Raw genomic sequence first — 140,763 nt, 5'->3', positions numbered from 1 at the left:
GCAGTTGCTGTCATGATGCAGAAATGAAGTGATTTATCTGACAATACAAAAGGCATGATCATTGGCTTTGGGTCAAGGATGTAAGCATTACTGAAGCAGCTAAGTTCACAAAATATTCATATGTCACTGTGGCCAAAGTATAAGGTGCAAGTCAGAATGGCACAATCCAAAACTGGCAGCGAGGCAACTGATGTGCACCATGGGCCTTAGATGACAGGGGTAAATGACAGTTGTGGAGATGTGTGCAGGCAAATGGACGTTTAACTGTTGAGCAACTGACCACCAGATGAACCACGGAGCTACTAGCACGTCTCCGCAATGATTGTTCAGCAAATGTCACTATGTATGGTCCTCTATACCAGATACCTGGTTCACGCACCCTTGCTGACTGCTGTTCATCAGTGATGAAGACTGGAATTTGCATGCCAATACCACAACTGAATGTTCACTGAGTGGTGAGAGGTGGCTGTTTCAGATAAATCATGTTTTATGCTGAATTGGACAGATGGCCGTTGGCATCATCTGAAAGCAAACACCCTACAACAATCATATGAAGGGCCCTGGCAAGAGGGCATTCCCTGAGTGATCTTGTCATTCTGGAAGGCACAATGGATCAAAGCAACCATGCATCTATCCTTGAGGACCATGTCCACCTCTATGTGCAGTTTGTTTTTTTCTCAGCACATTGGCACTTACCAGCAGGACAAAGCGGCATGTTGCACAGCTCGCAGTGTACTTGTGTGGTTCGAAGAGCACCAGGATTCGTTTACTGTACTCTCTGGCTACCAAACTCCCCAGATTTAAACCTATCAGGAGTCTGTGGGACCACCTTGACTGAGCTATTCACATCATGGATTCTTAAATGAGAAACAAAGCACAGCTGGCCATGGCACAGTACGCAGCACATCTTCACATCTCTGTTTGTACCTTCCAGTATCTCACTGACACTCTTCCTGCATGTCTCATAGCGGTCTGCACAGCAAAAGATGGTTATTCAGTCTTTTGACATTTGGCCACATTAATGTGACTGAACAGTGCATTCTAAGCAGTTTCAATCTTATTTTTTGACTTTATTACAGAGTTGGTAATTGCTTTTACTTTGTTCTCTGTTATTATTTGCTGAACTTCATATGAGAAACATTTAGTTTTCAGCACTGCAAGCAATTTCAGCTCCTGCAGCATACCACTGATTCTAGTATTTCACTTGTAATCCACTTTGTTTGAAACTGTAGATTTTCTTGTATCATTTCCATGTGTAAAGCTACATCACAATAATGTTATGCACTAATAATCAGCATACCTTTCAATTTCGTTCTGTGCCTATACAGCTAGGCACCGAAGTTCTCCACTTAAGATCAGTTTCAAGATGTTAATATTTTAGTTGCTGATGATCCTGTTTATATATATATATATATATCTAAAAACAAAGATGATGTGACTTACCAAATGAAAGTGCTGGCAGGTCGACAGACACACAAACGAACACAAACATAAACACAAAATTCAAGCTTTCGCAACAAACTGTTGCCTCATCAGGAAAGAGGGAAGGAGAGGGAAAGACGAAAGGATGTGGGTTTTAAGGGAGAGGGTAAGGAGTCATTCCAGTCCCGGGAGCGGAAAGACTTACCTTAAGGGGAAAAAAGGACGGGTACACACTCGCACACACACACATATCCATCCACATATACAGACACAAGCAGACAAGCTTGTGTCTGTATATGTGGATGGATATGTGTGTGTGTGCGAGTGTGTACCCGTCCTTTTTTCCCCTTAAGGTAAGTCTTTCCGCTCCCGGGACTGGAATGACTCCTTACCCTCTCCCTTAAAACCCACATCCTTTCGTCTTTCCCTCTCCTTCCCTCTTTCCTGATGAGGCAACAGTTTGTTGCGAAAGCTTGAATTTTGTGTTTATGTTTGTGTTCGTTTGTGTGTCTGTCGACCTGCCAGCACTTTCATTTGGTAAGTCACATCATCTTTGTTTTTAGATATATTTTTCCTTCGTGGAATGTTTCCTTCTATTATAACTATATATATATATATATATATATATATATATATATATATATATATATATATATATATAAAAAGAAAGATGATGAGACTTACCCAACAAAAGCGCTGGCAGGTCGATAGATACACAAATAAACACAAACATACACACAAAACTCTAGCTTTCGCAACCAACGGTTGCCTCGTCAGGAAAGAGGGAAGGAGAAGGAAAGACAAAAGGATTGGGTTTTAAGGGAGAGGGTAAGGAGTCATGACTCCTTACCCTCTCCCTTAAAACCCAATCCTTTTGTCTTTCCTTCTCCTTCCCTCTTTCCTGACGAGGCAACCGTTGGTTGCGAAAGCTAGAGTTTTGTGTGTATGTTTGTGTTTATTTGTGTATCTATCGACCTGCCAGCGCTTTTGTTGGGTAAGTCTCATCATCTTTCTTTTTAAATATATTTTTCCCACGTGGAATGTTTCCCTCTATTATATTTATATATATATATATATATATATATATATATATAAAGGCAATGTTGGAAAAGCAGATCAGGTGTCTCTCATAACGAAATGTATGTCCAGACTACCTGTGTCTCACAGCCACACTTAATATTTGTAATTTTATTGCAAATGACTGCCTGGCTTTTGCAGGCCAGTTTTGTTACTGCAGGTATTATTACTTCCATATTATTATATTTGTATTATTTCCTCAAATTCATGTTTTTTATTCTTTTTTCACATCACTGTTAAACTCTTTATATCTTCAAGTTAGTTCCTACCAAGTTTGTGAATTTTTTGGAAAGATGCTAACCTTCCCACTTGGTGATCTGTATACACCATTACTTTCACATTTTTTAAATTTAGCTTTGGGTGTTCTTATGCCTTTCTCTATTTAAGATTTGATGGGACTTTAATGTGCCTACAGACTCCAGCACCTTTCTCCGCCTCTCTGCTCCTCCCCCAATGCCTATCTGCTCCTTTCCCCCGTGTCCATCTCCTCCTTTCTTTCTCCACCATTTCCCCTCTCTTCCTGTCCATCTTCCCCTCCCCCTTCTGTTTGTCCATCTCCTCCTCCTCTCCGTACATTTCCTCCACTTTCCCTTTTCTCTGTTTCCATCTTTTCACTCCCTCTGTACATCTCCTCATATTTCTTTTCCTCATCTATTTCCTCCTCCTCCCACTGTCCACCACCACCACCACCACCACCACCACCACCTCCTCCTCCTCCTCCTCCTCCGCTCCCTCCTCCACCACTTTCTCTCTGTCCATCCCTCCCTCCCTCCCCCCTCCCCCATTTCTGTCCACCTATTTCTTTTTCCTTTCTCTGGCCATCTCCTCCCCCCCCCCCCCCGGTCCATCCATCTCCTCCATCCCCTCTCCATCTCCTCCTTCCCCCCTCTATCTGTCCATCTCCTCTGTCAATTTCCTCTGCCTCTCTCTCACTGTCCATCTCCTCCTCCCCCTCTCTCTGTTCTCCTCTTTCTGCACCTTCTCTCTGTTCATCTCATGTTCTTTCCTTTCTCTGTCCATCTCCTCCCATCCTGTTTCCTCTCCACATTATCACCCCTACCCCAGTAGGAGGTTGCTGGTTCTTACCCCAACAGCATTTCTTTCCAGATAGTAAGTTGTATGGGTACCAAGTTAGGCTGTTTTGTTTTGTTTTAGGGTGCAAAAACAAGGGTCATACATGCTCATGTCAGAACCATAGAACACGAACACAAAAAAAAGAGTTAAAAGCGATTACATGTTAGGCACAATTGACAGTAGAAAAGACAGTAAAAAAAAAGGTACTTGGAGAAAGGTCCATAAAATATGCCATAGAGAAACGAGGTCTTGAACTAAAGGTTAAATTTCCTTCCCCGTATTGCTATTTTGGATAAAAATAAAAACGCTGACAACAGCATGCTCACTGTTTGCTAATACAATCAATAACTCAGATGGTAAACATAAACTGGAACAAAAAGTGGCTAAAAAAAAGGGCATTCCATCAGGAAATGAAGAACTGTCAAAGGTTGAGGGCAATGAGCACAAAGTTGTGGAGGAGCACCGCTTAACAAATGGTGATAGCTAAAAAGACAGTGCCCAATATGAAATCTAGCTAGAATGATCTCCTCATGGTGAGAGGGTCAAGAGGAGGTTGTCCAAGCTGCTGGGAGAGTTTTAATTTCCTGGAGCTTGTTCCCATGAAAGGAGGACCAGTGGTGATGCCATAGTGACATCACCTCCTGACAGACGGGGACAGAAAAATCATTGGGAAGAATGGAAGAACTAGTGGGCTGAGGTACCAGGATCACAGCCTTGGCAGCAGCATCAGCAGCCTAGTTCTCTGTCAGATCAATGTGATCAGGACCCCACATAAATATCACAGTGGATCCATCAAGACTGAGCAACATAGCTTTCCTGGACCTGTCGCAGTAAGGGATGGATGATGCACAGCACACAGAGACTTTGAAGGGCACAGAAAGAGTCAGAGCAAATTATGCAATTGAAAAGCCTGTGTCGCCAGTTGCACTTTGTGGCCTGATACAGGGCAAAGATCACTGCTGCAAATACTGAGCAGTGTTCTGGAAGCCCGCACCGAAAAACTTCGGTGTCAATGACGAAGCCACACCTGACACCAAGGTCAGTCTGAGAGCCATCAGTGTACACAAAGGTACTATTGCGAAGTTCTGTGTGAAGTTCGTGAAACTGAAGGTGATAGAGCAAGGCTGGAGTAGTGTCTTTAGAAAGCAAATGAAGGACAAGGTGAACACAGTCCACCACAAGAAGCCAAGGTAGTGAAAGATTCACATCCATTGGGAAAGTGGCAGGTAGCTTGAAGTTAAGCTGGAGGAGCAACAGCCAAACTGCAGGAGGTAACTGAGAAGAGGGACATGCCCCAAACTGGTGATCAAAGGAGTCATCAAAGAAGGAGGCACAGGATGGGTGGCCACACATGGCAGGCAAACTGCATTCATATCTGCTGAGGGGGAAGTCGTGGCAGTATGGCAGCAGTAGTTCAGCAGTTTCTGCATAGAGACTTTCAACCAGATTAGTGTAACACGTGCCAGTGGCCAAACAGATGCCATGATGCTGGAGTCTATTGAGACAGTGTAAGATGGATAGATGTGCAGAAGCACCCAGTCGAGTTTCGAATGGACAAGAAACAGGTACCAGCATGGTCCAATCCACTCCCCAGGAAGTACTGCTGAGGACTTGTAGGACATTCAGGAACCATGTACAGCTGGCAGCCAGGTAAGACATGTGGAGGACCAAGAAAGTTTCCTATTGAGCATGAGCCCCAGGAATTTCTTACTTTTAGTGTACAGAACAGCAACAGGCCCAAGATGTAAAGATGGTGGAAGGAACCAATTGTGCCGCCAGAAATTAATACAAACAGTTTTGTCAATGGAAAAGCGAAAGCCATTGTCGACGCTCCACGAGTAAAGACAATCAAGAAATTGCTGTAGATGCCACTCAATGAGACAAGTCTCTTGGAGAACTGCAATAGATGACAAAATCGTCAACAGAAAGGGAGCCCGAGATGCCGGCAGGAGATGGCTGTAATAATCTTAATGGTGATAGCAAAGAGGGTGATGCTCAGAACAGAACCCTGAGGCACACTGTTTTCCTGGATAAAGGTCTCTGACAAGGCAGAATCCAAACGGATCTTGAAAACTTTGTCTTTTAAAAATCCCTGAAGGAAATGGGGAATGTGACCTCAGAAAGCCCACATGTAGAGAGTACAGAGGAAACCAGTCCTCCAGCAAGTGTTGTAGGCTTTCTCCAAATCAAAAAACATGGTCACAGTTTGGAATTACCACATAAATCCATTCATGACATGGAGGGACAAAGTGACGAGATGGTCAACTGCTGAAAGGTGCCCTCGAAATCCACATTATGCAGTGGTTGGTAAATTGTGAGACTTGAACCACCATACCAGCCTGGTATGAATCACACATTCCATCACCTTGCAAATATAGCTGATGAGAGAAATTGACGGTAACTAGAAACAAAATGTTTCAGGGTATGACAGTGGCTTCATGCAAGTGCCTGGGAAACGTGCCCTTTGCCCAGATGCGAATGTATGTGTGAAGGAGAAAGTGCTTGCCTGCAAGAGAAACGTTCTCCAACATCTGAATGCGAACATCGTCCAGCACTGGGGCGGAAGATCAGGATGAAGTGAGAGCATGATCTAGCTCCCTCATAGTAAAGGCAGTATTCTAGCACTCACTACTCTGAGAAGAGTAAGGTATCACCTGAGCCCCTTTCACTCGTTTTCATTGGAGGAACGCAAAGTGATAGTGGGAGGAGCTCAAAAATTCCACAAAACAGCAGCCCACGGTGTTGAAGATAGCAATAGTGGCCACTATGACATCGTCTGCTACTGTCAGGCCAGAAACTAGGGAATGGACCTCGGCCCCAGAGAGCTACCAGAGGTTGGACAACACTATGGAAGAGGGAGTGGAAATGTTAAAAGAACTAGTAAATGAAATCCAGCTAGCTTTTATGCTATCCTGAAGAACACAACAACACTCTGCATGCAACTGTTTATAATGAATGCAGTTTGCCATTGTAGGATGATGATTAAAAACATGGAGAGCACGTTTCTGTGTGCAAATTGCATAACAGCTTGCCTCAGTCCACCATGGGACTGGGACACGGTGTGGTGAAGAGGAAGTGCAAGGAATGGAATGTTCTGCAGCAGTAAAAAGCAGAACACAGGTTGTAGGACTGACATCAACTTACTACAACCAAAAAATAAATTCAGTATCAGAGGCCAAAAATGTAGAAATAGGAGTACCACAAGGCAGCATCCTAGGGCCCATATTGTTTCTTGTCTATATAAATGATTTTCACACCTCAGATGATGCAGCCAAAGCAATAATATTTGCAGATGATACTAGTGTGATAATAAGTGCACCAAAACAATTGCTACCAACAACTGCTGATAAAGTACTAAATTACATCCACTCTTGGTTCAATGCAAACAGGTTGACATTGAAAGTAAATAAAACAAATTATATGCAGTTTGGGAAAAGATGTCAAAATGTAAATCTCGATCTGGTGTGGGGTGACAAAGCCTTAGACAGAGTGACATCCACAAAATTGCTGGGGATTCATGTGGATGAAAACTTAAATTTTAATGACCACGCAATAAAACTTGCACAGAAACTTAATTCAGCCTGTTCTACCCTCAGAATTATTGCCAATGTTTGTACCTCAGAGGGTGCCAGAATGGCATATTTTGACTATTTTCAATCTCTTGCCACATACGGAATAATATTTTGGGGTTCCACAACAGGGCGCCTAAAACAAATTTTTTTGTTGCAGAAGAGGGCCATCCGAATAATAACTCACAGTCATCCACAGACACACTGCAAACCCATATTCAAAAAGCTTAGAATACTTACTATACCATCATTATACATATACAAATGTGTATTGTATGTCAGGACCCACATCGCAGATTTTCAGACAAATGCCAACTTTCATAACTACAATACCCGTAATAGCGCAGCACTCCATACTCAGTGAACAAAAAGAGCGAATACACAAATGCATGTAAGCCATATCGGTGCTAAACTGTACAACGCACTGCCAGTCAACATCAGGCAGTTAGAAGATGATAACAAATTTAAAACAGAATTTAAAAAATTTCTAGTAGAACAATGTTTTTATTCTGTAAATGACTATGTAGGTCAGTAAATTTTTTCTGATGATATTTATAAAGGCAAAATGGAAAATACTCTATCTGTACCTAATCATTCATTACCTAATCATTCATTACATTTACATACTTAAAGGACAGCTGTTGTGTGATGTAAATATATACTTAAGCAGTGTTTTGTATATAAGGACTTGCCGTTTAGGGAGGACAAAACTAACGCCTTATGAAAACAGACTATGCATTTAAAATAACAAGCAGGGATGTACATAGGCTATATTAATTTCATTGTGTTATTATTAACTTCATTGTATTATTTTGTTTGTACTTTTTTTACGTATATATTTTTTGTGTCCCATTTCTTTGAAATGGCTTACATGTACCCTTGACAACATCCATACAATATTTATTGTCAATGGATGGATAAATAAATAAATAAATAAGGATAACATTTGTAAGATATTCTACCCGGACATCACAACTGCAGAAATGGGGTTCATCGAAGATCGCCAGGGAGGGGTAAAGCCTGTGTGCACATAAGTGGTGTAGGAGTCAGCATAGCAGATAGTATAGGGGAAATGATTGCTCGAGTAAGTGCCAGAGAGAATGGACCACTCAAGACAATGGGTAAGCTGGGCAGTGCAGAAGAATAGGTCCAAATGGGAACAGGTGTGCGAGGAGTCTGAAAGAAACGTGGGTGCTCCCACATTAAGGCAGATGAGGTTAAGTTGATTGAGAAGATCAGCCAAGAGCACACCTCTTTGACGTGTTCGGGCAAGCCCCAAAGTGGGTGGTGTGCATTACAGTCACCAAGCACCAGAAAGGGGTGAGCGAGTTTATCCGATAAGCTGGAGGACACCTTGGTGACACCAAATGATGGAGGGATGTAAACAGTACAAAGGGAAAATGTCAAGTGAGGAAGCAAAAGGCGAATTGCAACAGCTTAAAGTGAAAGTTAGTCAGGGAGATGGGTTGACTATGATCATCATCCTGGACGAGCAGTATGACTCCCACATGAGATGGAATGCCATGGTCAAAGTGGACCAGGAAATATTGCAGGAGCTCAAAATAGTTATGAGGGTGCAATTTTGTTTCCTGAAGGCAGGCAACAAGTGGGCGCTGTGGTTCTGAGAGCAGTCCTCGTTATTGGGTCAAAGGCTGCAAATGTTCCATTGGAAAATAGTTGTGACGAGGAAAGGTGAGGAGGAAAAAAATGAAGGGAAGTCACCTCATCAGCTGCCGAGTGCCAGCCTTCAAAGACTCACTGCTACAGGACACAGAGGCTGAAGGATCCTGCTCCACGAGATCCACAGCAGTGTCGGCATTCTCCCTCTGTCAATCTGTGGAGTCCAGGGCAGAAAAAATGGTCGGTGATGTGCACCGGCGACATGGATGTCGGCCGGGCGAGGGTATCACGTGACGATACTATTGAAGAGGATCTCCGAGGCAGTGAAAGAGAAGACCATTTCCCTTTGTTTGACTTCTTGGAGCCTTTCCAGTTGGCACAGGAAGACCCAGATGTTTGTTAGCTGGAGGGAAATAGGAAGTCTTCACGGGAGTATTCCTTCTGTCCTTTCCGGCCTATTGATTGTGTAGCAGGGGACTTTGCCAATGAGGTGAAAGTTTGGTGGCTTGTTGCACAGCTGAAGAATGAGGTGGGGATGCTACCACGACACTGTGCAATTTTCCAACCACGGAACCAAATCTGAGGTTGCTTGTCTGCGTAGCCACATCCTTTGTAGAGCAAGAAGCAGAAAGAACAGTATTGTGAGTGCCAGACAGTACAATGCAGGGTTTCCGAGTAGTCGATAACTTGCAAGCGACTGGGTAAGGCACTTTTTCCTTCACCTGGATCTCCCAGACAGCTCACTCATCGAGATACACAGGACAATCTCAGGAGTTTGTGGCACAGTCGCCATTGCAGTTGATACAGCAGGGAGGAGGAAGTAGACAATCACCATCATGAGCATCCCTACCACAGGTTACACATTTGGCCAGGTGTCAACAGTACATTTGAGTGTGGTTGTCGCGATGACACTGGTAGCAGCACTGGTTTTGGAATGTACGGTCAGACTGTGACAGCTCCATAACCTGCTTTGATCTTTGACAGAAGCACCACTCTATCAAAAGTGAGAAAAAGAGTGCATGTGGGCACTAAGGAGGCATCTACCTTTTTCATCACCCTAGGACTGCAATGACATCCTGATCAGAGAAATACGCTCGGATTTCTGCCTCAGCCAGACCGTCGAGCAACCTAGTGGAAATAACTCCACAGGAAGAATTCGGCGTTTGATGGGCCTCGACACAAACAGGACAACCATGGAGGAGCGAAGCTGCGAGCAGTCATTGTGCTCGAGAACCAGTAGTAGTCTCCAAAAGCAAAGTGCCATTGTGTAAACGAGAGCAGATTTCACAGAGCTGGCAATTGCATCAACACATTTCTGAATAAGAAACATATTTACTGTCAAGAAGGACTGACTGTCTTTAGTACATCAAACCCCAAGGATCTGTGGTGCAACTGGGAGGGTCTCTGAACTGTTAGCCTCATTCAGTTTACGTTTCATAGACATCGACTGTGAAGAAGATGATTGGCTCATTGCAAGAAAATCCCTCACGATAGCCAGCGTCTACGGTGGCATGCTCCTTCCAACTGGGAATCCCCTTCAGAAGGGGATGCACCTGCCTTAGGTGATTGTTCACACCTCCCAAACACCTGACAGAGGGACCAATTGGTAATTTGGAAAGGTAGCAGTTCAGACAAGCACCCTCCCTGGGCCTGGCCTGTTCCAGGGGTATGTGCGAACCTTACCTGGGGCGTGGAATTACGCATTACCCAGTCACCTGTTACATGTCAAGAGGCATGGGCTGGCCTTCAGGAGTGCACAGTGAGGAAGATGAGAAAGAAGACCCTTAAATGCCGAAGTGAGGAAGGATAGGAGAAAGGGATTGATGAAAACAAAAAGGAATAAAAAACATTGGAGAGACTGTTCTGATATTGGTTACGAAAAAAAGCAGAATACATCTCTAAAAACATCCCAGACATGTTCTCCAAGGTAGAGGAAAAAGAATAGCAAGAGGACATACAGACAGCATGGAAGGGAAACTGTCCCCCTTGGCAGCCAAGCACAAATCCATGAAAGAGTGGTGAGCACCCTGGCAGGACCAAGTTAGGTTGTAATCGACTCAGGGGTTTAGGAGAAGCTTTTTGCATGTGGCACATGTCACATATATTCAATATATTTCACAAACATTTATACACACATTTCACCTATATGTCTAGCAAATTTTGCACTGTAGTTTCATTTCATGTAGCTCAATATTTATTAAGTCTTATCTCCCGAACTATATCTCATACAGCAACATAATTTTCAGGTACTTTCGGTGGTATTTGTGAATACTGTCAGCAAAATGTGTTGCGAATACAGTTAGCAGTAAAGAAGTAATAAATTAAAATGTCATGCCTCCTGCAGCTGACTTACTGTATGAACAGTGAAAATGTAGTAAGAAACATGTTCATCAATTTGTGGGTGTTGTCAGCAATGAAAATTTTTGTAAAGGTTTGAAATTAGGTGCAAAGACTTTTACAAGTCACTAAGTGCTCTCATTCCCAAATACTGCGTGAACAAAATCTGAATATCCATGCTTCGTGGGCTACAATTCTTTCTCACTCCCTATCTCACCCCTTTGATAGGTAGGTAGTTCTTGCCCCCACAGCGATTCTTTCCAGATAGTGAGTAATTGTGTAAAGTTTGGTTGAAATAGTCTCGTGGTTATGGAATATATGTGGTACATACATACATACATACATACATACATTTCTACAATATGTATGGATTACCTCACTTTCAGTTAGCACATTGATACTGCAGTTAAGAGCAATGATGTTTTTCAGTGGTTTTTTTCCTGGCTTTATCGTATATCTTCATGGTGTCGGCACATTAATCTGGAAACTGACAATGTTAGTAGTAGAGGGTGGCCCAATTTCCATCATCAAGTGCCACTCTCCCCAGGACAGAATTTGTATACCCCATCCATCTGTGGCTAGAGTTATCCCATGTGAAAGTGTGAGAATGGTTTCAAAGTATTTGTGGATAGTGTAACAGGGGAGGGACATGGGTACCAGCCCAGTATTCACCTATTAGGAGTGGGAAAGTGCCTAAAAATCACATTCAGACTGTCTGGCAAACCAGCCCCCACTGTTGATCCAACAGGCAGATTCGATCTCTGACCAACACACCTCTCCAAATCCCACGAGCAGCATGCTAATCTGTGTGACTATCCAGGACAGTCGCAATAGTAAACTGCCTGTCAGAAATTAACTTTCATTACTTTCCTTAACTGCAGCACTGTATTTCAGTTTCCTATGTGCCACCAACTTTACACTTGTTTATAGATTTTCAGCTTGTTGAGTTTAGCATATCATCATCATCATCAGAAACATCCCATAAGCTATGCTTATTTCCATTTCTCATACTACATGAACATTTGTTCAGTTTTCATTCACATTTGACAGTTTTTCTTGCAATAATACAATTTTTGTGTCAATATTTTAGTCCTTAACAGTGTGATTGAAGCCAAACTGAAGAAAGAAAAGGTTATTCACAAATGACCAGACAGTTTCATAAAAAATATTAAATGCCTTTCTAGGCAGTAATTTTACAAACATGTTCCACACACTCAAAGAGGGACATAAAAATTTGTCTTTATGTCATAAAGTTGAAGCAACGCCTGAAGAGACAGATACTAAGTTGCATTCTATTACAGATAACGGTCCGTTACAAGAACTTATATGACTCAGTTCCTTAAGGCCGGGGAACTACAACCCGCCTTCTGGTACATGTAGCATGCTGATCAAAACTAGTGTAACTATATCTGATTAAAAGAGCAAAGACTAGTGTCATTATAAGCTGCCTTAAGAAGAAATATTTGAGAAGAATGAAAGGCTGTCATATGACAACTGGGAACAATTGTCACCAATGAATCAATTATATTAACAGAATTTTTAACCTGAGAACTCATGGGCCTCATTTTAATTTCAAAATTGTATTGACAAAATAAAGGTGCACTAGACGCAAACAATACAATGTCATCAGCAAAACACAAGTGGTGCAGATATATTCCATTAACACACATCGATTTTTTTGTACGCCCCAATACCAAGTTTATGCACGTGAAAAATTCCTGTAGAATTGCTGTGGATAGTTTTGAATATGTGGAATCTTGTTGGCTGAATACTATTTTAATTCTAAATTTCTCACTGGCTTGATGAAATCTAATGGGCACAACAGCAGCGATATATTTGTTCTTCGCTGTATATGTTGAATTAGTGCCTCGTTTCACAAGGTCTGTTGGTGGAGATTTTATTGAAACTTAACCAAAAGCTTTCTCAAAATCTATGAATCCTAGGCAAAATGGCAGTTCAAACTTTTTGTACTGTGTATAGCCCACTTCTTAAGCCAGTTTGCTCTTATACCTAATTAAAATTCAATGCTTTTTTTCTGTGTGGTTGGTGGCAATTTTAGTGAACATCCAGTACAGCATGACAGTTGATAGGTCTACAGTTTTTGATACTTTCTTTGTCTCCTTTCTTGTTAAGTAGAATAATTACAGATTTTTCAAGTTTCGGGCAACTGTTGTGCTCTGCAGACATTCTGTGAACAGTTTTGTGAGTTTCTTATATATTACTCTACCTTTATCTTTAACTAATTCTACTGAAACACCACCATTGGCCAGCGATCATCTTTCCTTTATCCATACCTTGAATGTCTTTGTACACTCATCTGGCATGTCATTTTTGTTATTCACTATTTTGTTGTTTGACTCTTTTAACATGTTTTTTTTCTATTTCTCAAGAGAGAGAGCATAAGAGTTCAAAAGCTAGTGACATTTTCAGTTCATTTAAAGTCTGCCCAAGTGTCACTTACCCAGCGTTGCCAACGATCCCATATAGTAAGAGGTTTCCCACAGCTGTTAGTTGAAAAAATTATCTGGTGTGGGCCTTTACAGGACACTACAGTTCAGTATTTAATATTTTTCTGCTGATTTATCTTAATTATATAACTTCATTTGCCAAACTTACTTCAGTGCTAGGACAGTATGCCTCTGATCTACACTCCTGGAAATTGAAATAAGAACACCGTGAATTCATTGTCCCAGGAAGAGGAAACTTTATTGACACATTCCTGGGGTCAGATACATCACATGATCACACTGACAGAACCACAGGCACATAGACACAGGCAACAGAGCATGCACAATGTCGGCACTAGTACAGTGTATATCCACCTTTCGCAGCAATGCAGGCTGCTATTCTCCCATGGAGACGATCGTAGAGATGCTGGATGTAGTCCTGTGGAACGGCTTGCCATGCCATTTCCACCTGGCGCCTCAGTTGGACCAGCGTTCGTGCTGGACGTGCAGACTGCGTGAGACGACGCTTCATCCAGTCCCAAACATGCTCAATGGGGGACAGATCCGGAGATCTTGCTGGCCAGGGTAGTTGACTTACACCTTCTAGAGCACGTTGGGTGGCACGGGATACATGCGGACGTGCATTGTCCTGTTGGAACAGCAAGTTCCCTTGCCGGTCTAGGAATGGTAGAACGATGGGTTCGATGACGGTTTGGATGTACCGTGCACTATTCAGTGTCCCCTCGACAATCACCAGTGGTGTACGGCCAGTGTAGGAGATCGCTCCCCACACCATGATGCCGGGTGTTGGCCCTGTGTGCCTCGGTCGTATGCAGTCCTGATTGTGGCGCTCACCTGCACGGCGCCAAACACGCATACGACCATCATTGGCACCAAGGCAGAAGCGGCTCTCATCGCTGAAGACGACACGTCTCCATTCGTCCCTCCATTCACGCCTGTCGCGACACCACTGGAGGCGGGCTGCACGATGTTGGGGCGTGAGCAGAAGACGGCCTAACGGTGTGCGGGACCGTAGCCCAGCTTCATGGAAACGGTTGCGAATGATCCTCGCCGATACCCCAGGAGCAACAGTGTCCCTAATTTGCTGGGAAGTGGCGGTGCGGTCCCCTACGGCACTGCGTAGGATCCTACGGTCTTGGCGTGCATCCGTGCGTCGCTGCGGTCCGGTCCCAGGTCGACGGGCACGTGCACCTTCCGCCGACCACTGGCGACAACATCGATGTACTGTGGAGACCTCACGCCCCACGTGTTGAGCAATTTGGCGGTACGTCCACCAGGCCTCGCGCATGCCCACTATACGCCCTCGCTCAAAGTCCGTCAACTGCACATACGGTTCACGTCCACGCTGTCGCGGCATGCTACCAGTGTTAAAGACTGCGATGGAGCTCCGTATGCCACGGCAAACTGGCTGACACTGACGGCGGTGGTGCACAAATGCTGCGCAGCTAGCCCCATTCGACGGCCAACACTGCGGTTCCTGGTGTGTCCGCTGTGCCGTGCGTGTGATCATTGCTTGTACAGCCCTCTCGCAGTGTCCGGAGTAAGTATGGTGTGTCTGACACACTGGTGTCAATGTGTTCTTTTTTCCATTTCCAGGAGTGTATATGCTGAAACAACATGTAAAAAAAAAATTGACAAGTACCCAACCACTAACCTGCAGAGGAATGATGGGTGGCATATTGGCATACTTACAAGGACACCACAGGGCAATTGGATTTTGTACGTGTGTGTGTGTGTGTGTGTGTGTGTGTGTGTGTGTGAAAATCAACTCTGAATTTTTCCCAAAGTGAAAAACACAATGAAAGCAACCCGACTTCAGAACAGGGAAGCTATTATGCACAATTTGACAGAGTAACTGTGCATCACACCAAAATGGGCTTTCCAGAGATTCTTCCAGCAGTGGCCGCAGTTCTCAGAGAAGTGTGTAGAAGCTGACTGATACTACTTTGAAAGTGACTAGTGTCAAACAATTGTACCTGAATATATATATATATATATATAAAAAGAAAGATGATGTGACTTACCAAATGAAAGTGCTGGCAGGTCGACAGACACACAAACGAACACAAACATACACACAAAATTCAAGCTTTCGCAACAAACTTGCCTCATCAGGAAAGAGGGAAGGAGAGGGAAAGACCAAAGGATCTGGGTTTTAAGGGAGAGGGTAAGGAGTCATTCCAGTCCCGGGAGCGGAAAGACTTACCTTAGGGGGAAAAAAGGACGGGTATACACTCGCACACACACACATATCCATCCACACATATAGGTGTCTATATGTGCGAGTGTGTGCCCGTCCCTTTTTCCCCCTAAGGTAGGTCTTTCCGCTCCCGGGACTGGAATGACTCCTTACCCTCTCCCCTAAAACCCACATCCTTTCGTCTTTCCCTCTCCTTCCCTCTTTCCTGATGAGGCAACAGTTTGTTGCGAAAGCTTGAATTTTGTGTGTATGTTTGTGTGTCTATCGACCTGCCAGCGCTTTTGTTTGGTAAGTCTCATCATCTTTCTTTTTATATATATATATATATATATATATATATATATATATATATATATATATATATATATATATATATGGTTATAATAGAAGGAAACATTCCATGAAGGAAAAATATACCTATATATATATATATATATATATATATATTTAACACTTTTTTAACAGCCCTTGGACAATATTTTCCATCTAATTTTGTAGAGCATTTGTAGTTCAAGACCAACTAGGTCACCTTTTTTAGTTTAAGAAAAGATGTATGTACTCAGTTACACAAATGTAAAAGGGTAGTGTGCAGACAAGTAACAATTGGACAAAGAACCATATTTTATGTCAATGTTTCTCATTAATGTAGTACCTGTAACTATCTAAGTACAAGTTTACCTTGGGAGATAACATTTTGTAGTTTTTCATGTGTTGTTACATTAAATGGTCAGTATGAGTTCACAATCAAAATATTCAAGGACTGAGAAATAAAATTAATGAATTAACTATCTGCATAGATGAATTAGAGTCTTCAAACCCAGCTGACATAATCTGCCTCTCTGAACATCATGTGACCACTGGTATAGAACTTTTAAGTGTTACAGGGTTTAGGTTAACATCTCACTTTTGTAGATCAGAAATAGAGAAAGGAGGAGTTGCCACATTCATCAGGAACTGTCATAAATTTAAGAACATAGACATTCATAAATTTTGCCTAGAACAGCATATGGAAGCATGTGCAACAGAATTAGAATTTCACAAAAAATCCTTCATAATATTAAGTGTATATCGAGCACCTGCAGGTAACTTTAATCTGTTTGTCAACCACCTTGAAGCTGTACTGGCCCATTTAACAACCAAAAACAAAGAAATAGTGGTTGCTGGTGATTTCAATGTAGATTTCCTTAAAGACTCTCCCAATAAGAACTTATTTGAGTTAGTAACACTATCATTCAACTTAATTCCCACTGTAAAGTTCCCCACTAGGATAGCCACTTGCTCACAAACAGCCATTGATAATATCTTTATAGAAAAGTCCAATGAACAAAATTATATTACAAAACCAATAGTCAATGGCCTCTCAGACCATGACATGCAGTTCCTCCTGTTAAATGTTGATACTGAACAGGATATAAAATCTGTTAAATCTGAGCTCAAGAGGGTAATCAGTAAGCCAAAAATTGATTATTTTAGGACACTCCTCAGAGACATTCACTGGACTGATGTTTACAGTGCTCATGGCATGAACGAAAAATATAACTTTTTGCTAATAACGTGCTTACCTTATTCGAACACTGCTTTCCCCCAAAACTTACCAAGGTTAGAGCAAAGTCTACAACGAAGCCATGGATTACTCGAGGAATAGGGGTATCTTGTAAAACAAAAAGAAAACTGTATCTGTCAATCCGAAACATTTCCAATGTTGATGCTATAGCACATTATAAGAAATAATGCAAAATATTAAAGACTGTAATACGGATGTCAAAGCAAATATATTACAAGGAAAAGATAGTCATATCAGATAACAAAATAAAGACAATATGGGATATAGTGAAGGAGGAGACCGGTAGAACCAGACATGAAGAGGAACAAATAGCATTAAGAGTAAATGATACCTTGGTGACAGATGTGTATAGTGTTGCAGAACTTTTTAACAAACATTTTATAACTGTTAGTGAAAAGATGGGGTTGTCAGGTTTGGTAGATGCTGCTATGGATTACCTTAGACCAGATATTTCAAGTAACTTCCATAATTCACTACCCCAACAGAAATAATGTCCATCATAAAATCTTTAAAATCAAAAACATCTAGTGGGTATGATGAAATATCAACAAAGTTAATTAAAGAATGTGATTCTGAGCTAAGTAACATATTAAGCTATCTGTGTAACCAGTCGTTTATCAGTGGAATATTTCCTGAGTGGCTGAAATATGCTGAAGTTAAGCCACTGTTTAAGAAGGGAGATAAAGAAATAGCATCAAATTTCCGTCCAATTTCACTGTTGCCAGCATTCTCAAAAATTTTCGAAAAAGTAATGTACAGTCGTCTTTATAACCATCTCATCTCAAATAACATACTGTCAAAGTCGCAGTTTGGATTTCTAAAAGGTTCTGATATTGAGAAGGCTATCTACACTTACAGTGAAAATGTGCTTAATTCATTAGACAAAAAATTGCAGGCAACTGGTATATTTTGTGATCTGTCAAAGGCATTTGACTGTGTAAATCACAATATCCTTTTAAGTAAACTAGAATATTATAGTGTAACGGGAAATGCTGCAAAATGGTTCAAATCTTATATCTCTGGCAGGAAACAAAGGGTGTTATTAGGAAAGAGACATGTATCAAGCTATCAGACATCATCCAACTGGGAACTAATTACATGTGGGGTCCCACAAGGTCCCATTTTGGGGCCCTTACTTTTTCTTGTGTATATCAATGAACTTTCATCAGTAACATTACCAGATGCCAAGTTTGTTTTGTTTGCCGATGATACAAACATTGCAATAAATAGCAAATCAAGTGTAGTCTTAGAAAGATCAGCCAATAAAATATTTGTGGACATTAATCACTGGTTCCTAGCCAATTCTTTGTCACTAAACTTTGAAAAAACACACTACATGCAGTTCAGAACTTGTAAGGGGTGTCCCAAGAGTATATGTCTAACATATGATGACAAGAAGATAGAAGAAGTGGACAGTGCTAAATTCTTGGGATTACAGCTTGATAATAAATTCAACTGGGAGGAGCACACCACAGAACTGCTGAAGCGTCTTAACAAATCTCTGTTTGCAATGTGAATTTTGTCAGACATAGGGGATATAAAAATGAAAAATTTGGCATAATATGATTACTTTCATTCCATAATGTCATATGGGATTATTTTTTGGGATAATTCATCAAGCCAAGCTAAAGTTTTCCGGGCACAAAAACGTGCAGTAAGAGTTATATGTGGTGTGAACTCAAGAACATCCTGCAGTAGCCTGTTTAGGGAACTATGGATACTAACTACTGCTTCCCAATATATTTATTCCTTAATGAAATTTGTCATTAAAAATATATCACTTTTTCAAACCAACAGCTCAATTCATGGAATCAATACTAGAAATAAGAATAATCTTCACAAGGATTTAAAGTCACTTAGTCTTGTACAAAAAGGTGTGCATTATTCAGGAACACACATTTTCAATAACTTGCCAGCAGCCATAAAAAGCTTAACAACCAATGAAATTCAGTTTAAGAGAAGCCTAAAGGATTTATTGGTGGCCAACTCCCTCTACTCCATTGATGAATTTCTTAGTAAAACCAACTGATTTGTATATAAGCACAACATAACTTCTGCACAATTTCAGTGCAGTAATGTGTTCATTGAAAATTTGTGTGTGTGTGTGTGTGTGTGTGTGTGTGTGTGTGTGTGTGTGTAAGTTTAATCTAACTTCTGCACCATTTCAGTGCAGTAATGTGTTCATTGTAAATAAGTATTACAGTAGTTGTATTACATGTTTATTACCTTATAAATAAATAAATAACTTTTTTATTTTAAATTCAGTGCATTAGTATTTGTAAAATGACTCTTAGTGTTCATTAAAAAATGACGATCATTCTACTTGGGACCTGTGGAATGGTACATTAGCTTACTTGTCTTAGTTGTAAATATTTGTCGTGTATTGTTGTTTTTCTGACATGTTCCACATCCTGGAGGACCTCCTCACTACGGATCAATTGGAATGAAAGTAAATCTAATCTAATCTAAACAATGTAGATTGTACACAGTTTGATGCACAACAGAGTGGGGCAATGCTCATGTAAGTCTAAAGACATGAATGACATTCCTTTTGTAATTTCACATGTTTCCACAACTAAATATTTTCTGTCAGTTCAAAAACAATAATGGGTATTTAGTTACACATAAAAATACAATTTATCATTTTCTGAAGATTTATTGGGTATTTTTACTTGAGATGTGCCACTGTAAACAAGTAACAACTCAGTTATTGCTGCACTCCCTAAATGTTATCAAACATTACAAAGAAAAGTAAATGAGGATATCTTTGCAAACAACTTATGTGGTATCCTTGGACCAAAAAGTGGCCAGTTAGGAAATTTTCTTTAGTTATTTACATGTTCATTATTTACATTCACTGTACATCCACATTTATCAATACTCTCTCTCTCTCTCTCTCTCTCTCTCTCTCTCTCTCTCTCTCTCTCTCTCTCTCACACACACACACACACACACACACACACAAACACAAACACACTAATATACATAGTTATATGTACAAACATTCTAAAATCTCATGTAACAAAAAATACAAATGATAAATGACAATATGTCAAACACACTTGGAATGATACTAGATCACAGTGTCACTAACACTTTTTATGCTGAAACTACTGTGAAACTAATAACTAGAACTTAATTATCAGTCTGATGCAGTGATTAACATACAAAAGTATGTGTATTTAAAATGTCATATTATTGGCCTCTGCCCCTCTCCTTTTCTTCTTCTTTACATTGACTTTTCTCTTAATGTCATACCTTAAACTAAATTTGTCTGTGCATGCCCATATACAAAAAATTGAAACTTTTAACATAATACATTGACTTGTCCAGATTGTTAAAAAGACAAATCATGATATGTGAAAAAATATTGTAAACTTTAAAGGCATTATAATCACAAGCAAGCTGTTATTCATTTTAAACCAGGCCCACAGAAGATGGTTGTAATGAATTAGCCTCCATCTCCAAAGCAGTCTGTAGTGATCAGTTTATGATATCCCAAGTGGCAAGTGAAAACAAATCACATCAAATTAATCAAGAGGAAAATGAATGGAAAACAGCTTTTTTACAAACACTATACTGTTATTTAATCAATATCAAAACCACATTTTGTTATGTTAGTGGTTTAATTGTTCCTTACTATACAAAACTTCGAAACTTTTATGTTCTTATACTTGGATTCACTTATTTAAAACCCGTATAAATCCTATGGCACTGACAAAGAAAATAATATCCAATCAATGGGGAATGGACATTATATAGTGAATATTTTAGTATAGTGGGCTACTTGCACTCGTTCAGATCTGAATACAGTTTCATTAATCAAAAAATAAGAAAAAAATTCACATTACATTAGGCAGAACATGTCTTGATTCAGACTCCACAGACACTTGAAATTGTTTCTACTGTGTTTTTAGTTCCACATTCTCAGTCAAGTCCACACAGCCCACTAGGTCACACTCACAACATCAGTAAAGCTTCATGAATATAGGCCGTCCTCGCATCTTGCAATAACGAAGTTCTCGCAGAGCTCGCTGTGCTTCAGCAGGTGAGGGAAGTGCTACACGAGCATCACCTGTTACCATACCTCCCTCCGTATATCGTCTGATAACATTCTCCCTCGTTACTCCATAATCAGCAAAGAAATCAAGAATTTCATCAATATCTGCACGAAATGGAATGTTTTCGAGAGCAAGAACACAACCTGGCTTTCCAAATGCATCTACATGTTGTGGATGGTGAGGGTGGTGAGGATTGTGATGAGGGGGTCCAAGAGGGTGATGGGGATGGTGGGGATTGTGATGTGGGTGATGAGGGTTGTGGCGGGGCAACAGCTGTGGGCGATGCGGAGTTCCTGGTGCAGCACCTAAGAGGCCAGGTCTGGCAGCACGCACAGGTCCTCTTGAAGGTGGTCTTGAAGGAGGGACTTGCCAACCAAGTGCTTCTTGCAGTTCAAGTCGAGACACAGGTTGAACACGAACTTCGTTTGGGCCGAGCAAAGTTCCATCCTTACTAAGTGCACGTGCAACTTCGGGTGTAGTTGCAAATTCAAGGAATGCATCACCATTAGCTTTGCCATACTTGTCCAGCATTATGTGAATGCGAAGTGGCACAAGGCCCACATCTGAGAAGAAGTCCAAGATTTCCCGGTCTGTTGTAGTTGGTGGCAGGCCCTGGAAAACAGAAGAAGAAAATCAAGTATCTTCCATTCTGTGCCTAGTTATAGGTACAAATTCATTTTGTTTATCTTATTTAGTTCCAAATTAAATGTGTTTAGTGATACCAGATTACTGGACTCCACAATCACTTAATGTTTCCTATACACTGTATTACTGCTGGTGCTAATTTCACACTAAGCTAGATTATGTTGTTATTGTTTCACAACAAAGAATAAATTAATATTTTTACTGTAGCTATGTGCAACTCTTTCAGTCAAACCAATGTTGTGAAAACATTTCAGAACTATAATTTTAAACACTGTTTTCCGCGACAGTATTTGGCACAAAATTTAGTAGCTAAGCTTTGGCTCCTGATTACAGCCACCCATATATCAGGCAACAATATTTCAGAGATGTTTGAATAGGCCCTAAATCACATACAAACTTCAATAGGGTATATTAATATTATTAATGATAATGATAGTTACGTTACTCCAAAGGGGCTGGGATTTTTTTTCTCTTTCAAAAAAGTAACTGGTGAAATTCATTCAGTCAATGGCAGTTAGGTAATACAGTGGCACTTTAGCACTTAGCTAAAGGTAACTCCTTGGACATTATCAAGGTACATCACAGTAAAATATTTTTGTGATGCATATAGCGTGGCATATACCCACACGTGTGTGTGGAAGAAGCAACATATTATGGCATCCCTAATGTGGGTTTCACACAATCATACTAGTTACAGACACAACTATCTCACAAGTGAAATCCACATGTAAAATGGAATAATGCAAACCTTTTGTTACTGAGCCATCATACAAAACATTGAAACTCATAAGATGGCTCAGTGAAAAAATCCACATAAGTGTCACAATATTCCTTTTCACATGTGGATTTCACACCTGAAATGGTTGTACCTGTAACTACTATGGCTATGTGAAACATTACTGGGACACCATCACATAATGCTTCCTTCACACAGATGTGTAAAGTATATTGTGCTATGTGCATTACAGAAATGTTTTACTGTGATGTAACTTGATAATCTACACATCAGATTTCATCTAGGGAACTCCAGATTGCTACAGTCTTCCTAGTTAAATCCTGGAAGTGCAAAGTTTCATAATTTAAAATGAAAATATTTGGAATACTACTAGTATTTGAGATTCACATTAGATTTCTTGTACTTCATGATCAACAGTTTGCCCAAACAAAGTAATACAGGCCTAACAACTGAACATTTTGATATGCCACACATACAGAGAGAGAGAGAGAGAGAGAGAGAGAGAGAGAGAGAGAGAGAGAGAGACTTTTAGCATATTAAACAAACACCACATACCTGCAAGAGAGCACAATCTGTGTTCACTATGGGCAGTGGCTGTTGTGAAGGTGCTGGTGTGGGTGTAGGCCCTTGGTTCGTGGCAGTGGTTACTGATGCAGTAGTCGTTGCAGGAGAGATTGCTGCAGGAGACGAAGTAACAGTCGAACTGTTGGTGGTACTGCTTTGTGCTGTAGTCACTGGTGACGCACTTGGACTTTCAGATGATACAATTTGTGATGTAGGAGGCGCTGAAGATGAACTGTGGGTGGGGGGCGCAACACTGACTGGGGGAGGCTCTGTTGTCACAGTTTCTGCAATAGTTGTAGGAACCTCCTCCTCTACATCCATATCAGTCACCTTATCATCATCAAATCCATTCTGCTGTTTTCGAGCTTCCACTAACTCGTCCACAGGGCAAGGCCACACACTTACTTTCTTATGTCCTATAATGTGTTTATTTGACGAGTATAGAGCCTTTTTCGCATCCTCATGCTTGCTGAACTTAACATAAGCTTTAAAGTCCTTAGCACCAGTCAGTTCTCTTGGTGTAATTGACATAACCACTTCAACAACAGTGTATCCCTCAAAGAGCTTGAAGATGTCTTGCTCCTTAACATATGGTGGCAAGTCTGACACCCGAAGGCATACGAACTGTTCCAAGTCAGGGCGGCCATCTGGATTATCAGCTGATCCACGTGCTTGTTTGGACTCTCGAGGTGGTCGATAAGAGTCTATGGCTTTTTCAAATATATCATCATCAAGATGCAGAACTTCCACAAGTGAGCCACGTAATGGCTTCCCATTGAAGGAAAGTGCTCGTTCCTTGTCTTCTCCCTTGGTGAATCTAACATAAGCCATACCAACACGATTGCCATGGTTGTCGTTGATGATTTTAATGGCATTTCCTGCAACATATAGGCCTGAGAAAAAACGCTTCACATCAACATAGCTCGCCTCTGGCGGCATGTGTCTAATCTCTACACAAAGCCCTGAATGAGACCCTCTATTGTGCTCATAGTTTCCAGGTGAGTTAGGAAACCTGTCCCTTCCAAAACGATCTGTACCAAAACCAGGTGGACGGGAGAGAAGCTGACCACCATAGCTATTACTACCAGCTGTTGCTCCACGGTCGAATCCATCAAAGCGATCGGCACCACCTCGATGATATTCCTGTTCACGGTAATTTCCCCTGAGGAGAAAAAAAGGTCTCAATAAATTATAAGTCATTTTAATCTCTCAATGAATATTAAAGAAATTTATCAAAAATGAAATGAGAGTTGTGATCTTACAGGGTAGGTGAATAAGTGAGTTATTTCACTACATTTCTTTAAGGCAGCTAACCAGATTCTCAAATAAAATAAATAAATAAAATATTGTGAGAAGGTAGCTTCCACTAAAACCTGTAAAGGAAGGTCTGTTTACACTATATATAATGTTAAGTGTGCATAAATAAAGAGTTTTGTCTGAACAATCTAATTATAGACAAATCCACATCTTCTTCATTCAACAGTCCTGAGTATTTACGTGAATGCACCTGACAATAAGAAAGTAGTTTCTGCATACCACAACAGCCAGAACACAAACAAAATCTCTCCTCATGCACATAAGCTTGAATTATCCAGAAATAAAAGCATATTGTTAACATTATGTGGACTAAACTATAGCACAATAACACAAAAATGTGTGGGATCCTTTTAAGAGACCAATTAGTGTTCATGCAACAGTCCATTATGCAGAGAGGAATCTGGATGACACAGCCAATGCAGTCAGATGACTTTATGCATCATCAATGGATCACTGATAGGTTAGAGACTGGCCACAGTCAGCATAAGATAGGCCAGCAGTTGAATTTCACAGCATTGGAAAAGATTCTAGGAGTGAGGGAACATTCTATAACAGTAACAGCTACGTCAAGTGGCAGGACCTAGTGGCAGGACCATTATCACACTGTGATTTAATGTTGTATATTGTCAAGAGTGTTTGGAGGATGAAGAGGAAGCATTTAACTCAAACAGCAATTCATACTGCAATCTCATTGATGGTATGTTCGTATGTCACATTAGAAAATGACCACTTATGTGAAAAAGTGACAAACTTGTCTCTGTATATCCATCTTTTCAGAGATGGTTGTGGGACTCAGCTCTTCAGTCCAGAATGTAAAATCAAACACCTTTCAGCCATGTAATTTCCAAGCTGTCATTTTATTGGGCTACCAGTTTCAACAACATATTATGCCATCATCAGACCAATGTGTAGAAAAATTCCAACCTCAGTTCTAACAGTCAGCAGACGATGTTTGATGTGATCGCTGTATCAAGCAGAAATCTACAGACACCAGTCCTTGATGCTGGCCCCCATTTTGACTGGAACTGTAGTAGGAATCTATACATTGGTCAGGGAGCTGGAAGATGGCATAATATATCATTGAAACTGGTAGTCCTATAAAATAACAGCTTGGAAATTAGATGGCTGAAAGATGTTTGATTTGACATTCTGACAAACTTGAAGTTTAAATGCTGTATTAACCTTAAGATCCTCTTAGTATCAAATTTCCAGAATTTTGAAGGGTGTAAACAAAGACATCAATTCCAACACTGCTGTGAGAAACATATAACAGCCTTCAAATCAGTTAGTGCATTTTATATCAAATTTCCTAACTATCATATACAAAAACTGCTTACCATCTAATCTGGAGTTCAAAACTGAGTCACTAACAAAATGTTGTTATACATATGGAATGTATATTGTTCTCTCAAATGAGTACTTGGTGTTGTGTTTGCAATGTCAATGATACAGATGAGTATAGCATGCTAAGTAAGAAAGTAGAAAAAGAGTTAATAAGATTGGTATGTCAATGTGCCTCACTGTTCCATCTTAGCATTCAGTGTCCCATGAAGTGAAGAAAATTTAGGAAGACTTATTTATTTGCATCCAGTTAACAAATATTTCATATCAGTATTAATATAAAAACACTTGCTCTCACCTTCTGTCACCCTGATAGGGCCCAGCTAATGGTCTCCGCTCTGTAGCATTAATAAGCCCACGATCTGTGCCTCTGCCACTGCCTGTCCCTGTCACAGGGCCCTGGTATGCAGGTCCTGGTCTTCGATAAGAACTGCCACCCCGGAAGGCTGCTCCACCTCGTCCAAGCACAGCTCCGCCACCACCAACATGGTCATAGTCATTCTGCAGGAAATCTTCTCCACTGGCAGCATCTGGCACATTAGTTCCCGGATAGGGACGCTGCTGCATGGTTTGGAAGCGAGAGTTTCCACCGACAGCTGTTGGTGATGGCATTGCCGCCTGGACTGTAGGAGCCCTGGCAGTTGCTTGCTGTTGTGGCTGTTGATGTTGTTGCTGCTGTTGCTGCTGCTGTTGTGCAGCCCATGCTTCACCACGTGCTCTGGCAGCTACCGCCACAGCAGTAAGTTCAGCACGCAGATATGGATTATCAGTGAGGGCACCACTACTGTAGGGGCCCGCTGGTGCAGCCTGGGGACGACGTGCAACTACTGGCATAGTCTGCTGATGTTGTGGTACCTGAGGCTGTTGTGTCTGCAGGCGCCGTGAATCTATCTCTGCAACTATCTGCACACCAGATTGAGTTTCCCATGCTGGCGCCAGCTTGGCAGTTTCTGGAACTGCTGCAGAGTTAGCAACTGGTGTTGTTTCTTTAGTATACGATCCCATGATGACGACATCCGGTCCACCATTTTGCTCTTTATCTGAATCTCCATCACCACGTTTGTGAGACCTGCTGCTATAAAAATTAATTATTACTTGTCGGTTTGAGTTCACTACACACACACACACACACACACACACACACACACACACACACACACACACACACAGTGTACAAGCAACTACATGTCTGCAACATATTTTGCAAGGATAATGACACAAACATAGACAAAACATGAAATATGTGCATGGTAGCTACAATAAAGGCAGTAATATCATCTTGGAACCAAATTATAACCAATTGGAAAAAAGAAGGTGGGAAATAATAAACAACTTTCAAAACAGACTGAATTTATTCACTATCCATGAAAATAAAATCATCTCCTGTATGAACTAGAAAATAATACAGAGTTTAAACAATTAAGCAAATAGTTTAGGAGGAGGGGGTAATTTCAATGTAATGTTTAGATACTGCACATCCGATGGAAATCAATAAAGGCTGTAGTTAAAAGCCAGTTACTGTGAAGAGGATAACCCCCTTGCAAATCTGAGAAGGGACACGAGTAATGAGTAATGAGAGGGTAATATGCAGAGCTTGAGGTGGGCATTACGGGAAATATGGCTGATACTGCAGTATGGGGCAGGGGTGGGGAAGAAAGGTAAGTCAAGGTATCATGGTTGCCAGAAAATGCAAAACCACAACTCAGCTGAGAACATGTAGAACAAATAAACACTATTTTCAGTTGTTGATTTTGTATCACAAATACCAAAATCAAGCAACCCTATATAACAACATATAGGGCAGTAATTGAAGTTACTACTGCAGCTATGCAGCTTTCAACAGTGATCAGTCATTAAAAGTGGTGAAAGAGCATCTAATGTTGTGTTCCACATGGCATTCAGACATTTCCAGCTATAACAAAATGAGTAATTCAGTATGAATATTTTCAAAGTTTTTGCACCTAAAAGTGGAAATCACTGTCACAATGGCTGTTTGTATTTGTCATCTGGAGGTCTCATGGTCATGCTGATATGTTGACTGAATGAATTTATACACAAATAAAGTTCTCTTGAAGTTAAAAATGTTCCGAGTACTTGGTGAAACCCAGTCATGAAGACGCCAGGAACATTTACAAGCATACTCAGTATACTATTGAGATTATAGCGGAGGTTCTTTATAAGATTTTAAAGGGAAATCCTCTAAGACTCGATGTTTAGAATTTTGTTAATGGTTGCCTGACAAGTTCAATTCCAGCAGCTCAAAATTAATATTTGTCATTGCAGTTTCTGACAAAATATGCTCAGTCTAAGGACTAACAAATTGCGTTAAGACAGACCATCCTCCCAAACAGTTATTTATTGACAACACAGTGAGCCTAAGATATTTAAAAGTATTCATCCTGAATATAAATGCAATGTCTAAACCACTGTTTACTTCAATTAGCCCCATCTGCATATTTAGTGACTGGACTTAATTATAAACGAAGCCTTCATTTCTTGCAGCACTATGGAACTTTGAATTAAATTACCCCATAAGCATATATATATGCTTGCATGTTAAGTGGAAAATGAACATTTGACAGTTTCTGCACCTTTCTTTCATATAGGTATAGGAAATAGGACCATGACAGACAAAGGAAAATATGGGCAGTAACATGTAATAAATTGGCTAATATTGAGAGCAAGAAAAAACAAGGAGGAAGAGAACAAGAAGGGGAAGCATTCACAATAACTGAGTAGTAAAGAGCTAAAATAGAAATACAACTTACCTCCTGTCACGAGAGCGAGAGCGGGAACGAGAACGTGATCTATCACGACGATCACGACGACTGCGCCGTTCTCTGGAGCGAGATCGCTCCCTGCGTCCACGCCCTGCACGTTCACGGTCTCGATCACGATGGCGGTCCCTTTCACGATCGCGATCACGATCCTTGCGCCTATCACCTTCACGGGACCTAGAACGGTCTTTACGAGATCGTTCACGATCACGGCCACTGCCAGTGCTGGCAGTATCAGCATCTGGTTGTGGTGTGCGGCCCATGGTCTTGGGGTCAAGCCCCACAGTGTCAAGGAGAGGTCCGGACATTACTTGCTGTGAATGTGACAAAGGGGCTGTAGTTGATGTTGGCACTGATGTATGCTGCTGATGATGCTGATGCTGCTGCTGTTGCTGTTGTTGCTGCTGTGGTGGCTGTTGTTGATTTGGAGGTGGCTGCTGCTGTGGTGGTGGTTGGTGCAGTGGTGGCTGCTGTGGAGGTGGTTGCATCCCAGAAAGTGTATGGTGCGGTGGTGGAGCTATACCTAAGGCAGCTGCCACTGATGTGGGTGGTGGTACAGTCCCAGCAGCTAGCGGCCCCATACCACCTCCTCCAAGCCCCAAAGTTGCAGCTCCTGACAGTGCTCCGCCTGAGATGTTCATTCCCATATTGACTCCAGCACCTGGAGCTGCTCCTGGGAGGGAGCCCATAAGTGTACTGAGAGCCTGAGATAGAGGGGGTGCAGGCATCTGCATAAAGCTGTGTAACGACATCGACTGCTGGCGAGCGTGCTCAATGACCTTCTGCATTTCGGCACGGGAGCTGAGCAGCAGTTTGATTTTCACTTCCTTGATCTTGCCTCCATCAGAAAGCATTGCCTGCCGTGCATCCTCATCTGTGCTGTAAGAAAAATTTTCTTTCTCAGTACCAGTGACGGTAATAACTTCAATAGTTACGTATTGTCACAAAAAAATCAAACTGTACACAGTGAGCCAAAATCTATGATAAATTGATTAATTTGTTGTTTTGATAATAGTTAATACTTTTACAACAAAGGAAAAAAATATTGCATTTGGCTTCAAGAGGTCTTGATAGTAATCAAAACTGCGTTCTCCACTATGAATTTTGGTATTATTAATTACTATGGTGCATTTGGATACAAGAAGACATTTTATGGTTAACAATTTTGTTAGCTTTCTAAAAGTTAGTTAACTTTCAAAACAAATCAATACACTAAAGACCCACTGATCAATAAGAGTATGTGATAGTCACTGACGTAGCCTCATTCCCATCCCGCAGTGCTTAAGGATAAAAAAATACAAATGGAATTTACTTTTTAAGAACAGCACTATTCAGTAACATTAACATTATGAACACTTGCTACTATATTCCAACAAGACAATGCTTAATGGCTTCCTGGTTGTAACATCAGTGCAGTCTTCTCAACACAGCAAACAATGCTTAAGGGGTAAAAAAATGTCTTATGGCTCTTGATAATGTCTTCATGAAACATCAGTTTTGTGTTAGTAATACAACTGTATGCATCAATTTAATAATTTTTCTAGTTTCCTCAAACGTATCACTACTGTAATAAAAATAAAAAGTTTATACGATGGGCTTCACAGCATGACACCATTTTCTATATGTCTTTCTAGACTTTTCACCAATTTTCTTTTCTAGATTAACAAAAATAATACTCAGAAACATGGTCATACACTGTCAGGGTCACCATAGCTCAAGAATATTTTACTCAGAAACATTGCCATACACTGTCAGGGTCTCCATAGCTCCAGAATATACTGACACGGTGTTTAATTTTGACAAAGTCTGCCTCCATTCAGAGTAAGGATTCCAGGTTAGTTTATTTATCAAGCAAACCCAAAATACATTCACACATTTGTTCAATATGCACACACTGTAGTGTCACTTTGGGTACCTTCCTGGATGCAGTTAATGAAATAGAACAATATTTTATTGTAGATGACTGCATCATCTGCAAAAAGTGTGAGGTTACTATTAACATTGTATGTCAGGCCATTAACAGACAATGTGAACAATAAGGGCCCTAAACACTTCCCTGTGGTCTGCCTGATGTTAATTCTACATATATCAATGACCCTCCATTCAAGAAAACATGTTGGGTTCTAACTACCAAGATAGCCTCAATCTATTCACAATTTTTTTTATTTTATTAATTGGCTCTGAGATTTATACCAGAAGAATCCGGATTACCAATGACTGTCTTAACACCACCATTTATACAAAAATTTCAAATTCCCACTTTATGCAATAAAAATTGACTGATGAGCAGAGGGTAATACTGAAAGGAACCAATAGACTTCATTAACCTACGTAACCAGAATCCAGCATTCCTGCAAATCATTACTACAGGGAACAAAATGTGACCTATTAGTTTGATTCATAGCAGGATATGAAACCATCACAATCACAGTCCGATATTGTCTGCACCATATTGCAATGAAGATCCACAGATGTGCAACATAAATTCTTTGCTTGGTTCAAGACCTCTATGATTGTCTCTGTATGGTTGAATAATGATGAGCTTTTAGTTTGCAACAGCTACACGAATGTTTCAAAACTGTATTGTGCCCAATGAATATTAGTCTGAATGGTAATAATTGCATTTTGTTTGTATTTTCTGTTCAGTCTGTTTCATGATGCCATTCACTGGAATTTTTAACACATGCTGAAACTTTCCACTATGATTTTCTGCACTGACTCTCTATAATTCTGTAGCCATATTTGTTAAGTGCACTGATGGCAGGTGATGTCACCAGAAACAACTTTATCCATTTTCTTGTTTCTTAAGTATTCTTTGCGTAAACATGAAACAAGAACACCAAGCTGCACGTACATACGCAACCAACCATTCTTCCCACAACCCTTCCACATAAGGTAGAGAGAAAGTACACTCTGCTTTATATTTTCCCATAATTCACACAGCACACATGTACATATCACCATTTGTGACATAAGATGCTAGCTCTGGCTGGGCAGCATGTAACCCGAGAATGGCCAAAACATTTAAAAAACTTGTGATTGTTAAAACAAAAACCCTTGGCCTGGGGGCACAACTGACCTCCCTCATAATGGGTTGCATATAGCGTGCCCAAACATGTTCACTTTTGTCAATTGTGCAGTCTTCTTTAGTCTTAAGCAGGCCAAGACTTGCCCTTAAACCTTGTTGAGATGTGTCGTTATTAGCATGCTTATCTTTGAAAACAAAAATATTTTTGGAAACTGGGATCATCTCCAGTATTCATATTGTTAAATGTGAAATATTATCAAAGTAGGCCTTTGTGTATTTAATGGGTCTTTGTTGCCATCCTCATAAAGCCATAAAGTGCAATTTGCTGTCAATCTGAGCTTTCCTTCCATCACAATGTGATCCATGTATTCAAGACAGTCACAAAGCCAAAATTTGCCTTGGGAGCCAGTTACCCAAGTTACACCACTGTTAGTACTTCTCAGAAGTATACAAGTGATGTTAAAAAAATAATCTGCAAGAACAAAGCAACACATCAGCACATAGTTAAACGATATTTGCATGATCATATTTATCCAGACACTTATACACTCATAGCCCTATGCAAAGGCACTTAATCTACTACTCAATAGTATAAAACACTGACACATTGTGAATAAAGATATGTCTTATACTCTGTTCCGCATCCTGCCATTAACACCAAATCTAGCAGTGTTGAACAACATTCAATATCGTGGTAGGGAAGTATGTATGTCATGTATAACCAAATAATATTGGTAGACCACATTCATACTAAATTTATTCTACAAATTACATAGCTTAAATCTGCCATTTCTGAATCTGATGACCCGTTAAACTGTTGTTGCTGTTATCTTCAGTCTGGAGATTGGTTTGAGGCAGCTCTCCATACTACTCTATCCTGTGTAAGCCTCATCATCTCCGAATAACTACTGCAGCTTACATCCTCCTGAATCTGCTTAGTGTATTCATCTCTTGGTCTCCCTCTATGATTTTTACCCCCCACACTTCCCTCTAGTAAACTGGTAACCCCTTTACATCTCGCGACGTCTCCTACCAACTGACCCCTTCCTCTAGGCAAGTTGTGCCACAAATTCCTCCTCTCCCCAATTCTATTCAGTACCTCCTCACTAGTTAAGTGATCTACCCATCTAATCTTCGGCATTCTTCTGTAGCACCACATTCCAAAAACTTCTATTCTCTTCTTGTCTGCACTGTTTATCGTCCATGTTTCATTTCCATACATGGCTACATTCCATACAATTACTTTCAGAAAAAACTTCGTAACATTTAAATCTGTACTCGATGTTAACAAATTTCTCTTCATGAGAAATATTTTCCTTGCCATAGCCAGTCTACATTTTATATCCTCTCTACGTTGACCATCATCAGTTATTTTGCTCCCCAAATAGCAAAATTCATTTACTACTTTAAGTGTCTCATTTCCTAATCTAATCCCCCAGCATTACCTGATTTAAATTAATTACATTCCATTATCATCATTTTGCTTTTGTTGATGTTCATCTTATATCCTCCTTTCAAGACACTGTCCATTCCGTTCAGTTGCTCCTCCAAGTCCTTTGCTGTCTCTGACAGAATTACAATATCATCGGCAAACCTCAAAGTTTTTATTTCTTCTCCATGGATTTTAATTCCTACTCCAAATTTTCCTTTTGTTTTCTTTACTGCTTTCTCAATATACAGATTGAATAGCATTGGGGATACACTACAACCCTGTCTCACTCCCTTCCCAACCTCTGCTTCCCTTTCATGCCACTCAACTCTTTATAACTGCCATCTCGTTTCTGAACAAATTCTAAATAGCCTTTTGCTCCCTGTATTTTATACCTGCTACCTTCAGAATTTGGAAGAGAGTGTTCCAGTCAACATTGTCAAAAGCGTTCTCTAAGTCTACAAACGCTAGAAACATAGGTTTGCCTTTCCTTAATCTAGCTTCTAAGATAAGTCATAGGGTCAGTATTGCCTCGCTTGTCCCAACATTTCTATGGAATCGAAACTGATCTTCCCCAAGGTTGGCTTCTACCTGTTTTTCATTTCGTTTGTAAAGAATTCGCGTTAGTATTTTGCAACCACGACTTATTAACTGATAGTTCGATAATTTTCAAACCTGTCAACACTGCTTTCTTTGTGGATTGGAATTATTATATTCTTGTTGAAGTCTGAAGGTATTTTGCCTGTCTCATACATATTGATTACCAGATGGAAGAGTTTTGTAATGGCTGGCTCTCCCAAGGTTATCAGTAGTTCTAACGGAATGTCTACTCCCAGGATCTTGTTTCGACTTAGGTCTTTCAGTGCTCTGTCAAATTCTTCACACAGTATCATATCTCCCATTTCATCTCCATCTACATCCTCTTCCATTTCCATAATATTGCCCTCAAATACATTGTCCTTGTATAGACCCTCTATGTACTCCGTCCACCTTTCTGCTATCCCTTCTTTGCTTAGGATTGGTTTTCCAACTGAGCTCTTGATATTCATACAGGTGGTTCTCCTTTCTTCAAAGGTCTCTTTAAATTTTTCTGTAGCCAGTATCTATCTTACCCCTAGCGATATATGCTTTTACATCCTAACGTCTGTCCTCTAGCCATCCCTACTTAGCCATTTTGCATTTCCTGTCGATCACATTTTTTAGATGTTTGTATTCCTGTTTGCCTGCTACACTTTTATATTTTCTCCTTTCATCAACACTACACAATGCAATAAACCAAGCTGAGACAATAGTCAAGGAATTTTTCCTCAAAATTTAATTGTGCTAGAAAATTGCCCGTTTAATGTGAGTGACCTACTTTCCCGTCTATGTGTGCAGTTAAGATCAAAATTACAACAGCAATGAAACTCCACTGAAGATATATATGTGGTAGATAGATGGATTGATGGTTCCATTCTGTTTAAGTTTTTGACAACTGTGCAGAGATCCATCATCATTTACACGGTTGTGCACTAGAAATGTACATTTAAAATGCAGTTGCCAAAAATGCTGAAGCAATGATCAATGCACTGCAATGCCACTCTCTGGACACACAGCTACTGCTCTCAGTGTTTACTATGGCTTTTAGTTGTGGTTTAGCTTTCATCTGGATAAGTCCGAGTAGGCTATTTTGCCACACAAAGCAACATCGACATACTTACTCTGCTGGCTAACGTTCAGTGCCTTGCAGAGGGAACTTTATGACATTACTGAATATTCCCTTTCCAGTTCCACTCACTAATGACACAAGAGCAGAATGAATGTCTTTATGCCTCTGTAAAATCCCTGACTGCCCTGTTTTTACCTTATGCAAGAAAGATATTTGAGACAGTAGAACTGGTCTTCAGTGTGCTGTGCAAACACTGGTTCTGTAAATGTCTTCGAGAGTGTTTCAAGAAAAAAAATATGCTTTCTACAAAGATTGCTAGTATTTCCACAGCATTCTTGCACTGAACAGACAAGCTGGTAACACATATCTGAGATGCTTTGATGTCTTCCTTTAATTCAATCTTTTGGTGATTCATGAAGCTCAAGCAGTACTCAAGATAAACCCTGGAAAATGTATACAGAACACTAGTGTAGTTCCACAGTAGTGTGGTCTCACACTAGTGTTCTGTTTCCGTTTTCCACAGCTCTTCCAGCAAACCCTAGTCAGACATTTACCTTCCCTACAAATGGTCTTATGTGCTCATAACATTTTATGTTGTTTCACAACGTTCTCTCTTTTCTATCATTTACCCCCTCATACAGGGTCCACTGTTTATCATGGTTTAGCAAATTTATTTTAACTTTGGGTCCAGATGCTCTTCCTCTTACCACAGTTGTCAGTTATGCTGAGAGAAGGAAGTTGAGCACATCATCTCTCTGTGAACTGTGTAAACTGTTTTCCACAAGTTATTGAATTTTAAATGTCTGCAAACCACATTTTCTGAGTCACGTATCAGGGACCAGCCCAATATTTACCTCTGCGAGTGTGGAAATCCCCACTGAAAACACATTCAAACTGCTGGTGTACCAGACCACACATCGTTAAACCACCTTGTGAAATCAATCGGGGTCTGGCTCACCTTCCTGTCACAAAAGCTAGCGACTTGTGTAACAAACTGTACACGTAGGTTAGTGTTGTACCAACATGATGGATGACTGCAACCCATAGTCTCTCCAGATCTCAGTTGATACTTTTGTTCCTAGATGCCATTTTCCCAAGAAGCTCCATAATCTGGCTAACATTAGAGCTACCCATGTGCTGGCCAGGATCCTGTCGAGGGGGGGGGGCTTCATGTCCACTCATAAGGTGAATGGGAGAGATCACATGGCCAGTCACCACTTGTCCTCCACTTTACCGAACCTCCCCATTTCTGTGAAGGGCAGAATCATTTCTGGGACTTCATACTATCTAAATAAATTGTAAGTCACCTATCTGTATGAGAAAGAAGAAAAACGCCATGTACAATCTGACACATTTTTCCTTTAACTTCTGACTGTAATCAAGAAAATGTCAACCACCGAGAGTACACATACATCAATTCCAATCTGCCACAGGTGCAATTGCCTCTTCAGTAATCCTCTTGCCCTGTCCTTTTTCTCATTAATGGCCGGATCAGATTGTTGAAAGGATGACTTCTCCATTGTCTTGCCATCACTCAAGCAGAGAGCTGACACACACACACACACACACACACACACACACACACACACACACACACACACACACACACACACACACACACACACACAGAGAGAGAGAGAGAGAGAGAGAGAGAGAGAGAGAGAGAGAGAGAGAGAGAGAGAGAGACTTTGTGTGTTGGATTGAAAAACATGCAGCATACAAAGCATGTGGTAATATTCACTATGTAGGGCTGTGTGCTAAACACTGAGTGACGAAAGGAGGGTATAACATCACTGGACTTATGTCTATCTGCACTGAGAATAGGTATTGAGTGTGAGACACGTTCAATCCAATTTTCGAGGAAATACATATAACTGCCGTCTCTCTCTCTCTCTCTCTCTCTCTCTCTCTCTCTCTCTCTCTCTCTCGTTAGAATGTGTGTGGTTTTTTTGTTTGTTTTTTTTTTTTTGGGGGGGGGGTTATTTTATCCGTGACATTGTCGGTAACCAAGAACAAAAAGATAATCTACAGAGTGTGTCTTTCACAAAATAGAAACTGAATTCCGCATACTTTTAGGGGGAAAAAACATTATTTTTGTTTAAAGGTGCAGACTCTCGACTCTCTGTTACTGCATGAGATCTCCAAATGGGAGAAACGGAGGACTGTTAAAAGAGAATTTCCTTTTCAGTGCGATATACAATCCAAATGTTGGGTCAGCCATTGAGTCTCTCTATTACGATTATATCTCCTTCAATTTCAGAATCTATGCGACAGTCTCCTCTCGTTTTCTATTCCACATGCAAATTATTTCACAAATCGCAATCACCAACTTTCTTCTCTGAATGCGAAAATATTTTGACTCTCACCTACTTAGGGATGAATGACTATTGTTACAAAATAAAAAAATTTTGTCTTCAAAATCCGAATCACTACTTCAGTGAAGAAACCTTAGCGAGTAAAAGGTACTACAATTTCTTATCGAAGTGTCACCCTCTCTCGAAGAGGAAGAAGCAACACATGAAATACACAGATGTGCGTGGTACCTGCACAAAGCTCGTCCGCCACACTGTTCGCTTGTGGCTAGGAAAGGGGTCACCCAGTTCTTCCCTGATCGCTAGGCGTCCTGCGCGTCTGCCTGAATTGACATCATTGTACTTTTTTCTCTAGGGTAAACTCAAAGGATGGATTTTATACGTAAGTTCCGAGAGGATTTATAACATCGTATTGTTGTACCCTGCACAATATCGAAGAAATCTCTTCAGTCTGGAGTTTTGCAACTGGTGTCAGCATAGCTGTTTCCCAATAATGTTATCTGTCCAGAAGTCCTTTTGCACCAGCAACTACAAACACATATTGCCTTAGACTGCGGGCATTATAATACTTGATGATTTAAATGGAATTTTAAAGAAGTATTTGTGATCACATTCTTCTGTTTTTTCCTTCTTGTTGATGTCGCTGATAAAATTTTACAACGTAAGTGTGCATCCTGACAAACTTGTGACAAAGTTGCAGTCTTTATGCCTCAATTCTGTGTTTTACAAATTCATTCAATTTTTGATGTGCATCTATCTTTCAATGCTCTAGCATAAATAAGAGCAGATATACTATCGTACTTACTTGGGAATCATACTTAGATGCCGTACCCTTTTTATTTACCGATGATTTGTCGGCCCAACCACAGACAAACAATGTAATTAGTATTAGTTTTAAATTAAACTTTTTTCTCTCCATTTACCATTTTTGTGTGCCGACACTCTTGGCTCCGTAAAGCTGAAGTGCCCCATCCGCCTGACGCTACAGTTCAGTATAACAACACGAACGTCTGTATAAAACAGTACTGTTGCATGTTCAAAACAGATATGTCCTAAGTCACAAATACGGTAATTTCTTCAAACAGTCGGCTTGGATTTGGCAATGTTAGTGATAGAGGGTGGTCGAACACGATTCCTGTCGCTACCCCCTCTGTCCCTGTGACGAAATTTGTGTGTCCCAACTAGCTGTGTCTACAGTTATCCCTTGTGAAAGTGTATGAACTTTCCATAAGTGTTTAAGAATCGTGTAAATCAGGTGGGAAGTGGGTATCGGTCCAGTATACACCTAGTTGGATGTGTGAAACCGCCTAAAAGCTACACCCAGGGCGGCCTGCACACCAGGCCTCATCGTTACTCCACTGGGAGAACTCGATCCAGGGCCGGCGTGCCTCTCTAAAAATATTAAGCTGATTTAAGAGTGAAACGCCATTCAATTCCTCTTTTTAAAAACTAAGACACTTGCAGCGGAGTTCACTAGAGGTACATTTGAAGTAATAAATGACAAGAAACTATACATCATTTAGTAAGGACTTTTTGGCAATTCATGTCAGTGAAAACAGAATTACTGCACATTAACGGTTCAAGACATACTTGAGGTGAAACTGTTAGCTGAATCAGTGTTTATGCAGGAGGGAGCAACATAACTGTTGCCTCTTCCACGAAGGTACATTCTCTATAATTAGAAACGATATCACACCGTAGTAGTCTGTCAATGCAGTTGGACGAGAATGTACTTGATACACTGTTCTGCTTACTAAACGAACACGTGGCGAAATGCACTGCTCTTCTTTGGATCTTCTTTACTTCCTCTATCAAACCTACTTGCTAACAGGTCCTTGCCAGAACTAGTACTCAAACACCGGTTAAAGAACGAGTAAGAAATCTTATTTGTGGGTGGAACACATTTCCTTAAGATTCTTCTGATGAATTTGTAACTGCCTGTCCTACGATTAGTTGTTTGCAATCGATCCATTTTACATGGGCGTGTATGCATACTGCTAGATATTTAATAAATGTTACTCTTTCCAATGAATGCTTATCAATCGTATAGTCAAATATAGGTCTTTCCACTGTCACTCTCCACTTCGTTGCCAGAATAATCACTGAGAAAACGGGAAGACGAATTTGATCTATTTAACGACTTAATGCAAGATCAAAACTTCTTAAGACTGTCCGTCAGACAGGCTAACCGAATTCTGATGTCGAATTCTTTGGCGCTTCACGTATGGCTACCTGGTTCTATTGTCCACTCACTTTCGTTTCGCTCAGTTTTTATTTGTCCAAGGTGACGCTCTCTTTGTTTTTTGAGCACCTTTCTAACACGTCTACTGAGTCATGGCGGCTCTTTCCCATTCCTCACAGTTTTGCTTGGTGCATACTTGTCCTACGCCATATTTTACAACACTCTTGACCAATAGCCGACAAACGTTTTTGCTTAAGAGCCAATACTGACATTTTGGGGCGCCGCCTCGGGCCGCAGATGTGTCGATCTTATTAATTGGTAACCAGCATAAAGCAGTACTTCATGAGATACTAGCAGACGAGCTACAGTAAGGGGCAAGTAGTGATGGGGAGCTAGTGAATGAGTCGTTCAAATGTTCAAATGAACGCTTCACTCCAGTGAAGTGTGAACTAGCTACTCAATTTCAGTGAACTGGTACTTCAAACTCTTCACAGATAGCACACTCCACACTTTTTTCTAGTTCACTCACTCTCTTCCCCTCTCCCTCACCCACTACATCGGCGCGTCTACGGGTAGCCCACCGTTGGCAGCGCTTGCAGACAAATCAATATTAAAGATACAAACGAAGAGGCAGGCTGTGTGAGCACGCACAGCCAACATGAAAATAAATGTTTGTTAATAACACTGAAAGAGGGATTTTACCTGAAATCGTACCAATGACTACAGGTGACAGTTTACGTTTTGAATCTGGAGGGTTATTATTCTCAACAAAAATAAAATCTACAGGAAGACTTCTGAATAATTACTTAACGTAGGTATATAGACTTTATGACAGTGGTCAACATACTCATTCTATTTTGGATTAAATTTTAAAAGGAACATAAAATTGGACTGCATTTCGTTGGTAGTCCTAGTTTTCAGTCCATGAATACAACAAATAATGTTTCATTTGGCAGATAAAGACTTTCTTGGGCGCTTCATGAGAAAATGTAGAGCAAAATTAAATTAATACTTTCTTTATATGTGACAGGCTTCTCTGTTTATCTTTCCTTTGTCCCCTTCGACCATGCTCTATGTAACTCAGACGCTATAAGAGCGCAAAACGTTGCGTGCACGTTACTGCATAGTTCGGCCATCTGTTGGTAAAATTATGAAGTATTACGAAGCTTCATTGTACGAGCGAGGCGAAGCGAGCGTTGCCGCAGCTGAGCGTCGAACTGGGCAACTTCGCCAGGCTTCCGTACTTCATGAATGAACTACTTCATTTGAACGCTTCACGGCAAAGAGCGAAATGAATGAAGTAGTTCACGGCAATGAAGGAGTTCGACCCATATCTAGGGGCAAGTCACTGGCCTGAGGCCCCCAGGTACGAGTACTTATACAATCGACACCATTCTGAGCCCTTTGTGTCGACTGCTCTCTTTCAGATTGCTGCCACCCTCAGCGAACCCAAAGTTGTCACACAATTGCAGTTAAAGTGGTGTCGTGTTTTCTGTGTGATAAGATGATTAACTGATTGATAACAGTAATTGTACTTATACTTAAATGCATTATGCAATTAAGACACGATCACAAACATTTAGTAAATGTGTTTAATGTTGTTGTTCTTTTAGGCCTACTCACTGCGTTATATTACAATAGCCTTAATTTAATTTTCTTTTTGTTAGAAATATGTACCGCATTTGAAGATGACCGTCTCTCTACGCATTCACGAATTCATGTTGCTCCGTGTAAAATTTACATCACAGCCGCTGATCAGTATGAGCCGGTCGCGCTAGTGAGTTGTCAGTACTGGAAGACAATAAAACATTCCCCCTCTCAGTGTTTGCGCTAATTACGCCTCTACTCCTGAGGTAAACGGCCATCTGCATCTGGATCGCTGCCAAATTTACCAACGTCGATCAAAATCAAGCGTATCTTAAAATACCTCTAAGTATTTTTATTTGTTAATGAGCAGGAAAACAATACTCTTAAGAAGCTCTTAATGTCAGTTAACGATTTTGCATTCAGCTGTTAGTTACTAGATACATATTATATATATGTTTATGGTATTATATTTGTTCATTCTGCACGAATACTTGCTCTACTGTGTTACCGTCACGGGACGGTTCTCTAATTAAATGTTCAATTCTCCTTTCGCACTTCACTTACATTCATCCTCAGTATTTCTCATTCAGAGCCTGCACGACCATAACTAGGTACTGTATTATTTATTGCTACTTAAAAAAAAAAAATCCTGCTGGACCACCGAAGTTCAGCCATTCCTCGCAACATACATTTAAAATTTCATTTCTATTAACTCCTGGTTTTAGACAACTTTCTGCTCCCAACACTTTGTGGGTATTGTTACCGTTTAAAGCGAGCCTAATTCTGGGACCTTTCCACGGATGCTCCTGTAATAAAGTAATACTTAATATTTTCTTTTCCTTGATGTTTTCTTTCTCTGCTCTGAAATTTCGAATACTATTCTCTGTGATTAATAGGACTGATATTCTTCTCTCTCAGAAATCATAACTTAATTTATCAAACTTGTGGAGGGATCTCTCTATCCAGCTGGTACCTAAAGGAAAAGCAAGAATCTTTTAATCGGTAGTTCTTTACAAATTTTTTTTCATTCATCAGAATCAGTCACGTCACTAACTAAATCACAGGAATCGATTAAAGAGTAATGAAGGCAAAATCAATATGTTAATAACCCATGAGACGATCGCTGTAATTTTCCACATTGCGAGGTGCCTCGAAGAATACAAACATGTTTCATCACTGAAAAGCTTAACAAGACGTTGCAGTCTTCTAAAAAGGTAAACCACTGTACGTAATATGGATGTATGTACGTACGTACGTACGTACGTGTAACGCCGGAAAAGTGTCAGTTACTTGATGGAAATTCTGTAACAGTAAGCGTCCCACCGTGGAAGATGAACTGGCAGCTGTCGCAGATCGTCGTGTGGTTCTGGCTGTGTCCACTTCCTGTGGTATGATGATGATGATGATGATGATGATGATGTACACCATTGTACAGCCATCACATGGTTGTCTTCACGACTGCTAGTGCAAACTCATCGCGAAATATTCAGATATTTGAGTGCTACATAAAATAAGGTCTGGACCTGGTTGTACAGCCATATTTCGTCACCTTGTAGGAACAGTACCGAAGATTGTCATGTCGCTCTACTCCTTCCTAAGCTCCTTTTTTCTCAAGGACATAGAAGATACGGGAGAGGTCGAGACTGTGTTCAACCAATATAACGCCACTGTTCACGGGTTTGTCTGAAAACAATTAGCTTTTTTTTTCAGATTGCTCGAAAGTCATCATATTCACAGCCACGAATCGTTGAGGCTTTCCCAAAATCTTTGAGGTGTGGCACCGGAACAAACAATAAGGCAATTACTATGACACGATGCGAAGATAATCTTCAAAAACATTCGTATTACTTTTTCAAAACTCTTTACCGTTGTTCTCATGTGTAGTGTCAGTTCTAGCTGCCCAATGGTGATATTGGTTTTTGAAACAACATGTGGAGAAGCATTTTGACAAAGCGTACAGATGGTGTCTTGCCTCTGTGTTCTCTGCTCACTCCAGCAGTAACTGATCACTACAGCTACGTAGTTGCAAAACAGGAAGATGGACACAATTTTTAAGGGCTCCCATTTCAGAGTAAGTGAACTTGGTGCCCAAATTTTTGTTTCCAATGTTGTACTGCAATATTGTTGTTGCTAAAGATTATCACTAATTTGAGTCACTATTGTTGGTTTACTATCACCATCAGCCACTTCACATTCACTGATGGATAATGGCCACCTCTGGACTTCCCCGTGCGGCTTCAACTACACGCATCCATTTAACGCTTACATACGCTGACGGAAAAAAATCTCAGCACCAGAAGACAATTAATGTACAGTAATTAAATTTCAGGAATACATTTGTCTAGGTAACATATGTAAGCTATTAACATTGCAAGATCACAGGTTAATGTAACAATGAGATAAACCATAGCAAATGTGAAATGCTGGTACATTAATAACAGGAAAAATCGCCAGAATGTTGAATGCAAACATGCATGCATAGTGTTGCACATGTGCCGGACGTCAGTTAGTGTGGTGAAGTTCCATGCCTGTTGCACTTGATCGGTCAATACAGGCGTGGTTAACGCTGGTTGTGGATTACGCTGGACTGATGATGTCCCACATGCGATCGACTGGAGACAGATCTGGTGATCGAGCATGCCAACGCAAAAAGTCGACACTCTGTAGAGCACGTTGGGCTACAACAGTCGTACGTGGGCGAGCGTTATCCAGATGGAAAACAACCTCTGCAACGGTGTTCATGAATAGCAGCCCAACAGGTCGAATTACCAGATTGACATACAAAGTTGCAATCAAGATGGGTGGGATAATCAAGAGAGTGTTCTCGCTACCATATGAAATTGCATCCCAAATCATAATTCCAGGTCTGTGTCCGGTGAGTTGAACACACAAACAGGTAGATTGCAGGGTCTCAACTGGCCACCTTCTAACCAACACACAGCCATCAGTGGCACCGAGGCAGAACCAGCTTTCGTCAGGAAACACAACAAATCTCCACTCTGCCCTCCAATGAGCTCTCGCTTGACACCACTGAAGTCGCAAGTGGCAGTGGTTTGAGGTTAGTTAAATTGGCTCGGAACTGTCCTTGAAGTAGCCGATTTGTAACAGTTCGTTGTGTCACTTTGATGCCAATCGCTCTCCAAATTGCTGCTGCAAATGCAGTACGTTGCACCACAGCCGCAAGTCGAACACGATGGTCTATCTGTCGTAAGTGCCACGTGGCAGTCCCAATCCCAGTCTCCTTTTGACCGTACATTCTCATGACAACCGCTGCCGATAGTCATATATAGTGATTACATTCTTGACAACATTTTCTGGATTATCGCAGAAGGAACATCCAGCTTCTCTTAGCCCTATAACACCTCGTTCAAACTCAGTCAGGTCTTTGTCGCCTTGAAGATATTCTTCATTGACATCAGCTCACCACGTCCAATCTAAAAGGTAACTAACCCTCACAACCGTTACGGCGTGTATTGTATGGAAACCTGATTTGCATCTAGCGCCACTCTTATGCGAATCACGCCTACCAACTTTCATTTACGTCGCACAAATCCTTCTTGGCGTTGCGATTTTTTTCCCGTCAGTGTATTTTTTAACGTCATCTACCAACATTCCACTGGATGGTCGTCCTCTTGGTCTTTTCGCATTTCGTTGATGCATCTACCACCCATTCACCTAGTTACATGTCTCACCCATCTGAATTTCATTGTCACTACGAGCACAATTCCGTCTTCGTTGATCCATTTGTTTATTTTCGTGTCTCTACTAGTAATTCCTAAAGGGATCTCTTCACTGTTCGCTGAGCAACATTAATTTTTAATTAAAGTTCATAGCTCATTGTAAAAACTATGAACTGGTAATACACGCCAACTGTTAACTTTCTTTTCAGATGCATCGAAAGCTTAGTTTTGACATTCTTAGTAAGCTTTACTAAATGCAACCAAGTGCGTTTTTATTCTTGTGTTTAATTCCTTTGTTATTCGTCGAGTTATGGCTGTTTGTGACCAATTGTAATTAGTACCGAAAATTATAAAATGTAATGATTTCCGAACACACAGTGCAGTTGACCAAAGTTGCCGATTTACGGTACTGTTCGTACACATAAATAACATAATCGTCATAAAGAAATTGTTTTAAATCAAACCATCTCCCATTCATAACACTTTCTGAACAAACCCTAAAAAATGAATCGGCTTGTATAGTGCAAAAAGATTCACACACCGTAGCACTAAATCGGGAAGAAGCTGCAGAATTGCTTTAATATGAGTCCACAATTCACCCATCGGTTATCTGTAGCAGTTTCTATACTCCGGTTTAAAATATTTTGTGACCGACAGATTGCTGTTGCGGTAGGTAGTGTGTAGCCGGCGTACAGCCAGCCACGCTTCACAAGGCGCTGCATGCACAGGCAACATAGTGAGCACGCGACGATCGAGAAAGAACGATTGAATGGCGGCTGGCCCTTAAGGAAACGCTGAAATGTCAATTACAAAATAATGTTAATCCGAGTATAACAGACCAACTTCAGCATAAGGATGGTCCCAACATCTGTAAACAGAATCAACATCATGTGTAAACGTATATACTGTATATAGAATCCGGTGCAACTTTATAATTAATCAACTGCCTAACAAACATCTGCATACATAATGCATTTTACCACTTTCTAATAATCAGCGCATTATCAGTTTGTTGGGAAACTAAAATAACCTGTTATTACACTCACTCTTCCTTTTACTTCACGTAAGAATCCTGTCTATTTGCAGATTTGGGAACATACTTACCCTTAAATTGGTTGTGATGTGTAACTGCGATTGACACTCCGTCGCACATAAAATTAACAACTATGCACAATGATAAACAGATTCTATCGTTCTTTCACTATAAAGTCACCCAACACACGGGCGCCTGTCATCATTCGATAACATGAAACAACACTCGTTCGAAAAAGAGATTCCAGTGATCGAACTTTAACGGCAATATCTTGTGACCAGAAAAAGGTTCACACTGTTCGAAAAAGAATAAGTTTGGTGGTGTAATAACTTGTTTTTGGACATTATGAAGATGTTTATGCACAAGTTTTGAATATATTAGGGAGCAGGAAAGAAAGTGATCCGATTTACAAAGAACGAAAGAACGGAGAGTAGTCTAAAAATCATATTTGCCCTCTCAACAATTCCTTTCTCTTGTTCCCCCCCCCCCTTTCTTTTTTTTTTTACAGACCATTACGCATTTCCATATAATGCTGTGCTCGAAGCGCATATTCTCAGAAATTTATTCTTCAAATTAAGACATACGTTTGATACTAGGAGACTTATTTGCGAGAGGAATGCTCTCTTTTTTCCTGTACTAGGATGCTTAATACTCAAGGTCTATGCCCGTCATGTGTAATTTTGCTTGCAAGGTAGCAGAAATCCTTCACTCGATACAATGGGTCGACCACAATCATCATGCAAGGTTTAATGCAAATCTCATTTCTGCTATTCCGCATTACTCTCGACTTTCTTTGGTTTATTCTCAGTCTATATTATGTCTTTATTAGACTATTCATTCCATTTAGCAAGTCCTGCAATTCACCCTCGCAATTTCAAGGAATCTTATTGTTGTTATCCATTCACTTTGAATTTTAATCCCACTTCTGAAACTTCCTTTTATTTACCTAAATTCTTCTTCGATGTCAGTTCGACAGTAACGAAGGAAGACTGTATCCCTACCTTAGACCCATTTTAATCCGAGCTCTCCTTTCTTGTTGTTCTTTCTTCATGCTCGTTCATTACCGGCCTTTCCCTAGAGCTAACACCTATTCTTCTGAGACTTTCGAACAACGTTCACCATTTTACGTCAATATTTTTTCTATGTCGACAAATCGTATGAAATTGTCTTAATTTTTCTTGTGTCGATCAATCGGACCATGCACGTTAACATGTTCCAAAAAGCCGCGCGTAAAATGCAATTTTTCAGGGGATCGTATCGTATAAAACCACCATCTGTTCATAGGCGGTTCCTGGGAAAACACCGAAAACCATGATTTTTTGGATACCAAAAGGCCAGGCGGAGTGGCCGAGCGGTTCTAGGCACTACAGTCTGGAACCGCGCGACCGCTACGATCGCAGGTTCGAATCCTGCATCGGGCATGGATGTGTGTGATGTCCTTAGGTTAGTCAGGTTTAAGTAGTTCTAAGTTCTAGGGGGCTGATGACCTCAGAAGTTAAGTCCCATAGTGCTCAGAGCCATTTTTGATACCAAAAGTACCAATTGTGGTGACAGTCTTTCCTTTACTTTTTTATTCAAAGTAAATCGTCAAATTTTTTACCTTAAGTTCTTAAGATAATGTTCTCGGGGAATTTGGAAACCTTTTTCGATATTATTAACCATTACTGTGATTCCAAAGTTCAAAGTTATGCACGTAATATCCCATCTGAGATGTAAAGGTAGTTTTAACTGGAGTAGTGAACACATGGCAAGAATTTGGGGTTATCGCAAGGGTTCTGAGGTCACCAAACTATGTTTTTAGTCGTCATTTTTTAACCAATAAAACTCTTTAAGTCGCGCTGCCTCTGTATAATTGGTACTTCATGCCCGTACAGGCTGTCTTGACCTGGAAATTATTCGATGGTGCAAATTGGCAGGTTAAGCACCTTACAAAAATTTATTTTGTTTCACGAAATTCTTTGTACTTTGAAATCCAACGCCTCATTTTTTTGTATATTGAACGTGTAGCCTAAAATGTTGTGTACATTTTGTGTAAAATAAACTTGCATTGAATGTGAGACGATTCCATATTAACCTTATAAGTACTTATTTGTTGTTTACATGTGTTAAAGTATGTAAATAAACCGCGAAAACTTTACTGATTTCAAAATTCGTTTTACATAAGCAGCACACCTTGCTGCAACAGGGAACAGAAGAGAACCAGCAGAAAAATTCTCCTGGCGGAGAACAATAAAGATGAAGTTGCTCGTCTTTAAAAGACTCTTGGCAGGAAAGTGGGGAACCAACTCTCTCAATCATCATTCCGCCTTCCTCACCAAAAATTTTGACAAGTGAACCTATCTGCACTTTTTGACCTGAAATGGAGGTTGTTGGGGATAGTAGCAGTGAGAGCAAAAGGGCGAGAAGACATTACACATGTAAAAGAGAGAGGACTGGAGACCACACATAGGTTTGTGGAGTCTGGAAACCCTGACCGGCGAACTTTAACATGAAAAAAATTCCCCGCTTTTCCCCATCCTCTGTCGCAACATACAGCAGTTTTCCAGCATAGGGGTCAGTGCAAACTATTTCCAAGGACATGTGCGGAGAGGAGACAGTGGTGGCTGAAGAGAATGACAGCAGACTAACCAAGAAAGAAAGACATAGTTGTAACGGGAGAGAAAAAGAATGGGGCAAAGACAATGGCATTGGAACAGAGACACTGAAATTTGCAGAGGAGGAAACACTGGTAAGGAAGAGCGATAGGAAGGGATGACGACAGCAGCAGTGAAAGAGACCGATGCCAATGGGAGCAAAATGATAACGTGTGAAAGTTGGTGGCAGTGAAAGGGAGATGCTGACTATGAACGATTCCCTACAAACACATACAGCGTTTGCTTTAGAAAGTTCTGTTTTAAGAATATGTTCGCATGCCAATATTTTTGGTGAGGAATGAGGATTGAGGCAGCTAGTTCCCCATTTTACTGTCAGAATCTTTTAAAGAGAAGCATATTCGCCTTTTTTTTGTGTTCCGAAAGAAGTACTTGTCAGCTAGTTGAATTATTTTTGTTATCCAAGATTTTTGCACTGTTACCTACATCTGTATTTGTCCATCCAATTTATGTGGTTGCCCTTTATATGTATGTCCTTTTTCAATTGAGCTGCCTAGTGGGGTCTTCATAACAGCAGTATCTACAGTCTTAAGGAACTTTAAACGTACTTCATTATTCTTCAAAACCTCAGTATCTCACTTCTTTATACACCGATTTTTCCTGACGATTCTCTTCAACTTCAAGCTGTCCACCATCGCTAACCTTCGTCATCACAAAATCATCTGAGCCTATATCTGCTCTTTGGTAAGCCTTAAAATCCAAGATCTGATTTCGGACTCTGTCTCACCACACTGCAATCCAGCTCGTATTTTCCCAAGTCTCTTCTTTTGTGGTTCTTGAACAGAATATTTGTTATCACCAGATGAAATTTGCTGCAGAACTCAAGCAGTCTTTCTCCTCTCTCATTTCTACCACCAAATCCGCATTCTCACATAACTAGGTCTTGTATTGATTCTCCTACAATCGCTCATAACTATTACATTTTCGCCTCCCTTTACATAATGAGTTACCCACTTAAAAGCCCTGATATACTCACTTTCTTCATCTTCTGCTTCTTATACCTGGACTAATGAACTATGGTACATAATCCTAGCACGAAAAACATGACTGAACCATCTCCTTACAACGATCCTGGGGTATTGCACGCCTGGGATATGCATTGCTACCTGGCCGCGTCTATGCCCTTCTACGATCATCTGGCGTCCGGCAAATCCTGCACTTGTCGGTGAAGAGAACATGATGCCATTCAACCAGGGTCTCTTCCTACGATACTGGAGACAGTTATGTTGTAGTGTGAAGACGGTTGCATACTAACCTCTCATTTGCCTACAAGAGGACAGCTCACAGTTCTGTCGCGTTCTCGTCGGGATTCCTAAGAGTCTTAATCTGTAATTAGCTGTCATCAGCTGATGCTATTGGCTACATGCGACCATTGTGAGGCTGATTTTCAATATTTTGTACCCCAAGATAGTGACTGCACGTTCGAATGACGTCGCTATGGAGTACGCCAATTCGCCAGGTACCTTCCAATCGAGACGATTCTTGGTGTAAAATGACAATGCGAGCACTGTCTACGATTGAAATGGGCCCTGAAGGGATTATGACAACATACTGAACAGTGTACACAAGCTCCGTGTCCCATTAACGCCCTCTGGTGAACTATATTCATAACGCAGGTTTATTTTTACCAGCATTACAGAGGCGGTAGAAAAAGATACTTGCGGCTTCAAAAAAAAGAAAAAAGACATGGACCATGTAAGTCAAGAGCATTTTAGCTGGCGTTCTTCGTCGACTGCATTCTGAATGATACAACTGCCTTACTGCTTTAGTGCTGGTAGTTTTCGTCTTCCATGATCAAATAAATGTTATATACGTATTAAAATCTGTGCATAGCTGCACCTTAGCGTTCGCCAGCTGGTCAACAAGTACATTTTGTTCATGTCGGAAACTGCCTACCGCTGCCATATTTCCTCAGTTGCTCGAAATTATACTCTCTTTCTCAGTGAACCATGATAGCTGGGGCTATAAAATCGTCTTCCAGCTTGAAATCCCGGCTTACACGACCTAAATTACCTTCTTTATAGGCTGTCGACAACGAAAGTTCAAGGGTGCAAGATAAGTACCAACTGACAAACTATTCGTGAACAATTTTACACTGTGAAACTCACATGCAGTGATGAGCTACCATGTTGTAAAATATCGCAGCGATATTGGCGAGAAACTGTGGGACATCAAAGAGTTGCTTCACATCTACATAGCTCATATCATTATTTCTGCAAAGAAAACAAGTTCTTGTCTGTCTGCTCTAAATTTCGAATCGGCAGTTGGTACTGATTTAAGCACACTATCCACCACATGAGACGCCTATTTCACTTTACTGTATTTAATTTACGAAAGGTTACAGAACTTACCTTGTACAATCCGACAGTAAATTATGAATAAAATCGTTTAATAACAAGTATTGAAAAATTAATTTAGAAAAGGTCAGCGATTGTCACAGAAACTGCCCGAACCTTGCCGAAGGCAGCATTGAACTTCCGTCGACACGACAGATTTGGTGTGATCATTTCTGTAATTTTGAGATGTAGTCAGCGTGAAATATCTGTCGAATAATATCACGGTTAATTTGTTTTGAACTGCGAGGTGCAAAACAGTATGAGCAAAATTTTTTGTTCTCTTCACTTGTGGTCTTTAGCAGGTTTACTTTTCACGGCGGTAACCATTACTTTTAACTTCTCGTACGTTGCGACTGCAGTACCATAGCTTTGTTTCACAAATGCCATGATGACATACTACATAACTTTCATACGCAACGGTACATACACTATGTGATCAGAAGTATCCACACATCTGGCTGAAAATGACTTACAAGTTCGTGGCGCCCTGCATCGGTAATGCTAGAATTCAATATCGTGTTGGCCCACCCTTAGCCGTGATGACAGCTTCCACTCTCTAAGGCACACGTTCAATCAGGTGCTGGAAGGTTTCTTGGAGAATGGCAGCCCATTCTTCTTCACGGAGTGCTGCACTGACGAGAGATATCGATGTCGGTCGGTGAGGCCTGGCACGAAGTCGGCGTTCCAAAACATTCCAACGGTATTCTATAGGATTCAGGTCACGACTGTTTGAAGGCCAGTCCATTACAGGGGCCACTCCGCCACAGACCGTGCATTATGAACAGATGCTCGATCGTGTTGAAAGATGCAATCGCCATCCCCGAATTGGTCTTCAACAGTTGGAAGCAAGAAGGTGCTTAAAACATTAATGTAGGCCTTTGCTGTGATAGTGCCACGCAAAACACAAGGAGTGCAAGCCCCCTCAACGAAAAACACGAGCACACCATAATACCAGCGCCCCCAAATTTTACTGTTGGCACTACACACGCTGGCAGATGACGCTCACCGGGCATTCGCCATACCCACCGTGTTTCGTCAATAACACAACGTTTTTCCACTATTCAATCGTCCAATGTTTGCACTCCTTACACCAAGCGAGGCGTCGTTTGGCATTTACCGGCGTGATGTCCGGCTTACGAGCAGTCGCTAGACCATGAAATCCATGTTTTCTCACCTCCAGCCTGTCACAGTACTTGCAGTGGATCCTGATGCAGTTTGGAATTCCTGTATAATGGCCTGGATAGATGTCTGCCTATTACACATTACGACCCTATTCAACTGTCGGCGGTCTCTGTCAGTCAACAGACGATGCCGGTCTGTGCGCTTTTGTGCTGTATGTGTCCGTCCACGTTTTCACTTCACTATCACATCGGCAGTGGACCTAGGCATTTTTAGGAGTGTGGATATTTGTGGTAAGTTCTATGGGGCCAAATTGCTGAGGTCATCGGTCCCCAGGCTTACACACTACTTCATTTAACGTAACTAACTTACGATAAGGACAACCCACACATCCATGCCCAAGGGAGGACTCGAACCTCCGACGGGGGGAGTCGCGCGAACCGTGGCAAGGCGCCCTAGATCGCTACCCCGCTCGGCTAGGAGGGTGGAAATCTCGCTTACAGACGTTTGACACAAGTGACACCCAATCACCTGACCACGTTTGAAGTCTGTGAGTTCCGCGGAGCGCCCCATTCTGCTCACTCACGATGTCTAATGACTACCGAGCTCGCTGATATGGAGTACCTGGCAGTAGGTGGCAGCACAATGCACCTAATATGAAAAACGTTATGTTTTGGGGGGTGTCCGGATATTTTTATCACATAGTGTAGGTAATTAGTACAGCAGGCATAAATGTCATGATGTTTTGTGTTGATACACACACACACACACACACACACACACACACACACACACACACAAAATATATATATATATATATATATATATATATATATATATATAAACTACAAAACTTATAAATATGGAGATGTTGAACATGCATACTGCAATGAGTATTTGCAGCCACATGTAACATTCTAAATATACTATCAGCGATAACATGTCTTTCATTATACTCTCACGCCTGTTTCAGGATAGTTGCAAACGGATTTTTAACGGACAAGAAACCAAATAATATATCATGCAGTGTAAAGTTATAAAATAAAAAATGGCACACCTGGACATGGAACTGATTTCTTGAACCCTATTACTCTAACGGAAAACTCTGGCTACTGCACTAATTGGGCAGTACTACTACACACTACTGAATCGTGATAGTTATCTGACTTTTGATTACAGTGTCACCAAACATGTTACAAAAAAAGGTATGGCCAAACTTTCAGGAAACATTCCTCACACACAAATAAAGAAAAGATGTTATGTGGACTTGTGTCCGGAAGCGCTTAATTTCCATGTTAGAGCTCCTTTTAGTTTCTTCCACCTTCGCTCAATGGAGTACGTTATCATGATTTCATACGAGATACTCTACCTGTGCTGCTAGAACATGTGCCTTTACAAGTACGACACAACATGTGGTTCATGCACGATGGAGCTCCTGCACATTGCTGTCGAAGTGTTCGTACGCTTCTCAACAACAGATTCGGTGACCGATGGATTGGTAGAGGCGGACCAATTCCATGGCCTCCACGCTGGAGTCATCGTCCGATGATGTCATATATACCCGATCAGAGACAGATCTGTTGATCCAGCAGGCTAAGGCAACATGTCTATACACTGTCCATTGTAATTATCCGGGCTGTTATGCCGTGGTCGGTGGTGATTCCCAACGTTTCGTCTCCGACTGCGGGAGACATCTTCAAGGGGGTCCGTAGCTCGATGGAAGGTCCAAGGACCTCAACCCTCTTGACTTTCATTTATGGGGGCATTTGAAAGCTCTTGTCTACGCAGCCCCGGTACCAAATGTAGAGACTCTTTTTGCTCATATTGTGGACGCTGTCATACAATACGCCATTCTCCAGGGCTGCATCAGCGCATCAGGGATTCCATGCGACGGAGGGTGGATGCATGTATCCTCGCTAACGGAGGACATTTTGAACATTTCCTGTAACAAAGTGTTTGAAGTCACGCTGGTACGTTCTGTTGCTGTGTGTTCCCATTCCATGATTAATGTGATTTGAAGAGAAGTAATAAAATGAGCTCTAACATGGGAAGTAAGCGTTTCTGGACACATGTCCACATAACATATTTTCTTTCTTTGTGCGTGAGGAATTTTTCCTGAAAGTTTGGCCGTACCTTTTTGTAACACCCTGTATACATGGTTCTCATATCATATAAGGCCTTCCCTGATCTAATTCGTGTGATTCAAAGCTCTACATAGTATACGCAAAACGATGGTTGCTACTCAAAGTGAAGACCTCCGAGCATCCTGCCTGTATTATCTCCAGAATGTTTCTGTTTGTGTTGTTCTACGGTTTACTTAGTTGGCATTGTTAAGAAAATACATGAGTACAGCTGCGTGTTCAATCATCGGACGACAACCGCTATAAATTACGGTCACATAGATTTCGCTTCTTCGATATCCATCTTTCTATCAAACAGTAATGACGCTTGTGGTCCATACCTCATAACGATCTTTCATAAAAGACTGAATAACTGTGACTAACAAAACAAATCCTTCTGAATTTTCACCCAAACAGAAGCCGAAAGTTATGAGCACACGCAATAACCTTGAGCCATTTTCGTAGAAACACATCTATTTCACTTTCCTTCTCCTACGCTGTGGTTCCTCTACAACTGCATAAATACGTGAAAAGAAAATATGCTAGAGCTATTTATCGTATCTGTAACACCAAAACGATTTGGAATTATTTTGATGCACTGTGGATCAGATCATTTATCAATAAACAGGGAATAACTCAAACACCGATAATCATAGTCCAATACTTACACAGAAGAAAATCTCTATTTTGCATCACGCATTATCCATCAGGGTTATATGAAAGCTGAGTGTGCTATTAGACTTAAAATTCTAGAGATGACTCACGGACCCCGGAGCTGGTGAGCTTCGCTTCTAAAGATGGCTGCCAGGAAACCGACGATGTATACTTACCCTTCAGTGTGAATAAATACGAAGAAACATGGTTCTTGCCTTTAATATTATCACATCTTGCTGAAAAACATCCTGTGACGAATACCTTGTAATTTAAACTCACATTTTGACCGTGTTTGCTTTCAAATAAATGATTGTGGAAATATTGTTCTGCCTTGCGAAAACACCAATTCTTTAACATCCACACATGCTTCGGCGAACTTTCACGGTCATCAGTAAGTTCATTTTATTTTCTTAATACCACATATTGATATTTGTGCAGCTGTCTGCCATTTGCAGTAGAGCTGATATTTTGCTCCAGTTTATCATTTTCTGTTTTTCCATGTTTTTATGCTGCCATGAAAACTGAACTTCCTAACACGCACTGTATCACTGTTCCTACGAGATATTCACCTGGCGGAATATCTCATAAATATTCACCTGGCGGCGTATGTCTTAAATGCTGACACTGCGTAAGAAAAAATGCCAGGCTGAAGCAAAGTATCAACGGTACTGCAAATGATAGACAGTTACATAAGCATCAACATGTGGCATGAAGAAAGTAATACGAATTCACAGATGATGAAATTCACCGAAATAAGCATCGGTATTAAAGAATTTGTGGGTGCTCAAAGCAGAACCATACTTTCATAATTATACATGCTGTGACTGTTTAACTGAACTTGAACAGTGTATCGTAAATTACTACATAGAGAAATCAAATTCTGAAAACAAAAACTCTGTGGTATTACACGTCTGCAAGTGGTTTTCATTATTAAAACTAGTTTATTGGTTTGATTCCTCATCATATCTATCAGTGACTGATCGGATGTATGGCGATATGTTCTGGTCGCAGACAATAAGTTCTTTGATTAAATGTCACCAGCTGTCAACAGTGTGTAAGGCAATCCAGTACAGAAATCCAAGTAGACATTTTATGATCTGCTTCAGCTTGCTTGTCATTCTGAAATGTTACCTGTGTCAAATGCCTTGAAACACCATGGCCCATCGTGCAGATGCAGCCGGCTTAGTTGTCGGTCTACGTGTTAATACAGTAGATTGGACAGGGGATGCAATACAGTGAAAATACTCGTAATCTTCATTTTTTTTTTACTCACAGCCTTTCTTTCTTCAATAGTTTTATACATAGTACGGCTATCCGGAGATACAGCCCTTGTTGGGTTCAATGGATATCTCTATGGGGCTGTCTGTCATCTAAAGTCCCAACAATTACAAGGATAATTTTGTTCTATTGCTGCAATAAAATTCTTGTTGCCTTTTTAGAGAAGAATATGTTACTTAACAAATCCTTGCTCGTTAACTGTTGTCAGCACAGCTGGGAGTCCTCACCACGTTGCCAGTTAACAACCAATAAAATCACTGGTTGATGTGCAGTATTCACCTGAAAGCGATGAAGGCGTCGCCCTGCTCGCCGCCCACGATGTGCACGCCGCCCTCTGGGATGGACAGGCCGCGGAAGTACTGCCGGATGTCGAGAGCATTTGCCGACCATGGCAGGTTTTGTAGTCTTATGATGACACTCATCTTGGCGCCTCCTGCAAATGCGCATGCAAAAACCATGCAACTATTTTCACATACTAAAATTCTTTAAATTATATAGTTAATGCTGAATATGGCAAATGTATGAGTTGTTATGAGTCGACGCAATCTCCTTGTTTTCTAAAACGAAGAACTAAGGCTTTCTATTTTTTTCTGTTTTTTAGTCTTCATAAAGATGAGAGTCTATCGTGTTCCAAATTTCTCCAACAGACAATCACAGTGGGATTATGTGGTTTTCAAATTATTGAAGTGTAAAGCGTAAGCTTTTCAAATTGTAACTACGGAAAATGTCGCGCGTAACGTTATGAATGTTAATTAAAATATTCGCCACTTGAACGAAGATGCGATGAAATGCAGAAAATCTGAATATCGCAGAATGCAGACGTATTATATTTGGAAAAGTAATCTTTTTTCCACAATTCAAATTAAACTCCGTTAACACCGAATTCCCGTTATCACTCTGAACAGTATTACATTAGCCGTTAAATAATGCAGTCGAAGTATCGATGAAAACTCGTTTCTCTCTTGTGTTTTTAATCTGGTGCCGTAGTGTAAACCTAGTCATAGTGTCAGTAACTCGCAGATGTTGTGAAAATTGGCACATTATCAATGTCTGTGTTGGAGTAACTAAGAAAGAAACTTAAAAGCTTACAAAGGTGCAGTTTCACTAAACAAACGAGGTGTTATCAAAAAGTACGGCGAATAATTTTATTAGAAACAAAATAATAAGCTTATATGGAATTTCATTTAAATTACTCCAAAGCACTGTCCTGACCTAGCAATGTACTTATTACAACGTTGAATGCATGAGTGAAAGAATTCCTGGAAGGCTTCTTTTGAAAGGGCGTTCAGCTGCTCTGTCGTGGCCCCCTAAAAGTCAGGAATGATGTCACAGCGTTTTCCTCTAAGTACGGTTTTAATTTTGGGGATGAGCCAGAAGTCGCATGATGCCTAAGTAAGATGTGACAGACATGAATACTTTTTCTGGTCAAAAACTCGCGAATCAAAAGCGAGGTGTGACACGGCCGGTTGTCGTGTGAAGTAGATATCCACGGGTATATTTTTCTGGTCTCTTTCTTCATACATCGTTTCACAAACGTTGCAGTAAGCCCTTGTAAAATTCGGCGTTTAAAGTTGTTCCACCGGAAACAAACTGATCGCACTACACCCTCAGTATCCAAAACAATTATCATGACTTTGATATTCAATTTTGACTGGCACGCCTTTTTAAGGTGAGGAGACTCACTGATTTTCCATTGCGAACTCTGAATTTTCATCTCATCTTCTAGATCCCAGTTTTATCTCCAATTACAATTCTGGACATTAAATACGGATCTGGATGATGGCGATCCTTCAGTTTCGTGCCAACTGACATGATTTTCCTTCTGTTCAACACTCAAAAGCCTAGGAACAAATTCTGGAATCACGCGTCTCCTTTGCAAATTATCGGTTAAAATGCTTTGCACGAACCCGTACGAGATGCTAAGTTCTTCCGCAAGCTCTAGAATAGTATTCACCTGTTTGAACAATTTTTGACACTTTTTGCACGTTTTCTTCTGTTTTTGAGGTTAATTGACGTCCCGAACGTTGCTTGCCTTCTAAAGACTCATTTCCGCTTGTAAATCGCTCATGCCACTCGTAAACAGTCTTCAGTGTTACACATTATCCCCATACATCAATTTCAACATTTTACGAGTTTCTTTGGTACCTTTTTGCCTCTTGAAACAGAACATAATGCTCTCAACGTTGTTCGAAACACATGATGCACGACAGATTCGCTAAACACAACCTCATCTCTGAACGCTGACTGCCATGTTAGAAAGTGTTCCAACTTGCCGCTGCCTGTCTCCACGGATCAGGCTATCGGACATATCACATCAGATGGTTGTAGCGTCAGCAGTTGCTGCTTTAAAAAAGTTCACCCACCCTATTTTTTGTTCTTATCTCGAGCACTATCTCGCTTACCGTAGTTTTAAGTGTGTGATATTCTTATGTAAAGTAAAATGTTCTGTAAACCTGTGTCGACAGCCTACACGTCGAGCGGCAAGATCAGAAAGGGACAAGTCATATCCAACTTCGTAAGCCTGTCTAAAGATCATTAAGTCGTAATAATGCTCATCTACGCAAAGCTTTTTACTGGCACATTAACACCCAAATCTCCAGATGTCAGACACTCAGATCGGTATCAAACGTGGTATGTTGATTGAGTATGAATCAAAACACCGATTTAGTTCGTCATATGTGCTGTCGTCCGGTAGAACATGTGTAAACGATAATTAAAAGTATCATCAAAGCTACGGAGCACAGGAAATGCGTATCTGTAAGTAATTGTATTGTAGATATCGCGTGGGTGTGATGATAGAGCGTTCCGTCCTCGTAGCAAAGGTCCCGCGTTCAAATTCCATTGATAACTTTTAACTGTTTACTCGTGAAACTGCTATAGGGGAGAACATTTTCCTGACATGTAAAAAAACTTTACAGAGCTTGTAGCAATGTTCTTTTGGCAGTCTGCTTTCGCTTTGCAAGTTGAGCGCTACGTTCTTACTACTGATCTTTTTATTTTGTTTATTATTAATTATTATTACTACTACTATAAATGTACTCTATAGGTTTACTACTTTCTAAGAAACGAAGCGAAAGCATACTGCCAAGAGAACATTGCTGTGAACTCAAACGGCTCTTTTACATGTCATAAATATGTTGTCCCATGTAACACTTTCACAGATGATACAGTTAACAAATTTGTCGTCATTGTTGTTTCAACCCGGGATCCTTGATACGAGGAGCTAAAGCTCTAGCAGCTTCCCCACGGAAGAAACATGCTGCTTACTCTCAGTTATGCTTTTGATGTGCTCCGTTGTACTTGATTTCTTTTTATTAACGTTTACGCTCGTTCGGCTAGACGACAGACATAGTACGAACTAAATGGGAGTTTTGGTTAATACTCTATCGACATACAATGTTTGATACCGATCTGAGGGTCTGAACATCTGGAGGTTTGGGTTTAAGTAACACAGTGGACATCCTCAAGTGTTAGATGTTGATTTGGAGGGGCAGAAGTGGCTGTACTCTGTTAAGGTGTCACGTACTCGTTCAGTTTACCGACATGGTGCAATCTTACGCAAATCGTGGGACAATCAGCCTACTGTGATATCAATTCATTCACATACTTCAGGCACAAACTCCTTTTTTCAGAGCTTACATAATATTCGTTGGTCACGATAGTGGATACATGGTATAACTGGACCGATGGTCAATTTTCTGTTAAATGTGCGTTTAGGTATTTCTTTTCTAGACTCGAGCCACATACCAGAAGGTCCTCATTTTTTGATGGAATCTACGGAACAGTGTACATTACGAACCTTTCACGACAAATAAAAGAATTCATTAATGTCCGTGGGACCCACCTCCCTGAATCAGCTTCTTCTATTTTGTCGCCATTATATTAGTGACGTATTTGTTAATTTCCTGAAGAGTATAGGGAAAGCAGTTTTTATGGTATTCATGTGATCAAGCTGTATTTTCTGAAGAAACTTCATTTATAGTAACGCAGTAACAATGTTGCAGGGCGGAAAACTGCTGGGTGCAAGAAAGGAAATCTGCTTCTGGAAGTAGCTTTTATCCTGTCTTATCTAATCTCTTCTTACAGAATTCATAACACAGTGTAAGTAATGTGCCTCAATACCTACAATTATTTTGCAGCTATAAAGAGTAACAGATTTTCTAAAAGAAATAAAATTTCAAACTTTTTGTTTCATATTTCTAGTAACTAATTTCAAGTACCCGTAAGTCTAGTTACGTTTGATTACTCTCTAGTAATGGAAACACATTGAAATATTTACCCACTCGATGCACAATGTTACTCTTCCGCTATGTGATGGAGTTGCTTTGCTTTTAACAAACTTTTACAATTTTCATCGTGTTCTGGTTTTTATTTAGTTTCTTTTTTACCTCGGCACCGTCTTCTGCTTTCCTAAAAAGGAACTGTTGCTAGTGTTATACAGGTGCTACCCAACCTAAAAACATACCACTCCTAACAACAATAATTGTTAGCCTACAAATGAAATAAATACTGATGTACTGCTGTTCAGTACAGTGTCCTCAGTCACCACTAAAAATATCTGCGAACCTTCAGTGTGCTGGAATAGATGTGGATCAGCAACTTCTGTTAATCAGTAAAATGGTATTTCCGAAAATGTAGAAACGAGTAGTTACAGCGCATATGGATAACTCATTTGTATGCGTTGTAACTGTTCGTTTGCATATTTTTGACATGGTTTTTATACTTTTGGAAATAACATTTTTTACTATGTTCCGATTATTTGAAAATAGGTCTCGGTCCGAAAACAGTCATCGAGTGGATAAAAAAAGTAAAATTTGCAACTTTCGACTGGTTTTCGTTGTGCTGAAAAATATATGTACTTATACTCGTTACGTCGTGCACATCTGCACGGTGCGAAAACTGGTTACTGACCCTGTGACATCCTCCAAATGACTAATACGTATGTTACACAAAAAAACCTCATTTAAAGATAGTCGATTCAGTTGAACACAAAGTGACTAGAATTACAAACAATTTGAATTGGAAAACACATGGAAAATGTTTGGGGAAGGCGAACCAAAGGCTGTGTTAGATTGGCAGAAAACGTAGAAGGTGCAACAAAGGTACCAAAGAGACTGCCTACGTCACGCCAGTCTATCCTCGTTTGGAGTATCGCTGCGCTGTGTGTTTACACGACAGGGTTGATGGGGGACATTACAAAAGTTAAAATACAGGCAGTTCGTGTTTAATTGTCACTAAATAAGGGACGAATAAGATCAGCAAGTTGGATTGTCAGTCATTAAAGCAATGGCCTTTTGAGTTGAGGGAAAACCATTTCACGAAATTACAATAACCAACTTGCTCCTCTGAATAGAACTATTTTGTTTCCTCCCACCAGCTAATGGTGAAAAAACTAATGTGACAAAATAGGAGAAATCAGAGCTCGCCTGGAAACATGTACGTGTTCATTTTTCCCGCGTGCTATTTGAGAGTGGACTGTTAAGAGACGTCCGAAACGGTTCTATGACCCCTCTTCGAAGCACTTAAATGTGAACTGTTGAATAAAGATGCAGACAGCGGGCCTGGCATCTTTTAAAAGTTCCCATTGTTGTCAATGTGTAGGCCTTCTGAAACAAACTGTTTGGGCTGCCATTTCGTGCCACAGATAAACGAGACCTTTTTTTTGCTCGATATTCCGATATTCTCGATATTCCGAAAGGTGCATAGGCTAGGTAAGTTGCGAAATCAGTTTCTACTTACACTTCACGTCACTCGACTTCCAACGCACACACAGTGGTTTATGCAGAATGGAATCCGCCCACACACGGCTAAAACTGTTCTCGGCTTTCTGTGCGAAACGTCTGGTGAAAAGGGTGCTGTCTCACCATTTTCCTCTGCGTCTCCATTGTGGTCAAATTTGGCCACTTCACAGACTCGACATCAACTCCTGTAAATATTTGTCTGTGGGGATATAACAAGACATTTTACGTCAGCATCCTCCAGATCTAATGGAACTCAAAGCGTCCGCACTATGGAAGTGTACAACACAATGGACAAGGATCTGTACCAGTAAGTAGTGCGGAATATGAGTACAAAATGGCGAACAGAGCATGTTCTCCACTGACATCACTTCTCTGTACGTTTGTAACTATATTTATGTAGTTCGTAATGTTGTGTGTCATAGTATTCAAATACGTGTATCAATGATTCAACGTCCTCCACGCCACTCGACAAATTTCACAGCACAAAATTGCCATACGGATCGATCAATTATGCCGACTCTCCAACAAATTAAGTATATCAGATTGTTTCTGCCTATCATGCAGCTATGAATTATCCTGTTTATTGAAATAAAATGATGGCTGGCATTATTGGCCGGGCGCTGTTTGGCTTGGTGCAAGTAATTCTACTTTATACCAGTTCGGCGACTTGCGCGTCTTTGTGATAAAGATGAACACGAAAACGTACATCCATTCCCCGAGCGAAGGAAATCAATGGTGCGTGAAGCTCAGAACTCAAATGTCAAGCAAACAGCGCAGTTCGACGCGACTCTCAAAAATTCTCGAGAAAATCGATTTTGAAGTTTTTTCAACGACTTTAAAATCCTAACGCAAGATCGATTTTGCGGCAGTCAGCACGGCGCTGTGGCAGAGTATTTGCCCGACATGTGGGAGGCGCTGTTTCGTTTCTCGGCCAGAGTAAATTTTTAAACAAAGATGCATGATCTACGTGCACATCCGTGAAAAGAAAAAGACAAACATGAAGAAAATTTAGTTTGTAAGGTTTTTCTTCAAATGAAACAAATTGTATCAACAATCTTTAGTTGAAAATCGGTATTAATAATTTATATTTGCAATGGAAACTGGATTTTTGTATATCATATGTAATTATAAATAAAAAGACGTGCATTTTTCGTAAAAATAAACATTATATGTGTTAATTAGCATATAATCGACGACATTTATATTTATACTGAACTGAAAGAAAAGAGTAACGAAAAAATAATGACAGAAACGAGACTCAAACTAGCGATAACCAGTCTGGAGTACATCCGATTTTTTTCACCTGAACGCATTTTACGATTCAAGGAAATACTCGAACATCTTTGTTTAAAAATTTGCGTTGGCCGGGAATCGAACCAATACCGCGCACTTTGTAGACGTGCATTTCACCACACACCTACACTGCCTGTCGAAAAACCTAGCTTACTTTACGGTACTACTTAGATACTCGGAAACTTCAAAAAGTGGGTTTTCTTGAGAATTTTTGAAAGGTACATTGTGGGACAGATATTCGAGTTCTGAACTTCACCTACCATAAACAAGAAAAACTATAAAAATCAGATTGCTGGGTGGTCTCCTTGAAAGTGAAATCTCGTTGCGTCGATCACGTCTTGATCAGCATTAATTCACCTGCGTATCGTTTCATTGTTGGCGCTCCAAACATCTGTGAACTCTGATAATGTGCTGCAGATACAATCATGATGAGACATAGGAAGATATACTGTAATACAATACAGAGCAAAATAATCGAATTTTCTGACGTACTCGAATAATTTTCATCGTTTATAGCTATCGAGTTATATCGCCGACTTATTTTGGTGGTACTACGTACTTCTTTGTGTGGAGGTGGGAACAGACTCCGAAGAGAACTTCGTCGACATAATATTCGTGAACTTACCAAATAGTAGAGTCGAAAATCCACGCTAACACAGACAAGTGGATTATCAGCACTCTTGGTCTGTCAACATGCGGTGCAGGTTCTTCAAGAATCACATTATACATCCCAGTTTTATTCATGAGGCTCTAAATAGCTATTATAAGCAGATCTTAACATATATATACTTTGCTTTTATTAGAAGACACCCCACTAGACAGAGCGGAATCCAAACAGCACCAACAGGACGGATGTTCCGCGCCCGTTCCGCACAAATAATTATAACTCTTTAATAACTTCTGCAGATTGTTGGATTTCATTTCGTTAGGGAAACATAAAATGGCCTGCAAGTCATCGGGATTAACATCTGAAGGATTTTATCTGTGAGGAAAATTAAAACGCAACGTCTACAAGGAAAAATCGACAGTTCTCGAAGGCGTGAAATGCCGTAAACACGAGCCTCTGCTGTGATTAATCCAGACGAAGTTCAATGGGCAGTATTGTCCTTCCGGAATCGCTTTATAGTACGCATCAGTGCTCACAGTCAACAATCTGACCACTTCATACTATTGCCATAAAATTAAAGACAAGAACCACACCTGAGTTATGTGTTTGCTTAAATTTGATACAGCGAGACACACTTTTGTGGGACCTTTCTCCTGACGGCGGAACAGTGGTTTGTGGTTCTATTATCTGCGACCATTCGACGTGAAAAAATGCATAGTAGTATCGTGCATAAAATACACTGAAGCGCCAAAGAAACTGGTATAGGCATGCGTAATCAAATACAGGCAGATAAGGCGCTTCGGTCGGCAAAGCCTATATAAGGCAACTAGTGTATGACGCTGTTGTTAGATAGCTTACTGCTGCTACAATGGCAGTTCATCAAGATTTAAATGAGTTTGAACTTGGTGTTATAGCCGGCGCACCATCGATGGGACAACATCTCCGAGGTACCGATGAAGTGGGGATTTTCTCGTACGGCCATTTTACGAGTGTACCCCGGATATCTGGAATTCGGTAAAACATCAGATCTCCGACATCGATGCGGCCAGACAAGATCCTGCAAGAACGGAACCAACGACGACTGAAGAGAATCGTTCAACGTGATAGAAGTGCAACCCTTCCGCAAATTGCAGCAGATTTCAATGCTGGGTCATCAAGAAGTGTCAGCGTGAGAACCATTCACCGACACATAATCGATATAGGCTTTCAGAGCCGAAGGGGGGGGGGGGGGCACTCGTGTACCCTTGATGACTGCATGACACAAATTCAACACCGACATTGGACTGTTGATGACTGGAAACATGTTGCCTGTTCGGACGAGTCTCGTTTCAAATTGTTTCGAGCGGATGGACGTGTACGGGTATTGACACGACCTCATGAATCTATGGACTCAGCATGTCAGCAGGGGTTTGTTCAAGCTGGTGGAGGCACTGCCATGACGTGGCGCGTGTGCAGTTGGAGTGATAATGGGACCACTGATACCTCTAGATACGACTCTTGACAGGTAACACGTACGTAAGCATCCTGTCTGATCACCTGCATCCATTCATGTCCATTGTGCATTCCTACGGACTTTCGCCAATTCCAGCAGGACAATGCGACATCCCACATGTCCAGAATTGCTAAAGAGAGGTTAAAGGAAGGCGCTTCTGAGTTTAAACACATCCGCTGGCCACGACACCCTCCACACGTGAACATTAATGACCATATATGGGTTGCCTTGCAACGAGCTTTCTCCGCCCCCTCGTACTCCTACGGATTTATGGACAGCCTGCAGGATTCACGGTGTCAGTTCCCTCCAGCACTAATTCAGGCATTAGTCGAGTCCATACCACGTCATATTGCGGCCCTTCTGCGTGCTCGCGGGGGCCCTACACGACATTAGGCATGTGTACCAAAACCAAAACGGCCTTGCTGTTCTGGTACTGCGAACGGCTGAAAGCAAGGGGAAACTACAGCCGTAATTATTTCCGAGGGCATGCAGCTTTACTGTATGATTAAATGATGATGGCGTCCTCTTGGGTAAAATATTCCGGAGGTAAAATAGTCCCCCATTCGGATCTCCGGGCGGGGACTACTCAAGAGGACGTTGTTATCAGGAGAAAGAAAACTGGCGTTCTACGGATCGGAGCGTGGACTGTCAGATCCCTTAATCGGGCAGGTAGGTTAGAAAATATAGATGGGAAATGGATATGTTAAAGTTAGATATAGCGGGAATTAGTGAAGTTCGGTGGCAGGAGAAACAAGACTTTTGGTCAGGTGAATACAGGGTTATAAACACAATATCAAATAGGGGTAATGCAGTAGTAGATTTAATAATGAATAAAAAAAATAGGAGTGCGGGTTAGCTACTACAAACAGCATAGTGAACGCATCATTGTGGCCAAGATAGACACAAAGCCCATGCCTACTACAGTAGTACAAGTTTATCTGCCAACTACCTCTGCAGATGATGAAGAAAAAGATGAAATGTATGATGAGATAAAAGAAATTATTCAGGTAGTGAAGGGAGACGAAAATTTAATAGTCATGGGTGACTGGAATTCATCAGTAGGAAAAGGGAGAGAAGGAAACATAGTAGGTGAATATGGATTGGGGGGAAGGAATGAAAGAGGAAGCCGCCTTGTAGAATTTTGCACAGAGCATAACTCAATCATAGCCAACACTTGGTTCAAGAATCCTAAAAGAAGGTTGTATACCTGGAAGAATCCTGGAGATACTAAAAGGTATCAGATAGATTATATAATGGTAAGACAGAGATTTAGGAACCAGGTTTTAAATTGTAAGACATTTCCAGGGGCAGATGTGGACTCTGACCACAATCTATTGGCTATGAACTGTAGATTAAAACTGAAGAAATTGCAAAAAGGTGGGAATTTAAGGAGATGGGACCTGGATAAACTGAAAGAACCAGAGGTTGTACAGAGTTTCAGGGAGAGCATAAGGGAACAATTGACAGGAATGGGGGATAGAAATACAGTAGAAGAAGAATGGGTAGCTTTGAGGGATGAAGTAGTGAAGGCAGCAGAGGATCAAGTAGGTAAAAAGACGAGGGCTAGTAGAGAGCCTTGGGTAACAGAATAAATATTGAATTTAATTGATGAAAGGAGAAAATACGAAAATGCAGTAAATGAAGCAGGCAAAAAGAAATACAAACGTCTCAAAAATGATAGCGACAGGCAGTGCAAAATGGCTAAGCAGGGATGGCTAGAGGACAGATGTTAGGATGTAAAAGCATATATCGCTGGGGTAAGATAGATACTGGCTACAGAAAAATTCAGAGACCTTTGAAGAAAGGAGAACCACCTGTATGAATATCAAGAGCTCAGATGGAAAACCAATCCTAAGCAAAGAACGGATAGCAGAAAGGTGAAAGGAGTATATAGAGGATCTATACAAGGGCGATGTACTTGAGGACAATATTATGGAAATGGATGAGGATGTAGATGAAGATGAAATGGGAGATACGAAACTGCGTGAAGAGTTTGACAGAGCACTGAAAGACGTGAGTTGAAACAAGGCCCCGGGAGTAGACAACATTCCATTAGAACTACTGACAGCCTTGGAAGAGCCAGTCCTGACAAAACTCTACCATCTGGTGAGCAAGATGTATGAGACAGGCGAAATACCCTCAGACTTCAAGAAGAATATAATAATTCCAATCCCAAAGAAAGCAGGTGCTGACAGATGTGAAAATTACCGAACTATTAGTTTAATAAGTCACAGCTGCAAAATACTAATGGAAAAACTGATAGATGCTGACCTCGGGGAAGATCAGTTTGGATTCCGTAGAAATGTTGGAACACGTGAGGCAATACTGACCCTACGACTTATGTTAGAAAAAAGATTAAGGAAAGGCAAACCTACGTTTCTAGCATTTATAGACTTAGAGAAAGCTTTTGACAATGTTGACTGGAATACTCTCTTTCAAATTCTGAACGTGGCAGGGGTAAAATACAGGGAGCGAAAGGCTATTTACAATTTGTACAGAAACCAGATGGCAGTTATAGGAGTCGAGGGACATGAAAGGGAAGCAGTGGTTGGGAAGGGAGTAAGACAGGGTTGTAGCCTATCCCCGATGTTATTCAATCTGTATATTGAGCAAGCAATAAAGGAAACAAAAGAAAAGTTCGGAGTAGGTATTAAAATCCATGGAGAAAAAATAAAAACTTTCAGGTTCGCCGATGACATTGTAGTTCTTAAAGAGACAGCAAAGGACTTCGGAGAGCAGTTGAACGGAGTGGACAGTGCCTTGAAAGGAGCGTATAAGATGAACATCAACAAAAGCAAAACGAGGATAATGGAATGAAGTCGAATAAAGTCGGGTGATGCTGAGGGAATTAGATTGGGAAATGAGACAATTACAGTAGTAAAGGAGTTTTGCTATTTGGGGAGCAAAATAACTGATGATGGTCGAAGTAGAGAGGATATAAAATGTAGACTGGCAATGGCAAGGAAAGCGTTTCTGAAGAAGCGAAATTTGTTAACATCGAGTATAGATTTAAATGTCAGGAAGCCGTTTCTGAAAGTATTTGTATGGAGTGTAGCCATGTATGGAAGTGAAACGTGGACGATAAATAGTTTAGACAAGAAGAGAATAGAAGCTTTCGAAATGTGGTGCTACAGAAGAATGCTGAAGATTAGATGGGTAGATCACATAACTAATGAGGAGGTTTTGATTAGAAATGGGGAGAAGAGGAGCATGTGGCACAACTTGACTAGAAGAAGGGATCGGTTGGTAGGACATGTTCTGAGACATCGAGGGATCACCAATTTAGTATTGGAGGGCAGCTAAAATGGTTCAAATGGCTCTGAGCACTATGGGTCTCAACTGCTGAGGTCATTAGTCCCCTAGAACTTAGAACTAGTTAAACCTAACTAACCTAAGGACATCACAAACATCCATGCCCGAGGCAGGATTCGAACCTGCGACCGTAGCGGCCTTGCGGTTCCAGACTGCAGCGCCTTAACCGCGCGGCCACTTCGGCCGGCTGGAGGGCAGCGTCGAGGGTAAAAATCGTAGAGGGAGACCAAGAGATGAATACACTAAGCAGATTCAGAAGGATGTAGGCTGCAGTAGGTACTGGGAGATGAAGTTTGCACAGGATAGAGTAGCATGGAAAGCTGCATCAAACCAGTCTCAGGATTTAAGACCACCCACAACAACAACCAATTTATTTGGCTCTTCAGTGTAGTTTAGCATGAAAAATATGTAAAATTACTTTCTACGTCCAATACAGTAGAGACAAGAACCTCGCATATCATGCACCATTCCAAAATGTTACCCTTTGCAGAAAACGTTGTCTATATGAAGTGAAAAATTCTACTCGCAAACCGTCTATTTATGGCAAAGTAAGGACCCAGTTTCAAGCCAGAAAACTAAAGCTACCTGTAGACAGCTTCAGTATCTCTAACCTACCTGTCATGCGAAAAACTGCCAAGCTGTCCCTTGAGGAAGTCAATTCTGAAGATGATTCTCTACGAATTACGCGAATAAACCACTATAAGATCGATCTAATTCGCGTCAACAAACACAGTTTTGATTTATGGAAAGGGAAGAATAATGGAAAACGCTGTAAATATAAGCAACAGTTTCAGGGCAGAAGGTTGGACCAATAAATGTGCTAACAGTGATTAACGTTTGGATTTTTAGTATTACTGACAGTCTGACATGGATACACGACTATTCTTCATAACTAAACGTTTCCCTGACAGTAGATGAGAAACTTTACCATAATAATCTGCCCGCCATAGACCTGTTCGTATAGCTTTACTAGCTAGCTAGCTAGCTAGCTTTCAAGGCTGGTGGTGAGCCAGATGAGGATTTAGTCTGGTAAATGTGCCAGCCCGAATATGATTTTTAGGCGACTTCTCACACTCTTTGAGGCTAATTCTGGGTTGATCCTAGACCTTCGCCTCAGAAAACACGATACACAAGCAGTTAAAATTCGATGGCATACAGAACAAAGACTACGCGATTTACAGACACATGGCACACACTACTTTCCTCCGGTTTAAATGTCGAGTGTGGCGATAGTACGACATCCAGCAAAAAAGCTAAATAAAAGTAAATTTGCCAAATCATGAATAAACAGTGGAACCTGTGCGACGGGCTTACCGCTAGGAAATAACGAAATCGCCAGCCATGCTATTCTTAATTTCGTTAATACAGGATTAAAAACATCCATAAGGGTTGTAATCTATTAATTTCAGTCGTGTTTTATCGCTGACCAAACTCTATTAACGTTACACACTTTGGGACGGGTTCCTTAGACCAAAACAAGGGAAAAGTTCAGATAAACGGATGTTCTAAAATCATTCGCCGGCCGCAGTGGCCGAGCGGTTCTAGGGGCTTCAGTCTGGAACCGCGCGACCGCTACGGTCGCAGGTTCGAAACCTGCCTCGGGCATGGATGTGTGTGATGTCCTTACGTTAGTTAGGTTTAAGTAGGGGACTCATGACCTCCTACGTTAAGTCCCATAGTGCACAGAGCCATTTTTAAAATCATTCGTTTTCGAGTTACTAATGAAAGTAAACTGATTTCCAGACACAATCCAACAATTACACTTATCTATGGATCCGTCTGACTCATTGTCTCCTACCTGGCGTTGTTTTACCATGGTTACAATCGTCGTTCGTCTGTCTTCAACGTGTCCATTGTGTACATGTAATATAGGCAGTGAGCTAAGTGTTCTGCTCAAACGTGGCAGCACATTCATTTCGTGAGCACGCAGATACGATTTTTATGTACCGCCGCGTGAACGGTAATGGACACCAGACCGCACGGCTGTATCAGACGGCGTTTCCAGACCACAGACAGCCGAGTAACTCAACCTTTGGTGCTGTGTATCGTCGCAAAGGTGTTGTCTACAGTGACTTTATTCAGCACACGCTCCAAGATCTATTAAGATGTCTCCCTGGAAATACAAAGAAACATTTGGTTTATGCATTAAGGAGATCCAGCACATTTCAGTCTCAGTGTTCGAGACGCACTGACGGTATCTACCATGAAGGATGGATAGCTAGAGGAGGACCAATTCCATGACCTACACATTCCCCCGGCCTCAATCTTTCAGATTACTATCTCTGGGGACACCTTAAACAGTAAGTGGTCTATGCAGCAGGCCACCAGGATGCAGAAACTCTACATCGCCGTGTCTTGGAAGTTTGCGAAACCATTCGGATGCAGTATTTAAAAGGGTGTAGCAGTCCATGATTCAACGAGTGCGTGCGTGTTTAGAACCAATGTGTTTATGAGCTCCGTTCACTTAAATTATAAACTGTCATTAATAATTCGAGAACGAAGAATTTTCGGACATATGTTTACAAGTACGGAACCTGTCCCCCAGAGCGTGTATAAGTATTTTTCAAACACCCTGTATATTTCAGCCTCAGGTAATAAAATGGCGTAACCACTACTTTTATTTCTTAGCAAATCATCAGACGATTTGAGTACGTTTCACAGTAACTCTTCAAAGTACAACTGAGCAATACAAAAGAAGTGAGACATATCAATTATCTAAATGTGAACATCTCTCCTGAACTGTTCAGCTATATTTCGGAAGATTTATTATGTAACGTCTCAAATCACCTGAAGATGATCTGATAATTAATCCAAACCGATAAGTTAGTTAGTGTCATGTTCCGTGGATCATGTGTACTATTACCCGTAATAATGTGCAGCGCCTCTTTTTACACTCACATTACACATTCACATGTAAATATGGTTACATGCTGACCGTCTACCCTTCATCCATATTACTCGGGCGCCTTTCCCACTTCACTGAGGCAAGTAGCAACCCCTGCCACTTGAGGGCTTCGAAGTGTAGCGTCAGATATGGCGGTGTGTAACGTGAGAAACAGGGTGCTGTAATCGAGATTAGAATTCGAAGAGTTCGTCCACACATGGAGCACCCTCTCCTTCGGTATATCAATGCCGCACCACATACGAGCGCTGCGACGTCTGCAAATGTTAGCGAAGATCCTCCATACAGTTCCGACTTGGCCCCAACCGAGTTTACCTGTTTCCGAAACTTACAGAACACCTTCTATGACTTCATTTCGATAGTGATGAAGCGGTGCGTGCTGAGGTGAGGTTGTGGCTTTGACAACAAGCATTTTACAGTGACGGTATCAACAAATTAGTCTCTCGTTGGCAGAATTGTGTTCGTCGCCAGGGTGACTATGCTGAGAAATAAATATGTACACATGAAGACTAAAGATGTTGAATGTTAATAAAATGTTTCATTTTAAAAATAATAGGAGCTTTCACATAAAATGTTCGGAGGCATTACTTTTCAGCACACCATCTTAGTACTGTTGTGAGTTAATAATTCCTGCCGATTACCTTTCACAGATTACAAAACTAGAAATTATTTTACGGAATAGAAAGATCTGTCAAGGGTAAACTTTTTCAGTTTGTTTTCAAATTTAACTTTGCTGTCTGTGAGACATTTTGCGTTATTGATGCTAAAGACAATATGGAGTGATGAACGCTTTTTTTTTTTTTGTAACGTAATTATGTACATCACTGTTCCTTTTGAACTGCACTGAATTATTTACATCATGGGGGAATAAATATTATGTTACGCAGTAGTCAAAATTAAACAGATGTCCACGACATTATCGTGGGTGAGCACTACATGTTATTATTACGGCACGTTTCTACTCACTTTCTCTTCTTAACGTTGAGTTACTCCTGAACATTATTCCACAGGATATTATTGAACGAAATACGCAAAATACGTCAACTTACTGATTTGTCTCTACCAAGATTTGCAATGATTCAGGGTGCAAATGTGGCTAAACTAAGTTGGTTCAGGAGTCCCAAAATATGTTTTTCCATTTTAAATTCTCGTCCATATGGGCACCTAAAATTTTGACGTTTGCACCCTAATTATTATTCCCTCACCATGCGTTACACTTGTCATTTGTGTAGTACCTCTAGATGTGTCGTGTTGAATGTGTTGTGTATTTTCGAAATAGTATCATTTGTGTGATTTGAGGCTGGAATACAATTTACTAGTCTGGTCATTGTGGTCCCTAGGGCAATATGCCTTGTCTGTGTAATTCAACTTTAATTAGCGATAAAAGTTACCTTGAGACGATACATCGTACCTATTCATTAAGCCATACAGGTGTTTGCTGTGACAACAGTCAACTGGCGTTACCAACCAGTTTATAAACGAAGTCATGTTCATCAGGCAAGAAAAAGGAGTAAATATCAGCTGTGGTGCATAGGTGGTTTCTAAATTTTGGACCAGAAGTAATAAATGTTTGTTGAAAGCAGCAGATGTTGGTTTCCATCCTACGACATAATTATAATTATGGACCACAAAATTAGTCCTCAGAAACATCTCATGTTGTTAATCTTACGTGACTATCGAGCTTGAAAGGAGGCGTGCCGAATGCCGTTAGCTCATGCACCATCCGAGGACTGAATAAAAGCAAACTGGTACACTAGTTAAAGCGGATATGAATTAACAGTTGCTCAGAACGTACGTTCGATATTACAGACCCTTATCACCGTCTGGACATAACGTAATATCAGTTTAGTAACAACTAAATGCAAACAAAATGGAAATATACGGTCATATGTTTTATGAAATGATTTGTCTAAAGAAAACCTAACTAACCTAAGGACATCACACACATCCGTGCCCGAGGCAGGATTTGAACCTGCGACCGTTGCGGTCGCGTGGCTCCAGACTGAAGCGCCTAGAACCGCTTGGCCACAGCGGCCGGCTTTTGCCTGTTTATTTAATACGCACAGTTCTCGAGTTTTCATTTGCGTCGGAAAGTAAACCGATTATGTGACAAGTTTCTAGCAAAAAACGAATTTTTTACTCTCACGAGTGCTTTGGTACTTCAGTCTTTGAATCTCTGCATGTTAAACTAATTCCCTGGGCACAGTTCCTGCGTTTTCCTCAGTGTCCACTGTAAAGTTTCCATAACGCATGTCGATAGTCCTTTTTTGTGTGTAGATTCGTTTTCCACGGCCTAAGTATGGATAGGGACAGTGATTGCGAAGCTGGCTTTGGTTATATAGCTTGAAGCTGCAGTGGATGGGCATCACTGTTGTGGGCAGACGGCGGGGATCCAGCGGACGTCCAGAACGTCTGTGTCTGCCAATCGGTCGGCACAGCCCAGTTCTGCTCGCACTGAGGTTGACCCCTCATCCGTGGTTGAGTGGGAGGTTGCCTCGGGGCGTGGCAGGTGGTAACGATTCCCCAGTTAGTCTGACACCAGCAGGTTCCAGGTGCTATCTGTGGCTGACCCCATCCCTCAGCCAGATGCAGTTTCTTGTCCTATTTCAGAGGAAACCTCTCTGTCTGCAAGATCCGGTCAATCACGGAAAGTCGGATAATTGGTAGTTGGAAGCTCCAATGTTAGGCGCGTTATGGGGCCCTTCGGGACATGGTTGCCAAGGAGAGGAAGAAAACCACTGTGCAGTCCGTGTGCACGTTGGGTGTAGTGTCATTCCAGACTTGGAACGGGTCCTTCAGGATGTCATGAAGAGCACAGGGTGCAGCCAAACGCAGGTGGTGGCTCATATCAGTACCAATGATGTGTGTCGCTTTGGATCATAAGAGATTCTCTCTGGTTTCAAGTGGCTAACAGAAGTGGTAAAGAACGAAATTTTCGCTCTGCAGCGGAGTGTTTGCTGGTATGAAACATCCTGGCAGATTAAAACTGTGTGCCAGACTGAGATCCAACTCGGGGCCTTTGCCTTTCGCAGGCAAGTGCTCCACCGGCTGAGCTACCCAAGTACGATTCACGAACCGTCTTCACAGTTTCAGTTCTGCCAGTACCTCGTCTCCTACCTTCCAAACTTCACAGAAGTTTGGCAGGTGGAACAATTGCCAGCAAAAGGCAAAGGTCCTGAGTTCTAGTCTCGGTCTGGCACACAGTTTTTATCTGCCAGGAAATTTCAGAAGTGGTAAAGGCTGCCAGTCTTGCTTGCAAGATGATATCAGAGCTCACCATTTGCACCATAGGCGACAGAACGTCTGGTACAGACCCAAGTGGAAGATCTAAATCAGAAGCTCAGTCGGTTCTGTGACCGTGTATGCTGCAGATGCCTCCAGTTGCGCCATAGAGTGGTCGGGTTTCGGTTTCCGCTTAACAAGTCAGGAGTCAACTACACGCAGGAGGCGGCTACTCGGATAGCATAGGATGTGTGACTTAAGACTGTTCGGTTCTTTACTTTAGAGGGTCTCGGGGAAACACAAAAAGGGATTCAGTGTCAAAGGGTGCAGATCGAACACAGAAAGAACTCAGATCTAGCAACCATCGGTATAACAGTTGTAAACTGTCGCAGCTGTGTTGGAAAGTACCAGAGCTGCAAGCGCCAATAATGATGATGTTTGGTTTGTGGGGCTCTCAACTGCGCGGTTATCGGCGCCCGTACAAATTCCCAACCTTTGCTCAGTCCAATCTCGCCACTTTCATGAATGAAGATGAAATGATGAGGACAACACAAACACCCAGTCATCTCGAGGCAGGTGAAAATCCCTGACCCCGCCGGGAATCGAACCCAGGAAGCAAGAACGCAACCGCGAGACCACGAACTGCGGACCAAGCGCCAATAGAAAGCACCGATGCTCAAATCGATATGGGCACTGAAAGCTGTTAAAGCCGGATTTAAGTTCAGCCGAAATTTTAGCGATGGACCTAACGATGTCCAGGAAGGATAGGCTAAACACAGTTGGCGGTGGCGTGTTTGCTGCTGTTAGTAGTAGTTAGCGAAACTGAAGTAGATAGTTCCAGTGAATTGGTGCGAGTAGAGGTCATTCCTGGTAACCGGAACACAATAATAATTGGATTCTTTTACCGTCCTCCCAACTCAGTTCATACAATTGCTAAAAGGTGCAAAGAAAACTTGAGTCTAATTTCAACACGTATCCGACTCACACAACTACATTTCGTGCTGACTTTAATACACCCTCGATATGTTGGCGAAAATACATACTTGAATCCAGAGCTACGCATTAAAACATCATCCGAAATTGTGCTAAACGCGTTCTCTGAAAATTATTTCGAGCAGTTAGTTCATGAGCCCACTCGAATAGCAAACGGTTGTGAAAACACACTTGACCTCTTAGCGGCTAATAACGAGCGCCAAAACGGATGCAGGGATTACTCCGAAATCCTCCAAAAAGAAACGAAAAATATACCTACTCAAAAAAGCAGATAAAAATTCACTTGACGCCTTCCTTCTCCACTGCATCCAAATTAACAATGTACCGGTAAGTGTAGACCAGATGCGGCTTGGATTCAAAGAAATAGTATCTACATCATTTGAGAGATTTATGCCAAATAAAAACGACAGAGCTGACCCCCTTGGTACACAAAACGGGTAAAAACACTGTTGCAGAAACAACGAAAAAAAAGTGCAAAATTTTAACGAACGCAGAATCTTCAAGACTGACGATCTTTTACAGAAGCTCGGAATTTAGCGAGGACTTCAATGAGACATGCTTATAATAGTTTCCACAACGAAACTTTACCTCGAAACTTGGCAGAAAATCCAAAGGGATTCCAATGTACGTAAAGTATGCTAGTGGAAAGACACAATCACTGCCTTCTCTGCGCAATGGCAATGGAAACACTGTCGGTGACATGCTGCTAAAGCGGAGTTACTACATACAGCCATCCGAAATTCCTCCACCAAAGAAGACCAGGTAAATATTCCAGATTTTGAGCCAAGAACAGCTGGCAACATAAGTAACTTAGAAGTAGTTATCCTCGGAGTACCGAAGCAACTTAAATCACTCAATGAAAGCGTCTTTCAGTCCAGACTGTGTACCAATTAGGTTCCTTTCAGAGTATGTTGATGCAACAGACCCATACTTAACAATCACATGCAATCGCTCGCTCGACGAAAGATCCATACCCAACGACTGGAAAGTTGCACAAGTCACACCAATATTCAAGAAAGGCAGTACGAGCAATCCACTTAATTACAAACCCATATCATTAGCGTCGATATGCAGCAGGATTTTGGAACATATATTGTGTTAGAACCTTTTGAATTACAACGAAGAGAACACTCCGAAGAGAACAGACTGTTGACACACAGTCAACACGAATTAGGAAAACATCGTTCTTGTGGAACAGAACTAGCTCTTTACTCACACGAAATGTTGATTGCTATTGACAAGGGATTTCAAATTTATCCGTCTTTCTAGATTTCCAGAAGGCTTTTCACGCTGTACCTCACAAGTTGCTTGTAACCAAATTGCCTAATTATGGAATGTCGTCTCAATTATGAGACTGAATTCGTGATTTCCTGACACAGAGATCACAGTTTGTAGTAACTGACGAAAAGTCATCGAATAAAAGAGAAGTGATTTACGGCGTTCACCAAGGTAGTGTTAAAGGCCATGTACTGTTCCTCATCTATACAAACTATTTATGAGACAATCTGAGCAGCTGTCTTAAGTTGTTTGCAGAAAATGCTGTCGCTTATCATCGTAAGATCAAAACAAATTGCAAAACGATTTAGAAAAGATATCTGCACTGTGCGAAAACTAGCATTTGACCCTAAATAATACAAAGTGTGAAGTCATACACATGAGTGCTAAAAAGTACAATTACGAACAACTTAAATTGAAATGAACACACAGGAAATGTAGTGGGTAAGGCGAACTAAACACTGCGATTTATTGGCAGAACACTTAGAAGACGCAACAGATCTACTAATGAGACAGCCTACATTACGCTTGTCCGTCCTCTTTTTGCTTACTGTTGCGTGCTGTGGGATTCTTACCAGATAGGATTAACGGAGTACATCGAGAAAGTTCAAAGAAGAGCAGCATGTTTTGTATTGTCGAGAAACGGAGAGAGAATGTAACTGACGTAATACAGGATTTGGAGTGAACAGCATTAAAACAAAGGCTTTTTCGTTGGGGAGGAATCTTCTCACGAAATTTCAATCACCAACTTTCGCCTCCGAATGCGAAAATATTTCGCTGACAGCGACCCACATAGAAAGAAACAATCATCATAGTAAATTAAGGAAAATAAGTGCTCATACGGAAAGATGTAGGAGTTCACTTTAAAGCGCGCAATTCAAGATTGAAATAACAAAGAATTATTGTGAAGATGTTTGTGGTTTGCAGAGTATCCATGTAGATGTATTGTTATTATTATTATTATTATTATTATTATTATTATTATTACGTCATAGTCATCATCACATCATCATCATCATCAAGAGTATATAGGCTGTTACAAAAAGGTACGGCCAAACTTTCAGGAAACATTCCTCACACACAAATTAATAAAATATGTTATGTGGACATGTGTCCGGAAACGCTTACTTTCCATGTTAGAGCTCATTTTATTACTTCTCTTCAAATCACATTAATCATGGAATGGGAACACACAGCAACAGAACGTACCAGCGTGACTTCAAACACTTTGTTACAGGAAATGTTCAAAATGTCCTGTTAGCGAGGATACATGCATCCACCCTCCGTCGCATGTAATCCCTGCTGCGCTGATGCAGCCCTGGAGAATGGCGTATTGTATCACAGCCGTCCACAATACGAGCACGAAGAGACTCTACATTTGGTACCGGGGTTGCTTAGACAAGAGCTTTCAAATGCCCCCATAAATGAAAGTCAAGAGGGTTGAGGTCAGGTGAGAGTGGAATTGGTCCGCCTCTACCAATCCATCGGACACCGAATCTGTTGTTGAGAAGCGTACGAACACTTCGACTGAAATGTGCAGGAGCTCCATCGTGCATGAACCACATGTTGTGTCGTACTTGTAAAGGCACATGTTCTAGCAGCACAGGTAGAGTACCCCCTACGAAATCATGATAACGTGCTCCACTGAGCGTAGGTGGAAGAACATGGGGCCCAATTAAGACATCACCAACAATGCCTGCCCAAAAGTTCACAGAAAATGTGTTGATGACGTGATTGCACCATTGCCTGCGGATTCTCGTCAGTCCACACATGTTGATTGTGAAAATTTACAATTTGATCACATTGGAATGAAGCCTCATCCGTAAAGAGAACATTTGCACTGAAATGAGGATTGACACATTGTTGGATGAACCATTCGCAGAAGTGTACCGGTGGAGGTCAATCAGCTGCTGATAGTGCCTGCACACGCTGTACATGGTACGGAAACAACTGGTTCTCCCGTAGTACTCTCCATACAGTGGCGTGGTCAACGTTACCTTGTACAGCAGCAACTTCTCTGACGCTGACATTAGGGTTATCGTCAACTGCACGAAGACTTGCCTCGTCCATTGCAGGTGTCCTCGTCGTTCTAGGTCTTCCCCAGTCGCGAGTCATAGGCTGGAATGTTCCGTGCTCCCTAAGACGCCGATCAATTGCTTCGAACGTCTTCCTGTCGGGACACCTTCGTTCTGGAAATTGTCTCGATACAAACGTACCGCGCCACGGCTATTGCCCCGTGCTAATCCATAAATCAAATGGGCATCTGTCAACTCCGCATTTGTAAACATTGCACTGACTGCAAAACCACGTTCGTGATGAACAATGACCTGTTGATGCTACGTACTGATGTGCTTGATGCTAGTACTGTACAGCAATGAGTCGCATGTCAACACAAGCACCGAAGTCAACATTACCTTCCTTCAATTGGGCCAACTGGCGGTGAATCGAGGAAGTACAATACATACTGACAAAACTAAAATGAGCTCTAACATGGAAATTAAGCTTTTCTGGACACATGTCCACATAACATCTTTTCTTTATTTGTGTGTGAGGAATGTTTCCTGAAAGTTTGGCCGTACCTTTTTGTAACACCCTGTATACATCAAGAGAAAGCAGAGAAGTTCCTATGTATACTTAATTTGATATTTATTCTATTTTTTCATAATTTTTCCATAATTTCTGCACCAATCAACTTGTTATGTGCAAAACAGCTAGGTATACAAGTGATGATGAAGTTTTCAGCAAAACGAGACCTCACGCTAAGTCAATTTGATACTCTATTTCACATTCTTCGTTTGGCTATTAAAATTAGGACAAAAATCCACTGTGTAACTTTAAGGGAGTTTTGTTTTCGCTCCGCTCAAATATTTGACTAAAAATGAACGCCTTAAAAACGTGTGTATAAGAAAGCTTGATACTTTCTTTTAAAAAACCTGATAAACACGTTACAATGATTTTTATATGGCAGTGAGGAAAATATCGAAGTATGTTCCCCAATTCCATAAACACGGAATCGTCGTCCTTAGATTATGTTTTTCAAACACAAACGTAATTCGCATCACGTGTTCATATTTAACGTCAAATACCGTATCAAGTATAATCACATTTGAGAAAAACTAGCCTGACCGTTTGTATCATCAAAATGATAAGTCACAAACTAGACGTGAAGCTAACCTTAAAAACTGTCTGTACAATTTTGTCCGCAAGTGCCCCAGTTTCAAAATATTGCTGCTGCTGTTGCTGAGTAAGTGTTTAAGAAGACCAAACAGCTGATGTCATCATCAGTCTCCTGTTCACCTGTTCACCCACCCCCTCCCCCACCCACAAGAACAGAAGCAGTGTACCCAATCCGTCTACGTACTGCGTAAATTGTGTGTGCAAGTGTGAAAAAGTGTTCTGAATGTTCGCGTAGCGCCTATATAAGGTGGAACATGGGAACTAGCCCAGTATTCACCTAATGCGGGAAATAGCGTAAAAACCACATCCAGGCTAGGTGGCACGGCCACCCCTCGTCGGTAAATCCTCTGAGCGGATTCAATCAGAGGCCGGCATACCTCGAAAGTGACTGCGCTAACACGCGAGGCTACCCAGGTGGGTCAAAAGAGCGATCTGTAATTGATACTAATTATGATTTTCAGACGATTTACATTTTCTTTTATTTATTGCTAATTGGAACATGGAGCATTCGAATTCCACGCCAGCCGAACCGCCGATAAAGGTACAGAACAACAGGAAATAACAGCCGAGCTCCGAAACTTTACAAGATGTGTAACATCTCCCAGTGCGCTAGAGATTATATTATATCTTGCAGGTTCCACGCTTATTGCTGAACAGTTGTGTTTGCGATTCATTCTGTACCACAAAGAACCAATCATTTTTTGTCCGGTTGACAAGCTCTAAACTAGCGAAGACAAGATAGGCCGATTAAAAAAAGGCCTGTCTTCCGATGCTCTGCATGCTGAAAGAGGAAGCTCTATTTAACGCAAACGTCTCAAAGTAATCGAGGACGCCTGATTAAAGTAACTGATGCAGGTGCATCGTATCAAGCAAATTTAATAGTGAGGCAACCGAATGATTTTTAACAATTGATTGTTTTTTCGCTTAGTCGGTTTTTTCAATCGAACGAAACTAGTCTCTGCGCGGTCACGCCAGCTAGATGAATGGTTTCTTTTTTTTTTCGTTCTATCAGGGTTTCGAGCGGTTTCACTTCATTTATAACAACAGACTGACAAGTCTCTGACTGTTACGTCAGTAATATGAATGTTTTTGCTCAGTTCGTAGGTTTGAGTGAATTCAGTTATATGCTTTTTCAGCCTCTTCGGTTATACATGCTCCAGGAGTAGGTTTCCAACTTTTTGTACAGATAAATAACGTATCTATCTCGAGCAGAGGTGAATAATTATTACTAAAAACAAAGTATTTTCAAAATTTATGCATCTATTTGCTTACATACGTGTTTTTCATATTTCTAACTTTAAGTATAGATTTCAGTCGGTTTTAGAAAGTTAATAACGAGTGCCACATTATAAATTTATATTTAAATCAATGAATAATTACTTTTTTATTTAAATTTATTGAAGCGCTCTCGCTTTCTTCCCAATGGTTTGCATCCATCACCCCCAGTTCTACCTAGGAACCTCAATGCTGAAGTGAACAGAACAGAAAGCGTAAAGTTACTTTTTTTTTAACTGTCCGATGACTTAATAAGTTGCTATCTGAACATATACTGCCACTTGACGGCAGTATTTTAACAAGGATTTATTACTACCGTTTGAAAACTACATTTATCACTTCCAGTCATATTTAATAGACGTTATAAAAAAAGACAGCGAAGCCCATAAAATGTAGACACGTTCATTTTTCTGAAGTACGGTAGCGCAAATCCAAAATAATGAAAATGATGCCAAGAAAAAACAAATTTCACTAGAGGCACACCTCAGTCCTTGTGACTCAATCACATTTATAGAAGGAAATCTAGGGAAGATATGTTTGCAACAATGTTATGAAACAAGTGCAACTGAATACTATGGAAGTACAAGGGGAGCCCGGTCCGTGCTCCCACATATATTGCGGCGTTGGAAAAATTTCCCTAGGGTACCCAGGACTCAGTTATTTAATAACAGAGTGCGGTCAGGGTTATGATTTGGCAATGGCAAACGAGAGTGTTTCCGCCCAGAACTGGATGCGCAGGACTGCGTCGACAGTTTTCAATCAGTCGATCGCGTAGACTTTTTCATTCGTTTGCTCTCAGAGACTTGTTTCACTCGAAAGAAATGAATGTATAATTGTTCTGCGGCTAGGCAAAACTACAACCGACTGAATCGACTGTTTTCATTCGGTCGCTACAATGGACTGGTTTCACTCGAAAGGCTGAATGGATAGGATAGGCCAACCGATACGTAATGCTACAACTGACTGCTTGCATTCGGTCGTTCCAAACACTAAAACAATTTCTGCAGGCAAGGTAGCTGTTATTGACAGGTCGGTCCCCGCAGGTACAGGTTTCCAGGCGACTTGTGTGCACACTGTATCACAGAAGGTATCCCGCGTGCAACTTACAAATACCGAAGATCGCAGAAGAACGTTCTTACAATGGACAAGAGCATATACAACTCTACTAGTGAACTAGAATGTATATTAGACTTCAGTCAGAAACAGTCAATTCCTATTACAAATAAATCCTAATTTTTTGAAGCGAATGGTTCTGATGGGATTAAATTGGGAGAGGGCAAAAGACGCTCTGCTACGTAAGGTGTTTGATAATTAATTAATTATTATTATAAGATTTAACTTGCTATAACTCTCCTTTATTTTGCGAAATTATTTTCCTACTTTAAAAATAACAGTTACTGTGAAGCCAGTCGGCGGTTAGAAAATGTTACTATTAACGGAGGAACAAATGTGGGCGGTAGCTAAAAAAGGTTGACTACCCCTGTAATCTAAGCTGCTATCTCGTGGTTCCACAAACAAACCACATTACTTAATTCGGTAATAAGTAGCGTCAGAATTTTTTTCACTGGATTTAAATTTGGTTCTCAATTTATGGTGGCCGGGTTACTAGTCTTGTACCTAATCACAAATATGTGCGAATCTGTGAGTCACCATAAGGACACAATTTAATCGAATACTGTTAACTGGGCGTAACTTCCTTACGAATTTAAATTTTATTGAGGTTTCCATGGTATAAGAAGATTCTTTGCACATTGCAAGATAGGTTGCATTGTTAATTAGCATTCAAACGTACCTAAATTCTAATTTTAATTTAGAAGAGCGTTTTTTGTTCTGATTATGCAAATACTCTGTACATAATTCTAGAACACTTAAAATTTTCAGAGAATTCGCTGAACTAGTAACAAATACGTAATGCTGGCTACTCAAGATTGCGCCATCATTGTCATCAGATTACAGTGCAGTATTTGACAAGGGTTCCCATGGGCACGGCGGGGGGGGGGGATTTAAGAGTTATATTCCAACCCCCTCCTCCCGATAGACTATCGTACGGGCGCCCTTGGTAACAGACGAATGACAACTGCAATCTAATACAGAGTGTTGTTAATAAATGACCTTGTCACACACATACCATCTGCTTATAAAGATACAATTCTGTAAAGAAAATAGTAAGTTTGTACCGTATGCTACACTGCTTACCACTTTTAATCTAATATTTCCACATTTTTATGGAACGAATTGCCTTGCTACAGCAGAAGGCTTTTTTTCATAATGTTTTTCTTCTAATAATGTGATACATTAGCACAGATTCCAGGTCCTCCAACGTTATGGCTACAATTGTCACGCCGACACATTTCTTTTCGTGAACGTACACGAGAATAATGTAGTAACCAAAAGATCCAGGCCTAAAAGTATTGCTGATGGTAACAGCCAGCGGGGTCTACTTCCAGAATTATTCAAGAAAGAAAAATTAAATGTAATTATGGGAAAATAAAAACGGAAAACTTGACGTTTATCTGGCTTCTAAATGCTCTTTAGCAGTCTACCATAGTTGGTACAAATGATTTTGTGGACAAAGACAATGCCAGTCAATATTCTCAGTAGAGTATTATGTACCTGTAATGTTAAATATTTCTGACGTGTGTTCGGATAAATGACACACAGTTGTTGCAGTATGGTCTTTCGACACTTTTAAATGATTGCTTCTGGGAGGCAAACATCTGATTTTCAATGGATAGGTAGCTGCTGAAATAAAGTTATTTCACGCGTACAATGTGGGGCATGGTTGTCCACGCAATATATGATCAGCGCAATACACTAATATATCCTGATGGCAACTAAATCATAACATAAGGTAAGATTAATGGGAGATGTGACGCGGATTCAATGGAACTACAATGGATTACACTGAGCAACTAAAATAGCAAAAATAACGACAACTTACAAATTTTTGTCCAATGTGAATAAATTAAAAGTCTACAGGACATGGCACGACACAAATAAACAATGAAAATAGTTCAAGACAGAACGTGTTTAAAATATTACACAAGTAATGTCAATACGGCGCACCCAGCGCTACAATTCTCCCCGCATACAACGATGAACTATGCTATCATGATGCCGCTGCTGCTAAGAACTTCATAGTAAATGGAAACTATTGTACGACCGTTGAATGTAAAGTAATGCCTCCACCTTCGTTAATTGGGTTTGGATGGGAATATTTTAATAAATCAAACGCAGAAATAATCCTTAGAATGTTCCTTAGAATGTTACCTTCAGTTACTAATATTCACTTTACCACACAATCACCAGCCAATTGGATACATTTCTGTCAACGATTAACTAGTTTATCTGAAGTCGTCACGGAAGAAGTCGACACACTGTTTGCAACCATAGTTTCACAGTTCTCTCAACGTCTTCATCAGAAACATAATGATGTCCCCGCAAACTGTAGCGCCTAGAACCGCTCGGCCACTCCGGCCGGCCGGTGAGATTCAGTCTCTGAAATTCTGCCGTGGTGACATGTGAAGTGTGTGGTTTGGCATTGTCATGTTGCAGGAAAAGATTTTCCCTTTTCCTTTCGGACCCTTGTTAGCCGTCGTTTCAGAGTTCCAGGCGTTGTGATGTAACGCTCTGAATTTATTGTTGCTCCACGATCAAGGAAAACAACATGGATAACACCATCTGCGTTCCAGAACAATGTGGCCACGATTTCTCCAGCTGAAGGCTGCGTCTTGAATTTCTTTTTCCGTTCGTATGTTCCCGCCTCAACATCTTTAAACTTACTAGCCCAACGACGCACAATACTCATATCAACACCATCACCATAACTTGCTCTCATTCTCTGTTGAATCTCCTTTGGGGTGACACCCTCTGCTATCAAGAATTCAATGACTGCACGTTGCTTAAATCGCACTGACAGGGTCCATACTTTACACTATAACAACACAACCGTTCAATGCCAAGGTTTCCCGCCAACTGGAGCTGTAGAGAAGAGGCTACGATACAAGCCAGTACCTGCCGCATGCATGCTGCCAACTGTTGAAGAGTTACGAAGGTGAAGGCATTACTTTTCAGTCAACCCTCGTACTTCAAATCTGCTCTCGAAACGGCATAAGCCGCCTGCATCTGAGACCCGTGAAAATGCCTCCAGAAGCAATCCTCAATATACTGTACTCTAGTGGAATGTGCCTGGAAAATGGAACTGCTCACTCCATTCGCTTTTCCCCATGCGATTACGCAACGTCTTAGCGAAATATGAAATAGCGAAATATGAAATCAGCACCAACCGATCCTCCGTGAGGAAGTACTTAAAAGGAACATGAAATCAGCACCACCGATTCTCCGTGAGGAACTACTTAAACGCCATGAATTTCATCGCCACAGACCTGTACAGTTGTAGTTTCATGTCGATATGACATGGAGGACATGCATCGACCTAGAAAATATCAACCGACACGAACAATTCCTCGTCTGAAGGCAATCCTTTTACACAAAATGCGGACTGAATTCCAGTCAAACGTCAACAAATCTACAGTCGCGTAATAAGTTTATCTGGGACTTATCTGTAAAGATAATGGTCGTCCACTGATCTGTAGTTGCGTGTTTAAGCGTGGAGCAAGACGTGGCTAGCCAACTCTGAAATATACCTCCATGAAACCTTCTGTGCAAATTCCTAAATGATACCCACTCCCCCAGTGGGTGTTCCAAGAGAAGAGAGTCCTACATGGGAAAGGGAGGGGGGGCTCTTATTTCTTTAGATGCACTGTGGCAAATATCACTCATTCCTGGCCGTCCTTGTCTGAATCTTCTGGATGTTGAACCTGTCCACATGGTACGCTCTGAAATAGACCTGCCTCTAATTAGGCGATGGCCCTCTACCACAATTCACCTGATAAAACATGTTCTGATGTCTTGACTGAAAGTCGGAACTCCTAACTGTCTGTACACTTTTACAGCCATACTTTCTCACATACAGCAGCCTTCTATCTGCAAATACACAAGTGGACTGCAGTTACATTGGTTTCCATGTGTTAATTTTGTGTTCTGGGTCAGTTGCTTTGTACTTTCCCAGTCGTTTTGATGATTCTTCCTTTAATCATGGAAAGCAAAGCACTATCCACTAATAGTTTCACAACGAAACCGTTTGAAACAATATCTGGTCAAAAGTATTCAGACAGTCCAATGTAATGTGGAACTGACCACTAGATGCCATGAGAGGTGGACCCACCAGTTATAAAAAGAGGCAATGAGTATTCTGTTATCAACTGCAAAGCAGTAACAGCAGAATGGGTCAGTCCGAAGAGCTCAGTGACTTGGGTTTGGCAAATGCCTGGAGAACATTATCTGCCATCATGATTGTGTAGTGTAGTGCAAACAGTGAAGTACAGAGGAAGTGATGTTATGGGAGTGTTTTTCATGGTTAGTGTTCGAACCCCATATTGTAGATGGATGTGACCACATTATATGACACAGTAAACTGGTGCATTAATAATCAAATAATTTAGGCCTACAATGAACATGGACAACATTTTTAATATTCACAATCAAAAACCTCCAGATTTGACTAAAATAGCTTCTCTCTCCTAATCATTACCATTAGGTGCAAAAGATTGCAATTACAGTCACCAAATGCTGATCACATCAGACAAGAAACAATTTAAAAATATTACAACACTTATATGTTGGAATAAACAAGAGTATAAAACACAATACTAGAGGTTAGTTACCTAAAAGAAGTATGATTACAAAGTTAAACACATGATATATATATGAGAGCAAGAAGTGTGTAGAGCAAGATGTGTGTAGGAGGAGGAGGAGAAAGGGGGGGGGGGGGGATACAAGAGATGAGGAGCTTGCAGGAAAATTACGAATTATACAGTAGGCCATTTCTATTGTAACTGAAATTCATGAGTGTCCTCAATATTGTAGGAACAGTATAATACTTGGTGAAGTGAAAATATCTCAATTTATACTTTTCTGAACCAACCCAGTTAAATAACATGTGACAATACTTTTCCTCTTCCACTGAACTGCAGACTCAAATAAACCTGGTACTAAGGTTAGACGAAAGAAAGAGAACACTATATTCAACAACACCATCCTTAGTAAGGATAGAAATGTACAAATCAATCAGAAAAGCAAATCAATCTTCAGAAAAGCACTGTACTCATGCTACTTTATACAACTGTGTTCAATAATGTGTTTCCTTTATTCATAGCCAAACAAAATTTGTATGGACTGGAAAACATTATAAAAACAATGAAACATCACTTTTTCCACTTACAATTTAAGATACAATTAATGCAAGCACTGTGCTTCCACACAATTTGATACTGTGTAAGTAAAACTGTTTCTTATACAAGGTTTCCAACGATAAAATATATACACAAATCTTTCAATGCAATACTGAAAAATTCACTGTTTACCTAACCATTGCCAGATGAGAGATAAAGTAATTAGAATATCAAGTGATGAAAACACAAACCCTTACCCAATTATAAAGATTTAACTGCTGAAGCTACTAAATGCGTGAAGAAGTTTTCAAAAAACCTACAGTTGCACAAGTGTGAGATAAAAGTAATCAAAAAGTTTCTCTCTCTCTCTGATACAAGCAAGAGCATGTGAGCATGTGTCTGTGCACCCCCCCCCCCCCCACACACACACACACACACACACACACAAACAACTCAGATTAATGACACCAGGGGTTAATACTAAGTCTATCCGAAGAACAAACTTTTAACTACATGCAGTGGCGGATACATAAGAGGGGAGGGGGGGGCACATGAAATTGCCACCCGCATCGTCCCCACCAGTCAGCCCGCACGCTATTTATTCGTTTCTTGCGTCAGTCGACCCAACTGAATCGAGTTACCGATTGGCTGTACTTTCCTATTAGCACGCGTGTCCGCGATGTTAATTCACCAATTTGCCAGGTAGAATAGGCGCATAGAACTCATTTAAGGAAGAGAACCACAATTGTAAATTTTTTATATCATAAGGTGGCATTGTCTTGTATATGTGTATAATCAGTTTAACAAAAACTTTCTTAAACTTTGCATGTGACTTGATTATTTTTTTATTACGGTAAAAGTAAAGATAGCTCAAGGTATCTTTAGTGCCCCCTCCTTGAGGTTTTTCTGTATCTGCCAGTGACTACATGTACCATCATTCTGCTCTAAGTCCTAAGATTATACAAAAGCAAGGGAATCTTACATTCAATATGGCCATTCTTAGTAAGGACAGCAATGTGTACATTAACTTTCAGAATAGTACTCATACTGATTCATGCAAGTGTTCAGTAACGTTTATTAAAGTCATTGTTACAAATGTCAAGATTCCAAGACTTTTAACAGCTCTGGTTGCTGCTACTGACAGCCTGACACACAAATTTGGCATCTACAATGGTGTAGCCCTTGGAACACAAAGTGGAATCTGGTCCATCAAATTTCTCAAACTATTCCAAAAGTACAATTCCGGCAGTGTCATGGCTTATCATAAAGCTTGTCAAAGGACAGGAATAGAATGAACAGCTTCACTTTATCCAAACTGAGCTAACACATATACGAAAAAGTGAAGCAATAATTATAATGCTCAGTAGTATATAAGTCTGGAGTTTTAGAAGCTTACCTCCTATCAAAGCATAAAAAAAGAGAGATCCAATCCATCCAGCATGATACATATTGCTCAAGAATAGTCATCAGCATGACCTTAAAAAAGGTCATTCATTCAGTTGTAAAATATAAGGCTTGATAACAAAATCATTAACATGACCAACACACATACAAACAATACACGTGTCCTTAGAACCCCAAAGACGATATCTATTTATTTGCTTGTGTATGGCAGCAAACAAAAGACACCTGCAGCCTGTTCTTCCCTACGAAAAATAAACTAGCAAATCTATATCTTCCATGGGCAACACAAGGCATAAATGCAAGGCATCTTAATTACAACTACTGGTAGCAGTGTTGTCAAAAATACGATGGCAACCAGTATTGGTAGTCTACTGCTAGTCTGGGCCAAGTGGGGCACATTGGTTTCTATAACCACAGGAAAATCAATAAAACAATAGGAATTAGGAATATAAAGGACATAATAAAACAATAACAAATTTTGAGGGGCTACATAGGGTGTAAGGAAGAATAAATTGAGGAAAGTAGCCGTTGAACAACACTGCCACAGACTGTCGATACCTGCCACTAGGACACAGTATTAGCAGTAAACTTGAGTTCATACAGTCCACAGTGTTGTGGCAGAAATGAACTGGTTTTCTGCCATCTAACTGATGCTGCTAAGCCTGCTGCGAGTAATCCTGCTTGCAGTCTGTCATCATATCAACCTCACGTTAATTGCCAAAGTGGCTTCACAGTAGAAATTTGGTATGGCATTGTTGGTTGATATTTCCTGGTTCCTATCCTCAATTTGTTTCCCCAGACGCTTTCTATATCCCTTCAAAGTTTGTTGGTATAATTTACTTACACACAGAATAATGCAACAGACACAATAATTGAGTGTACTGTTACGACAGAATGTTGTACATGACAAAATACACAACAGTACTTAACTTACATTAAGTTCTCATTCCAGGTAATTGCACAGTCAAGAGTACAGAGCAAGCTGGTCTTGGGGAAGAAAAGATTGAATGAAGCTGTCATTCACCTAGTGAATTGTAGTGTGCACTAATTGATAGACTGGAGACAGGTCAAATGTCAATAAAGTTGGCCTGGTGGTGAAATGTTCATGAAGCAACAGTTTCCGACCTCAGATTCAGCATCCTGAATGTTCAGCAAGAAGAGCAAGGACTGTGGTACGTACTAACAACTAATATTATTATCTATGGACTTGAAGGAGTAGGAAAGGAATCCCAGCTGAATTACCATTTGCCACTGTTTCATCCACTGAAAGTGTGATAAAAAGTGAGCATGAAATGATTCATGAAGGGATATATTGTTACTGGGATATATTGTACTGCTCACTGTCATAGGACAGCACATTTGCACTAGACTACACACCAATGATGAACTGCTTTGTAAATGGACAAACCTAAGTTAAGCTTGAAGAATGATTGCAGAGATGATCTTATACAAAAGGAGAACATTTGAGTAGGAAATCTATGTGCCTGATGTTACATACATTTTTGGCGCAGATCTTACCACAATGGACACATACCATCATCAGAGAAAAATTATAAAAAAAGAAAAAATGTGTATGACGAGGCCAACTTGATCTGCCACAGTGAAATCCACAGAAAAGTGTTTGGAGTTATTTCAGAAGGGTTTTCTGCTAATAGCTAATCCTTTATATTCCCTTTCAAATATGTGTGTCTGAGAACAATGACATTAATTCATCATATAGATCTAGAGAATAATACAGTTTGAAGTATGTGCTGTTTCAAGTAATCCCATGTTTCATCAACGCTAATTACATTGTTCCAAACTGGCATATCCATTTTAAACATTTCTATCACACTCTAATGAACTCTACATCTCAAACTAAATACTTTTAAATTATATTTATGGTATATCATGTGTTCTATTAACCACACAATGTAATACCTAATAAACACAAACAAAAGTAATGGATTCTATGCACATCCACAGATGAAATAATTTTTTTAAAACTGCAAAAGAACAAAAATTAAGTAATAACATGTAGCCACAATTCAAGATTACAATGGAATAATACACCTAGCCAACACACCTGAAAATATCAAAAAAGTTTGAATGTAATTAAGTTTCACACTGTACATCAAATATTATGTAAGTAAAATTTGGAAACTAAAGCACTGCTATTCCTATTTTGGTAAACTTTATCAACTGTGCAATGAAGTTGTAAAAGAAGATCTGCAATGAATGAATCTAACATTTTTTTACTCACTTACTATGAATCTGAGATATTTATAGCATGGAGGCAATATGGAAAATAAGTTAGCCAGTTGAGATCTGAAAGCAATGACATTTACCTCTTTGCTACTCAGCTGCTAAATATACCTGCTCCATATACGAGGGTGGTTTGATAAGCCTGGTAAAAAGCAAAGAAAAATGTTTGCTTCGTAAACAACTAACCTTCTCGACATAGTCTCTCCTGAGGGATATACAGATGGTCCAGCAACTCTCCCAATTTTTTTCATCCCTCTGGAAAAACAGATTCTGTCAAACTCTGCAGAGTACTCGTTCACTGTAACTATAACTTCCTCATTTGATGAAAACTCCTTCTCAGCAAGCCAAAGTTTCTAGTTAGGGAACAGGAAGAAGTCACTTGGGGCTATGTCTGGTGAAGAGGGTGGATGAGGAACCAATTCAAATCCCAATTCTTGCACTTTTACTATTGTTATCGCTGATATGTGATATGGTGCATTATAGTGATGTAAGAGCAACTTTTTGCGTGCCAACCTTGGTCTTTATTCAGCAAACGCCAGTTTCAAACAGTTCATAATAGCATCCAGTTACGGTTTGTAATCTGTGAGGATTATTTTTTGAGAATCCCAAAAACCCTTACCTGTTGACCACATGAGCTTTGCCTTCTTCAGTGCAATTTCACCAACACTTGTACACCATTTTCACTACCATTTTGACTCTTTAACTGTAATGATGGATTCAGAATTCACCAACAGTCACAAATTGGTGCAAAATGTCTGGTTTGCAATTAAACAGTGCGGGATGCACTTTTGGTCGACTGTGAGCAATCACAGCACTAACTTTAAAGCTGCTTCTTCACAGCCCTTCTCCATGCATTCACTCACTCAGTTAAGATGCTTACAGTGTCAGCAATCTCACCTATTTCTATTGGGCAGTCTTGTATCACCACGTCACTGATTTTGTCAATGGTTTCCTTTGTGGTGACCTCAATTGAATAGCCTGAGCAGACTTTGTCCTTGGTGACAGTCCAAATAGGTTTAAATTCATTAATCCAAAATTTGTGGCAGTTGGTACAAAGATGATTCAAACATAAACAGTAATTATTTTTAATAGATTAATCAAATCATTTACAGAACTGAAACCGTCAATTTTTCACTACACGGCCTCCTGCATGCTCTGCAAGTTTTTTCCAGTGAGAGAGCGCACCCAACTGACTGCGCATACGCTCCTCGATTTGTCAATTGAGGGGGAAGGGGGGACGAATTTGTATTGGATTATAGGAAAGGCGGTGAAGGGTTTCCAGTGCACATCCTCCAATTTGTCCCTTGCCAAATTCACAGTGTGAGACTTAGCATTGTCATGGACAATGATAACATCCCTGATGTGCATTCCACATCTTTTGTTTCGGTAGGCAGCTTTTGCCGATGTTAACTGGCAGCAGTAAGCTGCATTCACTGTATGTCGATTGGAAAGAAAGTCAATGAGTAACACTTCTCTTTACTCAAGAAACACAGTCGCAAGACCTTTTCTGACTGAGAGGTGGGTTTTGGCATTCACTGGGCAGGCTTCATCCTTTCTTTACCACTCCTCACTTGCCATTTTGGACTTTTGAGTGTAATGATGGACCCAGATCTCATCACGTGTGACGAAGTGCTTCAAAAAATCCTCCCCTTCTAGCCAGAATCAATTCAGAAGTCTCCGACCTGCGCTGTTTTTGTTGTTTTGTTAACAATTTCATAACACATCAACACATTTTTCTACAACCAACCTGTTCACTGATAGTGGTACAAGCACTCCCAATGCCGACACCAACTTCTGCTGTGATTTCTTCCAACAGTGTCCTTCAATAAGCTCTCAAACAGCACAGATGTTGTCATCTGAGAGACCTGACCTTGAGCACTGAACATTACTTTCATTTTCCACACTTTCTTGACTGTCCTTAAATTGTCTGGCCAAAGTAAACACCCGGTTCTGGGCCAGTGTAGCTCCAAACAGCCTTCAAACAAGTTAAATTCTCCAAGGGTTTACCCCCTTCATGGCTTAAAAACATCATGATAATACATTGCACAACAGATGAGGGAACCTCCTGTTCACTCATGGCTGTACTGAGACCAGAACAGAGTGCAGCAGCAAAACCAAGCCAGTTCCCCATCCCTAACACAGCAATCTTCAACCCCTCCTCTCGCCCAACATCACACAGTACACTGGTGCTATTATTGTTTACACCTGAAGTGCCCTCGTAAATGGGTACCATTCAAGCATATTGTGCTGATAAATTTATGTTCAAAAACACTTCGTTTGAGAGCCAGCATCTCTGAAATCTGGAGGTGGATGCAGGCAGTTTGGACAACACAAGCTAGGCAAGGAATAAAGAAGACAATGCACAAATATCATTAAACACCTGTTTTATTCACTTACTGATGATCACCACAAACTTTGATAACTTTTGTGTATTGTCCAAAGATGTCTTGCTGAATCCTTGGAAAAATTCCTGGCATATCACGGATGACTCCACCTGCTAACTGTATCCTTGTCACAAGATACTGTGGCGATTCAATGGGTGTTTTGTACACACGGTCTTTCATGTAAACCCAGAAATGAAAATTCAATAGTGTCAGGTCCAGTGAAGGAGGGGGCCTGGCTACCAGGCTTCTGCATCCAATTCGTTTATTGCTGAAGGTTTCATTCAAGTGGCCACGTATCACATTGCCAAGTGTGCATCATCCTGCTAGTTTGCAATTTACTTTGTCTCCTTTACTCCTTGCCAAGCCTGTGTGGACCAAACAGCCCATGTTTCTGATACATTTCAGAGATACACATGTTTATTTCCAAAATATGCTCTCATGGTATCCATCTATCAACCACCACACCTTATAACATACCTTTTGATACAACCTGTATACCAATGACCTCCACCACACTTAAAACAAATTTCTTCTCCACAAACAAATCTAATGGCCAGTCCCATCCTTTGATAAACATACCGCCACGTCTACAGAGGAAGAAGCATCCACCCTCGGACGATAACTCCGTTAAGTTTTCTAGACGATAACTTCATACATTTTCTCTCAACTGAACCCCTTAAATGAGATCATCTCTCTATGATATTCTCTCCATATCACTCAGTGTAACCTTCAATTATCCTCCTAATCCCCAATTGTTGACAAACCATAAAACACACTCAGACTATAAACCACATCCCACAGTTCCTCTTCCTGCAATCATACCCACTGTAAAACTTGCCTCCCATACTCCAACCTCACTACTGATAAATCTTTTATCAATGGCAAAACAGCATGTGAAACCTCTCACATTTTTTAACAACTGTCATCTGTTCACAGCATCAGTTTTTACATAGGCATAACAATCACTAAAGTGGCTGCATGCAAAAAGGGCACTGAACTGATAACATCGGAGAGACCCAGTAAATACTTCCTGAGCACACTCTACGAAGTCAGTCAAGATACCCGAGTGCCTGCTACAAATGGAAACAGAAACTTTCTGTAATACACTCTCATCTCAACACAATACTGAAACTTAAACTTTGTTAACTGCTGCTCCTTCCGCCTTCTTAAGAACAGTATAGTTTCAATTCTTTATCACTTACTTGTTAATTTTTCCTTCCTACCTCTCAGTATTACAAGAGTGGTAAATTTCTGTGAAACTGTGCCTTCATGGTTGGTAAGCTCGAGTATTCTACGGATCATATAAAGAATATCAACCCTGTACACCCTACAGTTCATTGCTGACAGTCTTCTGAAATGGTCAGTGTCGTCTGCGATTGAAAATAGAGAAAACTGAATTTCATGCTGTTATTAAATATTTTCATTTGAAAGGCTGGACTGGCACACAAATCAAAATAGGAATCGGCAAAGTTCACGCAGACTCTGAACCATCACTGGCAACCATTTACTTTTGGATTAACGAATTTAAACGTGGCCGGACTAGCATCAAAGACAAAGCACACTCAGGCCATCCTACTGAGATCACTACAAAGGACATCATTGGCAAATCCATGATGTAGTAATGTAAGATTGCCAAATAAAAATTCGTGAGATTGCTGAGACTGTAGGCACCTAAACTGAGCAAGTGCTTAATATCATGCATGGAGAATGGGCTATGAAGAAACTGTGTTCGAGGTGGGTGCCACGATTGCTCACAGTCAACCAAAAGCACATCTGGCACAACATTTCAACACAATGCATGACTATGTTTAATCTCAATACACTAGACAATTTGCACCACTTTGTGACTGTTGATGAAACTGAATCCATCATTACACCCAGAATCAAAACAGCAGTCAAAACAATGGACAAAGGCTGGTGAAAGTGGACCAAAGAAGGCAAAGGGCATTTTGTCTGCTCGTAAGGTAATGGCCATTGTTTTCTGGGATTCGCAAGGAATAATCCTCATAGATTACACAGAAAATGCAGAACAACAACTGGACCGTATTGTGCTTCATTGTTGGTTTGTGTGAAACTTGTGTTGGCTCAAAAAGGACCAAAGCTGGCACAGGAAAAAAGTGTTCTTCACCAGAACAATGCACCATACCACCCATCAGCAGTAACTGCGAAAGTGCATGAACTGGTTCGTCATCCACCCTATTCACCCAACTTAGCCCCAGGTCACTTCTTCCTGTACCCTAACTTGAAACTTTGGCTTGCTGGGAAGAAATTTTCATCAAATGAGGAAGTGATAGTCACAGTCAATGAATACTTTGCAGAGATTGGCAGAATCTACTTTTCCAATAGGACTAAAAAGATGGAGGATTGTACTGTATAGCCCTCAAAGAAAATTATTTCGAGAAGTAAGGTGAACTGTTTACAAAACAAACTTTTTTTTACATTTTTACCAAACTTAGCAGACCACCCTCATATTACTATTTTTCTTTGTTATTATTTCTTAATTCCTTTACACCTACCACATTCTATTTCTCTCTGTTGTTCAGTTCATCATTACTCTTCAGTCTGACCCTTCTATCACCTCCCAACTGACGCTGGCACAGAACTTCTCACTATACTGTCTTTGGCCACCTACGACACTTTCTCCGTCTCTGCCTCAAACCTACGGTCTGAGTGACCTGCCTTCACATGGGCAGCCTTCCCTAATCAATCCATCACTGAAAGAGGAGCACCTACTAAGGTTATGATTACCATTTCCCATTTAAAGTGTTTCTATTGGCAGTAGTAGAAGTTTCACCTCCTGAATGTATGCACTGACTAGCCATTATCTTATTGTAGCTTTAAATTTCTTCAGTTGAATTATTATCCATTTGAAGCTATAAATTCCAATGAGAGACTAACACTGCTCTTAAAAATCAAAATATACATGAATTATCCATTATTAAAGGCCACTACAAATAGCATCCTGATAAATTCACAATTTATTTAGTTTTAGTTCTTGCAAAGTTTTGAAATGAATCTTCTTTCTTATGCCTGTATTTATAAACGACTCAGCTGTCTCTACATCTGAACTAAGAGCCACACGCTTCAATCCTTGTGACTGATCATAATACACGCACAGACAATTAATGCCATGGATTATTATGATGGTTCACTCATCTTGTTGTGTGAAAAGTGTCTTATAGATTGTACTCTGTTATTTAAAATTAAACCAGAAATTTCAATAGCGAGACAAATTACTATGACTTCTCTAAACTTAGGTAGAGATTAATTCTTTTATTTTGGTCCTTTGGATTTTCTGTCGTACTTTTAGTAAAATTTCTTTCATTAAAAATGAAACCATCAACTATCACCAACGAAATTTCAGAGAATGGTGTCTCTCTCATAATTTGAAGATGGTGTACATGGAGTGATCACCCTGCAGTTTAATTTTCATTTAGTGAAATTTTAGAAAATATATAATTCCAAAAACTTAAAATATGTGAGGTATCAGTCTCTCCCAAGGTTCCAGTGAAGTCATCAAACTTTGTGTTGCTATACAGATTTTTAGCTTTATCTATATCTACATCCATACTCCGCAAGCCACCTGACGGTGTGTGGCGGAGGGCACCTTGAGTATCTCTATCAGTTCTCCCTTCTATTCCAGTCTCGTATTGTTCATGGAAAGAAGGAGTGTCGGTATGCCTCTGTGTGGGCTCTAATCTCTTCAATTTTATCCTCATGGTCTCTTCACGAGATACATTTAGGAGGGGGCAATATACTGCTTGACTCCTTGGTGAAGTATGTTCTCGAAACTTCAACAAAAGTCCGTACCGAGCTACTGAGCATCTCTTCTGCAGAGTCTTCCACTGGAGTTTATCTATCATCTCCATAACACTTTCGTGATTACTAAATGATCCTGTAACGAAGCGCGCTGCTCTCCATTGGATCTTCTCTATCTCTCCTATCAACTCCATCTGGTACGGATCCCACACCGGTGAGCAGTATTCAAGCAGTGGGCGAATAAGTGTACTGTAACCTACTTCCTTTGTTTTCGGATTGCATTTCCTTAGGAGTCTTCCAATGAATCTGTCTGGCATCTCCTTTACCGACGGTCAACTTTATATGATCATTCCATATTAAATCAATCCTAATGCATACTCCCAGATAATTTATGGAATTAACTGCTTCCAGCTGCTGACCTGCTATATTGCAGCTAAATGATAAGAGATCTTTCTTTCTATGTATTCGCAGCACATTACACTTGTCTACATTGAGATTCAATTGCCATTCCCTGCACCAGGTCTCAATTCGCTGCAGATCCTCCTGCATTTCAATACAATTTCCCATTGTTACAACCTCTCGATATACCACAGCATCATCCACAAATCGCCTCAGTAAACTTCTGATGTTATCCACAAGGTCATTTATGTATATTGTGAATAGCAACGGTCGTACGACACTCCCCTGCGGCACACCTGAAATCACCCTACTTAGGAAGACTTCTCTCCATTGAGAATGACATGCTGCGTTCTGTTATCTAGGATTCAATCCAATCACACAATTGGTCTGATAGTCCATATGCTCTTACTTTGTTCATTAAATGACTGTGGGGAACTGTACCAAACGCCTTGCGGAAGTCAAGAAACACGGCATCTACCTGGGATCCTGTGTCTATGGCCCTCTGAGTCCCGAGGATGAATAGCGCGAGCTGGGTTTCACACGATCGTCTTTTCCGAAACCCATGCTGATTTCTACAGAGTAGATTTCTAGTCTCCAGAAAAGTCATTATACTCGAACATAATACATGTTCCAAAATTCTACAACTGAAAGATGTTAGAGATGTAGGTCTATAGTTCTGCACATCTCTTCGACGTCCCTTCTTGAAAACGGGGATGACCTGCGCCCTTTTCCAATCCTTTGGAACGCTACGCTCTTCTAGAGACCTACGGCACACCGCTGCAAGAAGGGGGGCAAGTTCCTTCGTGTATTCTGTGTAAAATCGAACTGGTATCCCATCAGGTCCAGCGGCCTTTCCTCTTTTGAGCGATTTTAATTGTTTCTCTATCCCTCTGTAGTCTATTTCGATATCTACCATTTTTTCATCTGTGGGACAATTGTAAATAACAGAATAAAATCTGTAACACACTACAGAATAGTAAACACACTGAATCAAATCTTGATGCAATAAAATACAATAAATGTAAGGAATATTAGAAACTGACATAATACATCTGCTGTATTATAATCCAGGGAAAGGAAGTTGACAGCTGACCAATAACGGCACCAACATTCAAATAATTGTTATAGCTTCCACAATGACTTTACTGATCCATAACAATAGTAACAACCAAAAAATAGGCTATCCTTCTCATATCTTTTGTTTTTTTCTGCCGAAAGAGTGAGTGTGTCTGAATATGATTAAATGTTGTGTTGGAATTTTGCAATGACATCACAAAGGAAGTGCAATTTATTCCTTTTGTTTCCTAGTACATAAAAGTAAAACAAAAAGAAGCAATCACACAATGTCTCATTATAGATATGAAATGACAATATTTTTGCCAGACGACTGTAAGGGGAACAAACCCAGTGTATTGCATTCCTAAGTGGTAATGTAATACTATGATATATACCAATACCCTAATATTTAGAATACAATTCACACATAAAACTTAGAACAACATTACCTTGTATCACTTTGGAACACTTCATGATCTAGAATGATACTATGATGTCCATGAAGTGATCACTTTGCAGTTTCATTTTCATTTTAGTTTAATACTGCTACAGTGCATGAACTGTATTTTAAATATTACATATGCTACCCTGTAACCCCAGAAAAGATGCTGATAATTATCGCCAATAACAGCATCATCATTCATATAATTATTATACATTACATTAATTAATATGCTATGGTACTGAAAATCCACTATGCTGTTGTTGTTGTGGTCTTCAGTCCTGAGACTGGTTTGATGCAGCTCTCCATACTACTATATCCTGTGCAAGCTTCTTCATCTCCCAGTACCTACTGCAACCTACATCCTTCTGAATCTGCTTATTGTATTCATCTCTTGGTCTCCCTCTATGATTTTTACCCTCCACGCTGCCCTCCAATACTAAATTGGTGATCCCTTGATGCCTCAGAATATGTCCTACCAACCGATCCCTTCTTCTGGTCAAGTTGTGCCACAAACTTCTCTTCTCCCCAATCCTATTTAATACTTCCTCATTAGTTATGTGATCTACCCATCTAATCTTCAGCATTCTTCTGTACCACCACAATTCGAAAGCTTCTATTCTCTTCTTGTCCAAACTATTTACCGCACATGTTTCACTTCCATACATGGCTACACTCCATACAAATACTTTCAGAAACCACTTCCTGACACTTAAATCTATACTCGATGTTAACAAATTTCTCTTCTTCAGAAACGCTTTCCTTGCCATTGCCAGTCTACATTTTATATCCTCTCTACTTTGACCATCATCAGTTATTTTTCCCCCCAAAATAGCAAAACTCCTTTACTACTTTAAGTGTCTCATTTCCTAATCTAATTCCCTCAGCATCACCAGACTTAATTCGACTACATTCCATTATCCTCGCTTTTCTTTTGTTGATGTTCATCTTATATCCTCCTTTCAAGACACTGTCCATTCCGTTCAACTGCTCTTCCAAGTCCTTTGCTGTCTCTGACAGAATTACAATGTCATCGGCGAACCTCAAAGTTTTTATTTCTTCTCCATGGATTTTAATACCTACTCTGAATTTTTTCTTTTGTTTCCTTCACTGCTTGCTCAATATACAGATTGAATAACATCGGGGAGAGGCTACAACCCTGTCTTACTCCCTTCCCAACCACTGCTTCCCTTTCATGTCCCTCGACTCTTATAACTGCCATCTGGTTTCTGTACAAATTGTAAATAGCCTTTCGTTCCCTGTATTTTACCCCTACCACCTTTAGAATTTGAAAATTCCACTAGAGTGTGGCATACATGATGAAATCAATCCCAGAATAAATTGGACACTATATCCCTTACAGCCATGTGGCAAAAACATCATCCCATATATACATGACAACCCATTAAAATTGTAGCATGAAGGAGGATAGAAAAACTTGACTTACTGTGCACATATATTAGGGCAGGAAGCATAAATGATTACATCTGTAGGCGATTTGGGGATATACAGAGAGCAAAATTTAATACTCCGAGATGCTACCTCTCACAAGAACAATGGCTCTAATCTGGCTATACGAGTTGAACTGAGATGGGTACATCATTCCATCCTGTTTCAGCTCTGTGCCAAATATAATCAAAACATGAAATGGTGGGTGAGAGACTCTAGAGAACGTGCTGCCCACACCAACAGAGTTGTTAACCTCCTATATCTAGATGTGTCGGGACAGCAAGGGTAGCATGTGGTCACTAAAATCTTATAAATTAGACACAGCCACTAGTCTAAGCACATCAGAAATGTGTTGTGTACTGTCTAAATTAGTTGTTATGGTAAACACAGGTGATTCTGTTGTGCGCCAAATGGCACCCCGTACCGTGCCAGGTGCTGGGTCCATATAACATTGATGAATACAGTTTGGAAACATTCATTCTCCTCAAGAGTTTCCACACATGAATATGTCCAACAAAATGCTGAATCAGAACAAGAATTCATCTGAAAAAATGATGTGGTGTTATTCACATGCCTAGTGTTGTCATTGCATGCACCACTAACGGCATGCTGCTCTCTGCCGTCTTGTCAATGGAAGCTGCATTATATGCATCACAGCCTCGATAAGCTGTGATACTGTCACTGTCTAAATTCTGACACATGCTAGTAGACATTTCTCCTTCTTATACACAACACAAAATGATATTCCCATAAACAAACAAATATTAAAATGCAATATCTGAATGAGAAACTCACTGCATAAATTTCCCTTATATACAGAATTTAGCCAAGGAACCTCAATTTAACCCTTGAACTAATGAAAAGGTGAGTGAAATAAGTATTGTGCCAGTAGTGTTGAGAAGCAGTTGAAATCGTTAAAACTGAACAATGCTCCAGGGCCCTATGGAATCCCTAACTGATTCTATACTAAATTTGTGACTGAGTTAGCCCATCATCCAACTAGTTAGCACATCTTGTAATTATAATCTATCATAGATCCCACGAACAAAAAGTGTGTCCATTAGTTGGGAGAAAGCACAGATCACACCCATGTACAAGAAGAGTATTTGAAGTGATCCACAAAACTACTGTCCAATATCCTTGACATCAATTCGTTGTAGAATCTTAGAACATATTCTGAGCTCAAACACAGTGAGGTATCTCCAACAGAATAACATCCTCCATGCAGTATATCTTGATTTCCGGAAAGCATCTGACTCAATACCGTACTTGCACTTACTGTCAAAAGTACAATACTGTGGGGGATCAAGTGAAATTTTTGACTGGATTGTGGACTTTTTGGAAGAGAGAATGTAGGATGTTATCATGGATAGAGTGTCTGTCAGATGTACAAGTAACTTCAGATGTGCCCTAGGGAAGTGTGTTGGGACCCTTACTGGTATTATTGTATATTTTAAGACATTGCAGACAATATTAATACTCACTTCAGACTTTTTGCAGATGATGCATCTATCTATATAATGAAGTACTGCTTGAAACAAGCTGCACAAATATTCTGTCAGATTTCCATAAGATTTCAAAATGGCACAAAAACTGGCAACTTGCTATAAACATTCAGAAACGTAAAAGACCCATACCTAATATGACAAACAGGGGATATTGAACACATACAGAGAAGGGCACCACAAATGATCACAGGTTTGTCTGACGCATGGGAAAGTATCATAGAGATGCAGAAGAAAATGAACTGGCAGACTTTTGAAGATAAGACAAACTATCCCAAGAAAGTCTACTAACAAAGTTTCAACAACCGGCTTTTAACGATTACTCCAGGAATATACTAAAGCCACTGCTTATCACTCACATAGGGATCGTGAGGACAAGATTAGAATAATTACAGCATGCATAGAGACATTCAAACAATCATTCTTCCCACATTCCTTACGTGAATGGAACAGGAAGAAACCCTAATAATTGGTACCAGGGGAAGTACCATCTGCCATGCACTTCATGGTGGTTTGCAGAGTATCGATGTAGATGGCAATGAACTACTTTGTCGAGCTGCAATGAACAGCTTATCATTAGCATTTCCAAACATGTAGTAAAATTCATGCCAATTTAGTGTTTGTTGCATGCAGTCTTGATGATGTCAGAATTTTAATAGCCAGCTGTGTATAATGTGACTATTGTGCCAACCAGAATTAATATATCTCACATTAAACAGTGAATGAGAAATGGCTCCTCTGACAAAGTTGAGGGAGTATGTGTCAAGTTTTGTAGTTAAGTTCTGCATTAGATCAAACAAAACATCTCTCATTAATACAATCATTAGCAAAGATGATTTTCACACATTACACACAAACACATTCCCCAAGCATTTGAAATTACTTAGAAGTTATCCAAAATCCAGAAAAAAACGACACATGGTCATACTTGCTAGTCACTTAATTTCCAGCGATTACAATTACTCTTATTTCATTCACACACAATATCCTAATCAGTATGAGTGTCTTTCATAATCACATTCATCATTGTACTTATCAATTTTAACTTTTTGGCAGACATTTAAAAGATACTTGGCATGTATGAACGGTGAAAAAGCTGCTGTGTGGAAATATTGTTGCAAGCTATCTGTTTCACTGTATCATACAAACTTACATTTATGAGTGCATAAAAAAACTGCATTTCTTCACAGGCAGCAAATGAAGGCTGTAGGTTTCTATAGTCTTCTAATTAGAAAAGTAACAGCACTTTAACATCTGATATTTACCACATGCACAACACTGATTGTAAGGCAAATCACGTCTACACAGGAGATGTAATCCCATCTCAGCATGAAAAAAGAGAGGAACACAAAATGAAGTAAACTGCATGAAACATTTTCCTTCATTATTGTTCTTCTAAATACTTTCATTCATGTTTCTTTTCATTTCCACAAATGACTACAGCTTATGGACTTTTTACAAACTGTACAGGACAAGGTATTGAGCAACACTGCTGTTAGGATTATTTTATGTATCTATGGAACCCACAGAGAACTCTCCATAATACCCACTTGGGAACTACCAGAATTGTGTAGGGTGTTGTTCAATAACACCAATGAACTGATACTGAGTCCTAATTCCAAAGGCCGTTAAAATGTCTTGGATATGTATTTCACTGAGAATTCATTCATAATTATATGGAAAATTCATACTTTTAATTAATGTAACAGGAGCTGCAGAACCTGGTTTAAAGTGTTCAGTGATAAACTGACACCAACCAACAGACATTTAAGTACAAGACATGGCAAAGTACTACCTTAAAAAAAAAAATCTTGCTTGGCCATTCCTCTATTTGATGACAGGCAATGTATCATGTTATGCTTCAGAGGGAGGTGCAGTTTATTTAAGAACTTAAAAATAATTACATGGAAAATGGATCAATGAGAACAACACTTTAGTCATATCTTCCTTTGGACAGAAAGAATATCTAAAAATAAAGAACAGCCTCAAAGGAATACAGAAAACAGTGAGGGGAAAAAAATTCAATACTCAGTGGTAATAAGTAATGTTCACAGTAATAAAAAAATAAATTGTTCATTCTTAGGGTATTTTGCTGGAAAAGCCAAGAGAGCTAGTCACTTCAATATCACAGGTAGAAAACATTTTGTGTGTTTCTGGAGCAATGGAACACACTATTATTTTCAGAGCCCCATGGTATTATAACTACTTCATTGCAGTTTCTCATGCTTCCCTTCCCTTGAGAGATTTCCTTTTAATCCTCTATAGTGACTCCATTTAAGTGTCTTTGATGGTGCCTTTGCAATGGGATGTGTCACTTATGACAGGTATTACTGATTTTTTTTTTTTTAGTTTTTAGTTTCTACTTGATAATACTTCTACCACTATATCTAAGACTAAGTTTATGTTCTGCAAACCACTATACAGTGAATGGCAGAGGCTTCTTTGTTCCAAAAATATCAATTATCTGTCCTATGTGTTTGCAAATTTAGCAGGGAAAATGTGTGCCTACAGGCCTCAGTACAGGTTTTTCTTGTTTTATTCTCAATATCCATATGTGAGATATATAATGTAGATAGCAGAACTCTCACTGCCTCTTCCTGAAACATCATTCCCCCAACAGGCTTTCATGAGAAGAATTCTGTATTCCTGTAGTGTGTACCACTACCTCGTAGAGCAAGTATTGAAAGTGCCTTTGCAGGCAACAGCAAGTCTTGCTGCTATTATCATTAAATTTACTGATGCTGACAAGCGTGGACTGACTGTGATGATCAGAAAAAGTGCAGGAATGTGCATCGAAAATGTTTAAGTTGTGTAAGTCCAAATTGAGCATATTATGACACAAGGAACATGAAACCAAGCAATGTGGAATTCAAGAACCACCTCAAAGAAGTAGTAAACTGCACACAATAACTATCCTAGCAATGATATGGACAAATGTGTTATTGGAGAGCAGTTCCTGCAATATCATGAACAACACAAAGAAATACCAACAGAATTAGACTTCTAGGCTAGCAAGGATCGTGAGTGTACAAGACAACATAGTTTCAAAAAAGGTAGAGTAAATTAGATTTAGGTAAAAAGTAGGGTCTGAACACCATGAGTATGTACTGCACATAACAGTATTGTAACAAGCCCTATCATAATTTAAGGGGCCGTATGGTGGGACAGATCATGGCTGCTAAGGCACTTGGCATGGAGCACAGATTGGCCAGCTTAGCCATAGCAGGCAGAATTGGCAGCACACCCACTGCTGGGATGGAGACCATGCTGGGCATGCCCCAATTAGACCTTTTGATTACTATGCAGGCAGCAGCATACAGGTTAAAAACTGGAAATAACTCAATACCTTTTGGATATCCATAATCTTACACCAATACATTGAGTGTGGTAAACATAGGAATGGTCACTGAAAGCCAGTTGACCATATAACTTCCAGCTGCTTCAATACACCTTTCAGTGTAACAACTTGAAGATGGGAGAAATGGAGGAACAAACCACACCACCATTCAGGAGACATACTCTGGTTTACTGACAGTTCAAAAATATATGAAGGCACTGGTGCCGGGGTGTACTGGGCACGGCCTAGACTAGAGAGACAAATCTATCTAGGGAACTGACCATAAATTCCAGACAGAAATATCAGTTAGCAGAGTGTGCATGAAGCAGAATTTGCATAGGTGCTACAAGGATCATAGCATCTACATTTATTCAGACAGTGGAGCACCTCTGTATTCTCTATCAGCCCTTGTAAGGGGATCAAAGAGCATAGCAGAATGCCATGGTGCCCTTGTGAGACTAGGGACAAGCAACAGAGCAAATCTGCTATGGCAAATCTGCTATGGATCCCTGATCACTCAGAAATTAATAGCAATGAACATGACAGGCTGGCCAGGACAAGTGCAACAACTCAATTTATTGGACTACAACCTGTCCTAGCCATCAGCAAAGAAATGGTAAAATCAAAATTAATATAACTGGATCAGGAAGCAGCACAAAGAATTTAGACTATGATTCAAAACCCAGACACATGTTAAGCTAATGATATGATACCAAGGGCGCGTTTCAAGACAAGTTCTGTAATTCTGGAACCATACCACACCTAATCTTCCAAAAGCATTAGAGGTCAAAAGACACATAATACTCAGGTCATTAAGTTCTGAAGAAATCATATTTAATAGGGAACTAGTAAAGGGTTTCTTACCAACCTTTAAGGTTAATGCTTGGCTTTACTAGAAGCACGAGGAGCAAAATTCACACAATATACTCAGTTTCAGCGCAGGCAACAGTGGACTAAAACTACTGCTGTGCAAATCAAATCAATTAGATTTTTTGAAACAAAGGAAGAATCACAATTATGGCGGTCATTGGTTTATTCGGATGAAATGTGGACTCAAACAAATCTGTGCAGATGTGAAGGGGTGACAATTCCCCACATGAACACGACTGGAGTGTATGCAATTACACTTTGAGTTGACCAGTCACACACAATGATTTTGTTAACGTCTCAGTAATGCAAAAAAATGCTAATACAATAACTGATAGTCTATGTTATAATGGATTCCTTCCCCTATAACTACTAGTCATTTCCTGCAAGAGAACTATATTAGAAAATCAATTTGTAGACTGGCCAGTCATTTTCCAATTAACCAGTGTCAGACATCTTCCACAGGGACCTGTTAACTTACAGACACCAGACTAGCAACAACAGCTATATATTATTTATAATTCTGCCCACATGTAAAGAAACTTCTAAAACAGACTACTGCATAATAGATATGGCATGAGAGTATAAACAGACAGATGCTGAATGAAAAGCATTTGGCTATCAAGAGAACGACGTGTAACCATACCAATGAAAAGATGAGTGAAATATGTGTTAGTGTCAGTGGTGCTGAGAAACAGCCGAAATTAACTATCATAAAATATCCTTGACATCGATATGTTGTAGAAACTTAGAACATATTCTGAACTCAAACATAATGAGGTATCTCTAATAGAATGACCTCTGGCATGCCAACCAACATGGATTTCGAAAACATCAATTAAGCGAAACTGAATTCACTTTTCTCACTATATACTACAAGCTTTGATCACGACAGACAAGTAGATGCAGTATTTCTTGATCTGCAAAAAGCATCCGACTCGGTACCACATCTAAGCTTAATATTGAAAGTAGGATCATTTTAGGTATCAACAGAGATTTGTGACTGGATTGAGGATTTTTTGGTAACGAGGAAGCAGCATGTTATCTTGGATGGAGAGTCACCGACCGATGTGGAAGTAACTTCAAGTGTGTCCCGGGAAGTGTGTTGGAACCCTTGCTGTTCATGTTGTATATTAATAACCTTGTGGACTAACCTCAGACTTTTTGCAGATGATGCATATAACTATAATGAAGTACTGTCTGAAAGAAGCTGCATAAACAGTTAGTCAGGTCTTGATAACATTTCAAAGTGGTGCCAAGATTTGCAACTTGCTTTAAATGTTCAGAAATCTAAAACTGTGCACTTCACAAAACAAAAAAACATAGTATCCTATGACTATATCATTGAGTCACAATTGGAATTGGCCAACACATGAAACTAAATGATCACATAGACTAAGTAATGGGTAAAGCAGGTAGTAGATTCGGTTTACTGACAATATTGAGGAAGTGCAATCAGTGGGACACATGCTAGTATACTGCTCAAGTGGGTGAGACCTGTATAAAAAAGGACTAACTGGACATATTGAATGTATAGACAGAACACAAGCACGAATGATCACAGGTTTGTATGAACCGTGGGAGAGTGTCACAGAGGTGATGAAGAAATTGAACTGGCAGCCTCTTAAAGACAGATATACAGTATCCCAAGAAAACCTATTTATACTGTTTCAAGAGCTGGCTTTAAATGACGACTCTAGGAATAAACTGTAACACATAGGCACCATGAGGACAGGATTAGATTAATTACAGCATGTACAGTGGATTTTAAACAATTGTTCTTCCTACGCTGTTTAGGTGAATGGAACCCTAATAACTGGTACAACAGGATGTGCCCCTGCCATGCTCTTCACAGTGGTTTGCTGAGTGTAGGATTAGTTCAATGTCAATAACTAGTCTCAATGGTAGAAATTTTAAACTATCTATAAAACGGCTTTCCTCAATGCAAGTATATCTGAAAATTGGTAATAAAGATGTGGCTGCAAAATCTATTAATTTAAACAATATTTTAATCTGCAGCATTTTGTCAGAAGTCTTGAACTGTTATCATTCATGATTGAAGCTACACCATTTTTTAAAGTTTTTCTTACTGAATTAGAGCCATTGAAAAAAGGTAGACTGATTACTGTTTTAACATTCTGTGCACAATAATGTCTCTTGAGGTGGAGCAATAGACGGGATAAGACAAGAATGGGGAAGGAAGTCAGTGGTATCCTTTTCAAAGGAACCACTACAACATTTTTCTTAACAAATGTATGAAATTAGGGAAACCTGCGTGCTCTGATATGCATCCTACCCCATACAAAAGAGTGTCAGTTGATTCAATGATTGCACCACCTCACACAGCTGGAGTTAATTGAAACAAAATGAAATCAGGTTTCAGGTGGGGCCAGACACTAACTACTTAGAGAATGAGCTTCCTTTGAGAGTGAAACTCGTTAATACATGGCATATTGCAATGACGAAGAAACCATATACAGGCACTTGGCATGACGCCAAGCATTGACGCACTTCCATGCAAACGGCAGCAGTGACCATTTGTTATCTGTGATATAAATTCTCTACACACCACAAAATAAAAGGGTGATTTTTATCTTAGCTTTTTTTTTCTTCCATCCACAAGACTTGAAAATGTACCTCCCATAGCTTTGTTCTATTCATCTGTTTCTTACTCGGTTCCCTACCTTTGTCAACAATTTTCACTTGTTCCACAAAACAGCTTCTCGTCTCACTAGGTCCACAGAAACTTGAGGAACCTACCTATTGTTATCAAATGTTAACAGTGAAAGTTTGGAGAACAAAACTGTTACAAGCTTCAATGGATCTTAGAATCCATATATCAATTTTAATATTAGCACAGTGTTGAGTCCAACTGTGCTGCATATACTTCTCCCTCACGGTCTTCTTTTTTCTGCTTGGAAAATCTCATGTGCGCGCGCCCACACACACACACACACACACACACACACACACACACACACACACACAAAGATTTGTTTTCTTATGGACACAGCACTCCACTTGGCTGTTTTGGTTGAAAGTCAGCAATCAAGAACAGAGAGAATTTTTGTAGGAATCATCACGGAATCTTTACCTTCATAGTAACATAAAAACTATGAGAAACCCCAATATATCAGAATCGTTTAAGTTTTGTGCCTCTTGCTAATGCATTTGCTGTCAGATTTTCCCTCCTATTTCCATTAATACTTGGTGCATCCACTTTCTATGTTAATGGAAGCTCAAGAAGGTCTATAAAGGATGTCTCACTGAGATTAGAAAAATACTGGTGAAATAGCAATCCCCAGCAAAGCGACAGTCACTGGGACTCTGGCACCTGCACTAGAAGTTGGGAGAACTATTTCAGTGTCCTTGCATGGTACTCTATTACATTCTCCATGCAATTCATTTTAACAGTATTTTCTGAGATCTTGAAAGGCTTTGAAAGGGTAGATCACCAAATGAATCCACTAGTGTTACAAAATTAATACTGTCTTCCTCTTCCTCAATACATGGCTGTTGTCTTTCCCCAGATAGGGTAGTATCACATGAATAAATCTGATGTCAGGTGACAACCTCCTAAACTGGATCATCAGCTCTTTCCTGAGCTTAACCTATACAAGTTATCTTTAAAATAAAAATAGGAAAATGATTGCCATACTTTTGTTCTTACTATTTGAGAAATTTTTAAGTAAACGATTCTGTATAAACAGCTACTGCTAATACACTGAGGAGCCAAAACATTTAAAAAGCACCTGCTTAATACCTTGTTTGTACATCTTTGGAACGAAATACATCACTAATTCAGTGTGTCAGGCATCCAATAGTTTGTTAGTAGGTTTGTTGAGATATGTGGCATTAGACGTCTACACACAGGTCAAGTAATTCGTGTAAATAACAGGCTGCTGATCTGCGTACACAGTGATGGCATCTGATAGCAACACAGATGTGTTTCATAGGATTTACATCAGCAAATTTGATCACTGAGACATCAATGTGAGTTCACAATAGTGTTCCTCGAACCACTGTAGCACAGGTCTGGCTCCAAGAAAGGAACAATTAAACTGCTGAAAGATCACATAGCTATCGGGGAGGACATCAAGCATTAAGGGATGCACGTGGTTTACAGCTGTCAGTATCTCTGATTACTACCGCATGTCCCATGCAAGCACAGGAGAATGTCTCCCACAGCATAAAAATGCTCCCACCAGCCTGTGTCCATTGCATGCTGCACATTTTCCAACCACTGCTCACCTCCATGACGGCGTTTGTGTAGACGACCAGCGACCAAGTGCAGCAAAACTGTTGATTTTCCCAAAGAGCCGACATGTTTCCACTGATCGACAGTCGAATACCAATGACCCTATACCTCACTGCAATTGTAAATGATGATGTCGTAGTGCCAACTTGTGAACACGTAGGGGTGGTCTCGTACAAATGAATGATGTGCTCCGAAACACTTGTGTGTACACCAGTATCTTGCTCTTTCGGCAGAGATGCCACAATGTAAATGCTCTCAGGAGTAGCACTTGACCACCTTCACCGTTTTCGAGATTCGTTCACTGGCTCTGCGTAGTAATAGTCTGCCCTTTATCAAAGTCACTTATCTCAATAGATGCCCCCATCTGGAGCCCATGTCTTCGCTACGGTGATCCCCATCCGTGTCTGCTCCATACTGTGCCCACAATGCCAGCACGCAGCATCCAACGTCATGGTGGGCAGTGGTCATAATGTTTGACATGCCATTTAAGGCTGAACTTCAACCAAATCACACGTAAGGAAGTAGGTAAAAGTTCATGTTATTGGTAGAAATGAAAAGTATAATCCTACATTTTTAAAAATGTATTACAGTAGTTTTTAACAGTCATCTACAAAACAAAACTTTTGGTCAAGAGAAAGAGAGAGAAATGAAATGAAACTACCTTATAGGGGAAAACCTCTTAACTTTGCTTGGAATTAGGTAAATATCTCAATTATGTCTTTAAGGCCAAATTCCGTATATTTTGGATACTTTCACTACCCACATGCTATTTTGAGTTAACAAGGTGGTTCTGGAAGAGCTCTGATACACAAAACAATACTGTACATATTCCCTGCACACTCTTCTCTCAAATTCAGGTTGAGTTCTGTATTTCAGTGTTCCTAACCAGGGAAAAGAAACCTTTGTAAACTAAATTTTAAAGGCTACGACATTAGCCATCAACACATTATTAATAGCTACCAATTCTGGGGCTGCAATTCTCTGTTAGTACTCCAGGTAATATGTTCACTGTAAATTAGCGTATTTTCCTACTGCACATGTGTAGGCATTTGTGTTGCAGATGAAATATGTATTAGACTAGCCACGTTCAGGACACAACCAAACAAGCACCAACTGCTTGACCACTACTTTGGAAATAAGTGGTTCAGGGGCAGACAATAGTGTCATCTTAGCTCAATCCACAAGTTGAAGGCTTCCTCAGCCCAATCCACAAGTTGACCTCTTCCTCATCTTTTACTAGTTTCCATGTGCAGGCCACTTGCCCACCACTGCAGGACAAATGCAAGGTGACTTGCATGGGCGTACAAATGAGTACATCTACACTGGACTATAAACTGTTCTCAACATAATGGCTCACCTGTGTATTTGTGATCATTTAAATGTGAATAAAGTAAGACTGATATTCTCAATTAGCATAACAAACAATTCTGCGCTATAATGCACATCAGAATTTTTCCCCCCCTTGTGCTAGAACCTGTGAAAAAAATGAACTGTAAATAAAAGTTTGAGCAGTGAAAACATAATTTGTCTGCTAAGATGTGTGTGTCAGATGAAATATTTCCTTTTTGTTTATCAGTAATATTATAAGCACCTACCTGTGTCAGATCTTTAGCATCAGGTACACCAAGGAATGATAAAAAAAAAAAAAAGAACAGCGCACACAGAATTAATCAGGATGCAAGGTGAGAACGTAAACCCATTTACCCATTTAAAGCCAACTAATTTTCTACATTTCATCTTTTGTAGCCAAGTCGTGTATGCGCCAAAAACAGGATTATTGACAGACTAACCATCAGTTGGATTAAGGAACATGGTTTCGACTTGATTGACAAGTTTCTGTAATTTTATTGGTCATAAAAGGCCGCAGTCAACACCTTGTATCCTTTTTTTTGTAGCAGCTATATGTAAATTGCACTATAGTTCAAAAGAAAAATGCCTTTTTCATTCTGCACATTGAAAACTTGTTGCACCCAGAAGTGTTTTATCTTATTTACAAGTGGGTGTGTTGCAATATTATCGGGTATTTTCCATTTGCAGGTACGGATTATTGTTTGCATATGTACGTTATATATTTAAAACAGTTCATTGAAATTTTTATTCGAGTTTACTCATGGCTCTCAGATTTGCAAAAAAACACCACCTCAAAGTATGGCTACTCCCAAGCAGAGGTATTGCTAGCTATTTTATCTGCCCTCACTTTCTTCTACTTTACTACAGAAATGATATCAATGCGAAAGACTCACAAATTTGGCCATCTTAACAGTTTCCAGAACCTACTTGTAAGATTCGAAAGTGTGCTGAGAATAAACATTTGAATTCTGGAAATTTTATGAGAAATGCAACAGAACAAAGAAGAATCATGGGAATCTTCTATAGGTCCTAGCCCATGTAGGTCTGCTTTCTGATATGAGCATCGTTTCATGACCCTCAAATTGTACGACATAAGCTACAGAACTGACTGATGAGTATTGGACATGGACTGGTGCCTCATAAGCTGCCATAACTGTCAATATCACATCACGAGTCAATCTGTAATCAAAAACCCTATGTTCAAAATTTCTAGGGGAGCTGGAGCCTGATAACTACTCTGGCAAGATTATATACTATGCATAGTTTAACTCTTACCCCACTTACACCAATTAGGTTTCAAAGAATCTCTATTAATGCCAGAAGAATGTAGGATATAGAAACCAATTGCCATTTTGCTGTAGTTCGGAGCACAGCAAAACAGTTCATTCCTAAAGCCTGTAAAATCCCCCCCAAAACATGCACTGGGTGATACTATTTCATATAGGTATCTAACCACAGGAAGCTTTTTTTTTTATTTTATACAGGACAGTATCATTTGTGTACAAAATTTAGTGTATTATCAGTTATCACTAATCTCTCTCAAGCTCAATTGAAATTTTTATTTCCCTCTTTTCCAGTTACTTTGTGTCCTCTCATTTATTTGCTATGCTTCATGTATGTATCTGAACATTGTAAAATAACATTAAATTTTAGACTCATTCTACCGAGATATTTCTATAAAGCTGCTCAGAAGTATGGTTCAATATGCCAAAAAAAAAGTAAAAACTGAGAAAATCACATAATATTACACACTGAATAAGTAACATATCTAGCCGCAGTTAATACCACATTCAGCCTCTAAACAAATGTTCATTTTTACAAGAAAGCAAATATTTAATAGCAAAGATTTCTTTTTAATAAAAGTGGCCACCCTAGCAAGGGTGCATCATTATTTTCATATTTTCAACACAAGGTAAAGAAAGTGAACTGAAATTTTGCAACTTTTCTTTCCATATCTCCGTGCAACACTAGTAATTTTGTAACTCTAAAAATTACAATGAATTCATTGTTGCAGCATTTATGAACAGACTTGGAAGTCTGAATGTCTATTTTCAAAATCATTACATAAACTCTTATCGCACATTTCCAGAATTTTTAACTCAGCAGCAGTTAAAAACTGTACACAGTACTGCAACTCAAACCTGGGTTCAAGCCCCAGTCAAGCACAGTTTTAACCTGCCAGGAAATTCACCTGCACCTTCTTCAACAATGAATTCATTTTACATTATTCTTCATCTCAGGGAAGGTAGAAAAATTTTGTTTAGCTCTTGTTTTAACTTCAAAAGATCGTTCTTATAGTTTAGTGCTTAAGTTTTTATCTATTTTAACACAAGCTTTGAGAGTGGATAATCATCGTGTCAATCTCACCACATTATTTCAATGCTTTGAGATTTACAGCAGAAAAGTGCACACTACATACCACTCCATTAAATCCTACCTACACAATATTTCACATTATCTGCGGACGTATGAGGTTACTTCACCAGCAGAAGAATAAAAGGAAGAGCATTTCTGAAAATACATGAGACTACTTTATGTCTACCATTGCGTACACGCAACATGATAATCTTCCCCAATACAACTCCACAACTTGTATTACAATAATAATTGTACACTAAACATGTACATGATGTGTTCAAATTTGTATCCAATACAGAAATGGGACATCAGTAACAAGAGTACCAGCCACTATAATCTGTATAATGCTGTTTTTAATGTTAATGCAAATAAACTGATGTTTCAAACCACTGAGTGTTCTTTTTCATAGACCCAAATGTACATCCAATTAACAGCAAATATGTTTGTGTGTGTGTGTGTGTCATGCTGTTATTTTTTTTCCCCATCTGTGTCACACCATCCACTCTTTGTCAGCTCACTTCCATTCACTACCTCATGCTGTCCATCCTTTGTCGTTGCCCCATTCTCTCTCTCCCTCTCTTACTGTATGGCTGCAAGTCTGTATTTTCCCCTACATTTTCCACCCTGTCTTCATTGTACACACACTAAAAGCCCTGTACTCCACCTCTGGATGAGGATTCACCTGAAGGCTAGGAACGTTCTCAGCTTTGTTTATGTTACTGTCAACAACTCAGCCACTCGACTAATCAGCAAAAAACACTCACATTCACTAAAATTACAGCCCCTAACTGTTCCATAAACTCCATGCAATGTCACATGGCTGATGCCACAAACATGCTCTTCTGAAATATATAAACAATTGTCAGACCGTAAGAAAAAATGCAAATCAAAAGTCAAACAGCCGAGGTCACTGAATACAGTGAGGGTTTTTTATGCTAATGAGCCCATCATGCAAGACTGACATGGTACACCATGATACAAGTACGTTGCGTGGTCAGCTACTCTATGATATAAAATCTGCTGACCTGCTTCTGATTCTAGCAACTGTGTGGCCCACAGATGAGCAGATTTATCATTTCCCCACTTCACATCAGCTCTTTAGCCACTGAAGTCAACTTGTCACGCCCACCCCTCCATCTTAGTCACTCACATTACTTGTGTTGCAACTTGCACAAACACTACCTACTGACCAATCAGGAAGCCACCAGATCAAAGACTCACTGAAAAGTCACATGGTCAACATTTCAGATTGAAATTGATGGTGCATTATGTCTCCCCTGAGATATCACAACATTTTTTCTTGTGTAGCGTAAGGTGATTCACCTTCAAATGTAATGTCATTTAGTACTGCCCCTAATAAACACGTTGGCTGCTGCACATTTCATGATGGATACGCAAGGCACATGGGGTGGCACATAAGGCTGCTGTGGCAGTGGCTGTCACACAGAATCAGGGGTGTGGTTCTGCTGTGGCCACCAGCAGCCACACAGCACTCAATCATGTTAAGCCCGTCTTAATGCTAATTATTTTTATTTTCAAAATACTGGCTCATAGCTGTAATTTCACGTTATAGATTTTCTGGCAAAAAGATCTGGTCAAATTATGGTGAAATTGTGATGCTGGTTTCTCAGTGCCACTGCGCCAACTTCCACCCAATTAGACAACATGAAGCCAATGTGACATCACACAACTGAAATGTACCTTTCTTTCTGCATGGTATGGAATACAATACACGCAACCCACTTGCTAACGTAGCGAGTATGATGAGCTACACTGCTTCCCTGAGCCAGAAATATGTTAACAAAAAGGTAGACGCAAAAATTTTGATTATCTTGAGTGAAGTGAATGCAGCACACATTTACAATTAGCTTGGACATAAAAGTATTTCTGTTAGCCATGTTGAGCACCTAACCTGTTGGTATCAATCATCTGATGCTACGTATTATTAAGTGATTAACCATGATTGATGAAGGCAATATCCTATAGGAAACTCCACAAACCAAGACAAAATAAACAACTTTTGAGAAAGTAATGTTCACATTGTTTTGAGGTACTTTTTTCACAATATACCACCTTTTTACACTTAATATTTGTTGCTAATTTTGGTGTATAATGTATTTTTGAAAAATAATAAACAGTTGGTGTTATGAACAGTAAATTAAGTCTTTCGAATATGTCTTAAGACTGATCAACTGCAACAAGATACACACTGTTGATTGGAATAGTGTTGCCACAACTCAGCAGATCAAAAAGTTTCATAGAACAGAACCTTACATGAATTCAATATAATTTTAAATGGCAAACATAATTTGACTGCTGACCATGAGGCCTAATATGCAGACATGCATGTGAATCCATTGCAGGCTCAGATGGCGTGGATGACAGTTCTTGCAAAGTCACAATGATCTCTTGCAGCATTTACAGTTTATACACTTAAACCAATGATGTATTACTGGAATTAAATTCTATTACTAAAGATTAACGATGGCAAGCAATATTTCACTCATATTCTCCATCTTCTCACTTTTTTTCCACCCATCCACCAGAAGGTGAAACAATATTATGAGAAGGCATGTTCAAAAAGATTTTCACACTTAAAGCTTTCGCCTAAGGGCCTTTGTCAACAATACACACACACACACTCATGCAAACACAACTCTCACACATGACTGCAGTTGTGTGTAGGAGTTGAGAGAGAGAGAGAGAGAGAGAGAGAGAGAGAGAGATATGGGAAGTTTAATTATCTGCTTTCTTTAAAACATTTTATAGTTTGTTAAACTGAAAGACAATCTTTGCATTTATTTATCACACCTGCATTGCAATTTTAAGTAATTTTTTGTTGTTATCCCTAGTTCAATTATTTATCCTGTTTTGGCATTTAAAAACAATGACCTGAAACTAAGTGTTTAGCACGAGTGGCAAATTTTACAAGTTCTCTTTTGGTATGTTTCCTTTAACAATATCCTCTTGTTGCTACCCTGGATGTTTATCATCACTTCGAATATAGAAAGCAAACTGGTCTTGTGATAAAGATCTAATGTCATTCAAATGACATTTAACATAAAGTTAAGTTCCTTGAAAATTTCTTACATCACAGTATGTTTAATACCACCACATTCACTACAAGCGCTCACAAACACCAGTTGTGTCAAATACCTGAAACAGAATTCTTTTCAAATTATTAAAATCCATTCTTCATGAAACTAAACACCCACGAATCACGCACTTGCAATTTGTTCAAAGTCAAGCTATTTGAGTTTAGTCATTACAACTCTACCAGCTCATCCACCATACATAATCAGTGCACCAATACTGAGTATTTTTGTGTTTTAGTACTTGCTATGCCCCATAATACATTAAGGAGCAGGACCAACTCATTACTTACATGATGGATGGCTAAACAACAAATAGTCCTGGGTATACACAAGAACCTCATTTATCCAGCCCTGATTAATACCAATTCATTTTTTGTCTGTTATGGTATGGTATGGTACGTTTTGATATGGTATATGTATAGTTATCTTGGCACCACAGGTAGCGCAGATATTGCTGATCCCATGCTTCCGGCTCCCTCTTCTAGTATGGCTCTTTAGTAAATGATTGATCAAGGTGCACTGAAGAACATCAAACTGGCATACAAAAGACAGGTACTATATGAAAGACGGGTACTAAATAAAAAAATTGGGAGACTTTGGTGTGATTTCTAAATTGATAGTAGTAAATAACAAAAGCTGTGATTTTTGTGGTTACATTGTGATTGTTTTTTTGCAGTTGCACCTTCTTGTGATCAAGTTACAGAGCTATAAATTCGTAAGTAATGAAAAACAGTATGGTCTGCTGTTTGTGAAGTTCTCAACACCTCCAAATCCCTTGAATATCAGCATACAAGCCTGGTAGTTTGGATGTAAATGCCAGTGACTTACATGTCTGGCTGCAGAATGACACTGATGATGGCTACAGCATGATGACTGATATTGAAATTCGTACTGCCACCCGCCTTACTACAGAAAACAACACTGCAGCAAATCTGACAACAAAAGTGCTCTTCAGGGAAAGAAACAATGTCTCTTGTGCGGGCAATAACACAGCTGTGAAAACTTAAGGTTTGCTTAGAATGTCAGCGAGAAACAACTCCAGCTAATGAAACACTGATGCAACAGTGTGTTCTCAAACGCTACACAAGTTTGAAACAAAAGGAACTTACATACTATTTCAATAAATAAATTTGAGTAGACTGCAATACTATAGAGTGCCTCAAAGATTTCTTGTCAGTGCCAAAATAAGAGGTTTGTATACTGTTGTCCATATTATAGTTATCCCACTTAGAAGAATATTTCTGTATTATCTGGATATTTGGTAAACCGGATTACATCTGGTCCGAAAGTTAGGATAAACAAGGCTCTTGTTTACTTGTAACTAGTCAGTATCCATTACATGTTCCACCCGATATGTATGTGGTGGCGCATGATTAGAGTTTCGTTCAGGAAGGTAATTTTTCTTCCATGGAGAATGGGTAGGGGATTATATCCCCGGGCACGTCCATACTAAGGTGTCATGCCAAGCTCACTGTAATACAGGTCTTGCTTCAAGTGGCCAACATCTGAGTTTGCATAGCACAGTATTTCTGATGTTGATAATGTCTCCAATTTCTAACTTCATGAAATAAACTGAAAACTAATTGCAGATAAGTGGTTATCCTGACCAATCCCACTGCTTTTTCAACTGACTTTTGAAATAATTTACAAATAAAAATATACAGTAGTAGTTGCCCCCCAACAGTTCCTATGGCTATTTCAGAATCTTGAAAAGTGTGTCACTTTTCCACTGTGTAAGTAACTGCTTTTCCTCCTCCAATGAAGAGATTTTGCTAAACACATTAAGACTAAATATTCGCAGTTTTTGGACAATTCAGTACTCAAACACAGCATTTGAAACAGAGTTGCCATGCAATGTGCGATATATTAACTTTCACCTTTTCCATTAACATGCTAAATACAACACTCCTAATGCAATGGTAATTGGGTGACATCACAGTATAAATAAAACTGTCAAATTTGTTTCAATCCAACTACAAGTACCTCATTTATAAGCGCCCATTTACTTCCCTAAAATAATTTCTACTGCAGATCCTCCCATAGGCTTCCCTTATTTTGTAGTGAATAATAGCCCTTTCCTCTAATCAGCATGCTGTAAGTTTCAACAAGCTTTGTTGTTCTTCCCATCCTTACTCCATATAAATACAACAGCATTCTCATCCAATTAATGCATGGCCTATAAATATTAACTTATACACGCTTCAAAGATAAAAACCAATTTAAAAAATTCCCCATATTCTGCCTTTTAACAAACATTAGCAGCCAAAAACAATGACACTCATTATGTTTCATACAAGCTAATAAATCATTAGCTTCTATGAACACCTGAATATGGCATATCTGATGTGAAAGAACTAGCCAACCTGTGTTAAATACTAACTGAAAATGCAATTAGCCTTTTAACACTATGTGCAGTATGTTTTAATTTACCTTTTACTGAGTCATGTTTGTTCAGGGTTTCCAACTCACCTCAACACGTGAATTGATAGAAACTAGCATAACCTAACATATATTTCAATACCACAAATTACTTTGTTTTAAAAACAATGATTCAGTAGTAGACACTGAGCAATCAAAACTACCATTGCAGGAGTGTTATGTACAGAAATGGTGTCAATTATATACATCAGAATAGAAAAAGCAGTCTTATCCTGTCACGATCAAACAATTTTGATTTAATATGAACTACAGTAATTGAAAATTCTCCCAAGATGAAAGCAATGAATTTTGCTTAATGTACTTGTTCAACCGTTTTTTTCAGGTAAAGCATAATTGTGATAGACTGTGATTCATAATTGGAACTGCAAAGTAAGTCACAAACGGTGACAAAAATAGTTCTGAAAAACTCGCATTCTAAATGTCTGGGTCAAGGGTAATGTTCGATACGAGTCTTCGGCTTTACTGGTGACGTAATGTTAATGGATGCTGTCACATCACCTTCTGGTGCATATTATCAGTTTTGTTGCTAGTTGGCAAAACTAACTAATAAGGAGTGGGGGGAAGAAACTGGTTGTGGTGACAGACTGATCTGTAGCTCCATCTGTTCGAAAAGAAATTACAAATAAAATAATATTATATCACCGTATGTTTCTAGTGCTTGCCACCTGTCTCCTACATCACGATCAAAGCCGATGACTCAGATCTAACATTCCCCAGTATGCAAATGTTCTTATGTTATCATCACTTGATTGTTTATGCTGAAGTGTGAATGACCCAGGAACAGCACCACTCAAAGCATATGTTACCAACATGTCAAAAATTTTAAAATTAATGCAGTTCTCAACAGTAATATTCAACATTTTTACGGCATGGTAGTGACATATGCTTTATATCTGTATATTCTCTGCCTGTAGAGTGTTACATGCTACACTAATCATGTCATAGGATAATAGTCTCTTATTTGAAGCCAGCCCATTGAATTGGGAAACAGCAAATAAGTCGATGATTAGTGTTCCTTCTTCTGAGAACTCTTCATGATGCAGCTGAGTGTTTCATAATGTGAATCCGGATTGCAGCTGTAGATTTCTCAGGTGGTACAACCCTCCTCAGCTTCACGTTAGTTGAATAATTCAGAATAGCAGGCACTTTTACTTAGTTTTGCTAGTTCCTACAAACTGCAAGGTAACTTACATTCACTGTTTTGATAAATATCCATGTTTATCAGAAGTAAAAAGGGAAGAACAGATTTTAAAATCTCATGTGATGTCAATGTACATGTTTACATTCAGATGAAATCCTGAGTAAAAGAATCATAACTAAGCACCAATTTGTGCAAAAGTCACAGATTTATGCATAAGTGTCATTTCTTGTTCTAACAGTGCAACCTATATATGTGTGGCTGTCTTATTTGTAAACAGTTTCATTTGGAGTGAAATCATCTGAAAATGAGGATTACTTAAGACATGCACAAAAGCCACACTGCTGATCGTGATTTATCATCAGTGAAGCACATACAAAGGATGAAAGTTCTCAGCGACATTCTTACAATTATTTATTTATTTAAAAACCGGATATAAAATTATGGCTGGCATAACTGTCCTACATGGTGACACAGTGTTACATTTGACTGGTTACCTTCTGCACAATTTATCTTCATTCTCTCTAATGATCCAGCATAGTAATTCCCAAACAACATTCAAGCACAATACCTACGCTCATACTCATGTTGCCATAGTGTGCAAATCTATCTACAGAACAATTTTCAGCAATGTTAATAAAGGCTCCTACTTTTGATGTGAAATGCAGAACTATTGAGTATGCAGCAATTGATATAATGTTTAATATAAGTTACGAGATCTGAGTGCATCATTACTGTGTTAATAGTTTTTATCTTGTAAGACAATGTATGGCACTTTTAAGCACTTCCACGAATGGTACAGTCAAGAGCATGTTTGCATTACACCTATAATACCAAATTTGGTTAATATGAGAGTGTATCATAATAATGAAACAATGCAATCAAATAAAAAATTGACCCACCAGTTTTTCACAAAGACTATTCATGCATGTGTGGATACTTCTGCATAACCTACACAGTGCCCAACTGGAGATGAACATTTCACCAATCATAGCTATCGTGATAAAGTGTTGGGAACATGGAAGAGATGTAATAAACATTCACACATCTCGTATAATTTAAACAGCCTGACTTTATTATCTAAAAGTGTCCCACTTACTGCAGCAAATTGTGGAACTCTTTAGTATGGACAGATATGCTTCAATGTGTGTGCCTTGTCTACGTATTACATAACTGGAAATGATAAACTTGAGTTCATGTACTGCAACTTATGGCAACAGAAACAGGCCACAAAAATAAACAAAAACAGTAACCACAATTCCTCTGTTCTCCCTTCATAGTAGGTAGCTATCATTTATGTTAACACCTACTAATAGCAACGTTAATAACTCAATTTAATTAATGCAGCACTATCAAAAAATGAGAAAGTGCAATAAAGAAACAGTATATCAATCTGACACACACACACACACACACACACACACACACACACACACACACACACACACACACAGGAAGGGGTTAAACTGAAGATATTTTATACTGATGAGGTAATACAGCCACAACCACTCAACTATAAATTAACAGAATGTAGAACCATGGTGTAACAGAATTGGGTAACTCTGGTGCTGGTTGCAAGAACAATATTGGTAGAATTCGTGAGAGTTATTTTGATGCCGGCAGGCACGGGCGATTCATTTTCGGAATTATTAGTGCAGTATGTTCATAATTAGAGATTTAATTTTATATTTCATTTTTGTTACCTATGGAAATGACAAAGTTCACAAGTTGCTCACTGCACATCGCTATGGAGGACAGTATTTGTTTAATTACTGGGTGTGTGAAGCATTATGTTTGTGGAGAATGTACCAGATTGACCACACCTGCTGCACCTCGGACCATGGCCCAGTATCTGTGGTACTGTTGGCAGGGCAATGTAGTGCCTTCCACGCAGATCATATCCTGGTTTGACAAGTTTACGCTGGCCATTTGAGAGAGCATGTTGAGATTTTTGCTATCACTAGATTTGTGTCTGCCAACTTGAGTTGGTAAGGATGTTTTTTATGGTTTTATTCTACTGTGCTAATGTTATGTCTTTATCTTTTATATCAAGGTTCGTGCTAATGATTTTTATTGGTTGTGTTCTTCGTTGTTGGTAATTATGTTGGATTGTGATTGCAAATTTCTTCGAGTTTTACCTACCTTGGCGAGGTTAGGTTTTCGATATTACATGGATGAGTTTTGGCTTTGTGATACCGCGAATCTTGTTTGAGTTGCATAGGTGAAGTGAAATTTACCGTATCAGTTTTTTCAGTGGTTTTCTTCATTACTGTGGATGTTGTTTGATTGGCTTTTGCATTTTAGTTTCTTTTGGTAAACTTTAATTATGAAGACTGTCATATTTAGCTTACCATTGTCCAAAAAAGCCCAAATTCCTGTGGTTGTCATGTTATTTCTGTATTTGTCATAGCTGTGTGTCCACATGTGTAGCGAGCGACCTATTGTATAAGCTTGATATGGGGGCTGGGTCTGCCACGCAGATTGCATGCTTCAAAGTTCTGCGCAGTCATTTAGGTACCACTCTTAGTTCCAACTGTTTTGACAAGTAATCAATAAACTGATCTATCTCCTCTAATAACAATTTAGAGTTCAACACAACACTGAACAGCTAGCAGGCATGTAAATCAGCACCAAACTTGGAATGCTGCAAATAACAGCATTAAAATGGAGTTTAATGTGCTCCAGAATGTTAACTACTATAGCTTGGCAGCTTGGAATACCTCAAAAGGATTATCATCTCAGTCATCAAAGTACTGTGCAATAATACTGATTTGTCAACTCAGCTGGACAATGAATAGTACTGACAATCAACTCTGAGGGGGGGGGGGGGGGGGATGAAAATTTTATGAAACTGGGTAGCTGGGGAGAAAGAAAATGACCACACAGAAATCCACACTCACCTTAAAGACAAGTGATGAGACAGACAGGCAAATAAAAGAATGAAAATTGTAGTAGCGCTTTTGATTTTCCTTCTTCTCTGCATCAAAATAATTTTTCCACACAAATTGCAAATGAGTGATGCTGTGATTTAAAATTTTGCTGATTCAGTTTCCTGGTCAACCCTTCACTGGTGTTTTATGAGCAACATACGATCTCCAGACTTCCGTAACGTTTTAGAGTGAAATAATTACTGCCAATACTAGTGATCTTCAAAACTAGAACTGTTTAAAATTGTGGACGGCCCTTCCTTGGAAGTTATACCTTGCTTACAAAGCACTAACCCACAAAGTGCGAGTATTACTGTAAAAGCAAACAAAGCATAAAACAGAGGGGAATGTTAAAATAACTTATTGTAATTCTAAGCTGAGAACATTAATAGTGTAATCCAAACCCCAATGAAGGAAAAAACCTGTTGTAAATCACGAAACTCTTATTAATTGGGCTGACAGAGGTGACAATCCATGCAAATGCCGACCGCACTTGTTCCAAAGCTGTATGCAAACCCAACAAAACTTTCAAGTCCAGAAGGAAAGGAGGAAGCAAAGATTCTGACGTGTTCTTACTGTATCATTTGTCCTAAGAATAACACTACTACTGTATTCTTGATTTCCTTTACCCACTATGGTTCAAGTGTAAAAGAATGTTGAAGATACATGCTCTGGTAACACAGTACATGGTCTGATGTTCTGTTATGTGATATCTAGATTTGTATGATGGTTGTCATTTATTGTGCTATCATTTACTTCCATCATTTCCTTCTTGTAATACATTTAGAGCCTAAGTATGGCACTTTCTCTTTTTTGTCCAGATTTAGTAAGGGCCGTCCACATGCTGCACTTGCGAACAGTATACTGCATATGGTGACTGTGTCATCATTTATCAAGAGGCAACCAATGGAAGGATTGTATATGGTAGCCAAGGTATAAACCTATAAAGAACGTGAACGACTCTTTGACTGTCTAGATGGCCTTTCACTTTCTACATCTTTCGAATAGTGACATTTTTGCAAATGATATCCATACAGTCCTTCAGCACTTACTTGGTTTGTTGACATAGCTAGTAATTTTTCATCAACATGGAAATCTTGGTTGTGATGACAGATCTGTAGTGCAGCCCACCGTCTCCTTTAGGTTGAAAGACGATATATTTCAACTGCTGCGAGCAATGGTTTTTATACACAAATATTGCTTGTTCGCAGTCTATCATTGCTTTATGCTACGATATTGTAGGTATTTGTTCCTACAAACGATAGAATCAGCTGCTGCTTCACCTTTACTACCCACCAGTGTGTGTAGGCAGTTGCTGCCAACATAAGCTCTTAGATGATGCATGTATAGCAAGGAACTTCAATATTTTTCTTTAACAAGTGTTAATATACGCTAGATAATTGTGGATCAAACTTTAATTCCCACTACTGGAATACTGACAAAATGTCAAACGATGACTTTCTACTTTAGTTCTGAAAATTATGTATTCTTGCATTTTATTACTGGGTAGTATCATTTACACAATTATTAATGTGTAAACTGACAAATCATTACGTCTGTCGCATTTAATTATAGACATCAATTCTATGTGCTTACATTTCATTTCATGTCAGATTTTCACTTTTAGAGCTACTGTTATAAACGAAGTAAACAGCCCAGCAATCAGTGAATGTTGCAAATTACGTTAACTTATTCACATTTATTAAACATCAATTCAAAATTGTCAATTTCACATCACAGATACGCTGATGTTGCTACTATCATTTATATATATTCAGTCACCAATCAGCTGTCACAATGGGAACTAAGCACAACTCCAACAAGAAGTGCTTATTAGAAAGAAGCTTTCTGCAATACACTAGCCACTACAAATTCTTACACCATCTACACTCAGTGAATCAATTACATTTCCACAAATTCGTGCTTGCTACACTTATGGAAACTTTGAAAAGGTGTAATTCTTCGCCTAATCTTGGCTGCTGCCCATAAACAATTGAAATGGTGCAGACAATCACTTTTGAGGTTGAATCACCATCTAATGTAACTGATGAAACTTATGAATTAGTAAATCTAGTATAAGAAGTTCCTTTTTCTTCAAACCTTTTAAGACCACACTAAAAACAAAAAAAGATAATCACTGCTTGCAAAAATAGAGCAAAATATGTGAGAATGTCTATATGCCATGCTGTGATGTAAGCACATGAACAACAAAATTGTTATTTTTCATGTCAAAATGTTTGCTTAAGTTTATCTTAATCAAACCCTCTAAGAGAGTTCCTATAAATACTGCATCCTAGACTGACCAGAATAAAAACACATGGAAAATCACAGACCTTCTCCAGTCAGCATGTTAAGAAATGTATGCTCAAAAAGAAGTCACGCGACAGATGTATTCAAGTAGGAGTCACAATAGATGAAAATGTAAGATGGTGATCTCATAAAAACTGAACCTCCCAAATGTTGAAATCTAATTCATGAAGATTGGGGTTGGAGGGGGGGAGGCGGCTTACAAAAAGCTTCGTTCACCATCACTAAACCTGATTTATTTGCGAATGGTTTGGATTGTTCATCAATAGAATACGATGTTCGACTCTCCACGTATGTTATCACTACTGCCACAAAAATACTTAAATTGTACAACAGACTAGCTTAAATTGAAACCAACAAAAACCAAACAGTGCTAAACGAATAAAAATTTTTCGAATTGCTTCCAACAAAGTCACTGCTCCAAGATTTGTTAGCTACCCAAATAATACACAATGTAGCCCAGTCCTATATCACACTCGCTAAGTTAATCATTGACGAAATTTGAAAAAGAAACGTCCAAAGACCACACAATTTCTCTAGAAACGTTCACAAGAAAACTATTTGTGTGACTAACACTTCTAAATCAAACAGTGTTTTGGCGATACGATTTCGCAGAAAATTCCGCTGTGAGGCGTTCGATACGAAAACAGGCACCCGTACTAACATTACGTCGGGGTTTCTGAAATTTTAACAATAAGTACAACCTTTACCTTTCTATTTGCGAGATATGAAAATTATCTTCTTTCTTGAACAATCACCTACAACGGTTCGCTGAATTACTCTCCAGTCTCTTTTTTATTACGATGTTCTACGGAGCATAGCTCTCGCAACGATGACTAACACCAGGGCGGTGCTAACGGCTTACACTCCTCCTATGGCTGCAGAACAAAAGGTGAGTCAACATGATACCATAATACTAACAATGTAAATCCTGCTTACTTATCACTATATAACAAAAATATCATTTGGATTTCTCTCAAAAATTCCTTTCGCCCAACTCCCAAAACCTGCAATTTCATCTCAACCTAGTTCTACAACTTACCTACAACTAACCTAAAGTCAAAGCCACTGTCCCTCACGAAAAGAAAGAAAAATTTAAATTCTGAACGAATACATCATATTTAATCACAATCTTCTCAACTTCCTAATTGCGTACTACTTTCCGTCCACAAGATGGCGACCAGGAGACCAAAGATTCCTTCAACATCTGTCGTCGACACTCTGCCCACAGATGACGCCACGGATATACCTATTCACACTTGGAGGAACGGAACGGAACGTCAAAAACATAACGTCGATGCATGACCAATTACAAAAACCGGAAAGAAAGTATCGACGTTGACGTTGGTGAACGGAACAATGACCACATAGCTAAGATCGGAAGTAAAAACTATTTTCACCGCTCTCATTCACGTTAACGCCAATTAACATTAGAAGCCACGTCACGTCACATCAAAACATCTACAATGCGTTTCCAATGGCGGCATTCACTCTGGCCGTCACGAACCTTTACGTCAACCCGCGTCTGGTGAAGGTTTAACGGAAAGGAAGTTTTGACGGTTTCATCATCTGCTAATCTTGTAAGTTAAACTATATCAGCCGCGCTCACTCATGTCATAGTGGAGGATTTTGTGCTTCAGTGTATCCTTAAACTTTGTCGTATTATTGCACAATATTTTTGTGGTAAACTGAAAATTTTCCATTACGACTTGGATATTTTGAGTAGTCTTCTGTAAGCGGGGTCAGATATATGAAGGCGAAAAATCACTTAGGCACTACTATAACAGGACTGTTTATAAATAAGAGCATAAGTTGATGAAGCAATTTTCACTAAATAACGTTTTAAGTGATAAAGTCGGTTGTAATGGAGGAAATGCTGCATCAATGTAATTGCTGGCTACATACTTATTTAACCGCACGCAGTGTACAAAGCTGACTTACAAAATCAATAATCAGATCATTAATTTCCAGTCCAAATATGAGACAGTCACACAAGGTGTACCCCAGGGCTTAATTTTGGGCCCTTTCCTTTTCCTAGTGTACATAAATGATATAGAGCAACCTTTCAACTCCCAATTGGTAACCTATGCAGACCATACCTCACTGTTATTTCTTGGTAAACAAAATGATGAGTTAACGTTGGTAGCAACTGAGGGACTACAGCAAATAACTACTTATTTCCAAGATCAAGGTTTGAAAGTTAATATCAGTAAATCTCAGTTATTGCCATTTAAACTTACAAACTCACACCAAACCTCTATCAGTAACATAGGTAGAATTGAAGTAGTGGACTCAGAAGGATGCACATTTCTAGGTATTCACCTAGATGAAAATCTAAGATGGGTAAACCATATCAAATTTTTATGCAATAAAATCAGCAGTTCATTACATCTAATCAGGCAGTTATCAAAAGTAGTCCAACATCAGACATTAAAAACAATTTATTATGGAACTATTTTTGCACAGATTAATTACGGGATAGAGATATGGGGTTGTGCTGTCGACATACATATGAACCGAATATTAACCCTACAGAAAAGAGCAATCAGAATTATCCATGGATTAGGGTATAGAGATTCATGCAGGGAAATCTTTGTTCATCATAAATACCTCTCAGTCTACTCACTGTATCTTTACAAATTAATTATATTTTTTGTGACACATCAAAACAAAGAAACAAAGTGCTCTGATATGCATGCCTATAATACAAGAAATAAAGACTGCTACTACAGACAAAGAACAAAATTAAAAACAACAGACCATAGTCCATGCATAAGTGGTCAAATATGGTACAACAGATTACCGAGCTCTATAAGGTGCCACAAAGGGAACTTATTCAAAGTAAAACTGAAACATTTCTTGAGTGACAAGTGTTTATACTCTTTAAGTGAACATTAATATTAAACTAAAATAAATTATTGTATATATATATATATATATATATATATATATATATATATATATATATTGTACTAAACTTGTAAAAAAATGATATGACGTTTGCAAAAGACACCAGTTTGTGTCTCCATGCAAAAAAAAAATACAATAAATAAAAATAAATAAATAAAGAAAAATCGAGTTGCTTATGACGTTATTAGTTACATAAACTAAATTCGTCAAGAAAAAAAAGAAGTTTCCTTTTGGGGTTAATAAACTTTATCGCTGTTCTTAGTTACTCAATTACATGATTTTCGCTAAACAATCTTTTCTTGAATGAAAAAGTCACTGCTATTGATGGAGGAAAATTCAGTTGTTTACGATATTATATGCTACATATTAAAAAATGTAATGGGTATGGTAAACAGGATCTATACATTTCGTTATAGCTCAGTAGTTACTTTCATGTTCTATGGATCATTTGCATGATTAATTGTAATCTCATAGAATGAGTCATTTTACATTCACATTGCGAATTAATTTGTAAATATAACAAAATGCTAACCATTTACAAGTTTTTTAATATATTTATGTGAATCAGAAGTTCCTACCAAACCTTTTAAACATTATAGTAATAGAAATACTTCTGCAGAATAGACAAAGTAATCAAGATGATACTTTGTCAGTTTGTTTGCAGGTTTTACTTTGCTGTTTGTTAGACATTTGATATAACTGGGTAAGTGTTCAAAAATTTTAGTTACGGCATTGTACACCCCTTGGGTGTAACGACTGTCAATTTTCCCAGTGGTATTGCAATTATGTACATCCCCTTTCCTTTTGAACTGCAGTGGATTATTTACAATAAACTTCATGAAGGCATAAATAAAGGGCTTATTTCAATAATGGTACTATTCCATTTTCGTTCATTATGAGATGCAGAATCCTAAAGTCAAACCATCACTGAAAAATCTGCATTTGAGATACCAGTAATATTCAGGAATATATACTTGAATATTTCTGGTATCTTAGCTGCAGATTTTTCAGCGCTCATTTAACTTTAGGGCTCTCTATCTCAGAATGAACAAAAATGGACCTGTACCTCTACTGAAATAAGCCCTTCAAATACACTGTGAAGAAATAGTGAAAATGCCTAACTCCTTAAACAGAGATCTACAGGATGATTGTGGGTGAGCACTACATGCTATTTTTGCAGCACATTTTGAGCTATGAAGACTTTCTTTCTTAGAGATGAGTTACCTTAGAACATTATTGCATATGGCATTATTGAAAGAAAATATGTCAAATTACTGATTCATCTCTCTCTAAGATTTGCATTGAATCTTAGTGCAAACGTGGATGAATTAAGTTGTTGTACAAGTGATTTTTTCAGCTAAAGGAACTCATTGTGATGGAGAGATGTATTAGTATCACAGATTGTTAGCTTCACGTCAATATTTTATCAGCTAAGGCTGAAATGGTACAGTAGTTGCCGCTCCATAAGCAGCAGGTTTCGCTGCTCGCTCGCACCGGGAAATACAAACGGAGGCGGCTCCATCACCAATTTTATTGCACGACGTGGCCGGCCGCGTGGACGGGTGGAAAGAAATGTGTCAGGTTTCATAATAAGCATTTATATGTGTCGTGTATTATGCATTTCTTGCATGTGAATCTGCACATGAACTTTCCTAATTCTCCTCACACCTTTCCATAAAGAGTGACCAAATATTAGTTGGGAAGTAGTTCTGTAGTACAATAGTGCCAACCTTACTCCTGGGTAGGGGATCAGAGAGACAGCAAAGGCAGGTAATAGTCAAAGACGTTCCAGTGTCACAAGATTTGGGGTGGAGAGGTTGGTCACCGCCAAGTAGTTCAACCATCCCCTCCACCAGGGCCCAGGAAGACCTATGGGTGCCCGCGATAGTCTGGGAGGGTTACAGAAGATGGGTAAGTGAGCAACATGCCCTCGGTGCGCCTGTCTCGATGTTCACGCGTGGAAGACAGGTATTTGAATATTTGCACTAATTCTTTTATTTCCAGCTTCGGACTGTGTAAGGAAATGAATGTTCTCGTTTAATTTCGGAAATTTGACCCCCTGTGTTAATGTATCTGGTCCCCAGTTTGCCTGTTATCCTCCTCACATAGTGGATGACCCATGTAAAATATTGGGAAACTGTGGTGGTATACGTTTGGCCAACGCAATACCATCTTGCCCGTATAAATGGTTGTGCAGATTAGTATATAATATACCTGAGCTCTAAGTTGTAAAATTGTAATATGTGTAAACTGGAACAATTGCTGCAATCGCTGTAAAGTCGAGTGATAATGTTTAAAATAAATAGGTAATCAATTGTCATCAATCTTTAACGCACCCTAAAAATCACATAGGAGTCAAGTTCAAGGAATTCATTTAAAAGAAAAGATATAGAATTCAGGGACCTACAAATCAGCATGTGAGCCCTCCAGCCCCTTGCCTAGTATCGTACAGAAAGGGCACCCTCTCTAGGTAGCACTCTCAAGCTCCCCTCCCCAATTATCCGTTGCACAATTTTCATTCAGGGTTTGACGTCGTCAACTTTCATCTGGCATCCCTAGGCAAGGAGGTTGACAGTAATATTTCATCTGGCGACCCTGCCAGGATTCTTGCGAATATGGGAAGACTCTGAGAAACCAGTCAGGAGTTAATATTCAAGATGATTATGGTATGTTAAAGATTGAGCGATTTTGGTAGGATAGTGACACGTGTAAATTGTAGTATGACTACTCATTTAGCGAGTACAGCAAATCAGGATATGCACACGACGCGCTCGCATGCACATATCTTAACAAACATGGACCTTGGCTTGGCTGAACCCAGCAGTGTGCCAGAGGTGGGCGTGGGAAGGTCACAAAGCCTCGACCGACCAGAAACCATTAGTGCGGGGAGAACTTCCCCACGCATGGCGACAATCTCGGACATTAGCAGTGACCCTGAAACCGCACCCTCGCACTTGCAACGCAAAGTGGGTTGTGCAAACCCTGTGCCAGATACACGTAAAACATCGAATAACAGCATAATGATAGACGCACTAGCGAATCTGCTCAATGAATGTTTCACTGAGCTCGATGAACGCCCAGACAAACGTTTTGCTGAGATAGGGAACAAGGTCAAACAGGACTTGGAGGAACAGACAAAACGCCTCCAAGGAGCATTCGACGCCCGGTTTAACGAACATGAGACAAAACTGACCGAACAATCACAAAAGCTCCAAGAACTTCAAAGTCAACTAGGATCACTGGTACTGGATAATCAAACCATCAATGAAGTTGTACAAACTGAGCTCACGGAAGTGTGGAAAGGTGTGAACGAGGCCGCAGAAAGAATAGAGACACGAATGGCAACGGTAGAATACGATCTCTGTGCTGACTTTAAAGCTATGGTACAGTTAATGCTCAAATTTTGATTGATTCTTTCTTTTATGTGAGTGCAGGCTTTCTCGGCGAATTTCATATATGAAGTCTTCACAGGTTGTAAGCCGAGTAGTGTCGTCGTCTCGTAGCAATGTTTCGATGGAATGCATCTCCATCATCTTCAGGTGAAGATGATGGAGACGCATTCGATCGAAACGTTTCTACGAGAAGATAATGCTACTATGCTGAAAACCCATGAAGACTTCATATATGATTTCTTGCTTCCTCGTATTGATGAGCTTTTGGATCGCCTAGAAGGTGGATGATTCTATTCAAACATTGGATTATGTGATGCTTATTACAATCTCCACTGGATGAGGAAACAAAACAATTCATGGTGGTGAACATGCACATCAGCTTGTATCAATACCAGCGCCTTCCTTTCAGAAGTACCTCTGCTCCCACTCTTGAACAAGTGAGATCGAAAGTTCTGTCCTTTTCAAATTAGTTAGATGACATCACTGTATTTGGACAAACAATGGAACAGCATCTCAAAAATTTGGAGTCACTTTTTCAAATTTTAACTGCTGCAGGATTCAAGTGTAATTTACAAAAATGTAAATTTTTCAATATTGATATCTAATATTTGGAACATGTCATTGACAACCATGGCCATTGTCCCTTCACTGAGGGTTTAGAGGTGATACAGAGATTACCTTCTGCTACAAAACTGTGACATCTCCACCCTGTTCTTGGCAAACTGATGTACTGCGAGGGCACAGAAATTTCAGAGTTTTAGTTTGGGGAGATTCCCATAAATGTCTTCTTTGATTTAAGATTTATGTACTCTCAGCATTAAATATGAATGAGTAAATGTTCTGTATTGTAAGTTTTCCATTAGATGAATAACCATTAAATAAGATTCCAATTTTGAAAACCAATGATTTACTGGTGTATCATGCTCAAGTTTATGTTTCTGCTTGTGTTTCATAATTCCTGTTTGAGGTATTCCTTGGCCTTTGTGCACTGTTGTGGATGCAGTGACAGCTGTTCTGATGTCAGCACATATGTATCAGAGAGACTCCAACGTCATACATCATTCCATAGAATACTTCAAGCAGAGGCCTTCCTTGGAAAAGTGTTGTATAAGAAACAGGAATGCCATTTGGCTGCAAGAGAAATTCAGTCATTTGAGATCCCTTAAGTTGAAAGGTGTATTTAACTAAATATCCAGTAAATTTTTGGTTATGATGATTATTAGTGTTTTAGGGCGCACAACAATGAGGTTATCAGCGCCCGCTTTTTTTTGGTTATACTGAAGCCCTCTGTTACTCACTAAAGTAAGCTTGGTTATCATATGCATAAAGAGGGATTTTACTTTATAAAAATAAGAAATCAAACATATGGTTACTGTGTAATATGCAAAAACTCGATGGAATCATTAATATAGTACTTACACATAGTGTACATCCATTTTGGTGCTAAAAATATGCACTACCCACGAAAAAATTTCACTATTTTAAGAATTTATACAGACAGATTGAAATAGTAATTAGGACCTGTGTCTTGTATCAAAACGTCATATCATCAACCACTGCACTACATGTGCTATTCTATTCAATCGATAACACTACACCCACCAAGAGAGGTTATAGCATAATATCTAAATAGCATAATATATCTAATAGCATAATATCTAAAGCAATTAACCACAATTTAAAAAAAACTAGTAAAGCCAGTAAGTTACTACCAGTGAATACAGATGTGGAAATGGATTAATAATTGTTTGAATAAATGGAAATTTAATAGGAAAGAATAATTCAAGAAAATTTTGACAGTAATTTATGAATCTGTACACTGTCTTGGGTGAACTTAACTGATACCAATATCAACAGACCTTTAAATCATAACATTTCTAGGTCAATGAACATAATTTGCATTATGTACTGCTGCTTCCACTAGTGTGCGATATCAAAAAATGACCGCAACCATTGAAGTTGTCGAGCTTGACATTAATTCTATTGTGTTTAGTCTTGAGTGTGACAATGTTGCTTCAGGTTCACTCCCTCATAAACAGCATGAATTATTCTTGCCTGCAGCAAACCTCTTGATGCAGGATCTAGGTGTCGAGTGAAATGATGAACTCTTAACCATTTGAATAAATATTCCTTTTTAATAACTTTTTATAATACTTTTAATGAGTGGTTCAAATATACATTTTTACCAATGTTGGTACATTGGATCCAAACATACATCCTTACGCTACCACTTACCAAAACAAAAGGGTGAAGACACATGAATTAATAAGTTGAAGAATGTATTTATTACTTTGTTTCATACAGATATTTAACGATGTCTCAAAACATTATCCTTGCCACAGAATAGCTCATTAATTTACCTTTAGTGGTGTCTATAACTCATTCAGTTTACATATAGCTTATACATAAGAAAAGAGCAAAAATATAATATGAGTCAATACTATTGCCCCCCACTGTGCACTGACGTCATACAGAGGTGCACAGTGTCTAGGTTTATTTCCCTTTTTTAGGGCCATTATTTTCGGCCTTTGGAGTTATCCTGAATAGTTATTAATTTATATGGGTATGTCAGCTTCTTTTAACACATACATGTATGATTTCTCTCCTAACAAAGTGCATGGGTTGGGTTGTTTTAGGAGGAGACCAAACAGCGAGGTCATCCATCTCACAGGATGGAACCATCCTGGCATTTGCCTGGTGCAATTTAGGTAAATCACAGAAAACCTAAATCAGGATGGCCAGACGTGAGATTGAACTGTCATCCACCTGAATGTGAATTCAGTGTGCTAACCACTGTGCCACCTCGCTTGGTCAAAGTGCATGCTGTAACTGTATAGTCCCCTTGTTGTCAGCATCTGCACAGTGTTTAGATTGCGAAGTATGTGGGCCCAGCCCGACGTCCTTTATCGTCACAGCTCTTGCTCACATGTTCTGTAAGAGGCCAGAGTGTCTGTGTCGTGCGTTTACAGTGACTTTCACTGCACAAACTCGTGAATCTCGTGTTCAACGGCGTGATCCTCTGTGAAATCTTCGCTGTGGTGACAACTGGTTTCCATTTCAGAGTCCTAAGGAATTTATTTCACCTTGTCACTCTCACTTATTCAATGGGGAGACCAGCCGTACATATGACATCTTGCTGATTTTACGATGTTGTGGAGCACACAAAATTCATGCTGCACGAAGTTTGCCATTTTTAGTTTACCATGCGCACACCCACATGCACACACCACGTATTGTTTTAACACACGTACACTTAACACTTTACAGCCAGGTATGGTATGTTTTTTCACTTTGTTTTTCAGCGTCTTTCATACAGTTGCATTACATAAGGTTTCTGTAGTGTCCTTTCCACATACTGTACACAAAACGTAATAAAATACAAATACAATTACAAAATACACTTATTCTATTCATTTTCTGACATGCATTAATCATTGCTCATATACATTGTAGTCTGTAACATATCCCCCCCCCTTTTTATACACAAGGTTCTTACTTACCACTTGGTTTTAGTACATTTTGTCAGATTTCATTAACGTTACATTATTGACTTCCAATTATATGAATACACATTTTACTCTCATTTGGCTACACATGCTTCATATAATGTTCATACAATAATAGATTCTGTTTTCATTTATTGCATAAATTGACATATATTACATTTCAATTTACAGTGACTTCTTGTTGGAGCATATTTTTCAATTAAAAAAGAATCAAAGAAGTAAACAATAGTCGCTATAATAGATACTACGCGCCACTCAGATGACTACATATGGCCTCATCTCTCTAGCATTCTCCAAGAAGGATCTACACACTAAAGAGTGATCCCAAGAACAAAATAGTTTGTTGTTTCTAAGCACAACTGAATCGTATCAAATACTTATTCAGTGTTTAAAAGTGCAGCTCAATATTTACTCGGTATGTTCATTGTATAAAGAATAACCATTTCATATACTGAGGTTTACAGGGTTGTACAAACAGTACGATATTTTACGTAGAATGGGCGTAAAACAATGTTTACAAAACTAAGAATCGTGCATAAGAATTTCAGTGTAATTCAGGTGTTTCACGCTTTCGTGAGTAGTCGAGGCTCACAGTAGTTAGGTTTCGACCCCATGATTATTTGGTAGTACTCAACCTTAGCTCAGCAACGTGATATGTGATGTACTGCAACTGTTTTCTTCTTCACAGACTTTCACACTATCACCTACATACATATCATAAACTTATAACTACATTTATCTTTGCAATGCAGTCCTTCTTATTTTTATATGGTACGTAACACTCTATAAGTATCTATCTTCCTCGGTTTTGGGACGTGTCGATGCAGCGTTCCTGTGTAACTGGGTTTTCTCTTTTGATGCTAGTCAATTGTCAGGATGAGCTTTACTGCAAAGGGTATTTGATTCTGGCGCATTATGTCAGGGTGAAAAACACTAAATAAATTACTTTTTCTCTCTTAACAACATGTGGGCAGGGTGGGTTCTTCCTTGGCTCGGGTATGAGGTAGAAAGAAACGGCATCTTTTCATCAGATAACTTTTATTGAAAGTTTTGTAAAACGGTTTCCTTACTGGATTGTTCTGGCTGGGAGAGCTGCAGCTGTATCGTTTGCGAAGCCTTCTGCTTGCGTGAGCGGCGGCGTCTGATTACGCCTGGTGGTGTGTATCTCGTGTCGCCATTTCGCCAAGTCGACTGGAGACGCGCCCCGTGCGGTGGCCCGTTTAATTATTGAGAACGAAGTCGTGAATCGGATGGTGATACTTTGAATGTGGCGTCCCAGTGTTTCTCTTTGCTATGCGGCCGCGTGTGTTGTGCATCGGTCAGCGGAGTGGCGCGGTGGGGGAAGGCCAATGTCCCAGACTCAAACAACGGACTCCAGCTAGCCAGTCTTCGGCTGTCAGATCTTCATCCTAGCTCACAGGTGACTGCTGATGTGAGGCCGTCTCCTTCCCGTCCTCACGAGTCACCCGGGTACGTAAAAATCAGTCTTTGAATACCTTCTAACTTCTGTCTTCTGGCGGCGAGGCTGCTGCTTGCTATTCCATTACAGCAGCGGACTTGGTGCTTCTGTGTACGATGAAGTCTCGTCTTGCATGACGGTCTTCAGCACCGAAACTGACTGAAAACTGCAGTCGGGCCCTCTGTGTCTCACGTATTTATTTACTTCAGTTCACTGGAGGTGAACGACTTCACGCTCATTGCCTCTTCTGTCACGTTGAAAAGCTTCTCAAAGAATCTTCTTAATGTCGGTCATTGGCTCTTGGAATGCAGGCAAGGGCCTTTGATCACATGTGACAATTGAGAAACACGTGAGCTGGTCGGGCGATGCCCTGACGGCTGAATCGACAGCTTCCGCTTATGTCGGGAGGGCGATGTTTTTTCCTGAATGTGCTGACTTCACGCGCCAGTCGTGGCCACTGCTGCTCTGCCCGCTGTTTGCCAGTGTGTAAAACTTCTAAACTAAACTAAGTTTTTCATTTATTTTCTTATTTCTACTTCACTTCACATTGATTTCACTAATTTATTTACCTATATTAGGTACCACTCAACACTTGGAAGAAAAAAAATTTAATGCTAACTTAAAACTAAATCTTCATAGATAAGTGTATAGTTCTCGACGGTTACTAATACTTCCTTCACATATTCAACCATGTATTCATTCACTTCAGTGTGTAGTCGTGTTACCACAAAACTTATTTCTTATGTGCATCTCTCCTTACCTTATAAATTTGAAAGATAAAGTCTATTAGGGGCATGGTGCGATCTGTTATTCAGTTTGCCAGTTATACTGTACTCGCTTGTTTGCCTGCAACAAGACTTTTCTCTTCTATGAAGAATGATTAGTGTATGCACTTTGAATACTTAAATCTGTAAATATTGCATATATTTGGATATAAAGGATATAGTAGCTTAAGTTAAGTAAATATCTCCTAGTTTATCATCGCATTCCTGTGTATATAATCCCTTTGTTTATCTTTGTTTGTGTGAATTGTATAGACAGTTGTAGTATAGACTCTACATTCTGTATCTCTGATTCCTTGATAGGCTTTACAAATGCTAGTGCAAGCTGTTGCTCATCAGGTTTGTTTGTTTTGAGTGCTCCAACACTTTCAATTGTGCCTGTCTGGGGCGCACACGCTTGTGGTTTGTTGCCAGCTTGCTTCCCAATGCACATGCACTGGGTTGCCCTGATACCAGTTGCACTGCGACGAGATGTGTATTGCATTGCATGCTACCGTGCATTGTACAAGTTCATTTATTTGTTTATAACTGGGCTACATGCAACGTGAAGTTTGGTATTTAGAGTATCGTCATCTCCAGGCACATAAACGTAAAATTCTTCCTTGTTACAACCACTCATCTTGTCGTTTACACATTTGACGTATAACGAAAAACACAAACAAAAATTTTCCTTAACAATTAACAACATAAATTCTGGAATGTGACTTTCCAGCAGTCTAAATCTAATATTATTATACATTCATGTAACTTAGAGGGCATACACCCTTCTTTCAATATGTAAAAGTTTTCATCTGGTGCAGGTCAAGGCCTTGTCTTTACCCGTGTTCATGTGTACCAGTCTGTATGCTTATGGGTAGAGGATTTTAGTAATTATGTATGGCCCGGCATATAGTAGTTGCCACTTATAGTTCAGTTTTAGGGTTTTGTGGATTTGGGATGAGTTCTAAGTAACACCTTTTGTCCTACATAAAATTGTTTTGTACATTTCAGTTTTCTGTCACAAATTCCTTTCCTGTATTTAGCCCAGGTTCCAAGGTTGATTACTGCTTGCCGTATCTTATCCTCTGATGATAATTCCTGTATAGGTATCTTATCAAAGGTTTCTTCCACTCGTCTACTTGTTCGCAACTGAACATCAGCTCATTTGATGTAAATCCAGTTGATCTATGGGGAAGGTCTTTAACAACTTGTAAGAAGTGAGTGATATATTCAGTCCACTTGATATATTTATGAGGTACATAGGTCCTCACAAACTTGTTGAATTCCTTAAACAACCTTTCAATGGGGGATGCTTCAGGACGAAATTTGGACACTAAAATGTGTTTGCTATGGTTAAAATATACAAACTCTTTCCATTTACATCCAACAAAATATGAGGCATTATCTGTTTATATGACTTCTGGTTTCCTACTCTTACAAAATAATTCTCTTTGATTCTTCTTATAATTGAACTGGCTGTAGTGTTCTATACAGTATACAATTTTATGTATTTGGTGAAAATATCATGCAGACCTACCATATACTTTACGCCACTCTTACCTCTGGGATTAGGGTCCAGCCTCATAAAAAGAAATCTTTTCTAGAGATCTTTAGCCACAATGGGATATAGTTCAACATGTTTGGAGATGTCAGAATGTTTTGTTTTCTGGCAGGCAATACACTTTAGTACCACCTGTAGTACTCATCGCCTAAGAGTGCGGAAATAACAATATTTACCTTTTTTGTCAGAGCACTTTGCCCCAAGGTCTCTGTGTGTGTGAGATAAAATCATACACATACTCCTTTAGCAAACATTCATACCAGTGTTCTTATTCGGCATGGTTCCCATGGAGCAGAACACCTTCATGAATAGTGGAAAACCTTTTTAACTTTTCATCACAATTTTGCATAAGTTTCGCTCTTATCTTACTCTGGCATTTGTCTTTGTGCTGTGATTGCTCCATGTGTCTACACATGTGGACATATCGTTGGAGTGTTTTGTCCTCCACCAACTTAGCTCTTATGTCATTTTCCTGCCCTAAAAGATTATTGAAACTCTCTAAGCCATGTGGTAATTGAGCAATAGCATCGACTATTATGTTTTCGTATCCTTTTATGTACTCTATTTCAAAATCGAATTCTTGAAGATACATACGCCATCTGGCTATCTGTCAGTGTAGTAATTTACAAGTTAACAGAAACGATGGGGACTGATGGTCACAGTATGCTTTGTGTGTTTACCCCAAAGGAAATATTCAAACTTTTTAAAGGACTAAATTACAGCCAAACTCTCCAACTCTTTAACTGAATATGGGCGTTCAGCTGTGGATAAGGTGCGGTTGGTGAAGCTAATTACTTTAGGGATGAGATTTCCTGCTTCTTCTACCATTTGAAAAAGGAATGCAGCCAGATCTTCAAAAGATGTTTCTGTGTATACACAAAAATCCTTCTTCATATCTGGTTGACATGAAATATTAGCATTTAATAAGGCTTGCTTTATATTCTCATAATCAGTTGGACATTGCTTGTATCATAAACGAGGTCTGCTTTTTCAGAGAAGATTGAATAAAGCATCACCGTTCATAAGTTGGTGAGCGATGAATTTCCTGAAAATGAGACTAGGCCTAAGTATGCTCTTAATTGCCTCTTTTTTTGAGGAACAGGTG

The 140,763-nt window shown here is 39.7% G+C and overlaps 1 protein-coding gene across 4 annotated transcripts; it reads right to left on the bottom strand.

The window, feature by feature from the left end:
* Nucleotides 1-19,962: 19,962 nt before the first annotated feature.
* Nucleotides 19,963-127,286, bottom strand: LOC126188988 (RNA-binding protein 12). 4 transcript variants are annotated; one of them, XM_049930782.1, is made up of 7 exons: nucleotides 127,123-127,286; nucleotides 126,780-126,947; nucleotides 56,109-56,262; nucleotides 28,764-29,651; nucleotides 26,294-27,070; nucleotides 23,329-24,499; nucleotides 19,963-22,004 (listed from the first exon to the last, which is right to left on the bottom strand). In XM_049930782.1, the coding sequence occupies exons 3-7, from the start codon at nucleotides 56,249-56,251 to the stop codon at nucleotides 21,300-21,302; spliced, it is 3,684 nt and encodes a 1,227-aa protein (XP_049786739.1). In that variant the 5' UTR covers nucleotides 56,252-56,262; nucleotides 126,780-126,947; nucleotides 127,123-127,286; the 3' UTR covers nucleotides 19,963-21,299. The 4 variants fall into 4 exon arrangements, 3 of the variants coding, with proteins under 3 accessions (XP_049786739.1, XP_049786740.1, XP_049786738.1); XM_049930783.1 differs by having other exon boundaries at nucleotides 26,294-27,067; nucleotides 127,112-127,284; XM_049930781.1 differs by having other exon boundaries at nucleotides 127,112-127,283.
* Nucleotides 127,287-140,763: the final 13,477 nt, after the last annotated feature.

The sequence above is a fragment of the Schistocerca cancellata genome, chromosome 5, assembly GCF_023864275.1.
Source record: "Schistocerca cancellata isolate TAMUIC-IGC-003103 chromosome 5, iqSchCanc2.1, whole genome shotgun sequence".
NCBI lineage: Eukaryota > Metazoa > Arthropoda > Insecta > Orthoptera > Acrididae > Schistocerca > Schistocerca cancellata.
Note: the sequence above shows the minus strand (reverse complement) of the source record. Positions and strands in the feature narration are given on the sequence as shown.

Coding starts and splice junctions, on each gene's coding strand:
- LOC126188988 (XM_049930782.1), bottom strand. CDS start 56,251: ATGAGTGTCATCATAAGACTACAAAACCTGCCATGGTCGGCAAATGCT. Junction 27,071..28,763: donor TCTCGCTCTCGTGACAGGAG/GTAAGTTGTATT, acceptor TAATTTTTATAG/CAGCAGGTCTCACAAACGTG. Junction 22,005..23,328: donor CAGATTGTGCTCTCTTGCAG/GTATGTGGTGTT, acceptor TCTGTTTTCCAG/GGCCTGCCACCAACTACAAC.